The sequence below is a fragment of the Onychostruthus taczanowskii genome, unplaced genomic scaffold (assembly GCF_017590055.1).
Source record: "Onychostruthus taczanowskii isolate IOZ18803 unplaced genomic scaffold, ASM1759005v1 scaffold190, whole genome shotgun sequence".
Lineage (NCBI taxonomy): Eukaryota > Metazoa > Chordata > Aves > Passeriformes > Passeridae > Onychostruthus > Onychostruthus taczanowskii.
This window is the reverse complement of record NW_024499129.1, coordinates 363,875-508,053: the sequence shown is the minus strand read 5'-3', so window position 1 is coordinate 508,053 and position 144,179 is coordinate 363,875. Positions and strand designations below refer to the sequence as shown.

The 144,179-nt window shown below is 40.2% G+C and overlaps 4 protein-coding genes across 8 annotated transcripts in view; 3 read left to right on the top strand and 1 right to left on the bottom strand.

Moving 5' to 3' along the window:
- The first annotated feature begins 33,410 nt into the window (after positions 1 to 33,410).
- On the top strand, positions 33,411 to 87,830 carry RNF38 (ring finger protein 38). Of its 3 annotated transcripts, XM_041402061.1 has the most exons (12): positions 33,411 to 33,445; positions 35,416 to 35,486; positions 59,185 to 59,378; positions 64,406 to 64,619; positions 66,665 to 66,832; positions 70,639 to 70,809; positions 72,417 to 72,578; positions 75,564 to 75,670; positions 77,232 to 77,316; positions 78,802 to 78,923; positions 79,243 to 79,342; positions 84,414 to 87,830. In XM_041402061.1, the coding sequence occupies exons 3-12, from the start codon at positions 59,272 to 59,274 to the stop codon at positions 84,474 to 84,476; spliced, it is 1,299 nt and encodes a 432-aa protein (XP_041257995.1). In that variant the 5' UTR covers positions 33,411 to 33,445; positions 35,416 to 35,486; positions 59,185 to 59,271; the 3' UTR covers positions 84,477 to 87,830. The 3 variants fall into 3 exon arrangements, with proteins under 3 accessions (XP_041257995.1, XP_041257993.1, XP_041257994.1); XM_041402059.1 differs by lacking the exons at positions 33,411 to 33,445; positions 35,416 to 35,486 and adding an exon at positions 40,916 to 41,193; XM_041402060.1 differs by lacking the exons at positions 33,411 to 33,445; positions 35,416 to 35,486 and adding an exon at positions 43,822 to 43,920.
- Positions 87,831 to 107,684: 19,854 nt separating this feature from the next.
- TRIM14 (tripartite motif containing 14) lies at positions 107,685 to 117,459 on the top strand. Its single transcript, XM_041402058.1, has 6 exons — positions 107,685 to 107,898; positions 111,215 to 111,310; positions 112,234 to 112,467; positions 113,503 to 113,665; positions 114,698 to 114,790; positions 115,862 to 117,459. Exons 1-6 carry the CDS (start codon positions 107,716 to 107,718, stop codon positions 116,395 to 116,397), a joined length of 1,305 nt encoding a protein of 434 aa, XP_041257992.1. The 5' UTR covers positions 107,685 to 107,715; the 3' UTR covers positions 116,398 to 117,459.
- A 107-nt stretch (positions 117,460 to 117,566) lies between these two features.
- On the bottom strand, positions 117,567 to 126,924 carry NANS (N-acetylneuraminate synthase). The gene is made up of 6 exons (XM_041402069.1): positions 126,718 to 126,924; positions 125,133 to 125,348; positions 121,947 to 122,046; positions 121,541 to 121,695; positions 120,395 to 120,661; positions 117,567 to 119,313 (listed from the first exon to the last, which is right to left on the bottom strand). The coding sequence occupies exons 1-6, from the start codon at positions 126,847 to 126,849 to the stop codon at positions 119,104 to 119,106; spliced, it is 1,080 nt and encodes a 359-aa protein (XP_041258003.1). The 5' UTR covers positions 126,850 to 126,924; the 3' UTR covers positions 117,567 to 119,103.
- Positions 126,925 to 140,291: 13,367 nt separating this feature from the next.
- CLTA (clathrin light chain A) overlaps positions 140,292 to 144,179 on the top strand; it is a 14,384-nt gene continuing 10,496 nt past the window's right edge. For all 3 annotated transcript variants that reach the window (XM_041402054.1, XM_041402055.1, XM_041402053.1), the window contains exon 1: positions 140,292 to 140,570. In XM_041402054.1, the coding sequence (XP_041257988.1) occupies positions 140,360 to 140,570 (211 nt within the window). In that variant the 5' untranslated portion in view covers positions 140,292 to 140,359. The remainder of the gene's footprint in view (positions 140,571 to 144,179) is intronic.

Sequence of the window (144,179 nt, the reverse complement as noted above, 5' to 3'; positions counted from 1 at the left end):
GAGGATATTCTGGAAATGTGGAGGCTGTGCCCTGGTAATGGGAACAAAGGTTGCACAGAGTAACTCCCTCTGATTTCAATAATGATTTTATCTTCTTGCTCCTCATTTCATCTCCTTTAAGGCATTTTTTTGGCCCTCTCCCTGCTTTTACTTATGAAGTTACTTAAATGATTTTCTCTCTGTAAAATGGTAAGTTACTGGGTCAACAGCCTTGATTTTTAATTGCTATGAATAATTAGGAAGCTTTTATAGTAACCCATCACTGTTTCTTCAAGATGACTTAGCGAATCTCCTGATCTCTCCATCCTCTGCTTTCTGGGAATGTGTTCACTCCACATTTCACTGCTGGGATTGCCTTTTTTCCGTTCCTAAGAGATATCTTAATAGAAAATCTTGCTATTAAGCCAGTGTACAAAGCTGTAATTGCACTAGAGTGGGATGGAGTTTGGAAGATCTTACAAAACCTCCACAAATCTAGCAGATTTTTTAAGGAGTGCTTCCAGCTGTTTACTGTATTCCAATTTGAGATTGTGTTTTTGCACCTGCTTGAGAAGTCTGGGTTCTGTCCACTAGCTAAATCAACTTGTTGCTTCCTTGAAATTAGTAGTACTAAAAAGTATGCCTCATGTCTGTTTTGTTTGTGTTCTAATCAGGCAACAAAAGGCATGTGGTAATTACACTGCAGGGTAAATACGGTTTTAATTTAAGATTAATTAAATTTACAGTTAAATTAATCTTAGTTAAGATTTGAGCAATGCAATTGAGGAAAAATCTCCTGAATATAACTGACTACTAGTAGTATTACTACAACTACTAGTTACTAGTAGTTAGTAATACTACTAACTGGTAGTAGTACACCTCGACAGTCTCCCTGTTCTTGCAGTTTGTTTTCTAGAGGCTAAATGAACTATGTTCTGAAAATGTTACTATAAATACATGGACTTCTCATTGAGGTAGTGTCACAAAAGAAGAATGGACTAAGCTCGTATGGGCTTTTGCAGTAGTCCAAATGCTGGAGGCAGTATTTATATCTTGCATCTGCAGTTGAACTGGTGGGAAGAGAAAAGGCAGAAGGATTTGCCCTAGGGAGTTGCTGTACTTCATGTGCCAGCCATGTCCTTCATGTTTTCCAAATAAGCTTAGATTGGAGTTTAAGCTTTCTGATACATAACATCTGCTTGCTGTCCAACTTAAGAAACAAGTGAATATTTGAGTCTTCTGATGGATGAGGCAGCTGAATTGTCTCTGGTTAGCATTAACACTTTCGATTAAAAAGAAGTCTTTAGTGAGATATACATTGTCATTAGCATGCTAGTTGGTCTAGATTATTGGCTAGACATTTAACTTTATGTTGTCAGTCTTGTATTACTTGGCAGTATGCCTCAGGTACAAAGGAGAATGAATGAAGTAAATTTTTAAAACTGCTGCAGTGAGAGAAATGGATGTTTTGATATTTCTGTACAATGGTGTAGCAGATCTAGTCATAGAAGCAAAGAATTGTTGCACATTTGGGGTTAAGAGAGAAAGAAAAATGAACAGTTAAAGCAATTATGTGTGATACTGAACTGCGTGTGCTTAAAGATGAGCTTCCAAGGGTACTCAAAAAACTTGTGTTGTGTGGTTTAATTTCAGCTATGGCCATGAAAACATAGGATAACTTTCCTGTTTCTCCATTCTGAGTTAGAAAATAGTGTTTAATGATCACAGTTCAGCTCCTCAGTATTCAGGCAGCTACCTGAAGTTTTTCCACTGCTGTTTTTCTCCTGTGAGCAACACGTGCACCTTTTTGTCCCTGTAAAGTCTTAAGTTTTAAAACATCTTATGTAAATTAGGAAGTGGCAGGTTAAATGTTCTGATGTGTGATTATCCCAAAAATTACTGGGATATTTGTCATGTAATATCGAACAATGTACTTCTATGATCTCTGTTTTGTGTGAGATATGCTTAGTGCTTTTTCCAGTTTTTCCTGTGTGAAAGCTTCTTCTGGGTAACTTGTTTTAGAAGTTTTGCAAAATTGCCCTCCTTGCCTTACATTACCCCCCTTGACCTTTTGCTTTTTCTTTCAGTGTGTCTTTCCTGTAGTCTTCAGAGATATTCTTCCTTGTCTGATCACTGACTTCCATACTATTACGTAAACCTATGACTTCACATTTTCAGGTTTAAGTGTTGTGTCCTTTAGTTACCTCTTTGCTAAGTTAAAACTTTCTGGCCTGTTTATGATCTCTTCATGTCCTGATCATTCTTGCTCTATGCCACTGTGCTGTCTGCTGGCTTTGAGCATAACCTTTGATTCTTGCTGCTCTGCATCTGCCTCCTTTACAAATTCAGCTCTCCTGTAATCTCAGTCACTGAAAGCTGGAGAAGGAGAGAACTATATTAATGTGGAAATAAAATATTCTGTAAGCATGTTGCTGTTACCAGCTTACTCTCTCCCAACCTTTTAAGCCTTGCTCTGGCATCGCCTTTGTAGCCTCCTAGTGAGTATGGTAAGCTGTTGCCCTCAGCTAGCCTAGCTTCAGGTAGCAGACTTTGTCCAGCATAGGTATGCTGCACTGAACACTAAGCAAATAACCCGTTACTAAAACAAGTGCTCATCCCTGTACCTTGATAATTAGCTTCATTAAGTGTATTGGTTTTTCATATAGGGAGTGATTCAGAAAGCATATTAATTCTGGAAGGGTTATACAGTTGGATTCTCTGTGTTCCTTCATTTCTGTATCAAATATCATCATTTGGAGGGTAAAAGACTGTCCTGACTGTAAGCAAAATTCACATTGTACTTAAAACATCTTTACATTCTTTCCTCCTTTTGCCTAGTAATAAATAGTGAAGGCCAGGTGTCTGTTGCTTGCGTGTCACCTTGTCTCCATCTCTCTCTGGGTGCCTCCCAGTGAGCCCTGGCCAGCCCCGAAGCGGCCGGCAGCGGGGGCACTCTCTGCTGCCCCTTTGCAGCATAGGAGACACTGGAGACATCCGTAGAGGATAAAGGCCGACTCTCAGCAGGGGGCCAGTCCAAGGTTTATCTGGAGATCCTCAGGAGCCCCACACCTCAGTGATTCGCCTTGCTCAGAGTAAAACAAAAGGAATCTCAAGGTTACATTTAAAGGGGGGGAGGAATCCTAAGGTAGATACATTTGCTGACCAATAAAGACCCTCCAGGGATGCAACCTTAGGGATGGACATTTGGGATAGCGTACAAAATAATACTTGGGGGGCTGCCCCCTGGCCTCGGACTAATCACTCGACGACCTGGACCGAAAGTTCTGGATGGAGGGGATGGGATGCTGAGTGACTGACAGAGAGCCAGGGCGGGGATTTGGAGATGATCTCAACACAGGAGAATGATTACACAGGTAGAGGGAGGGGGTACAAAAAGGGGTATACCATTTGGGGAAAATAAAGGGATACAAAACCAAAACTATTACAAAGTATAAAAGCACACTACAACGTCACCTCACAACAAAGTTTTGATAATCTGAAGTAGCAGTCAATATGTGCAATAAATAGCACTTGACTTCCTTCTTTGAGCACTGCTGAAACTTAATCTTTTGTTTAATCTCAGCTTTGTTAATCTCAGCATATGGTATCTTCAGGTTTTCTTTTTGAAGTTAATCAGACTTTTAAGTTCACGAGAAACAGAATCTTTGATGCAAGAGTCCATGAATATATATACTTGATTTTTTGGAAGAGAAGCATTTTTGTTCAAAGAACTTAATTTGCTTATTTCCAGTAGTTAGTCCTCAGTTTTGATCACTGTATTGTATTACAGCTTTTTCAGATGAGAGCACAGATAGTGAACAGTGTTGTAATGAATTTCCTTAATACGAATAAATTGTGCCATGAGCTTTATTGCTCTGCTGTAAGAGCATTTGGATAAGTATGTAAATTCTGTGTTTACAATAATTACAGCTTTGGCATTACATTCAGTTTGGTTTGTAGTCACTTATGTAGCGTCCGCTACTTGGTAACTGTGCTGCTCTTACTTAAACTTCACAGAGATCAGCAAGCTGAAAAAAGGAAGCATTGGAAGCAGTGGAAGGCTTTTAAAAAGTTTTCAGGTTCTAATGAACTATTGTTGTTCGAGGTTTGTAGCTGTTCCTATTTCTTGTCACACACATGCCAGAAGTAATTGATTGTGCATTGTTAAAATGGTGTATTTAGAACTTTTACTCAGCAAGTTTCTCCCAAATGATGCCTTTTTTAGGAGGAAGAAAGAGTTAAGGCATAGTAATTTCTAGTTCTTGCACTGAACTTAGAATTCTAAGTTAGCTTTTAAATTGAGCATGTTTTCTAAATTTATGGCTTTTGATTGTCTGAACGTGTGTAGTTGGGGAGCTCACTGTTCTTTCACTGTAGGTTTCTTTTCCTCTGGTATACTACCTCCTACTGAGGATAAAAATGCCTTTTTATATTTTGATGTTGCAGCTGAGAAGGTTGCAAATGCACATGGGAAAAAAAAAAGAATTAATGGATTTTCTTCCTTGTTCTCCAAATAGACAGCAGTATGATTTTATAATTTAATTTTATTTGGTCTCAATATATTCTTGCCCTAAATCAAGTGGACAATATATGATGTTCTTGCATCCTCATTTGTGGGTTGCATGCTATTGGAAAAGTGGTCAAAACAGCTGAAATTTAAAGGAAAAAGTAGTAGCTGTGTTCCCTTCTGTTATGACAGCTCTGGTTGTGGGATTGAGGATTGGAGGCAGTGAGCACAAGCTGAGGCATAGGAGCTTCCTTCTGAGCATCAGGAAATGGAGAGAGGGACTGCATTTTGGCACAAGTTTCCCAGGGAGATTTTGGAGTCTCCCATGTTGGAATTACTCACCTGGACAAAGTGCTGATCAACCTGCTCTGGGTAGTCCAGCTTGAGCAAGGAGGTTGGACAGGATGAGTGCCTCCAGTGGTCCCTTCCATTTCCAACCTCAGCTGTTCTGTGATTCTTTTTGTCTTTTTCACAGCAGACTTGTTTCCATAGTAATCACCAATGATTATTTCTTCCACATTTTTCTCTGAAGCATGAAATGGGAAGTTCCTACCTCCAAAAAATGTTATCTTTCTTCCAGAAGTGCTTTCTTTTCTAATACTTGGAAGTGGCTTTTGAGGCCTTTCAAATTAAAACATTGTACCAGAAATTTATTTATACTAACTTCAGAAGGTAAAAATCAAATATTTGTTAAGTTTCGGTTGTGGGCTGTAGGTGAAAGACAGTTTAGGTAGAGTATCCCAGTTTCTGTTTTAGAGAAGGCATCTTCCCATAGTAAACTCTTTCGAGGAGAGGGACATCTGAAGCAAGTACATATTTATGCTAAAGCATTTGTACCTCAGTAATATATTTGGTAAATCTAAACTTTAATTTTTTTTTCCTAGAATCTCAACTCTTGCTCTGATTTTGAACTGAAATAAGAATTGACAGCTTTTCAGAGACCAGAATTACTGTTTTATGACTGTGTTTTGTAACATACCAGATAAATTTTATGAAGGAAGGTGAGAGGTATTCTTTGACTGAATGGCTTTGATTTGAATTTGTTATCCTGTTCATAACTTTTCCTGTTGCTGAGAAGCATAAGCCCTTGAAAGCTTTGTCAGTAAGCAAGTGTAGTCTAACTTGTAAACCACTGAGAAAATTCCCACTTCATGAAGAGAAAAGAAGTGACACAAGATTTCATACAGTGAGAGTGAGAACTACTTCTCTGGGAGAGCAACAGCCCTCCAAGCAACCCTTTTTAGCTGGCTCGAAAAAAACCCCAAAGCAATAACCCAAACAAAACAAACAAAAACACAAACAAACAAAAAACTCCAACAAAAGGCCCCCAAACAAACAAAAAAACCCACAAGACAAATCAACTGGCTTTATTGCAGAAATATCTTTTTTTATTATGGCAGTCTTTTTGAGGGCAAGGTCATATGCTTGTTTTCCCATTGAGATGATAAGGCCTTAAAGCTCTTTAGTTTTATGTGTGGATAAAAGGAGATTTTAGGAAATAAGAAAAAAAGAAGTTATTTGAAAAATGAGGTATTTCTTATGAATCTATAAAGTGAAAATCCATGTTCTGCCTCTGGAGTGCTGAACAAATGAGGTGGTCCAATCATGGCACACATTCAGATGTGTCAGCAGTAAAAATTGGTGATAATTGAAAATCTGTTTATGTTTTCTTTAATTAAGTGCTGAGGTAGTACTTTACCTTGCAAGAACCTTTCCCCTTAAATAAGAAGAGCTGCCATAAAAAATGCTGTCATTCCACAGTAATGTACAAGACAAAAAGATTTGTTGAGCAACTATCACCAACTGTCACTTCTCCACATAGCTTTTGTTAGGTATCATGTGTATGAATTTTAGGTTTTAGCTTTTGTTAGGTATCATGTGTATGAATTTTAGGTTTTAGCAGCAAAATTTACTGGGGGTAGGGGGGTGGGCTGGCAGTCTGTGAAGCAGACATAAGCAATATGTTCATCAGGGCTTTCATACAGAAATGAACCCTGGACATTTTTTCAGAGGACACTGGCAAAAGAACAGCTAGACAAAAGTGAAGCTCATCAGAAAAATTACCCACATCACACCTTGCAACAGCTACATTGTTTTCAGCCATGGTGATCATAATAAATTCATCAACAAATTCATGGGCTAGCAAACATGGCTTTACTGAATAAGGGGAACACTTTTTGTGTGCTGTGGAAATCCAATGGTCACTTCTGACCTGGCTGTTTTGTGGATTGCTGTCAAAAAATATCAGCTGGATGTCCTGTGTTTGGTAACTGGCCATTGCAGCTACTCTGATTGTGAAAGTTGTTCAGAAAACATGAGGAGAGAACAGGGGATTTTTTTGTGTGTGTGGTTGTTGGACTTTTACTTCTTGCTGCAACTCTCTGATATTGTCTAACCTATGTAATCAAATGTTGGTGAGGGTAGAATTTATGTTGGAAGTAGTCTAAAGCATTTTATTCTTCTTAGAAAACAAATGTTTGTGTTTTGCAACAGCTTTTTGAAGGTTTGTATCAAACTACTCACTTACTACAGAAATTGAGCAGACTGAAATGGTTCATTATTCTGTTGTACTGGTATTTTCTTTGAGCTCTTTAATTATGTACCACCAAAATTCTGCATCAACAGAATGAATATTAGTTGGCTTTTGGATAAAGTGGAGTTGCAGTTGAGTGCAGTGAAAAAGGCTTGACTGAGCTCACGTTAGACTTCTCCCTGCATTTTTCCTGACGAGAGACATGTCACATACATGGTTCTCTGATTTTGCCACTAGCAGTTTCTGTTTCTAATGGCTAATGTCGTCCTTTGCATGGTAGATTCACTGACAGATTTATCAAGCTGTGGAATTGCTAGCAGCTCTGTAGGTTTGTACACCACAGCTTGTGTGCAGTGACTGACTACTGCCATGGAATAGCAGCTTTTAGTGCTGTGTGTGTCCTTTTATATTTAAAAGGATTTAAAGTTATTTGTACAGCATTTTATTGCTCATTGCCTATGCAGACTCCACTTCTTTCAGTGCAAGAGTCTGTGCATTTTATTAGAAAATGTTAGTCTAATATCTGAAGCACTTCGGAAGCATTGGTGAATGTGAAAAACAGCACTGTGGGTTGCATTACTGTAGAGGTCCTTCTGATACTAGTCTGTGTCAGGGAAAAGCCTTTTCTAGTGCTCTAAATTTTTGTCAAAGTGAAAGAGACTTTCCAAACAACCTAGGGGCTGCCCTCAGCATTAAGACACAAGCACAGAAATTCTTGGTGTTTCCCCAACGGTGAAACAGAACTCACTGAAACACAGTCAAAACCAAATAATCCAAATGATTTTGACTAATTGGCAGATTTCAATTTAAATAATGCTGAGTTTTTCCTAGGCTGCTCTACTTCTAACCCTCAAATTACGATTCATGTTTTCTTGTCTTTAATGCTCTTCTGCTTTCTGTCAGCCCAAACAGCTGACTTCAGTAACTCACTTCCATTGTCCCTCAAATAACATGAGGGGCTTTCTTTCTATGTCAGGTGCACTGTTTTGCAATTCTTAAAACCTTTGGTCTCCAGCACCCAGGCGTGGCACAAGCTCTCCCCCACCATCCCACTTCAGGTTACTGTTTTCTACTTGGCAGAAAACAGGAAAATCATCAAATAATTCTAATCTTAGTTAAGTGAACTCTTCTGAACCTGATAACTGTCCCATGGGTTTATATGCAATTTTGAGTACTTGAGTGGCATAAGTTTGTATATTGTTCTTATTGATTAGAAGTCTTGGGGTTTTTTTATCAGTTTGCCCTTGGAGGAAAAAACACATTTAGAGGAAAGATCCATGGAAGTTTGAAGAAGCTGAGCTCAATCACATATCTTTTTCAAAATTGTTTAAAAGTTAAGTATGCTTGACAGTAGTAGCTATGTAAATCAAGAGACTGTTGATTTTTCTTTGGATACCATGCAAACCAAAAACTAGAAGAGGTCAAGTGCATGTTTATTATACCAGTCTTGGCTTGTACAGGGAGTTCTCGCTCATTACAGAGCAGTTAAATTAGCAACCTACCTGGAACTGTAGACCTGGTGGTACTTCATGAGACAGTTTTAAATATTCCCAAAATGCTCCATAAAGCAACTTGAGTTACTTTAAGCCTGCATTCTAGATGTGTGCAGTGTTTGTTGGTATTGGGAGGGGATTAAATGACTGAACCCTGCTGTCTAGTGCTGTGAGTGAATTCCTTCACTTGCAATGTCTGCTGGCCAAAAGCAAGCATTCAGTCTTCTAAATGCAGATGGTAAAACTAAAGCAGAGCAAGATCATATTAAAGGTCTGCATGACACACCAATAGAAGATACCCTGCAATGCCAAGAAACATGGATTCTGTGAAATTGTCACAGGAACTGGCTTAGAAGTTATAAGGCAGTGGTGGGGAGTCTCCTTAGCAAAATATTTTTACTACAAATTTACTTATATGATCACACAAATCTCATAAAACATTTACAATTTTCCTTTCGTCTTGGCTGGAGAATGAGTACATTCTCTCCCTGTGTTATGGCTCTTAAATTAGTTAAGGAAAGAAACAGCACAATAGTCCCCATTTTGAAAGACATAAACTACATTGTTCTAAGTGGGATAAAGTCTCTTGAAGCTGTTTCTGGGCACATTAAGTAGGAGGTTCCATCAACCTGATTATGTTCTGTGATGAAATGATAAGATCTGTGAATGATGGGAGAATGGAGGCCATCATCTCCCTTGATTCTTAGCAAAGCTTCTGCTGTGGTCTCCCATGGCATCACTGCATCCAAGCTGGGCAGGTGAAGTCTGGATGAATGAAAAACTACTAGATGAGGGTGACAAAAACAGTGAAGGTCCTTGAAGGAAGCTGTATGAAGAATGACTGAGGTCACTTTGTCTGTTCAGACCAAAGAAAAGACTGAGGGGAGACCTCATTGCAGTTACCACTTCCTCATGAGGGGAAGAGGAGGGTCAGGCACTGGTAATCTCTCTAGTGAGCTGTGACAGAACCCAAGGGAATGGCCTGAAGCTGTGTCAGGTGAAGTTTAGGTTGGATATTGGGAGAAATTTCTTCACCTAGAGGGTGGCTGGGCACTGGCACTGGCTCCCCCAGAGAAGTGGTCACAGCACCTGAGGTCTGAGAGAGTTCAAGAAACATTGGGACAATGCTGTTGGGCATGTGGAGTGACTCTTGGGGATGTCCTGTGCAAGGCCAGGAGTTGGACCCAATGATCTGATTTGATTCCTCCCAAATCAGCATATTCAGTAATTCTTTGATTTGTGATTCTGTATGTGAAAAACTGGTCAGACGTTTGAGCTTGGGAAGTAGTAGTTAGTGGGTAATACTACTGGCCTCACGGTAATAATATCACAGGTGTCTGTCCTGAAATCTGTTTAATGTCTTCGCATTTCCTTGTTCAGCTCGTGATCATGCACATCACTAAAATCCGTGAAGGACTCTAGTCTGGGTTTGCAGTTTATGCACTTGAAGTAAGGGTTGCAGTCCAGAACAATCTAGACAGGCTAGAAGAGTGTACCAACAGGCATGTTGTGTAATTGAACAGAGACACAGGCAGCAGGACATGCTGTTACCCTCAAACAGGAGCTGACTGGCTAGGGAATTGCTCTGCAGAAAAGCTCTTAGAGATCCTGGGTGACAGTGGCCATGCATGAACAAAGAGTGTGCTCTGCAGCTGATGAAAGCCAGCAGCATCCTGGGCTGTAAGGAGCAGGATCCTAATGTTCAGTTTATTTTATACACTTATATTTTGTACAGCGTTTATTTCCACGAATTACTAATTACATTCCTAACACTAACAAGGAGCATGACAGGAGCATAACAAGGAAATCAGACCAAGTGATTCCTCTTTAGTTGTCCCTTGTTAAATTGCATCTGGAATACTGCATCAATTTTTGATGTCCCAGTATGAGTAAAAATGATGCAGAACTGGACTGAGCTCAGTAGAGGATGGAGAACCACAGAATATGGGGGGTGTGTGTTCCGAGGAGAGCCTGAGGACTGGGACTTGTTTGGCATGGAGGAAAGACAACTGTAGAGCAGGGATTTGTAGTAATAGTCTACCTACATCTGTAAAGAAATTGCCTACAATACAGGTACAGACTCTGTACTTGGATACAGAGGAGGAGAATGAGAGAGTGATCATGAATTGAATCAGACAGTGTGCTGAATACCATGAAGTATTTTTAATAATAGCTTTTTATGTTCTTTTTGGAACAATTTGTTATTATTTTTAATAACAGCATTTCATACAGTGTTGTCCTTAAAGGGGTGTGACAAGCCTTAAAATACCACATTTGTTTGGGATAGTGTAGCTTTTTCTGGAGTAGATGGCTTCCTTAGTTAGCCAGAAGTAAGCTCTGTCATTGTACAAGATCAGAAAAGCATTGATGTTGGAAGGCATGTTTTAAGATCACCTAGTCCAGCCTCTTTGCTGAAACAGGGTCATTTAGAACATGTTGACCAGGACAGTGTCCTGAGCTTGGATTCTTTTTAATATCTCCAGATACTGAAACTGATTTTAGGATAGATGCTATGGTAAATTTTGATGTAGAGACAGGGCCTCTCTGTGACAGCACAACTCAGGTGGAAAAAAACTACATAAGAGTCAAGTAGTCCAAAAAAGTTCTGTCAGTGTTATGAAAAAAAAGCAAACAAAAACCCAACAAAACCCTACACCAAAAAAAAGCCCCTAAAAAAAGAAACAATGCCCACAAAGCAAACACCCAAAAATATCCCAGAACAAAACACAAACAAAACCCCCAAATCAGCCAAATAACACCTCTTCCTGAATTCATACATCACTTCTTCATGAAAAGAGCCTGAGAAAGGGTAGCTTTTTTGCCCAAATTGCACTACTGTTAAAGACGTCTATACTCTTTCCAATTTGTTTTTAAGCATGTGTGTCCTTTGTTATGGTATGTAGACAGAATGCAGATGTTGTTTCTTTGACCTTTACAAGTTGTATTTATTTGCACTATTTCTATGAACTGTAATAATGATGTGTAATATTTCAAACTGACAAGTTTAGAAAGCAGTTGGGAGAGTTTAGAGTGTTTTTTCCTAATTTGTTGACTTTAAGTGTGTGATGACAATTGATGTATGGAGTCTTGTTTTTTAATACTTTTATCTACTTCCTCAGATCTTTTCTGGTGATCTTTGTGTGTTTCATGTATCATTTGAGCAAGGAGAATGATGTTTTTCTGCTTATATGTGCAATTACAAACCCACTTAGCTGGTGTAGATACCCACATAAAAAGTAATAGTGTTTTTCACTATTTTTTTTCTAATTCCATAGCAAATTTGGCCTAGTTTTTTAAAATTGCTTGAATGTTCTGCCTTGAGGTATGACAGTGAGTTTTAATAGCTGAAATGCATTTAACTGTTGGAAAGACAGGGAGTCAAACTTCCTTGCTGTTTCTCTACCTACAGAGCTAGTGAAATGTGTGGCTTTGTGCTTAACTCAGACAAAAGGGACCCTGACCCTAATGTACAGATCTCATTGACATTTTCTAGGTTTGAAAAAGAAATTCTAAAGAGCTACAGCGTGCTTGAGTGCTGCCTGAGTTGTGTGTCAAGTGTGGGTGTCACTGCAGGCCCATTTGCTGATGTTACCAGTCTACCAACAGGTGCCTGCCAGCAGAGAGGCTGCTGCTTGTACAGCAGGGAGCATTGCGGGGCCTGTGAGCCCTTAGACCCTTCAATGGCAATTGCAGGAGGACATTTTTCACCCAAGGAGGCTAAATAAATGTGGCATAGCATTCTAAATGGAGGCTATGTATATACTTACTTGAAGGCTGTTGGGATGAGAAAAGAGAGCTTGAATTAGGTTATTCCCAATGTTGCTTAAGATCATGTAGTTCCAGCCCTACTGTGAGTAGAGACAATTTCTGCTAGACCAGGTTGCTCAGAGTTCCTTCCAGCTTGGCCTTGGATAGGGATGGGGCATCCACAACTTTTCTGGGCAAACTATGCCTCATCACTCTCAGTAAAGAATTTCTTCCTAATATCTCATTTAAACCTGCTGCCTTTCAATTTCAAGGTGTTGCCCTTTGTTCTGTCATTACATGCCTTTGTAAATAGTCTCTTTCCATCTGTCTTGAAGGCTCCTTTCAGGTTCTGGAAGACTGCAAACAGGTCACTCTTAAGCCTTCTCTTTTCCTGGCTAAGCAATCCCAATTCTCTCAGCCTTTCTGAAAGAAGTGTGCCTATTCTGTTCTGGTTGTAGAAGGTAGAAGGAATTGGGGTGTGATTTAGTAATGGTTCACTTCCTTATATCTGTTTAATGTATTAACATAGGAAGGAATTTCCAGAAATGTATCCTCAAGAGAGTATCTTAGAAATAAACCTGGTAACCAAATTATTGTTAAAGATGTTTTTTCAGGTTCCTGTCACATGCTACATGATCTTTTAGACTAGTACTGAGAGACAAAACTACTGCAAGGTGCTGGTGTAGCTTTTTCAGTGGATTTCTGCATCTGGACATAATCTGTCTGACTGCCCTTTCTTTGTCTATGTACTGCATTCAGTTGTCTTTCTGTCCTGGTTTTTTAGCTGTGTTGTCATGATTCCTTGCTTACTTGGGAGCTGGTCTGTACTCTCTGTGTGTGTGTGTGTAGACTTCAATCTTGCTGTTCCTTCTGAGCAGAATAAGTAAGCTATACAGTGAAGATGCCTTTGGATTGTCTTTGGCTAAGGGAAACTTGGAAGAAGTGAAAACTTTGAAAAACAATTCTGAATGCTGGTGGCATTTGGATTGGGAAATTCCTGCCTAAACCAAATACCTCACTTAAAACCAGCCACAGTGTTGTCCCTGAATGTTGTATATACTGGTTTCAGTCACCATATTAGCTAATTTAAGAATGTGATTCTCTGCCTTTCCAAATAATTTGTAATCATTTGGAAATATAGTTTAGCTTCTTTATAGCTTCTTTATAGAGTGTTTTCTCTTAGCTAAAAGTTAGGTTAATTGTTAGATTTCCCATCTTTATGAAGCCCAGCAAAATATTATACTCAGTTTGTGATTTTATAATTGTCCATCAGATGTTATAATTAAAAATCATATTGAGGGTCAGCATATCCTGCATGCAGCAATATTTGTGTCTGTGTCTCTGTGTGTGTGTGAGATTTCCTGACATACAGTTAATCATTGAAAAATGTGATTTCTGCACTATATCTAGTCAAAGCCTAACAGAAGTTCCGTACATTGTTGGGAAAGACCTTTCTATTTTTACCTATATATAATTTTGGCATTCCTTTTATATTTGGTTTAACATGAGGGGTGTGTGGGAGTGTTGTCATTTTAAGGCTTGAATGTTAGCTGAGTTTCATTCAGCTTTTATGAGTAAGCCAGGATGGTAAGAATGGTTCATTGCACGTAGTCCACTGAAGCTGCAGTACTCCAAGGTTTAGTTTTGTGTTTGGACATCCAGTTTATTGTTCTGATTAATACATCTGTGTTTGATCTATTGTACTTCTAGTTTTTTTCTTTGGTGCTGTGTATGATAACATGAGGGCCTTTATCTTGGGCCTTCTTTCTTCTCTTTAAGATGATGAAAGTATTATTTGCACTTGGTTTAAAAGGATAAGGCATAAGAACTAAGAAAGTTTATCAGCCTGATGAAGATACTAATTTTTGAAATTTTGCTTGTGAAAAGCTGGTGTGGATGTAGTTTTCTTATATCCCAATTATTTGTTAAAACAAAAAAACAAAACTACATAATAGGTCTAATCTCATTTAGTTTGCCTTCTACAAAATAACAGCAGCTGTAAAATCATGTTATATTTCAGAGACCCATTTTCTGGCCATTTTTCACCATCATCTGTTTCACATTAAGGCCACCATTGATTTCAGTATCTTTTCAGTTTCTCTTGAGTCATGGGCTCATGCTGAAATTTACTCCTGTTCTTTAAGATGCACCCAGGGGGAGAGCAAATTAGAGCAGCTTTTTTTTTTTTTTTGGAGAAGTAGAGGAACCCATTTTAGTACTAAAATTCCCAGTGTTTCATAAACTCTCCAAATACGCACACCTTAAAGCAAGTTTTCACACTACCAATAAGTGTGAAAATATATGTGCAAAATACCAAAAATTCAAGATGCAGGTCACGAAAATGCAGAAACAAAATATTTGCTCCTGCAGCTTGTTCAGAGCCCCAACCCAAAATCCTCCTGCCTCTTTATCATTTCTCAGTCACTGCCCTTTACTGATGACATACCTCTCTAAAGCGTTGTGCCAATTGTCCTAACTTTGGGGTTGGTTTTCTGAAGTACCCAGTCAGAAGGTCGGTGTGCACTGGAATTTGTCCAGCTGAGCCTGTTTGCTTGGAATGGCCAGTCAACCTGTGCAGGACATCCTGTCTGTGCCACTTGGGTTACCAGAAACTTGTGCCAGCCGTGGGTTCCTTTCCCAGTCTGCAGCACCAACTCACACACCCAGGCGAGGTATTTCTACCTGTTATTCAGGTTTGTGCAAAGGAGGGAGCAGGGTGGTAGCTCACAAAAGACTGGCTCCCCAGTCATCAAAACTTCACATTGTACATTTTAACAAACAAAGCATCAGCATTCATTGCTCACAGATTACGTGACTTTCATTAATTAGTACTCAACCCCCTATTTGCCATGCTAGTTAGTCCGCAGGTGCAGTTCTTCCCTCTGTCTGCCTCCAGGGTCTGTTTGGAGTAGGTGCTCATTGAGTTGGTGATTCACTGCTGGAATTAACTCTCTCCCAGTGACTGCTCAGTCCTGACCTTACTGCTGGTGGCTGTCATTCAGACAGGCCATTCATCTTGGGATTGTCTTCCCTTTTCCCTAAAACAAACACTAGCCAAGCTTATAATGTTCACAGTGCAATTGCCTAATCATAACTGTCTAGTTACATCTACTGATTGACCACAACAAAAAAAAATTTGTGAAGTTTGATTCAGATCTTGAGGGGCTTGATACAAGATGTGCATATGCTTTTGTCTAGATTCTGAGATCTGCAGCTGGCCTCCATGGTGTGAAGCGGTGCAAGGTATGTGCAGATGGGGTGGGTGAACTAAAGTGGGATACTGTGAGGAAATAAAACATGTTTGAGGCTCTGGGTGCTTGGTCTGGGGATGCTGGGAAGCAAACTGTCCCAGCCTACTGTAACAACAATGTAAGACGTGCTCCTGACTCTGCCTACTCGATCGGAGGAGGTGAGCTATCCTGGGTTATTACAGCGTAGTTTTCTCATGCCTTACACAGTTACACGGTTTTCTTGCTAACTCTTGAGTATATATAGAGAGGAGATCTCTTTACATGTCACAGTTACTAGAAATATCATCTTTGTGTGCTTCGTTGTCCCATGAAGTCTGTGTGAGAGAGACAAAATACCAAACTTTACTTTTACTACATAGCCTCTGCACTTTTTCAGGTCTTTTTTATTTCTTCCCCTCTCACATCTACATTCAACCTTTGAACAGTGTGGGGACAAAAAAACCCCAACAAACAAATGAAAAATAGCAACCATGTGTTCACAATATTTTTGAGAAGAGATGGTTGCTTTCATTCATTCTCAGTTTTTCCTTTCTCAAAGTCAAGCCTTCATTGTTTATCTATTTGCTTTAAAAAGGTGTTCAAAGTGAATGTAGGATTTAGTATCTGGATTAATACTTCCATAGCCAGCTCTTAAGAGGAGGTTTCCAATTAGAGGTGTGTACTTTTGACTCCTGTTCCTTCTCCTCTCTTGTCCCCCCCATCTGTTGGTTATTTAATTGCTTTCAGCTGCAGGTACTGGTATGCATGAGATTCCATATTAACTTTAGCCTGCATGACTAGCAATACAGTGAGGACTACAGGAGCAAATGATGACTGTCCACAGTCAGCTTCCAGTTGTATGCTGAAAAATGCTCAGAGAACTCACTTGTTTCATGATTTCCTCAGGGATTAAGGTGAATCTCACTACTCTGCACTTCCCCAGTGATCTTTTGGTCATCTCCCCCTGACTGGTGTAACATCTGCTTTTTCTCAATCATTAGGGACCTCCCCAGTCTCCATGCTTTTTTACATGACTTTGGATGTGTGAGAGAGAGGGCCTTGTCCTGGCATTACCTCTCTGTCAGTACCATTAGGTTCAGCAGGTCTTGTACCATGGATTTGTATGGATCAAGTTCTGTTATACAATTTCTGACTAAATCATCATCAACTGAGGGCCATTCTTTGAACCTCCTTTAACCCTGTCTATAAGAAGAGGATTACTTTGCAGGTAAAAAACAGAGGCAAAGAAGACATCGTGTACCTCTCTCTTATGTGTTCCTGAGTTCACTAAATCACCTGCTCCATTCAGTAACTATCCTGTGTTTTCAGAAGTTAGACTTTTACTGTTCATGGAGGAGTAGAAACTCTTTGTGTATCCTTCTCATGCTTGCATGAGCTTTGCCTTTCCTAATGCCATTCCTGCATGCTCAGGCAATATATGTAAATGTTTCCTTTGTAGTGTAACCTTACTTTCGTCTCCTGTATGCTGCCTTTTAACAATGGAGTTCCACCATAAGTTCTTTGGCTGGGCTGGTCTCCTGATACGTGTGCTTCACATTATTGAGCTGGACTGTTCCTGTGCTTGGAGAATATCCTTTGACCTGGTTGCTTTTTTGTGGTCCTTTACCATCATTGCAGCTTTCAGTGGGATCATACCTACCAATTCCTAAATTTGCTTTCCAAAGTCCATGGTCTCTACTGCTCACCTTCCTCTCTGCCCCCAGGGTTTAGAATTCCCCTATGTCATGGTCATTACCACTAAGGCTGCCAGTGATTTTTGTATCCTTAGTTGGTACTTTGCAGCTAGTGAATCGCAGATGTGCTTAGAGGTACACCAGCCCAGGTTAGCCTGTAGAGTACCTGTATTAAGGAGATACTCTTTATAGAAATTCTATTCTAGTCTAGTCTATTCTATTCTTTTTAGCGTGTGTCCCCACCTGCTCTGTTGTTTTTTCAAGGAGATGTCAAGGAGATTAAAATCATTCACAAGAACCAAGGCTGTGATCAAAAGCAATCCTCAAGTTGTTTAGGGGGCTCTGTCTGTGGGGAAGGTCGGTAAAAAAGTCTTTTGTCATGATGCCACATTTCCTGACATCTTTTCTCATGTGGATCCATAGACCCTCACCCACCTGTTGTCCACTAAAACAGCTTCGTAAATCCAGACTGGTCTTTTGCCTAAAGGCACCCTTTACCTTCATCTTCCCTATCTGCATTTCCTGAATAGCATCTGTTTGTCCATCACATCTCTGTCATTCCTGACAGATCTCAGTTATTCCAGTCACGTTGTGTGGTGATGGGATGTAGAGCTCTTGTTCCTCCTCCTGTGTTTTCAGACTGCGTGTGTTGCATGTACACTTCAGACAGGGGCCCCTTCAGCCTGTGTTGCTGCTTAAATGCCTCTTGTTCTGTCACTCAGGGTCCTTTATTCTTTCTACTGCTACTCCCCAGTTCTTCACTTACCTGTGAGTGTCCCTTCCTAGGTGGAGATGATGTGAGTTTGAAAGTAACTTGGCTGGTAAAAATTGGTGTATTGTCTTGACTGATGCTGCTGTGCAAGGAAGTAAGTGGAAAGCTTCACACTGACTATCTTCTGCTTGTTGCAAACACTGGTACCTCCTCTGTCCAAATCTTGTATGTTGGTTTGTGAGTTTCTGGGTTGTTTGTTGGTTTTGCTTTTTGTTTTGTTTTTTTAAAGATTGTTCAAGAAAAGGAAGAGAGGAAAAAGAAGAGAGTTTGGTGACCAACTTCATATCTTAAAATAGAATTAACAGTTTTAGGAAATGTGTTAAAAGGCTGTTCCTAATATTAGGGTTGTATTAGAGAGTGCTGCTCATATTATAACCTCTTCCATGGCAGGATTTATCACTTTGCAGTGAAAACATACTGCAGGCAATAGAATTTGGCATTCCTGGCCAGAGCCCAAGTAAATGCTACTGTTTGGTTTCTTTGTTCCTTTTTTAATTTAAAAACATAATTTCATTTTGATTTGAAAGACCCTGAGTAGTAGAGGTTTTGTGGATTTGGCTGGTGTTTATAGTTCCTGCAGCTATATTCTGTTTGCATACAAATTGCTGGGTAATTAATAATGTGATCTAATTTGTTTCAATTGTATGTACACAGAGTTAAAATTGAACTTGAATGTTAACTGTTAACTAACAGTAAAGCTTATATCGAGAATGTATTAGGTTTTTTTTAATACCCATTTGAATACATTTTCATGACTCCCTATAAACATAGATGTTGTATTAAAAAACAGACCATACACACACATAGAGTTTGTTGGAGCAGGAGAAACAGAGCTGTGACTTCAGCAACTTCAGTTTGCCTGTGAGTGCCCTCAACTAATTCCAATGAGACTGATAGCATAGCTTAGCCTTCCTGGGCTGCATTTCCTGCCATCTTGAGTGTGTGCACATTTCTGGTTGTTCTTCATTCTTTTCAGTTCTTCTTGCTGCAGACATTGTGCAGTGACCCAGTGATTCGAGCAGGTGATTAAAAGGAAGTCTCTATTTGTGAATTACTTTGCAAGAGGGTATTTTTGAGAGAAGCCTATTCAGCAGATGTTTACTGTACAATGGTAGGTAGCTCTGCATCAAGTTCTAGTTTTATTTGCTAGCTTCTACCATTTTGGAGAAGTGCAGGTGAACCTTTTGTACTCACAAGTGGCCTACAGTGTGTAGGTTGTGGAGAAAAAGCTGGAGTAGGACTATAAACAATACTTTGTTTTGTAGTGAGTTGTGGGGGTGTTCTATGACATTTTGCTAGAATAAGTTTACTGGTGTGTTTAGGAAACCAAGGTTACAGCTCTGCGGCAGTTTATATTGGCAAAAGCATATTTTGCTGAGAAAAACTGCCTCAGTCTCATAGATAAAAATGATCTTTAACCTAGTTTTGCTTTTGAAATGAAGTAGTGTATATGACCTCTTTTTAAATTATGTTCATGTTTATGTGTATTGCCTTGGCCTTTTAAACCTGATGTTAAAGTAATAAAGTTAAAATTTTTGTCCCACTGTGTTGAGGCATCTCACAGATTTTACAAACTATCAAACGGGCAGGTATAGTTTCACACACATTGAAGGAGAGAAAAACATGAGCTCTCTCTGGTTCATTTAGGATTTTAGTTCATTTGTGTGGTAGCTGAAGGCACTCTGCTCTCAGTCTAATGTCTGATAAGCCTGTCCAGTACAAACCATACTACTAGTTTTACTGGGTTTTAGTTACCCTGTAATGCCAGGTGGAACAGCACTGGGAAGGATTCATAAGCACACTGTGCATTGCATGTTTTTGTCAATGGAGCATTTGTGGCTTCTTGATTTTCTGTTCCTTTATTTTTTCTAAGTATAGGGAAGTGATAAGACTGTTTTAATTACAACAAAGGACAGTCTGCATTGGGAAACATAGACTTAAGTAGTGCAATCCTTAGGACAGGAAAAACCATTTATTTATACTTATCATGCTTTTAATGCTTAAAAAATGAGCAGTAGTTTAAGTTATTCTTCTCATGCTACCCCTCTGTTTATAGTAGGCGGGGCAAGGGGATGTACTTCTGTTCATAGCAGAGAGTTGCACTGTAGCAACTTTGGTGAACGTCACTCCAGATGTCCCATTCATAATTGAGCTTGGTAGTGTTACACCAGCTTTTCAGGTAATGGCCTTCTTGGTCAGTTAGTGACTTCTGAGCATGCAGTTAAAGGATGTCTGAGAAGACTATGGATGCTTGCAGAGGAATATTTCTGCCGTTGTGTCAGGAGTCACTAAGCAGGTCTATTGCAGACTGATCAGGGAAGATCCTGGACTTTCTGTGCACATTCTCGGTCATGGATCTCTCTTGTCCTTGTAAATGACCCAGGCTGCTTTTGCTGATGGCTATAGGACTTGTGAAGTAGCAAAGAAAGGCTCAGCGCGTGTGGTGCCTGGCCATGAATGAAGGTACTGTTGGATAGACAAGCTGGTAATTGGAAGGCATGTCAAATGTCAGGCATCTATGGGTTAAATATTTGATACAGTTACCAGTTCAAACATTTTTATAAAACCATTTTTAATAATCATCCTGTAGTTATTTAAAAATAATTTATATTGTGGTTTCATAATTTTTCCATTCAAAGGTCTTTTGTTTATCTGTAGTAGTGCTTCCAGCAACTACCCAGCCCCAGTAACAAATTAGCAAGTTGCTTTACATTTCAGAAAAACAATCTACTTAGGTTTTGCAGCTTCATACCATGAAAACAAATGGTGTTGTAAGTCAAGATATGATGTCCCTTACTTCGTTGTTGATTTTACTTAGGATGTGTTTATGCTAGTGCGCCTTACATCTTGCTGTTTTTGAATTCATAAGGGTTGTGCATGCTTTCTGTTTACCTTTAACATGGGAGGAAAAAAGCCTGAAGCAAAACCCATAGGCTACCACAAAAATGCCTTCACAGGGAAACTGAGTTAGGTTGGATTTAATTAATTTAAATTGCCAATTAGGATACTTCTGTGATTCATGGTTTTCTGTTTAACTTGGAGCATTCATCTAGAGAAAACTTGAATCTTAGTAGCCAATACGTGTACTTCCTGTTGAACATAATATTTGAAGTCTTATTTGCTAAATTTTGTGAGGAAAGGAGGTAACGTACAGGCACATTCAAGGAATTTATATAACTGCACATTGTATTGACTTCTGTGCTCCATGTTTTAGGCTTTTGAAGAACTGCGTGGTTTACTTTGTTTTTCTTGACAAGATGAATTTTTATTTCTTAATTGATGATGGACTTCTATTTAATAGAAAGGTAAATTAAATTTAGACAAGTTTGTTAAAGCAGTTTTGAAAGGCAGATGTGTTTTGTCAGTATGCTGAAAATAAAGTAGCTTTGAGAAATTAGGAAAATGGAAACAAAATTATTTGAGGGAGATGCAAATTTAAAAGTATTTTTCTTGATGTGTTGTATTTGTAGAATGAGTGATTTAATATTCACTTGCACTTGGCCTTCTTTTTCTGATATATAAAAATTAGTCTGTTTTCTTCTATAATCTGTCATAAATTTCCTAACTTTGAATAAGCAAGCTATTAAACTCTCTTCAATGGGAAGAGGAACAAAAGGCATCAGCTTTTGAAAGAACACCCTAAACATCTCTGACTTCATTTGATTGGCCAGGAACTTCCTTCAGAGACTTGACTGATTCTAAATGTTCACTTGGACACTCAAATGGACTAATGTTCACTCTGTGAAGTATTCTGTTACTTTTTGGTTTTTGTTCTAGACAATGTAGGTTTCAATTTCTAGTACATCTGAAAATAGCTTTGATTGAGTTTAAATACAGTATCTCAATTAAAATTTATGTATTTTCACCTGCTGGTTTCTGATGTTCAAACACTTCCTTGGATCAGAGATTGAAGTCAAGGTTGTGCTTACAATTTTTATATTGGCCTATCATGACTTTTTTTAGACAGTGTGTTACTATGGCATTTTATTGTTCTGCTTTTTTTGCCCTTCGTTATGAAAGGTTTGGAATAGAAATGCTCTTATGAGAACTTCTCAGTAATCTTATCTTTTACAATACTGACAAGTAGAATGTATTGTCCAAAAAATGGGGCTGTGTGGCTATCTCAGTGGACCTCCATATAGAAGAATCTTTCTGTATGTGTATTCTGTATGCTGTGAATTAATGAGAAACTGCCTGTAGGCTGCATATTTTATAGAGCCAAAGGGAGCTAACCTTTACCCTTGGTATTGCCCATCCTATTCATTTTGATGTTGGCTACATTAGCCCATTTGATTCCAAATATTTAACAGAGATGGATCGGTGCAATCCAGCTTGTGTTGCTTGAATAGATAATTGACAGAAAGGTAAATTACCTTTCTGATGAATATTACCTGCAGTGATTTCAGAATAGCATGTTAGTTGGAGCTAATTTTGTTAATGTGCTTTTCCAAGAAGAAAATATTATTTTCTGTTGAGAACATTTGATGAGTTTTAGAAAATGCAAGGATTATCAGAAGTGAAAAACTGAATGGAGTTTAAATTAGTTATGAAAAGCAGAGGACTGAGAATAGGACAAATTTATGGTGGATGGATCTGTCACTCTTCACTTGTCAACACCAACCACATGCAACCTGCAGATCCAGGGTCCCAGAACTATTGTTTGTTGTGAGCTTTTGTTGTTGTTGTTTGGCTGTGCCAGAAGGAGAAATGAAGTGTTATCTTCTGTGCTCTTTCCAGATGGAATTACTATTCACCTGTACTGCAACAAGATCATCCATTTGTTCTGAGGTATCAAAGCTTCCAGAGTTTCTTTACTAGACTTATTAACATCTAACAAAGGTAAAATAAATGTAAACATTTGCTCCCATTTACAAATTTAACTCATTCCATGGCTGACAGGTTTCTAATCTGAGTGTTGAATATGTACCAGAAGAGTGCTTACATTAACATTTAATGATCTTGCTGAGACCTGGTATCCTGTGGAATGTGAATAGACTAATTTCTTTGTTTTTAAAAGAGAAAAGACAACACTGTGCAATAATGACTGATAATAATGACTGATCCAACCATACTGGAAAATTGCCCTATTTGCAGTAATCAATAGGGCAGTGTGGGTATTCTTCTTACACTGAAAAATAAGCATATTTAACCCTGGAAGGTTTTCACCTCTATCCTAGGGCATATGGTTGTTTTCAGAAGAGTTTTTCTGTCTGCTGGTATTGCTGGAGAAACTGAAGAATTTTTCCTGTGTTAAATTTGGGAAGACTTTAGAAGTCTTCAGGGTCCAGGACAGAGAGAAATGCATTTTGGATCAAGAAGTTAACGGCATCCTGAAGTGATTTTGCCCTTCTTCTCTGCTCTTATGAAACTCCAGTGGGAATACTGCACCCAGTTCTGGGGACCTCTGTACACAAAAGGACCTGTTGAGATGGGTCCAGAGGATATTCACAAAAATGGTCAGGGGGCTGAAGCACCTCTCCTTGGAGGAGAGCCTGAGAGTTGAAGTTATTCAGTCTGGAGGAGAGAAGTCCTCTGGGAAGACCTTACTGGGACCTTTCAATGGGAGATTTAAAAGATGAACAGAGATTTACTCCCAAGGCTGTAGTGATAGGACAGGTAGCAGGGGTTTTAAATGTAAGTTAAAGGTAAGAGTACTTCTTCATTGAAAAATTTCTAGTTATGTACTTTACAGATTTCAAACTTGGCACAGGCTTGGTCTCCTGGTTCACTGAACACTGTGCCAGTGTTCTGATTTACTCTTCTTATGGATGTTGTCTTAAATTAACCTTTAAAACTCAAAATCATCAAAAAAGAAACTAGATTTCTGAAAGGCTGGAAAGCAAGAAACCTGATGCTTTCTGCATACCTGATTGCTGGCTGAATTACTTGTAGTTTTACCTGTTGGTTATGTCTGTAATAACTGTCCCTCACATTTGCACCAGAACTAAAACTGGGGATTATATACCAGTTGATATCCTTCTTCAGGATAGGCAGTGCAGAAGAAAAAGGTTTTCCAAATGATCATAGAGTGTGAACAAGGGCAAGTGGGATATAGGTGATGGCAGGGACTGGGAGCTGTGGAGATGCCTAGGCATCTTGGCAAAGGAATGCCAAGATTTGACATAGTAAGCGGTAGTGCATCTTGGTTTTAAAAGCCAGAGTACCAAAAAAGGAGTTGCAAAGAATTCCCCATGACAGAATTAGCACAGAATTGTATTCTGTAAAACTTAATGTAATTTACCTACTGAGTGTTACTCCAAAGACTTAGAATCTGCTTTTTCAGAGAAACATTCGTCATTTGATAATATGTAAATATCAAATTTTCTTATTTTCTTCAAAGCTTTTTCTTAATGGTGACAATGATACTGCTGCTTGTGATAAACCAAGTTGAGGTTCCTCAAAATGTTTCTCTCTTTAGAAAAACCTTGTCAGCTTGAGGCAGGATATATCCAGAAAGGGAAGAAAACTGTGATATTGCAGGATTGAAATCTCTATTATCATTTACTACAAGCAGCACTGGGTTAAAAGAGGAGTTCTGTTGACCTTCTGTTCTTTTCCTCCAAAGTAACTTCTATGTTATCATCATAGCTTGATTTGTTCAGGGGAGAGAAATATTACTAAACATTTTTTGTGATTTTTTTGAGAAGTTGGTGTGGTGTCTCAGGCTGCTGATGGCCTTATACTCTGCACATATGAGAAAAAGTTGACATAAAATGTTGATTGTTAACATGGTTTTCTTTGAAACAAGTCTGGGACAAATGCTTACTAGTTGGAACAAAACCAAGAAAGACAGGAAGAGAGAAAGTTATTTCATGGCCTGTCAAATATAAATTAACTTTTTCATTTTGTTGGGGCAAGTAATTCCTTACTGATTATTAGTGTAGTTGCACTTGTAAGCACTTAATGGGCGTCAGGGAGTTGAGGGATGCGGAGAGCTCATACACAGTAACAGAGCATTATTTAACTCTCACTTCTCTGGTTTCTCTCTTAGACCAGTTTTGATTGTGTTGAGGTTTTCACATTTCATTAAATAAGCTGTCTTTGGAGGGAGGTTGGGCTCACTCTCATTTGAAACAATTTCCTAGAGGTGGCTTGATCATGCACCTTTAACCATGCTTTCAGAATTGATTCTGTTTCAAATTTCAAACAGATATTTGCAAGGTCAGTTCCTGAGTAGGAAATACTTCTTTATTACCCTTTGCTTCATGGTTAAAGTGAATATACAGTTAAAATAAAAGACAAAAGAATAAATAATTGAGGTGCATTTAAAACTTTGTTTCTGGGATTTCACTGACATTGGACTTCATTGCTTCTTCCTATCTGTGTCAAAGACTACAGGAATTGGTACAAACAATATTTTTACCACTGAAGCATTCTCTTCTCCAGGCTAAGTTGGATGGGACCTTTAGGGCTTTTATTAGAAAAACCTGATCAAAACTGAATACCCCAACCAACTACCACAGCCTTTGTGCAAATTAATGCTAGATTTTGTAAGTGATACCATAAAGAAACAGGCAAGGGGCAACAAGCTAAGCTTTAGAGTTACAATTGTGCTTCTATACCCTTAGTTTTTTTGTGGTAATGATGGCTGGTTTATGTTGGTAACAATAAATGTAAGCCATAGAAAGCCCTTTACTCATTGCATCCAGGAAGTTTGTATATGGAGTTTTTTTATTTTTTAGAGACTAAATGTTCTCAAGAGAAGATTAATTTCAAGAAAATCAGGTTAATAATATAGTTACAAATAGAGAAGAACAAATGGCTTGAAATTTCAGGTAGGTTTGAAAAAAAACTTAGATTCAGGAGGCTCAAAAATTCAAGACAACTGAATCTTCAAAACCAGTAATTCAAATTCCTATAAAGATGGAAATAGAATAGTGTAGAGGATATCTGTGATCTTTTATGCTCATACCAGGCCTTTAATGTAGTTGTGCTTGGTATTTGCATCTCTTGCTTCAGCTCCCACACAGTGGTTGATGAAAACTGAATTCCAGGACAAGATTAAAAGATTTTATCTTCTTTAAAATGCTTTGTGGCTTGCCAGTTTTATTCTTTGTTCTACAGTTAATTTACTTTCAGTAAAAGTCAGCCTTGAGTTATTGAAATATCTGTTTTCTCTCCTTTTTGAGCTGTTTGCATGTGCTTTATAGTAACTGTGTCTGGATGCCTTTTGGGCTTATGGTACTGCTGTTAGCCTCCTTTTGAAAGAGAACAAGAACAGGCAGAAAGTTTCCTTCTGTTTAAATACTGAACTTCCTTGAGGAGAGGCTTCTTATAAAAAGACACTGCTATATTTTGGCCCTTCAGTACTATTTTCTGTGGTGAGTTTCACCTGACTCTTCGTCTATAAATTAATGTTACTGTTCTCTCTGGAATGACAGTAAATGTGCACATGAAGGCTATGAGCATCCTTCACTACACTACACTTGCACAGAAGCAATTCCAATGAATCAGCCTTCAGGGAACAGCAAGGAAACTGTGACTAACTGCTAAGAAAGGCAGCCCCAGGGACCAGGCAGTACAAACTGGAGATGCTGTTCAGAATTTCTTAGCAATAGTGTCTTTCTCTTGCAGGATTTTAATGCAGAAAGGGAGTTTCCTTTTAGCTTGTTAATAAACCATTAATTATTTTTGTTATGTCTCAGAGATAATTCCAGTGTAGGAGCTGTGAACCTTACTGTACACAGGGGAGAATAGAATGGAAAATAAAACATTGCTTTTCTTTAATCTCTATGTCTTAAAGAACCAAGCTTTGTGTCTCAAGTATTCTTTGTTTAGGTGGGTATGGTAAGAGTCCTGTAGTACAGCAGTTAAGAGGAAGTGTGCTTTTGTGCTTTAGCTGCTAGGTCATATGTTTCAAGCTGCAATCTAAGTTTATGTCAGTTCTTCAGAAAATTACCTCAGAATGATTTTGTCATGAGAGAAGACCTAAAGAGAATGACAGCTCAGAGGGGGAGGAACTGGTGATTGCTGTTTACTTGGTTCAAGTACCTGACTGCCATGTCCATGGGAGTAGTCTCTTCTGAATCTGTATATCGTGTCTGCAACAGCATGGAATTATCTGCAGAGTGTACAGGTAGATTACCCCTTAAGAAACATGTACTGATAGTGGGACTAAGTCAGTTTTTGGAAAATTGTTCCCTTCCCCACACAAAGGTTGGCTTATATATTAGCTGTTATTTCTGTATGTCCTTAGAGCAGCTGAGATGGTTGATGTACCTAAAATCAATAATCCCACAGGCACTTTTGGTTTTTTTTTTGAACACACCCTCTTTAAAAGGGTAAAAAGACGGCCCCTGGAAATTACTGGCAAGTCAGCCTCACCTCTGTGCCCAGCAAGATCATAGAACATGGTAGCTGTGTCAAATCATAAGGGAAGACATGGAGGTGCTTGGAGACAGACAGCAGAGCTTTACCTAGGGCAAATCATGCCTGACTCATCACAGCCTTCTATGATGGAGTCCTGACTGTGTCAGTGGACCAGGGAAGAGCTACAGATATCTCCGTGATCTTGTGCCTGAATTGTAGTGGGTAGGATCTGATGAATGTACTGTTTGATGGGTAACACATAGGCTGGCTGGCCATGTCCCCGAGTTAGTCAGCAGTTCAGTATCCATGTGAAAACCAGTAATGACTGATGTCTCTTAGCAGTCTCTACTGGGACAAATACATTTTGATACCTTAATTAATGGCATAAAATAATTGAGCAGAACCTCAGCAAGTTTGTGGATGACACTATGCTGTGTGGTGCAGTTGATAGGCTTGATGAAAGGGATGCTATCCTTTGCTGGATGGCATTGAGCCATGTGACCCTCATGGGGTTTAACAAGGCCAAGTGTAAGGTCCGGCCTCTGGGTCAGTGTGATCCCCCATTTCCATGGAGGGTGGTGGATGAATTGACTGAATGCAGCCCTGCAAAGAAAGACTGTGGGGTGTACTGGTGGATGAGCATTCACATGAGCCAGCAGTGTGTGTTTAGGACTCACAACCATGTCCTAGCTGGCTGAAGAGAAATATGTCCAGCAGGTCAAGAGAGGTATTTCTGCTCCTTATATGGCACACTGGTGAGACTCCCATCTATAGGACTGCATCCAGCTCTGTGGTCTTTGTGGTGTTAAATGGAAAGAGGGTAGATTGAGGAATATAAGGAGGATAGAATGAAGAAAGTTTTAACAATGAGGGTGGAGAAACACTGGAGCTGGTTGCCCTCATGTGGATGTTGTGGAGAAGTTGTAGAAATTCCATCACAGAAAGTATTAAAGGCAGGTTGAACAGTGTTTTGAGCAACCTGGTCTAATGATAGCTAGACTAGATGGTATTTATAGGTTCCTTAAAATCTGAATGGCTCTATACTTCTTTGAAATTAGCTTGTATCCTAATGAATGAGGAGTGAATTTTCTCAGTGGACTTGAACTGTCATCTGACGAATAGTTCTTGGTTGCATAGTTCTTAAATGATTTCCTGGTCCTGATTTATTGCCAGTCTTCCATGTTTGACACTTGCACGAGACAGCTGGAAGGAGTGTGATTTTTATGAACTCAGTTAATCAGAAATAGGAGGATACAAAGGTAACAGAGAGGAAATGGTCTAAATAGATTATCTGACACAAACAGTACTTTCAACTTACTTGTTTATATGGTTCTTTTTCTCCAATTGTGACCTTCTACAGAGAACCAGAGTTAACACTCTGATAACATTTTGTTGATACTTGGCTGTGTGGTCTCTTCAGATACAGTTTGTGTCTTGACATTTTAAGTGTTAAGAGCACCAGTAAAATACTGGTACTGTGTTTATTGGTGTAGTAGTATTTCTGCATTAAGCTGATTTCCAGAAGGTTTACTGATGCTGTAAATTTTTTCACCGGATGATTTCTGGCTGAACAGCTCTTTGAATAAGCAGGAAAAAACGATCCCCAGAGCAAAGCAACTGCTGTCAATAAACCTATGGAAAACATTCCTTGCTTTTGTATGTAAAGATATGAAACCACAAATTTTAGAATACTTCATGGTTATTGAGTCTTTGGTTATTTGGTAATGCTGCATTGTTAGTTCAAGAAAAAAATCTTTTGATATTGTGCTTGATACCTGACTTGAGCTGTAGGGTATGTGGGGAATGAAGTTGCTGATGATTTGAATTCTTCTGACACTTCATCGTGTGAAAGTGACTCACTTCTTTGCAGGTATGTGTTTAGCTTAAAAATATGCAAATATTTTCAGAATTTGGACCTTGCAAGTTGGGTGGCTGCCAAAGCAGTGGCCTCTTTCCTTGTCCCAGACTGCTGTGGAGGGGATGAAACCATATGGTTGAGTCTGTGGGTTACCAGGCCATCTGAAGTGTAGTTGTTCCCATTCTTCACTAAAAAAACATGTAGCTTCTAAAGTTAGTGGAGAAGGAAGGAGGCAACAGCTAGGCCACAGTACTTCCTTGTAGGAGGTGAGGGGGCCATTATTATAAGCATGTTCGCAAGCACAGTGTTAAAGACATTTTGGACATGATGTTCTCATCTCAGGTAGGTTTATTAGCCATCTCTCGTGTCACAGTCTAGACAAGTAGCAATGTTAAGGTCTGGAGTCTTGCTCTTGATTGTTTGTTACCAAGTAGTTACCATGTGGTCATCTTCACACTGTCTTTTGGTGGGAGTTTCTGTTGGTTTTATAGTCCATGTTGAAATATGGCTGTTGCAGTTCATAAACCACAATCTATAGGTTGTCTACTCTAGCTGTTTATTTAAAAATAATATTTAAGTTGCTAGGTTTGTCTTTTCTAACTATTTTTAATATTCAGATTTTTAACTCCAGGTTTTACTATAATACCTCTTTAACTTACACAACACAGCCTTATAGTTCGATAAAGTTCAGCTTGCATCCTAACAATTCAAGCTACTGATATCTACTTCCAAATAATATAAAATTTTCAACACTAAGGTAAGTGGTATGTAGATGGGGTTATATTCAGATAGCTGCTATAAGGGCCATTTTGTGGATGGCTCCTGGAGTAAGCTGTCCAGTTTGTACGTGTAAATTTAAATTAGATGTTCCTTGAAATAAAAGTGTTTATGCACTCTTATAGAGACACAGCAGAAACTTCAGATAAAAAGATCATTCTTCAGTTCTGATTTATAGATGAATTTTCTTCAGTTCTAATTTTTAGATGAGTTTTGTTTATGAAGCTGAGGCCTGCCTCATATTCAGGCTTTTTGCTGTACTAAAGTAAATTTGTCTGTTCTTTTTTAAAGCTCTGGTATTGTTAAAATGTCAGACTTCAAGGTTTTAAAATACAAAGAACCCTTTAGGTTCCTCTCCTTTTCTCCAAAAATGTCTTGGAGGTGTCATACAGTCAGAAGTTTGACTGGAAGATACACTTAATTTATATACAATTAATGTAGACCCAGATTTAGTTTTACCTCTCAGCTGTGTCATTTTCATCCCATTTTCTTGCTGGTTAGTGAGCATGCTGTGTGTTTCTCTGATAGCTGCAGAAAAAGGAAAAACTGAGAGAAGCTTTTCTTGCAGAGTGTTACTGTGCTTCCTGATGATTACTAGATATTTAAGTTTTCACTGGGTGTGTGCAATTGAAGACAGCATTTCTTGGCTGAGCATTGTGGTGGGGAAACCAGTAATGTTGACTGGGTCAGGGTATGGAAGGGGACACCAGAACTCAGAAAACACCAGCAAAGATATTCTGGTTGCAGTTTGACAAGAGCATGGATTTCTTGACAAGTAGAGGAAACAGGAGGAGAGGAAGGAGAGAAGTTCAGGAAGCATTTTACCTTTTTTTTTCTGCTTTAGTGGCTTTAGGCTGCTTTCTGGCTAGAACGTGTTCCAGAGTTTTATCACAACACCTTAGATAGGTGTACTCCATGCTGAGGAGTTGCTTTAAATTATCAGTGTTGTGTCCCATACCATGCAACTGAGAAATATTAGCTCTTCCTAGAGTGTAATAAATTCTTTCAACAACCTAAGTTAAAGTGGATGCAAATCCATGGGAATTGTTATAAATGAAAATTGCGAGTCAGCCAATTTTAATAAAAATATGACATATAAAATTTATTTCGCGACCGTAATAACAGTCCGATAGCCACCACCAAAAACGGACAGCGTATCACCCCCGGTCGATGATACGGGTGAACGAGAGGAAAGCACCCCCTCACTGGTGCCTTGACCTCCCCGTCCACACCAACTGCTTCGAGGTAGCAGTTCTTATACAGTTTATTTCGCCCGCGGCAGAAAGTCTTTGTTTCTTTCTGAGTTCTTCATATTCATGTTGGTATCTTTCTCTGGCTTGGGCTGCACAAAGCCTTCGTCTGGGAATAGAACGATGCACTTCCCTGGTTCCCTGGTTCAGGGTGATGATGATCCTGGCCCCCCTCAGATAAGCATCTCGTCTGGGCCATCAGCACCTGGCGTCTTTGGGCGTAGGTGCTGTTGAATGCTCATCCTTAGTGCAGCTGGAGTCCTCTTTGGATGCAAATGCAGTGATATCCCTCTACCGTGGGTCATCTGGCCAAGAATTCCCAACCTGAAGGAAAAAGGGATTCTTCCCCCCGCTCCGCAGTTTATTTTATACACTTATATTTTATACAGCGTTTATTTCCACGAATTACTAATTACATTCCTAACAGAATTTCAGTTTGTTGGAGTTTATAAAAAAAGGAGTGGAAGGAAGAAGGGAAGAATGGCAATCTCAGTATGAATTGTATGCAGCTAGCATACAATGTATCATGTTTCTTCCTTCTGGTCAGATTTGCATGCATAAGGAAAAAAGTTTAAAAGTAGTATAATATACTTAGTTCGCAGCCTTGTTCTTACTTGACCAACCTGAGTAGCTGTTTCTTTATTGAATTCACCTCTATCTTTTCTGTTGTAACAGCAAAGTATTCTGTTTACCCATTGAGTAACTTCTTCATTGTAGTTTTAAAGGTTCTTGAATTAGAAGGCACATCTAAAATCTAAATAATGTGCCACAGGTAGAGGAACATTGTTGACTAGCACATTATAATAATCTGCAGGAGCGGTGTGCCTTCTTTTGTTGGAAGTTGAGGCTCCTAGATCACAGATAATTTAACCCCCATTTCTTTTATCTTTTCAAGGAGATTTCAAGGAGATACATCCATGCCTGTATCTCACCAGATATATATATATATCCAAGTCAGACTTCGTTTCCATGCATTTCCTGCTTTCCAAACTCTAGTCTACAAATCACTTAGCCCAGAACTTGTCTGATTCATGCAAGTTAGTAAGACTGAACAGCTTCACTCTTAGATTATGTAGGTTTAACAGTACAAGTGTTATACACAAACAGTTTCCTAATGAGACTGGGAACTGGAGAGTCGGTGAATGTATTAATCAGTGTCATTCACTTAAGCAATTAGATACTTCCAGTAGCGCTGAAGTCACTGAATTAAAATATTTCAATTTACACCTCTTTTTGCTTTGGACCAGCATTGTGTGTTTGGGTGGTTGAAATTGGCAAGCATGATGCTGGCCTTTCAAACCTGATACCGATTCTCTTCGTTGCAATACAGAAGTTAGTTCAAATCCATGAAATTTTGAAGATTCTTTTTGCTGTTCAGTTTAATGTGGGGCTTTATAAGAAAAACAGCCCTTTTCCTGTGGTAGCTGTGGGGTGCCAGCACTCTTTCTTTCTTGCCTGTTCCAAAAGAATGGATGTTTTTCCTGGAGTGCAAGTCATAATACTAAGCTAGGCATCTCACTTTATTTGAAGAAGGGTATGCAAAAGAATTTAACTGTGTTTAAAGAGGTTATATGTACATATAGTGCGTCAATTGAAGGGCATTACTCTACCCTGTCTGATACCAGTAATGGTGAAGGGATGCCTGATCTGGTGTCTCATGTATGCCTGCTGTGTTTTGGTGGTGCCTTCACTTTGTTGGTGTCTCAGCATAAATTGAGGCTACTCTTTTGTCACCTGGGTATTAGAAGCTGTGGCTGTTATAAAGTGCCCTTTTACTTGCACATCATGGAAATTGCTTTGGATTGTTGGAGAGAGGAAGTTCAAAATGGGATTAGGCTTGAGAAAATGATGGGCATTAGACCTCACAGTTGCATCTCCTGAACACACTGGCAAGGAAGTGCATTTGGGAAGGTACTGTGGGCAGTGGCCCGCATGCTGCATTCTGCTCCTTATGTAGGAGTCTTGAAGGCATTTTCCCCACTCTCAGTCAGCTTTGTAGAGATAATTCTTCAGTCAGAATTAAAGCTTTGGTTGTAGTAGCCCTAGGATATGCTAGCCCTGGAGTGTGGTTGGTCTTGATTTGGTCTGAAATTCCGTGCAAATTTGGGGATATGAAGGTAGTTAGTTTAACGGAGTTTGTAGCTACTCCCTGCAGTTGGTGCAGTGCAAATTGGCTTTTGTTCCTTTCAGTCCTCGGGCATCTTTAATGGTTAAACAGCAATTGAAAAGTCTTTGACACAGACTAAAGAGCTGCTGAGGTCGTCTTTTGAGATTCTGATTCTGATCTTCCTTGCAGGTAAGTGAAATGTGATTAACCTGTCTTCAGGTTTGTCTCAGTGCAATCTGGCAGAAAGAAAATGCTTTAAAAACATAACTCAGGTATTAAAAACTGCTTTTATATTTTATGTGTATAAATACAAAAAATATTTTTAAGATCAGAGAAGTCCTACTGGACTTTTCTGACCATTTAACTCAACATTATAGATTGCACTGTCATGAAGCAGAGCCTTTAGCTGGTAGTCTGCTGTGTCATTGTCTTCCTGTTACCTCTGTATTATGAATGCTGTCTTTGATGTAAACCCTTTTCCAAAGACAGCTTTTGGTGAGGCTGTTGGTGAGGTCAGCCAGCTTACTGGTGCAAAGCAGCCAGGATGTGGTAATGCTTTCACTTCTTGCAGTAAGGGATTGTGTCTTATATCTTGTTATTGTACTGTAGGATATTAGTTGACTGAAAATGAAACAAATACGTCATGAAGGCAATGAATAATCCTGTTAAGAGAAAAAAAAAGTTAAAGGAAAACATTGGCATATTCTCTGCTAACTACAGAGCAGATTGGTGGCTTGTCTGCAGAACAGTTGAGTTTGACTGAAACATGTAGATAAAACCGAAGGTAGATTTTTTGGTTATGTGGATATTATTAGAATGGAAGGTATGGCATCATGAAAAGTGATGAGCTGCCCAGGTGTCTTACGTTGCATTAACTAACTGGAAGCTCTGCTACTGGATCTATGTTGCTACTGCTAGTATCTGTTATAACTAGAACAAAGCTTATCATTGTGATGGTGCATGCCATTACAGTTCGTGAAAAGCCTATCTGTAAAGCATATAATGTAGCCTGTAATGCAAGGTCCACATTTATGAATTTTAATTTGTTAGGGAGTAAGTCTTAGGAATTTAACCTCTGGAAATTCCTTTCATTATCCACTTGTGAGGATGCCTGAAAGAAGTTTATACGTATTTGTTGTAATTTGGCTGAACTTAACTATTTTTTGTTGCCTATTTTCTTATTTTAGACCAATTCAAAAGGTTGTATTTTGCAACAATTCTGCCTCTGGTGTAATGATCAGAAAGATATCAAGCTTTACCTTTGACACTGTCTTCTCCCGAGTTTTGTAGTTTGCTTTTGAGCTTGAACTGATTCCAGTTCAAGAAAATATGTGGAGTGCTTGTAGTGAAACAGTTGAGGTTTGCATAAGTCTAAATCAAGTGGGAGGGGAGCACTGAATATTTTGATCAGTTCAAAACAGATTCTTTTTTTCCCTTTTCACCTTGAAACTTCAACTGTATGGTGATTTCTTCTTTGCCTTCCCTTCCTACAAAAAATACACAGTATGATCATGCATTACTTTTGTTCAAGCCAGTACAATGACTCCTACAGCAAAATAATATTTTTTCTGAAGTGGTAAGTCAGAAAGAAATTTTGTAAAATATATATTCTTTGGACAGAAGTCTCAGGACTTTGTAGGGGTGTGCTGTCCCTTTTATTCCTAAGCATAAAGAAACTTGTATAGAAACATTAAACAGGCAGAAATTCCATTATAAGAAAACTGGACACAATTAAAACTTTGACCTTGGAATTTTCCTCTTGTATTCTTTATGTATTGCTGGAATGAGGCTGCTGGTTTGTGGTTACCCAGGGTGCTGAAAACGTTCTGTAGTACAGTATATAAACTTGAATTGCATAGCTTCTCCTCATTTTTATATGTGCATATGTACTTTACTGCATTTATTTGTTTTGGATTGATGAGCTAGCTATAATTTTATTCTGTTTAAAATTCTTAAAAAAATATATGTGAAGACATTGGCATACTTTTAAAATGTCTCTCTGATGCTTGTTTTGTTATCAAACCTAGCTGTTTGGCAACTAAGTCTTACAGAAAAGATTTGATAAAAGTTTGCTAAATTTACCTTTATTTTTAGTGTTCATAGAAATTGGGTTATAATTTTAGTTATTTTTTTTTCTCCCTTCCCTCCTTGTTTTCCAGGTAGTATTGGTACAGCGTTTCAATGCCACTCAATCCATCAAGATCACATTTGTGCTGATGACAGTGACAAGGTGAGATTTATGTGAATGTTTCATTCACAAGATGAATATGCATTGCAGGGTTTTTATATATTGTGTTTTACTACACAAAGATATATTGTTTTGCAGATATAGCAGTCAGTTTTCAGAGTTACTTTTTGAGCTGTCTCTATCATAGTAAGATATATCTTTTTCTTCAGACAATCTTTTAGACAGTTAATGAGAAATTTGTCTTTAGTACTGTATTTTTATTTTTGCTTATATTCTTTTGCCATATTGACATCCTCAGTTAATAAATAACAGCAATGGCTTTGCCAATTTCTAGATAAGGTAGGATGTCTTGTTTCTTCTGAGCTACTAACTGTTCAAAGGTTTTTGGTTGTTTTTGGTTTTTTTTCTGTTTTTTTTTTTTTCTCCCTGGTTTTGAATTGGGAATTGAAGCTTTTACATATGAGGACTTATTGTTCAGTGTTGCATCTTCAAAATAGCATATGTGTGTGTGTTTCCCTAACCCTTTTTTGGCATATTTGCAGATTAGTTTGCTTGGGGGTCAGTAGAGTACTGTGTATTAAATGTTCAACAATACTTGGATCACTACTGTAATTGTGGCATACAGAAAGGAGTAGTTTTGACACTGAACTGCTGGTGAGACTGGCTGTTGATGGTTTTACCTTAAGCTTTATTGTCTGTAAATACTGCCAATTGATTAACTTTAGTTCAACGTGTGTCTTACATTGCATGCAAGTATGACACGTCATAGTAAACTAACTTCTTGGCTTGACATGTCTGGAAAGGGATGGGTATTGCTCAAATTCAAAATCATTTTTCGTAGGAAATGAAATGCAACCTGTGTGGCACTGCCTTAATAATTGTGCTTTGAAACTCTGGAATAAGTTAATTTTATAGTTGTTCCAGCTTATCCTAGAGCTAGAGTTGTTTTCAGAAAGAACTGCTTTTACTGATCTACTGCCTTAGTATCTTTTTTAAAGTTTCCACTTGATTATCTGGTTAGCTATATTCAACAGTATTCAATGCTTTGGTTTTTGGAGCTTGTGTACTCTGCACTGGAAGATTCTTGGGTGAGGAACGGGTGGGGGAAATTTCATTTCAGAGCCATCCTAATGCACCAACCTAACCATTTTCCTTTTGTGAGTCATTACATGGAAGATTATTTCTTGTGATACACTGATTGTCTTTTCTTGGTTTTATTTCATATCAAGGCAATTAAAACTGGTTTAAATCTTGTTGGAAAATCTGTTAGTTCGGTGCTTCACTGGTTTGGGGGCAGGGGAATAGGAAGGGGTCTGGCAGCTTACCTGGTATAAATTTCAGAAGAATGGTTGTTTGGCACACCACCTGCCTCCATATTAATAGAGGAATTGGTCCAAATGTTATTTTTTACATATTTAGAGATGGTGTAAGAAAACAGTCTTTCTCCTTAGAGTTGATTCTGCACCAATTGAGAAAGAACTTCCAACTGTAAATTTTAGTTAAGTAGAACTAATATAAAAAGCAGAAAGTATGTGTTTTGGGTCTGTTTAAGAGACATGTTTTTCCTTCAGGTGTCAGGTTTATTTGGTGAGGGTTTTAACTTTTCTGTAAGAATATGTGAAGCTGGATTTTATAGGAAATTCTAGTTGATTCCTTGATTAAAAAAAAGCAATGTTCCTTGTTTGGAAAAACAATGAACTGTCCTCTTGTCCAGGTCTCTCTGGATGGCATCTTGTCCTTCAGGAAGTGTCAACCACATTACTCAGCTTGATGTCATCTGCAAATTTGATGAGGGTTCACTCAATCCTTTCATCTGTTTCACTAATAAAAGTATTGAATAACAGTGATCCTGATACATATCCCTGTGGGACACAATCTGTCACTGATGTCCATTGGGAGTCGGAGCTTTTGGCCACTGCCCTCTGGATGCTTACTGATTGAGGTTTGTTGGTTTTTTCCCAAAGGGTTTGTGTATATGGATAGACTTTTTTTTAAATCATAAGTAATGCTTCCTAAAAGTAGACTCTGCTAGGGTACAGTTGTAATCCCCTCTCACTCCTTGCTTGTATTCACATACGCCTGTATTCTTGTGTTAGTTTTGGTCACAGTTTCCACTGTGAATTACTTTGAAAATCAGATTCTGATTTATTCTGCTATTACTGAGAGATATGACCTGTTCATTTTGGTATGAATATAATTTAAATGTTACTAAATGCTAGACTTAATTGATTTATCTACAGATTTATTAATTGTTGGGCCTTTTTGTATTCATTCTAGAAACTTTATGAAAAGCATGCATTTAAAATAGTTTGACATACCTTTGATTAGTCAGTAGGCATATTTCAGCAAAATAATTTACTAATTTTTGCCCGATTGCACAGAACTGGTTCTTGCATTTTAGAAGAAATGCAAAGATGAGTATTTGACTGGCAATCTGCCTATGTTTTACAGTAGTTTCTCTGACATAAATAGGGCAGGAGATCTTTCTCCTTTTTAATGCCTTTATTAAAGAGATTCAGCTCAGGTGGGGAGAAATCGATGGGTCGCGCCCACGCCGCCGCTGTCCCCAAGAGTGGCACGGAGGAGGAGGGTGATGCAGCTCTGTCCGCTGGTCTGCAGGCAGAGCTGGGGACTGCATCCTCATGGGAGATTCGCAGATTCCTGCTTTTCAATCCAACGCTCCGGGTCCCCTCCTTAGTGAACATCTCTTGAGGTCAGGGTGTGAAGCAAAAAGGATCCAAGCAGGCACTGGACTTCACGTCCATCCTTAGACATCAACTAGGGTCCCCTAATTCTATATTGGTTCGTTGTTTTTAGGGGTTTTGCTAGAAATGGGAAAATTTTGGAGCAGTGCATTTCTCATTTGCATACATGGTCCCAGGCCACTCCTATTCTTCTGGGCTGCGTGTCCAGGTGTAGCTCCGGGGCAAGCACCAGGGAGGACAATGGCTAAATCACCAACTATTAAACGGGCAATTAAAGAACTCTTTAACAATTAAGCTAATTTAACAGCAACTGGTCCCACCGGTTTTAGCTCTGTAACCTTAAACAAAAATAGGTATCTTTTTATTCATAACATTCTCCACAAGTCCAGATGCAATTTTCTGGACAACAGCATGAGAAAAGTTCCACACCACACATGCTAAAGGAATGTTGCAATCTTAATGAAAACAATTCCCAGGCTTTCATCCCAATTATTTGATTTTTTTGACTTGGCACATGTGAATCTTGAATTGATGTTCAGTGACACCAGCAGAAAACCAAAGTGTAAGATTTTTCATGTGTGGACTCATTGCATTAAGAGGGATGTGCCATTGTTGAGAGCATTACTGGTAGTACTAAGAACCTGTCTAATTTTGTAGCGCCAAAAGCAGTGCTTCTTGTATTACAGAGAAATGGAATATAGCATAGGTGTAAAATACATTTTCCATTTTACTTGGTGTAGTAAAGTGAATAGAATTGAGATTTATTTAAAAATAATTGTTGCATTGCTGGTGGGAGCTTTTGAACCTCAGTGTGTGAGTCAGGGCACCGTTTTTTTATGTTTGTAATTTCCTTGATTTTTGCTTTAAAGTATAAGTATTAAATAAAATAACTGAATAAGTCTCTTTATTGAGCACTGCATTTAGGGAAGGATATTTGTAAGAAGGAACTGGTATTCCTTAATATATTACTTTGAAATTCAAGTAGCGGATTCCTACTAGGGTTAGAGATATATCTCTATGTACTTTGCAAGTATATCATCCTGAAGAGCCTTTCAATCATACCAACTTTATTTAGCTTTTAAAATACTTTTTTGTCCCTTGGGTGGCTGTTTCACCAGTGGTGTGCTTCTGTTAAAGAATGCTAACTCATCTTGAAAATAAAGTCCAAACATGCAAGCCTTAACTACTCTTGCAACATCTCTTTTCACTGATCTCATGAAGTTACCTACTCAAAGCAGTTAAAAACCAAATTGGCCACCTAGTAGTAATGACAAAAAAGAAATCACTGTGGAATTTTTTCCAGGGAAAAAAATCCCCTGCAATTTTTTTTACTAGTATTAAAGGGTTGGTAATTATACTTTGCTTTTCTCCTTTTTAGCCTATTTTCATTTATTTTACTTTCACAGTATGTAAAGAATTTATCTTCTTTTTACTTTTTGATACTTATGACTGAAATACATAGCTACATAATTTATTTTACTGTTTCCTTTAAATTTCCCACCTCTAGTTGGTACATTTTCCACTCACATTTTGTGTCACCTGCTCGAGGTGATCCTGCCTTGACAGTGGAATTGGGTAGGATGATCTCCAGAGGTCCTTTCTAACCCTAACAATTCTGTACTTCTATGAACTTACTCTCATTTGCCTGTCTTAACAACATTGTCATGGACATCAGGTCTGTAATACAGAGGCCTGTCAACTCATTAAAAAGATGTTTTCACAAGAAGTATTTTTAAATTCTAATCCTAAAGTAAAAATTACCAGCTTTGTATTCCACTTTGGATGGTGCAGTGTCTGGTAGCATAAGCCTATGAAATTCACATATAGTTGAACAAAAAGTGATTTACAAATTCAGGTATTTGAAGGACCCATCACATTTCTTTATATATGATGTATTATATAGCACTACATGCACCTCTTGTGGGCAATATGTGAGAGGCAGTACATAGAAAAATGGGAATATTAGGAGGAATTTCTTTTGACCCCTCCAATTACAAAACTGGAAAATTTTCTTGTCCAATTAGGGCAGGTCAGATTCATTCTTCATGGCGTGTATTGTCACATCTGCACACCCACACACTGTTAGTCCCAGTTCATTCTGTCTTATGATTATTGAGCAGCTTTACACCTTTTTCCTTTCACCTCTGGCAGCTATAAGGATGTCATTTCCCAGTTTTCAACCACTTTCGTGCCTAGTGAGTCATCTCCTTTAGAATGTTAATTCTGTATAACTACAGCAGATGTTTTTTGTTTTCCTGGATCACAGTTGGTTGGGAAAAACTTTAATTACGTTGAGGTAGAGAGTGCAGGGAGGTTGGAAGGGTGAAAAGTAAGGCGGTATTCTGTCATTTGAGGGGAACAGCTCGAGTAAATCAGTTCTGTGAGGCTCCGTTTGCTGCCTTTGCTGATCAGGGCTGCATCCCGAGCCCGTACCCGTGTGGCACCGTCAGCAGAAGGCAGATCCTGCTTCTCCAGTGACTCTCGAAACGGGGTTACAGGCAGGTGAGGGTCGGTCTCCTCAATCGACGGAACCAGAGGACGTGGCCTCGAGCTGCGCCAGGGGAGGTTCGGGTTGGATGTGAGGGAGGATTTTTTCAGCGGCTGGTCAGACACTGGAACGGGCCGCCCGGCGAGGCGCTGGAATCGCCGTCGCGGAAGGTGTTTAAGGAAAGATTGGACACCCGATGCCACGGTGTGGTTGACAAGATGAAGATCGGCTCCAGGCTGGCCCGCAGGATCCCGGAGATCTCTCCCGACGCCGTTCGCTCCCCGATCCTCTGAAACCGAAACTAAACCGGGGCCGGGCCGGGGGGCCGTGCCGTCACCGCGGCGCGCAGGCGCCTGGGGCCCGCGGCCGCAGCCGGGCGCAGACAAAGGACGCCTGGCGCCGGGCGTGGTGTGACGTCACCGGCCCGGGGGCCGGGGGCCGCGCTCCTGAAAGCGCTGGCGGAAGGGTCGGGCCCGGCCCGGGGCGGCCGCGGCGGCCCCGAGGTTGAGGCGGGGCGGTCCCCGCGGGAGCCGCGGCGGAGGCGGCGGGGCCGCAGGTACCGGCGAGGGGAGCGGCGGGGCGGGGCCTCGCCGGCGCCGCCTGGTGCCCGCGGCTCGTCAGCCGCGGAGGGGAAGGGGCGATGTCCCGGCGGCACCGGGCCGCCCTCCGTGTAGGTAGAGGGTGAAGGAGGCCGTGTGGCCCGGGCCGACGGGGAACCCGAGCTCCTTCCACGTGGGCGCCCCGCGAGGTGCACGAGAGCTGGGGAAGGGATGTAATTGTCTGATCTTGTTAAAGTTGCTTTATCTGCTTTGGCAAAAGGCAGAATTGGAACTTGGGAATTAACAGACTTACCAGGATGGAATTGCTGTGTGCTGTCTTCAAGACAGGCAGGTTAATGGGCAAGGCGGTAGCAAGTGTTTCTGAAGCACTGAACGTTCTCCCATCCGTATAGTAAAATGATGCCTCTAGGTGTCTGTAATCCCCTTAAATTAGTCGTACGAACAACTGTTTAAGGAAACACTGATTCAGCAAGCATGCATGTTAGGGCGTTCGGTATTTTTTAGTGCACGTGAGTTAATTCCTATTCCTAAAGAACACAAATACACAAATGGGATTTCTTTTTTTTTTTTTTTTTTTTTTTTCTTTTTTTTTTTTTTATGCTTGAATTGTAAAACTACGTCTTGTTTCCTTAAGAAGCGTATTTTTAAACTGCCTGTGTATTGAGATCTTAACTGAGGACACCCATGTCGAATTGTAACTGTTTAGAGCAGGTGGTTTAGTTATTACTTATACAGATGTTCATTGAACTGTAAGTCATGACAGTGTTTATGGATGTATAGCATTTGCATTTTGAAAGAGATTTTTGAGGGTGGTATTTGAGGCAGACACGTATTTTCTGATAATTTCTTCACATGTGGAGTGGGGCAACCAGAATGGTAAGATGAACAGGATTAACAGAAGTCTGCAATATTCAAGTACTGAATACAGTTACATTACAATTTGATTTGATGTTGCTGATGATGTGCTTGTTCTAAAATGTTGTTCATTGAAGCAACTGCTTTGGTTTCATTTGCCATATTTATGGTATTTATCCACATCCCAGGGATCTTGCGGTCTGCTGACCCAACAGACTCCTTAGTTGCTTTGCAGTATTATATTACCTTATCTGTCTTACCTTCAAGGGGAGTATTGTGGCTGTGGTATTAGCAACTCACTGTTCTCGGAGAAGAAAAAGCTCCTTTTGGATACTAATGTGTGCAGTAAGAGAAAGGAGGGTGCAGTCATTAGAAAATTAAGTCCAAGATGGAAGAGCAAATGGATTCTGTGGCAGGTTTCATGGCTAGTGATCGTTCATAATGTTTTTGATGTTCCTTAATCACCATATTTCTGGGGAAAAATGAAATATATGCATACATAGAATAACATGTGAAGAAAGTTTTCAGGGAGTTGTTACTTGGAGTTATACTGCTTGTGAAAAAATGTCATTTGTGAAAAATTGTATGTAAATAAAAGGGTCTTAAAAAGTAAAGATTTTATTATCTCATTTGTGAATCTTACTTTGTTATCTCATGGATTTACAGAGTAGGTTAAACTTCATTTGATTCTTATCTGGTTCACTTTGTGGCTTTTTTTGATTAACCAAATTATAATAAATGCTGAATTGAAGTTGCATGTTGTTAAGTCCTTGCTTTGTGCCTGCACTGGTGTGGAAGTTACTGTATATAATTGTCTTCTGAAATACAAGGATTTAGCTCAGAAGCTGGTATTAGTTGAATCAGTTACTGTTGTCATTTATCAAGTGAATGTGTCAGCTTTTCTAAATATGTTTTTTTAATATGGCTTATTGGTATTATAATAAGAGATAAATTTTATGTTTTAAAGTGGACTGTTGAGGAAGTCATGTTATTTTTTCAACTCTTTGCTAAAAAAGAGTTGTGATGGCTTTTATGCAACGTTTTGCTAAAATATAAAAATTGTGTGGTTAGGGAGGGAAGTTACTTCTTCAGATCTACCTGTTATTGAATTGTAGTCTTGTACTGTGAAACTGTGGTCTTGTCGTAAGTCAAATATGTCATACATATTTGTTTGTAGAGACCACATGGACTGAGTTACTGGGGATCTGATGAGAATTTGTACAGAACAGGTCTTTGAGTTACAAAGTTCTCAGATAGTCTTTGCGTGTAGCTTTACCATCTCCACCTTGCTTCAGAAGGATTTGAAAGGAATTAAGGGTAGAGGAAAGATATAGAACTTCTTTTTTCCTATTTTTAATTAGAAAGATGTTTTGATTGTAGAGGAGTGATTCTTAAACTTGTGGAAGATACAGGCTTGACTTAATCAGTTAATATGGAGGTAGAGCTCACTGTTTCCTTCTCTATATAAGAATTTATATCAAGTTAAATTATCTAATACAGAATATTTAAATTCTGCCGTGGGCAGAACTTGATGAGATCTGTGATTTAACAGATGGTTTTCATTTCTTTTACTCTTCAGCTTCTTATGGGAGCGGGTGGGTTCCTCTTTTACTAAGCTATTTAAAGATAAGGAAACTTGTTTTGCTTTTTGGTGCCCTGTACTGATGCCTGTTTGTCAGAACATTGAAAACTGGTGCTTATTTTGGCCTTTAATAGCACTGAATGCTAACAACAGCTGCTCTTTAAAAGCAGCTGGAAGGGGAAAGAGAGGAAAGAAGCCGTTTTACACCTTGAGTATTTTGCTGTTTGCCTTCTAACCAGACTGACTGGATTGCATTGGAACTGTACCTCACCTGGTAAAAAAGTAGGTAAGCAGCATATATCTAACTTGTGTACTGTCTTCTGTTGGCATTGTAGCAGTAGAAAGACTGATGATTCCTTTGCTTTTCTCCTCTCAGGAGAATAGGGACATTCTTTCTTTAATGTATGCAGTTCCTGTAAATACATTCTCAGTAAATACATTCCAGGTTTGATGTCTCAGAATTTTTTTAATCTTCTTGTTTATTTTCAATAACTTTGCTTTTTTTGTAGTTCCCACTATTACCTCAGATACTACAAAAAGTAATCAGTGCTTTGTGTGAGCACCACTACATAAACTGTGCTTTGCATACTTTCTGTTAAAGTAGCTCTTTCATCTCATCAGTCTTGCGGTTTTGTTCCTTTGCAAAATCTCTGAACACCTCTGTCCTAGGAAAACTCAGACATTGCATTAAGTCTCGCTGCAGAACCTCTTACCTTAGCCTTGTGGTCTGTCTTTGCCAGCTTTGTTAATTGCTGAGAGAAGTGGCCAATTTTTTTTTGTCACACTGCAGTAACTGTAAATTGTGTGAGAAGGGATGAGAACATTCATGGCACAGTTTATGGTGCTGCTGAGCAGATGCTGTCTGGCAGTCTTCATGAAAGCTTTAGGAGATGGCTTTCTAGACAAAAATTCAGGACTTTTCTTCCTTATTCAGGTGACCTTATTAGATGACCTGTTGGAACTGTTTTTTAAAAAAATTGTGGTGTGATGAATATTTTTGATGAGCTGCATTTTCAAAGTCTAATTCTTGGAAGTTAATCTCTTGCAAAGAGATTTAAGACTATTTTGTTCGCAAGTACTGAAGGAGGGCATTTTTGATCTGTCTTCTGTGTTTGTGTCTTGGTGAGACATCAGAACTGAATACAAAGCAGGATGGGAAATGAAGAGTTGGGAGACATAAAATACTAGAAAATTCATTTAAAGTAGTGTTTTGGAAGCATTTGTGAAGACAGGCAAGTTCCAGGTGGATGGATGACTGTGGCTACGAGAAAAACATTCAAGTATGGGCACAAAGGACTTGGTAAGACCGATAGGCATTTAGTCATTTTGCTCTGCTGAGCATAGGTTACCGATCATGCTTTCTTCCTCTTTATTTAATTTCATTACTATATCAGAGAACAGCCAGAGCACTTTTTCTCAAATTCAAATACAGATACCTAGTATAGTGCTTGTATTCTTTGGGTCTGCTTTCTATAAGTGAATATTTATGTGTATCTGTTGTTTTGTTCAACATTGGCCAGGACTTGAGAGTGTCTTAAAAAAGGACACATCTCACCAAATTTTTTATGTGGTTAAAGTTCTTTATGCCTATTTTTTTCTCCTTATAAAAGGTACAGGATAAGGTTTAAGAAGTGAGTCAGCAAACTGTGCTTATTTGAGTGTGTTTGGAGGAACAAGGCTCATGTTCCTTTGTCTATCATCTAATTTGTATCATGTAGTTTGTTTTTTATTGACCTTCCTTTGACTTTGTGTGAGAATAATCTTGTTTTCTAAAGTAAATGAAAAGATCTATACAAGTAAAGCTGTTTTTTGAAGCTGAGAACCTGCAGTGTTTCCTCATATGTTCCTTGTTTTGGTTAACTTAGCAGAAAATGCCAATTCTTTCTTAGTTATGTCATCTCAAATAATTTGTTGCTTACATTGAAGAGTGAGTTCTTTACCCATTACATGACCTGTTTGATGACAGTCTCCCAATGTGTGTGTTTTGTAGGGGCAGAGGAACCAGCCACTGCTGCAGTATTTAATATGTTTACAGGGCCTTTACTGGGTTTGACACGTATAAAAAAGGAAGTTCTGTAAGCTGCTAAGGGTAAAAGGTGTGTTGAAATCCCAGCTCTAGAGAAGAACATTTTTTCCCCTAAGCTTTTTAAATTTACTCTTACTAATTTATCCAAGCTATTAATAAAAACTAAATGGTGTGTATATATTTAAATCAAGTGGTCTCTATTATGTAGCACATAGTCTAAACTGGATGAGCTTTGAAAAGAGGAAAAGAATAATTTAGGTTGAAAAGGACCCATAAGATCATCAAGTCCAGCCATTAACCTCGTACTGTCACATCTAGTACTAAATGACCTCCCTATGTCTATACAAGTTCTTTATTGCCTCCAGAGATGGTGACTCAACTTCTTCTCTTGGAAGCCTGTTCCAATGCTTGACAATCCTTTTGTGAGGAAAATTTTCCCAAAACCTGATTTAAACCATCTCTGGTGCAAACTGAGGTAATTTCTTCTTGTCCTATCACTTGGAAAACAGATAATCTCCCACCTTGCTGTAGCCTGTTTTCTCAAGTAGCTGTGGAGAGATAGGAGGTCTCCCCTGAGTCTCCTTTCCTCCTGGTTAAACAACCCCAGCTCCTTCAGCTGCTCTTCATAAGACTTGTGCTCCAGACCCACGACATTCCCAGCACCTCAGTGCTGGAACCCTCTTGTTGTGAGGGGCCCAGAACTGGACACAAGGTGTGCCCTCACCAGTGCCAAGTACAGGGAGGCAATCCCTGCCCTGGTTCTGCTGGCCACACTATTGATGACACAGGCCAGGTACCACTGACCTTCTTGGCCACCTGGGCATACTCCTGGCTTGTGTTCAGTGGCTGTCAGCCAGCAGCCCCAAATCCTTTTTGCTGGGCATTTTCCAGACTTTCTGGGGAGATGGTGGAATCACCATTTCTGAATGTGTTTAAAAAAAGACTGAATGTGGCACTCGGTGCCATGGTTTAGTTGGGGTGTCAGGGAGCAGGGTGGACTCGATGATCTTGAAGGTATCTTCCAACCTTGTGGTTCTGTGATTTGGACATTCCCTCTGCCTTAGGCACTGCATGGGGTTGTTGTGACCCACTGGCAGGACCCACCACTTGGCCCTGTGAACTTTTGACCTCAGTGCGTTGGTACATCCTGTCCAGATACATCTGCAGAGCCTTCTTACCCTCCAGCAGGTCAGCTTCTGCCCAACTTGGTGTCATCTGCAAACTCACTGAGGATTCATTTGATCGCCTTGTCCAGTTTGTTGGTAGAGATGTTGTGCAGGGCTGGCCCCAGTACTGAGTCCTGTGGAACACCACTTGTTACCAGACACCAACTGGGTATAACTCCATTCACCAGAATTTCCTAGGCCGGGCCATTCAGCCAGTGCTTTACCAAGGAAAGAGGACATCTCTCTAAGTCATGAGCTGCCATGACATGGAGTCCTGGATTGTGCTGTTACGGATATTTCTGTAGTGTATCAACATGTAGTATTCTGTAGTGTAAATAAATTGATTTTTAAAAAAGTGTAACAAAATGTTAATCATCACATCATGCTTGATGACCCACTGTGTCCAGCCATAGGTGAAGAGTTTCCTTTTCCTAAACTATGTGAAGGGCAGAGTAAAGCCTTGGCATTTATTTCATCTATGAAAATTTGCTTTTGTGTGTAAAATTCTGTAGAATAAGGAAATAATAAATTAAACATCATAAATAGAAGGACAGAACTGATGCACAGGGTGAGAGGTTGGTGTTGGAGGTTGCTGTGACAGTTAAGGACAAGGGTTGCAGTTGTAATGTGTGCCATTTTGGGATGTGTTTTCTCCCTCATTCAGTGGCATCTCCCCATAGAAAAAAGAAATTGAAGAAGGTTGAAATTAAGAGTGCCTTGTTCTTAGAATTAAGCATACTGACCTTTGAATTTTTAAGCCTGTGTTTAAATACAGCTGTATCCTTTAAGATTTGCTTCTCTTGTTTTTTGGGTTTATTTTTTTTCCCCACTAATACCAGTGTGAGTATATGGAACAGCATTCTCTTGTTAACATGACGGTTTGGTTGTCCTGATTAGGTAAGTAGGTAGGTAGGTAGGTTTTTGTGGATTCATTGTATTGTTTCTAAAACAGATGAAGAGTATTTGTTGGGGCTTCAAATTTTTAACAATACAAAGAGACTGAAGCAATGTAGAGAGAAAATTGTGGTATGAACTGAGAACATAAAAAACTACATTACACGCAGAAATTTTTGACAGTATGGTGTGCTGACCAGATACTTCCATCTTCCTGTAATGCAGTTCAGTATTGTGATGACAAGCAACAAAGTGAAGGCAGCCAAGTGTAAATATGTGTTCCCACAATAGAGGTTGAGATACTATGCCCTTAATCCTCTCACTAGGAACAGATTTCAAATGCTGACCTGTCCTCGTGCCTATTGCAAATATCAGTTATAGTAGTGTGAGTAATGTTTTCATTGGTGTAAGTGTTTGTATGTTCTCTTGATGCTATGTCAACACATACGGTCAGTATAACATCCATTAACAAAAGATTTCAGTTCTCAGTGCTCAAATGATAGCTTGTCTGTTTACATATGTTGTGTTCCATATATGTGTGTGCATACCTGTGTGCATCTATGTATGTGTAGTTTAATACAAGGGGAAAAAAATCTTAAAGTGGAAAGAATGTGATTTTCGTTTTTGACTTGTAATGAATGTCCTAATTACCCTGTCTCCATTGAGGTACCTATATTGTTAATTTCACATGTCTAAATGGCAAAATCATTAGTGAATACACAGTGAATATGCAAACTGTGTGTAGAGTAGACTTTGCTGTTAAGCAATTTTGAGCCAGATTCTCTTCAGATCCCTGGTACCGTCAAAGCAGAAATAGCTGAATTATGTTTAAAATTGAAAATGTGATCTTTTTCAGATGTGCCTATACCTGAACACCTTATCTTGATTTCTCCACTTCACTCTTGCCCTGGCATTATTTTAAGTATGTCCATTTCAGCACATTTTATGACATTTAAAGACATTACTTTACAGTAATGAATACATTTTAATGATACTCATGCAAAGTTTTATGTGTTTCAGCTTTGTATATAGGCAAATGAATTCTCTTTCTGTATCTGTAATTCTGTAATTTAAAATTTATCTTCTACTTACATATGAAAGAGGGGATCAGGACTCTGTGGAGGCCCAGAGATAGCTTTTAACGCTGTTACCTGAAATAACACTTTCTATATTGTGTAAGGTGGTGCGAATGTCAAAACATGGACACTTTACCTCAGATCTTGGTAGGCATTTTGGAGCTTAAAAAATATTTTCCATTGGTAATTTCTATCAGTCAACGTCTTTTTGGATACCAGTACTGTTTGTTGCATAACCCTTTCAATTTTCAGTTCAAGAAAGATTGAAATATTTGCTATCATAGTACATATGAAATATTTGCTATCATAGTACATACTAATTGCAGGGAACATCTGCAGAAATAGCACAATTTTTCTTCCATTTTCTATCACACGTACCACTGACAAAATTGAGTTGAAATCTGTGACCATAAATTGGGATTTTAAGGTAAAATTAATACTCTTCCAGCAATTGGATTTTTTTAAATAGGGAGGTGTAGCTGAGGTTTCTTCCCATATTGATGTTTGGTTGGTGTTTTTGGATTAAGAGTTAAAGATTCCCATTCAGAAGAAATACGATGATGTAGTACAAAAATAAATACTTGCTAACATATTTGTGAATTTGGAACATTTAAAGTGCTTTGATTCATTCCTGCAAAAAATGATTGCAGAACTTTTTCATATTTCAAAGGATTGTTTGCATGCAGCAAGTAATGCAAGTAGTTGCAAATACTAATTAAATTTAATATGAAGAACTTTGAGATGGCTGTGTGCTGCCTTGGTTCTTAAACCTGCTTCACTGTTAGAAAAGGAGGTGCTACAGTTGTGATATATGGATTTTACTGTCCATTTTGTATGAGCAGTAGAGCTTGAAAATGGGAAACATGTAGTCTTATTAAAACATTTTCCTTCTTTTTTTTATTGCTATTGAGTCCTCCAGTGCTAAATATGGTGCTAATATTTTTACAATTTTCTAATGCCTTTGTGTGTTTTAAATTCATGTGCAGCAAAGTTATATTCCAGTGTTTGGACTGAAAATTTGGTATCTAATAATCAAATTCTTAGGGCTATTTCAGGTACTTACTGTGTGAAACTTCAGCAGTTCAGATGTAGCTGTCTCTTAATGTTGTTTTTTGTATATCCTAAACATTCAGTTAAGTGAGAAATGCATTTCAGAGATGAAACTGATACTGAGAAAACACTGGAAAAAACACGGAAGTGTCAATCTGATGTAGAATAAGCAACAAATCAAATATTCAGCTTATTAATGATGTTTTGACTATAAGTAAAGCAAGTCTTCATGTGACTGGCCTGTATGTCAGTGTTTTTTTTGTAGTAGGAGCCCAGAACTGCACACTCCAGGACTTTTGCAAGAATTCTCTCATTTTGGCCTTTCTTTCAGTCACCTGCTTTTTTTGAAAGTTCTGTGCGATTGCTCTGTGATTTGCTATTTCGTGCCTCAGATCTTCACAGATAAACTTTGTGTGAAGGATTCATTGTCAGTTCTGATTGTTGAAGAACAAATTGGCTTTTGTGCTCACTGTCAGTAAATAATGAATTAATCTTGTTAGCCAGAAGTGAATTATGGATGGCCAGAAAGATTACTGAGGCATGTTCTTGGTACAGTTGTTACAGCTATAATTGATATATACCATCATAGCATTGAAAGACAAAAAAGGAGATGAACTTGCATCTTCCTTTTACCACATCTGGTAATGTTGCTCTTGTTTTACAAATTGTAAATATTGTGGAAAGTTTATTTTATTAAATATTGTGGAAAGTTCTGCTGTTCCACTGTCAGAAGGGCTCTTTAATTCACAAAAATTGCTAAGAAACCTGATATATATACACAGCTGCTACAGAAGATTTTGTACCAGCAACCTGACATGGCTATTGAACATTGGTTTCCATTTTAAGATGTAGTGGCTAGTTTTCTTCTTACCACATAATCGTATTTCAGAAGCAAGTTAAGGAAAATATCATAGGCTTCTTTTCATAATGATACCTTGCTAAGCTCTATTCCGTCTGAATTGATATACTTTCTTCATAAATCAACAGAGATGTTACCAGGAACGTGAGGTTTTTTTTAACTGCCTTTTTTTTTAAGATTTTGCTGTGGCTGTAGGAAACTGTCATGCTTAGTGTTTTTTGTTCTCTGTGGAATTTTCATTCCAAGTGCTAGTTACAGATTCATTTTCTTAATTCTTGACAGTGTGAGAACTAAGGCAAAAAAATTAAGAACAAAGTTGTGAAGTGCAGAAAGAAATGATCTTCCGTTTTGAATACTCAGATGTATCTAGTGTTGAGTGGGGAACTGTGGATACAGGGATACTTCCTATCTCAAGGGTACATCTTGAAATACCCTGAAGTCCTATATGAGTTGCACTTTGCTTCTTTCACAGGAGAAAGGCTTCAGAAAGCCTTGTGTTTAGCATTACATGAAAATCAACTGCAGAATCACAGTGGCTGAAGTTGGAAGGAACTTCCGGAGGTCATCTGGTCCAGCTCTTTTGCTGAAACAGGGCTAGGTAGAGCTAAGTGCCAAGGACTGTGGCTTTTCAGATTATCCAGGAAGAGAGACCCCATAGCCTCTGTGAAACCTGTGCTGGTGTTCAGTCAAGTTACTCATGTTCAGATGGAGCCTGCTGTGTCTCTCTGATGAGATAGCTCTGAGCCTTCTCTTTTCTAAGCTGATCAGTCAGTCCGAGGCTGTCTCAGCCTTTTTTTACATAAAAGGTGCTCTAGGTGCTTCACCATCTCTGTGGTCCTTTACTGGACTCTCCAGTCTGTCTGTCTCTCTTGTGGTGGCGAGTGAAGAACTGCACACAGTACTCCAGATGCTGTCTCCTGGGACTTTGCAAGAATTGGCTCATTTTGGCCTTCCTTTCAGTCACCTGCTTTTATTGAAACAGTTTGCAGATTCGGGAAAGTCTGCATTTCTTTGCCAATTTTTTATTAGACCAAATTCAGATTTCCATTACTGTTCCTTCATCAGGAAGTTGTATAGTATGTGCCCATACAGTCAAGTTTCCAAGTTGTGTCCTGGTCACAACTCCGAAAGAAAAGCTTGGCTAGAAGAAAATGGCTCTGAATATTACTGGTAGTGAGGTTTTTAGGTAAAATTTGATTTTTTTTTTTTTTTTTTAAACACATGGAGCATTATTTACATTCTAGGATTTCTATGTAGTGCTTGGAGGATGCAGGGTGTCAATATTAGATGTAAGGACATTAATATTAGAATTTTTATTTTCTCACTATGTACTGATTTACCTTGACATCACAACTATGTTATACCAAGATTGTGTTCATCGTCAACAGCTGTAACAGTTTGCAGTACTTACTAGAGAAGTCACTTTATCTGTTCCAGATGTTCTCTTAGTCATTAAAAGAAATATAATGGTTATGTGAATGGTGGTGAGTTGAAGCAAAGGTTCTGAATCCTGCTTGCCCTGCAGAAGTTGAACAAGCAATGTTATATGCTCTAATTGGACTGGCACACAATTGGCAGGATGAAAAATATCACTATGTTGGCCACTGCAGCTAAGCCAGCAAAATTCTTTGGGCAAATCCAATTATACTAGCAAAAGATTCTTACTCCTGGTGTTTATTTTGTCTGAAGTTCCTCTAAAGAGCTTTTGCCAGTGAAAGATGTGTGTCATTACAGTATGACTCTGCTGGCAAGTCTTTATACATGGACAGGTCCTTTGTCATGCAACTTTGAGTCCAACTGGATAATCCTTGTTTATTTTGTCTTGAAAAAAGTACACCAGTTAGGCTTGGAAGTAGTCCACTTGTTCATAAAATCTGTTACTTTTTGCCCCTTGTGGCACAGGGCTTTTAATTTACTGCCCCATCGTTGCTGCTAATAGTAGCTCCTTTCTGGTTTAAAGCTAGAATTTTAAGAATGTATTTAAAGGCAGTGTCAAACTTCATTGTCCCCAGGAGCTTTTCATCTGTCAGCTTCCAAGTTAATATGATGCCACTTTCTTCATCCTATTCTTTTTTTTTTCCCCTCACTGTTACACAAAATGTAGATGTGGATCCCTCAGGAGTAAGGCAGAACAATGAGCGTGTGAAAGCTTTGGCTTTCATGAAAGCTGAGAGTTACCACTGTGGGAGCCCTGGGACAACAGTGCTGATCAAATGGGGACCTAATCGGAAGTGAAGCTCAAGGGAAAACACAGCAGGGAAGGATGATAAAAACTGTGCTTATTAGTACACAGTGTATATGCAGTGTCCTGTTTTGCTTGTTAGGGAACTGGCTGATGAGTGCAGGTGCTGCTGTCTGGATTCCAATATCTGCAGCTGGCATCTGTCATGTGTACTAAAGTACATACGGATGGGGGTGTGTGAACTATCCTGGGTTATCATGGCAAGAAGATAAAATGTCCTTTGGACTTTACATACCAGGATGGGAGAGACAAACTTTCCTGGTTTACCATAACAAATTCTTCTCATCCCTTACACCAACCCTTTGATTTTCATTAAAAATTCTTGTTTAGGGCAAGGGTGAAGGGCTGTTATTTATTCCCAGACTCTTCTTAGTTTTTACTGTTTTCAGAAGTAATCTTCATTTCACTCTTCCTGGACTGACAGAGTGGTTACAGTTGTGCTCTGTATTGTTTGTGAAAGAGCTTTGTGATTTGTAAGGGACTGTGGAAGGAGAGACCACCAGCTTGTGTAAGTTGTGTCTGGTCAGGGAATGTTTGAGTGCCATAAGGGAATGTTTGAGTGCCATAAGGGGATAAAAAGAAAAGGGGTAAAAAGTAGGAACATTTTAAGGCACATATCTGTTGAACCAAAACATAAGGGAGGTAGATAAAAGGACCAAACCTGATCAGTCTCTAACTGAAGAGGGTTTGTGGAATGTAGCAGTGTTTGATTCAGTGAGATTATTTGATTGTAGACCTCCTCACACGGCTTTATAAGAGAAAGGAGGGAGCTATAAACAAGATATGGAGAGAGACACAAACCTGCCAAGCAAACTTCATGGAGACAAAGACAGGAAACAAAACCTGGTCAGTCACAGTAACTGATGAGCTATCAGAAATGTGCACGCAAACAAGGATTCTGTGATTGATAAGGATGGAAACCTGAGAGTCTAGGATGTTGGGGCAGGTCAATGAGACTATGCCATCTGAGAAGGTGATTTGCAAGGGAACAGAGTTGGAAAAGGGACAAAACGAGGCCAGACAGAAAAAGGGCTGATGCAGGTAAACTGTGGCCCGTCGTTACCCTTGTTTGTCTGAGCCCTGTGCCTGATCTCTGCAGTCTGTCCTGTTTTATTAGATATTTTCTTAACTGCCTCTATCTAATTTCACTTTCTATACCATGTGTGTGAGTGCTGCAGGGGCTGGGTGAGACCAGCTTGAGTAGAAACTAGGCCAGCAGCTGGAGTCCCTCTGGAGATGTTGGCAACAACCAGGTTTGCAGTGCCAGTGGTAGAAGTGAGTGAGGCTCTTGGTGGCAGGAGCTGGAGGGGCTGTAGCTGTCTGAATTATTTCGTGGTTTCCCACAGAATTTGTATCTATAGTGCCAGCTACAGGGGAGTTGTGTGAGCTTGTAAATTCTGCATTGTAATGCCACACAGAAGTTAAACTTCTGCAGCTGCTTTCTGTGGGAGAGATGGAAGAAGACAGTAATACTTCAAAGCCATCTGGCCTGAAATGGCTCCATCTGTCACATAAGTGATTTCCCTTGCCTTGGTTTTAGGGTTGTGGGGCACAGAGCTTACTTGACCTTGGCCAAAAAATGTACTTAAAATTAGTTTGGTCTTGGATTATGAACAAGCTACTGCATTTAGATGTAGCTGTTTGTTCAGCCCAAGAACTTACTGTTATTGTTGGTACAATCAGACTAACAAAAATGCTGAAATGTAATTCAAATTACAGTTGTTAGAATTGTTAGAGCAGATAAGATATGCAGAATACTCAGCTTACTAGATGCCTGTAGTTAAATTTGAAAATGCTTATAAATGTTGATGTTTAGCAGCCTGTATTGATGCCTTGAGAATGCTGACCTAGAACAGAAACTAGACAGAGTTAAAAAATAAAGCAGGTATATATTAAAAGGCCTTAAGGGATACACACCTTGGGCAGTGTAAGAGCCTGGCCAGGGCTACACCCAAGATGAACCCAGAATGGTCACCAAACGGATGACCGGTTACGAGGTCACACATTTCCTTAATTTGCATATTGGGGTTAATTTCCACAATTTGCATATTGGGGTTAATTTTCCAATTACAACTTCGGATTATGAAGTCCCATTCTTCTTGTTTTCTCTCTTCAGTTCACCATTGTTTATGCTCTTGGGCCTGAAACTTGTTAACAGTTGTTCTTGGTCCCAAGCTAGAAAAGGAATTGTTTTGTCTACCTACTCTGTGAAGAGAGCATACCAACACTTAATATGAAGCTCAGAACTACACACCTAGGCAACATGGAATCTGAAAAATATTAAAGCTCAAACTTAAGTCTTCAGTATCATGGGGAAAAATAATTTCCTTTTCAATATGCAGTCATGAAGAGGAAACATGCAGCTGATGATTTCTGGTCAGCCTGTGGTAGGGTTTTATACAGTATGCCCATCAGATTGTCTTTATGTAAAACCTTCTATGGGCTATGCACGAGAATACTCCTGAAGTATTAGTTTGCTTTTAAAATACAGGCCTTTTGTGGGCTACAGGATAGATGTAGTTTATTCTCTGAATTTGAGGTGGAGGGTGTGGAGTAGTTTCTTGGGTTTTGCAGGACCATTAAGTAGAAATATATAGGGAGCTGAAGAAGAAAATTATTTCCAGATATTTGCAGTAATTGCTTTGGTTATAATTTCCTTCTGTGATGGTTAATAATCAGTGTGTGGCTGCAGTATTTATAATTTTACTGGAAAAGGACAGTGGCAAAAACACCTCAAACGGTTTTGTCTTGGTGAAAATACCTTGTTTTTCCCAAATAAAATGGAAAAACTTTCAGATAAAACATTACTGCAGGAAACATACACAGAAATAGAGCAAACACTTCTAAATGGTGTTTTACAAACAGGCAAACTCTGTATTCACCTTTATACCATTACAGTAATGAGAGTTTATGGGGTGCACAGAGGAGAATGACACAACTATACTATGTATGTCAGTGAAATGATAACTTTTGGGAATGTCAGTGAAATGCTGACTTTTTGGGATGAGATTATAGGTTTTAGTGGCCTGACATGTGCGGCTTCTTTTACTAGTTACAGTCTGATGACTTTGTCCTGATAATGCTTTCTTTAAATATGAAGTAGTCTGTATTCCTGTTCATAATACTATTTTGGTTCAGTGTATTCGAAAGAAGGGCAGTGAGTTTATCTTTTTACTTAAAAGCTAAGTGGAGTGTTCTTGATAACTGCCATTCAGTCTGTTCTTGTTGTGTGTTGGACATTAGAAAAATACATAGAACATGACTGGAAAAATTAGCAGTAGTCCCAGAAAATATTTTGAGTACTAACAAGAAATGATAAGAGCCATTTGGGATTTGGAGACTTTTTCTCATTGTGGAAAGTATCATGTGTTCCACAAATAAACTAACTGAAGTTAATGACCAATAATAATAATGTAGACTGAAAAAACTGTCTAAAATACTGTCAGTATGTAGTTACTCCACATGCTGATTGAAAATAACCTGAAAACAAAATTATACAGGATATGTGTCTCTTATTAGCTCTTTGTACTTTCCTGCATGCTAGTATTATCTTGATACAATTTACTAAATGAGAAATGGTTTCTTAATGAAAACTAAGACAAAACACCAAGGTTTGTATTGGGGTTTTTATAGAGTCTGTTTGCAAATAAGTTGAACTTAGCTTTAGGCTACTTATTTTTCAGTACAGAAAAAGACACAATTACATTTTAAATCTCTGTTCATGTAGTTCCAAGACATTGTTTTACCTTTATTTTCTTTTTAATGGGAAACAATTTTGAGTAAAATTACTGTTGCTTACTGCAGAGGGCAGTTAGCACTTACAGAGGTGGAATTACCTGTGAGGGTTAGTAATCTGGAGTGTGATGAAGGCAAACTACTTAGCAGTTTACATCTCCACAGTCTTTGAAGTGGTGCACTCCTGATGCAACAGGAAAAAAAATCATAGAAGAGCTGTTTTTGCAAAGTAGACTGCTTTCTATGGGACAGGGTATATTAGTGTTAATGCTTGGGAAGGGTGTCCCATTTAAATTAGGGCAGTTGCAGTGGGAGATCCCCAGCAAAAGGCACGTATAGATTGTATTAGGACAGGAATGGTTATTGTGTTCTTTCAAGGTTTTGTTTTCTGCCAGCTTCACTAAATTCACTTTTTTTCTTCCTCAATTTTACATTTTCTTTTGTGCTTACAAAATCCCAGCATACCTAATTTACCAGCACTTTTATTACCTGTCTTCCTCTTTGAATAGGCTTAGTCATCATGGTGTAAAAAGTTAGGCCACAAATCATCTTTCTTTCACTCTTGTAGCATAGTTCCTTTAAGATTTGTCCTTTGGCAATGTTCTCTAAAATCTGATAAAATACTTGAGAGAAGCTGTGCTCTCAAGACACTTACTGGGTATCTCTTCCAGTGTTCCAGTGTTTTTGGTGTTTTTTTTGTTTTTTTTTTTGTTTTGTTTTGTTTTGTTTTGTTTTGTTTTGTTTTTTTTTTTGGTGTTGAGCTTCTTAGGACTAGCAACCTTCTGTCAGCCTTTACCTGGACATCTACTGTCATAAACCATCAGGTGTATACCTGCCTTTTGACCTATTTCTATCTAAAAAATTAAAGTGCGGTTCGTTAAGGAGTTCAAAAGAGATTGAGCAACAAGCAGATGCATGCATTATCGGGCTGGTTCTCTAAGGAAGCTGACTATTTTAGATAAGATACAGTAGGGGAAAACTACAACCTGTGTTAAAGTATTTGAGGATAAGAGACTGAAAAGGTCTAAAATTTTGTAAAAAATGGCCTCAAGTCAAAGAGAGGAAAAATACCTTTTGTCTCTTGAACATCTGGACAAAACTTTCCATTCTTAAAAGGTGTGTCCTTGCGCTGCAAAGAATGCTGGAGTACAAACTATATGTTGATGGAAACCTACCAAGAAGCAACTAAATACAGTTCAGAAAATAAAATGCCCCTGTAAAGCTAAGAGCCAGGAGAGGTCCAGAGTCCAGTCTACAGTTAAGTCTGAAGTGAGACCTCTAACACTCTAGGGGGAGGGGACAGTTCTGGAACACAAAGCTGTTGCAGACAAGTTGTTTTCTCTGCTTCAGCTATCTACAATTACATGCAAATGTAATTGAAATAGTGTGGTGGTGGACTGAAACGGAAGTGGTGGAGTGACTGAACAAGCTGAAGGGCAACTAAATACTACAAGTTTGCTTGCACTAGGAATTCTGTCAGAGAAGTTCATGTGATGCTTGGACTCAAGGATAGTTCCAGTGGTAGTTCATGTGGTTTTAGTTTTTTGTTCAGTTGCTGATCTCTGAAGTATGATGTGTAGTTTTCTGTATTTTCAGTTGTCGTGTCTATTAACAGAATGATGTGTTTTAATTTTGGCAGAATAGTGGGGTGGAGGAGAGGGATGTTTTATTGTATTTTCTGCTGGCTTCATAGGCATTCTTATCAGGAATTCATTCTGAAGAAGAATGACAGCTCTATTCGATAGCATGGACATGCAGTGAAAGTTGTGTTCATGGCCAGCTGGGAAAACATTGCTTGGAGGTGAATGACCTTCACATCATTAGCACTGGAAATTTCAGGCACTATGTAGGCCTTGTGGACTTTTAATGAAGTTTAAGTTTTAACTGGGGATTGATGATTTTTTTTTCAGGTTATGTGTATGAATGGTTATCATTACATGAATAACTAGAAGGATGAAGCACCTCTGTGTTGAGTTAGCAGAATTAAAATTGGCTGCAATACAGAGCAAATGTCTGATTAGCTAGGTGCAGACCTGATAGGAAGGAGGTTCAATGCTGAGAGCAAGCTCTGTGTACCAGCTGCTTACTGACTAGTACTGGTTCCATTGCTGTGAAGACTGTGTTTATACGTCTTCCCACGCTTCTGTAGCCTGTAAGTGCTATGGCAGGAGGAATGTAAAATAGGTAATGCCTTATTTTCTTCATGTTACTCTTTTCTGATAGAGTTTTGATTTTGCATAGATGTTGGGATTTAATATTTTAGTGCTGCTAAAATATAATTTAAGTAGTAATTTTTCTAGGGGCTAGGGAATCATAAAAAAAATCTGTGTTTATAAACAGAATATAAAAGTGAATACTTGCAGGTGCTACATTTCATAGTGTCTTCAGTCATCAATGAGTCACTCTTAATGCTAGGTGCAAAGCAATACTGGAGTATGGATTGCAATTCACTCATCTGGAAGTTGGTTTTGTTTTGTTTTTGTTTTCTTTGCACCGGTGTAGAGCGAAGACAGTCCTAGTCCCAAGCGACAACGCCTTTCCCATTCTGTCTTTGACTATACAACAGCATCACCAGCCCCATCACCACCAATGCGACCATGGGAGATGACATCAAATAGGCAGCCTCCTTTGGCTCGACCCAACCAACACCACTTCTCAGGGGAACGATGCAACACACCTGCACGAAACAGGAGGAGGTAAGCAAGCTGTGTAGCTTGGGAAACAACTTCTTTTTCTTCCTGATTTTAGCTCAAGGAGGTGTGTTTTGGGTAGCACTGACTAGATTATGCATGGTAAACATGTTAACATTTCCTTTGAGCTGTAAGATAATGCAGCTGTGACTAAAAGGCTACTGGGAGTATTTCAGTCTTGTGCAACGTCTTGTAATTTATGTGAAAAGTCAGCTTGAGGAAACGAGTGCTCCAAACATGTTTTATTATGAACGTAATTCTCTATTACTCTGCACTGAGGTAAAAAGCATGTAGAAAAGTGCAAGGAAAAATCTTTCTCATCAGGGTACTTTTTAAGGTGTTAAGAGTTACTCATGTAATACCATCGTTTTCATTACAGTCACAATTATTTTTGTACTTAAAACCAATCAAAATAAAGATGAGAGACACCAGCTGGGGAGATGAGAAGGTTAGCGTAGTGTCAAAGTTTGCTGAGGTAGGTGATTCACATGTAGTAGTAACTAGATTTTCATGTTGGTTTTAGCTTGTGGCTCATTAACTTCTCAAAGCAGAGATTGTTGAATAAGTTCCAATGGTCATGGAAGAGAGAAGTTGGAAGTGGATGGATGATAGTCTAGCAAAACATGAACTCACACATAGTTTTTGTTTTTTTTGTTTTAAATTCTAGTTAAACAAATTATCCAAAACAGAAGCTTTCATTGCCTCACATTCTGCCTCAATAATACTGAGTCATCTTATGCAAGTTAAAACACACAGTCTCGGTTTTCTTCTAAAAAATGTTTAGCTTGGTGTGTACTAAAAAAAAAAAAAAAAGTGTCTGTCCTTTTTCATTAATAAGAAATTTAGGCTTGAGATTTATTTAGCTAGTTTTCTCCAGATTCCACAAATCAAATTTGTCAACAATGATCAGCCAGTAGTTTTGAAACAAGAGAGCTTAGAGTATGCTAGTTTTTATCTTTGCTTCAACTTTATGAATTTGAAAGCCTTCATGGAGTCAGTGGCATGTAAAAAATGCAGCTCTCATTGCAGCTTATCAGACTTAGGAAAGAGGTTAAATTGTGAACCTAAAAAAAAAGGTTGTTGTGAAGACAGATCAGACCTTTCGTATAGTTTGGTGCAAGAATGCTCTGTTAGGAGCATTTGACTGACAAAATTATCTTGACCTCAGACATTTTGAACTGAGATGCCTAGATTCTGTGCATTCAGTCATTTTTGTTTGGTGTCCAATCAGCTTACACAACTTTCTTTGCAGTGTTCATTAACATCTGCAGAGTTAAACAGCGTGCTTAACGAACTATCTGGCTAGCTGTCTAGCTACACGCTAGACAGCAGAATCTAGACAGTTTGGATATACTGTGGGATGGAGAATAAGAATGGAAATGTGTAAGGGCTGAATGTGCATGGGACAAGTGTCTTGCTGTTCAGATGCAGTCAAGTGCTAATGAAGTGGTAGCCTGTGGCTTTTTGCAAGTAAGCCCCTTGCAAAGAGGGAGACCCTCATTGCAAAGCCATCTTCAGTCTGACAGGAACTGTTAGGATGGCTGCAGCTTTATGAACACAAACATTACTCTTTCCAGAGTCAGCTTGCCTGCTCCTGGGTAATATCACAAATTTTTGCTCTAATCAGAGACACCTGAATGTGTCAGTACTTTGTTTCCCTGCACTTGAGTCATGGCATTTTTTAGTTTGGGTGCAGTGTTGCATTTGAGCTAGCTCCTTGTCAGTTCCACAGCAGCATTGCACCGAGTTTCTTTTAGAACCAGGATTTTTAGGGAAAATAATACATACATGTTTGTTGTTTTCCAGGAGTCTTTCTGAGTCTTAAGAGTGCTCTGGAGTCATGCCAGAACTAATAGCCATTCTCATAGATCAAAAGCTTGAGTCCTTAATATCATTGTGAGTGCACCTGTTATTAATGCTTTAGGTGAGGTTATGCCTATGCTTTTGAAGCCTATTTTTTGTTTTCCCTGCTTTGTTGTCTCTTCTTATTGCAGAATGGTTTCAGAGTTCACCAGGTTTTCAGGTTAAGATAAGATGAAAGGTGAACTCCAGCTGCAAATGGTCATTGAGCTCAAGGAAACAGGCTAGGGCAAGTGCAGGCAAAACCTTTGAAGTGTGTCTAGTGTGGACATCACTGCCTTAGTATCATCAGCATTAACTCCTTCATCCTACCAGTTGACTCCTGTTGGTGAGGAAGTCAGTCTTTGGTATTTTTATTACCTGGTTTGTTTGGGTTTTTTTTTCATTACCCACCTTACTATTTTGACCTTTCCTCTTGGTATCAGTGATTTTGTACTGTGCCTAACACAAGAGTGCCCCAATTTGTTGTGGTTTTTTATTCTGATTCGTTGTAAGCAAACAAATACTGCATTAATAAAGATAGCCATCTGGTGTGAATTTGCAGAAAGATTATTTTTGTCTAGATACTTATGTATAGTACAGATAAATTATGAATGTAAAATGTGATGCATACCTATGTGAAACAGAGAATGCCATTCCAATTTATCTTTATCAGTCATTGTGAAATGGGGGCACATTGCTGTGCCTTACCATTCATCTGTGCTTCCTTTCCTCCTTGTCTTGAATGTAATTCTGAACTAAAGGGATTCAAGAATGTCTTACTGCAAAGAAATCACCTTTGTTAGAAATACTAAGATTTGCACATACTAACTCTGCAGTTATGGATACCTTTTAATGGCTGTTCTTACCTGAGGGTAGGAATTCCTGCAATTTTTTCACCATTTTCATCCTGTCTCTGTTTTAACCTGGCATTTACCATATTTATACTGTGCATGTAGCAACAGAGGATTTTTTTGTGGCTGTTTTCAAAGACTTCAAGCACAAATTCATTACTAAAGTTTAATAATAGTTTAGACCCCTGTCTTGTCTTGACAATTATTCTGAAGTAATTTCCAATAATTCAGAAGCTAATAAAGCTATGTATCCAGATGTTCTGAATTTTGCTGACTGAAAAGATAGTATATTTATAATTCTGCACAGAAAAAAAATCCAGCTTTGCTTTTTTCCAGAGAATGATACTTGTTCATTCATTTTAAAAGATACTCCAGAAGTTTTGCTAGTCTTTGTTGGCTTTTTCATAATTCTTGGTTCATGGAAAAGTAAAACCAGGCCTGTTAACCAAGACAGAGGCAAGACTAGTTTTATGAGAACTGCCTTGTCTAAGAAGCCACCTTGTCTAAGTGCTGGCAGCAGTTAAGAGAATTCCTGTTCTTCTGAAGCACTGGTGCTGTCTTTTGTAACTTTCCTCTATTTTTGGAGCTTTTCCAAAGAAAAATCCTCACACAAGTATTTTTATGTTAAAGTAGTCAGGCCTTTTCTGTTTCATAGCAGGAAATAGCAAATTTAAAACAAATGAACACTCCAAACAGTAGAACATCTTCTGCGTTACTAGTTCTACGATTAGAAATTATATATGCCAATTTTACCTAACGAGAATGTAGCAGTTGTATCATATTAGTAATAAAAATAATAATATAAAATGCAGCAAAAACTTCAGGAAAGAAAACTGGATTTAAAATACTTTAGTCAGAACTAAAATTTAGGTTCTCAGTGGTTAGAAGAAAACACAGCTTGTATGTTCTGCAATGGTAGTTTATAAAAATAAAGGTGGCTATGCATTTTTATATTTGTTTGGGTTTCTCTTTGCCTGGCCTTATGCCTTCTGTCTGACCTGTTGAGAATTACCATTTGTTTCAGTTTTAAGAGAGACAATAGTGTCAAAAATATCTGTAAGGGAGGGTAGAAAAATAGTGGATTGAGAATTGTATCATATGGTCACAGGTGCATCTGGATAGCTGCTGATGTGGTCACACTTTACCGGAGTATGTCTGTTTCATGCAGCACAAAAGTTGAACTCGGCCTGAGAAGTATCTGGGATTTGCCAACAAGGTTCCAGGTTTATATGATTTGTATTTGGTAGTAGCAAATGATTTGTATTTGGAAGTTCTGATCCATGCAGTTGGAGACTATGTGTTCTAGTAATGATCACAGATTGTTGTTGTCTCTTCTCTGCAGTTTAGGTCCTTTAGACTGTTTCATAAATGGGAAACCATTTCACCCCGTGTAGGTTTAATATGCTGTTGCTTCTGGGACCTGTAACTTGTGTGTGTTGTGGAGATTGGAAGGCATGTGCCAAAAGTACTCATTTTGTGAGATCATTTTGTGCTTCAGTGCTTTCCCCTTCCAAATAAATGAGAAGTGACTTGTTCAAAACTTCTCATAGTGAGTTTATCACATCTGTGTGCATCATTTTCTGAGTGCTGAACCTGAGCCAGTGGTCTCTGATTTCTAGAAGTTTTGGCTCAAGGTAATTGCAGCTCTACTCAGAACTTGCACACAATTATATAAGAATACATAATCAAATCCTACACCTGTAGATCAGTTGCTCAAGCAGGTATATATTGTGGTCTAAGTCTGTCTACAGAAGTTCTCCACTCTGGAAAAGAAACAATACCACAATCATAATTTCCTGGGACCTCCTGGAGAGAATTTTATAATGCACTCAGTTACGTAGTGAACATGTGAGAGCTAAAAAATTAATTTGTTTCAAAGAAGTCTACTGCTTTGTCTGCTGTCACTAACAAGCAGTCATTCTGTGGTGTGGTTGAAACAAAGACCCTGGGGAAATCTGTGATCATTTAATGAAGGATTTTTACCTAGATAGAATAAAGGCATGGGAATATTGTGAAGATTCCTGTCTTCACTTTTGAGCATTACTGTGGCAATCCAAGTCATTTTTTTAACACGGTAGTATTTACATAGGAGTTCTCCTCTTGATTTCCCTAACAGTATTAAGTTATACTCTGTTAAGCATTTCCATCCTGAAAAAAGTGTAATTTATAAGGATTCTTGCAGTTCCTTCAGTAAAAACTTTTATTCCAATCTAATAAATTTGTTCCAGTAAAATTTTCCCGTTTAAAAAATTCCTTGATATTTGATTCTCTTGAGGTTTTAGTTACTAAGAAGGATTTATGTCATTTATATAACCTCTGATTTTTTAAATGCATTTCCAGTCCTCCTGTTCGACGTCAGAGAACAAGGAGAGATCGTTTGTCTAGACATAATTCCATAAGCCAGGATGAAAACTATCACCATCTCTCCTATGGACAGCAGCAAGCAATAGAAGAGCCTCGAGCCTTTCGCCCACCGAATGTATCTCCTCGTATGTTGCACCCAGCTGCTCACCCACCACAGCAGAATGCAGTGATGGTTGACATTCATGATCAGGTAAAATTTTTAGAGCACAATCAGAAGGCTGTTCAAGAGGTGGTGTTTAGTTGTGGGGGTTTTTCCCACCATTTTCAAGATCCCTCTCCTCACCAAATAATTTCATCTCATGGTTGACAGTGAAAGTCACAGAGCACTAATTTCTATTTGACTTCTTACAGAGTGATGGCTTTTGTTGAATATTATGTGTATGAAGCATTGTAGTAGGCAGTGAAAAAAAACCCAAAAAGTTCACACTTTTAATAAAGATTGATACTTAACAATTCGTACTTAAAAATTTGTCAGTACATGAATTGGCATATTTCTCTATGTCTGTCTCAAACCTTTTATTTTGCTTTTGTAATTAGTTCCTTGCAATAAAGATGTGATATGATACTTATTAATTATGTATTCTATTTCAGTGAAATCCTTCACCTTAGCTTAGGAGTCATTAAATAGTTAAAATGTATTATTTAGAGGTAGAATTCACAATGCCTATAGTTGGTTGTTTACATAGCAGCAGAACTCACAATAGTTTTGTTGTATAACTAAATGAACCCTCCAAGCCTAATCAACTCCTCCTTAAATTATATGAAAAAATTATATTTGAATTGGTCCAGAAAGTAAATAATTCCTCTCTGTGACAGCACTATGTATAGAATTCTGTAACTGAGGACCTGTAAAAGAAGATCCAATAATACTCTTGCTTTATGTTGTAAGCTCATGACCAGTCTGGCTGAACAGTTTTCCGTTCCACTGCCAAACACTGTCTGTGGTCAGATGTATTTCCAGACTGACTGAGGTCTTAATGGTGCTACTTTCCAATTCGGGGGCATGAACATTTTGAGAAGTCACTTATTATTATGAGCAACAAACATTCCAGGATCACATATAGCATTGCACTTATGCCCAGCTTTTTGCAGCAGAGCCAGAACTGGTTCAAGTTCAGTATCTTTCCTGAGCCTGGTTTTTGTCATTATTGATGTTTGAGATTTAACCTGTGTTCAGTCATCTGTGTTCTATTTTGATTTCTTTATCTGGCTGTACACTACCAGTTTGGTAGTTTAGCTCTTTTTGCTCATTCTCGCCTTTGTGAGGAGCTGTTCCTGTTCTGTTTTAAATAAGAAGGTTCTGTTTTGGCTGATCATGAAGGAAGAGAGAGATTTCAATTAATCTGTGTGAAAGTAATTAATAATTACTTTCAGTTAATCTGTGCTGCCTGACTCTTAAGCCTTTTCAGTTTTAATAGAGCATGAAAATAGATCGTTCAGTTAAACGATCGTTCAGTGTTAAAAAATTCCAACAAAACAACAAAATTTTAAGCAAATAAACATCCCATGTGGTTTCTAGGTGCAGAATACCTTTGGATCTTGGTTTGATGATTAAATTGTACAGATTGCCACTAGTTAGAAAATTGGGTTACATGGTTTCTTAATATGAATCTGGACAGTTAGGGTCTGTTGCCTCTTAGTCATGTTAACTTTCCCTTTTTGAGCTTTCTAGTTAGCTGTTCTGTTACTTAAGTTAGGAGTTTAGCTTAAATGCTGGCCTGAAAGTGAATCAACAGAGTGGTCTCTTAGGAAGAAAGAAAATCTGGAAAATTGTTTTGTTGTTTAAAGGTACAAGTCTCTTGAATTAATACTGAATCAATCCCTTCAGTACTGAAAAAAGTCTTGAGCTGCTTTTAGATTAGATTTTTATATGGGAGTTACCACCTTCTTATTTCATAAGAAGGTTGATTTCATAATTAACCTGGGGGAGAGAAGGAAGAGTAGGCAGACTTAATAGTCTGACATGCTTCTGAGTGTCTAAGGTGCCACTGAAGTTTTAACATGTTCAGCTGAGAGATCCCTCTTGCCCAGAAATTCTGATCAATAAATAACATTCCATTGATTAAAACATTTTAATGAACAGAAATTATAACCATACATCTCCTGTTACACTTTCTTTGTGAATTATTATTTTTCTGATCTGTAAATAAAAGCTTGTTATTTTACTGTGCTGTACAACAGTGTTAAGACTTTACTGTAAGTTATTAAATACATTTTGTTTTCCTTTTGCTGCAGATCCATCAGGGTGCAGTTCCTGTTTCATACACAGTAACAACTGTAGCTCCACATGGGATACCACTTTGCACAGGCCAGCACATTCCAGCCTGCAGCACTCAGCAGGTCCCAGGGTGCTCAGTGGTTTTCAGTGGCCAGCACCTTCCAGTTTGCAGTGTGCCTCCCCCAGTAAGTAGGTCTCTCTAACTACACCAGCTTCAATCTGTTTTTCTAGTACAAATCTAAAAGGTCTTACACAGTACTATATGCAGCGTCTAGTGAGCACTTTTGATGTTGGTATAGTCTTGGTCTCTGCCAGGAGTGTGTAACTTTGCTTTTCCTCTGGTGCTTTCTGTGACATGAATAAGCCTGTGTGGCACTGAAACAAAACCCTTGATATGACCCATCTATTTCTTTAGGCTGCCCATTGAAGAGTAAGGGTAATTTACGTTTATCATGCCCAGGTATCATTTATCCCCATGAGAGGCAACAAGGTCTGCAGCATGGTGCTGGCAAGTCCGGAGTATTTGTGAGAATCAGTTCCTTATCTGTCAAACTGGGGAAAATCTGTTACCTAATCTGGTGTGTATCCCTGAGGCAGCATGAGAGACAGGCTTTTTCTTCTGTTTAGTGCTGGTGGTAGTGGAACAAAGCAATCTCAGAATAACTACCCAGAGACTGGAACAATACTTAGATAGTAAATTCAGCAAGGAAAAAAGCAACATGTCCTAAGAAACAACAGAGAAAAATCTGAAACTGTATTGGGGCTTAGGTATATCCATCCAACGCGTACTAGTAATTTTACCCTATGCTTTGAATAGGTATATTATCTATGCAATTCATAAAAGGCTTTGTAATTCAACAATGCAGTTGTCCTTTTAATACATATAGGAGTAAAGGTCTGGTTTTTGTTTTGAATGTACAGCACTTAATCAAGTGTGTTGGGAGAATAGATCCAGTACCAATGAATATAAACAGTTAGATTTCTGTAGAATCAGCAGGCAGACTTTATGCTTTCTTCTGTTAAACCATAAAATTGAGGAATAGTTTTAAGTTAAGAGGGGACTCTGGAGGTTGTCTGGTGGTCACCTGCTGTAGTACCAACTTCCAAATATGGAGATTTCATAATGCCTCTTAAGTTTCTGCTTCAGCGTTTGACTGTCCTTGTGATGAAGAATTTCCTCTGTATGTCTAGTTGAGTTTTCTTTGTTGCATCTTGGTCCCATTGGTCTTGGTGCTCTTTCACTTTGCTTCTTGAGGAGGTCTTGGATTCTTCCTGTCCACTCTCAGGAAATTGTTAGACACAGGAGTAAGGTATTTGCTTACTTTTCTCTTTTTAAAGAATAACAAGTCTAGTTCTGCCACCTCTTTTATGCAGTTCTCTCCAAGTCACTGGTCATCATGACTTTCACAAAGACCTGGTCACCATGTTGTCATTGTGTGTGTTTGGCACTGGCACGCCCAAAACTGGGCCCAGGAATTGAGAAATGTCACAGTGTCTGAATGGAGGGGCAGAATCACTTCACTAGTTTCACCAGTTGCTTTCTTAGCCATGCATGCCGTAGGCCTTTTTCGCTGAGTACACTATGGGTGTTATGTACATGTCCACCTCACTTTTTTTTCTGCAAATCTGACTGCAACCAATTAGTTTCAGAGTGTCCTGATCCATGGAGTTACTCTTTTCCAGTGCCATACTTCACATTTGACTTTGAACTTTAAACAGTTCCTGTTGGCCAATTTCTCCAGCCTATAAAAATATATTTCAAGGTAGCACGTGCCTTCCAGCATGTCACCTTGCTCACCAGCTTCATCTATGAACTTCGCAGTTTCCTTTTGTTATTTTCACAATACTTCTCTATCTCACTGCGTGCATAACTATGAAGTAAACAAATGCCATTTATTAAATACCTTCATCAGTTTTAAAAGTTCTTCAAAGACCAAGATGGCATCCAGAGGGACATAGACAAGCTTGAGAAATTGGCCCATGTGAAATCTCATTAATTGTAACAAGACCGAACACAAAGTGCTGCACCTGGGTTGTACCAGCACAGGCTGGGAGTGAACAGATGGAGAGCAGCCCTGAGAGAAGGACTTGGGGTGCCGGTGGCTGAGAGGCTGGACATGACCCAGCCATGGGCACTGCCAGCCCAGAAAGCCAAACGTGTCCTGGGCTGCATCCAAAGCAGCGTGGGCAGCAGGGGAGGGAGGGGATTCTGCCCCTCTGCTCTGCTCTGCTGAGAGCCCACCTGGAACCCTGCACCCAGTTCTGGGGGCCCAGCACAGAGAGGACATGGACCTGCTGGAGTGAGTCCAGAGGAAGGACATCAACATGATCAAAAGGATGGAGCACCTCTCCTGTGATGAAAGGCTGAGAGAGTTTGGATTGTTCAGCCTGGAAAAGAGAAGGCTTTTGGGTACCCTAATTCCAGTACTTGGAAGGGAGCCTACAAGAATGGTGGACCTAGACTTTTTACAAGGGCATGTAATGAGAGAACAAGATGGGGAATAGCTTTAACTGAAAAAGGGTAGGTTTAAATTAGATATTAGGAAAAAAAATTCTTTACTGTGGGGATGGAACAGGTTGCCCAGAAAAGTTATGGATGCCACTTCTGTGAAAGTGTTCAAGGCTAGGTTGGATGAAGCTCTGAGCAACCTGGTCTAGTGAAAGGTGTCCCTGCCCATGCAGGGGGTTTGGAACAAAATGATCTTTAAGGTGCCTTCCAGTCCAGGTATGATATTTCCAAACTGAAGAACTTTTTTTAAAGCTTGAATGAATAAACAGATAATTTTCATTTCTTTCTGCTTGTAAGTTAGTGGTGCATCATTTGCTCTAACTTTAAAAAGTGACATGGGCATAGCACAAATCAAACATTTCCAAACATATATAGGAGCTATGGTAATCTTTACCATAAAACGTAAAACCCTATTTCAGTGTTTCCCAAAGAATCTCATGTTTTGAAGAACACTCTGCAAATTTATCTTCAGCTATTTCAGAGTTTTCAATATAGTAAAATACAATAAAAATGTATTATAACCATGGTAACACTTGTTTATGATATTTGTTTTTTAGAAAAATGATGTAGTAACTGAGGGAAAAGAACAGTCAGTCAATATGTAAATGCATGCTGAGTGACATTACTAATAAGAAAAAAAAAAGAGATCATAACAGGGTAATCTTTCTTTTCAGTATTTGATAATGAATATCTTAATTAAATGCTCTTGTAGTTGTTAAAAGTGTAAAAGAAATGCCTGACATTCTCATAACAGATCAAAGCGCAACAAAAAAGAGATTGTAGATTCCTTACTCCTTCTTATATAAAGGTGGAAGTAAAACTGAGCAATGCCAGAAAGTACATTCCTTTTCCCCTGAAGTGCTTTTATCATTTTATTGTTCGAACATTAGTGCCAAAAGTTGCTTTTTTGTCAGGTATTTAAAGGAGGAAAGAAAAAGAGCTATTTCCTGTAGTATCTGTCACTAGGGAGCTGCTTTTAGAGCATAGGACTCACCCAAAAGTACAAAACAAAGCAGGCTGTATAAATTATTCATAGTACATGAGGTAACAGAGGTCTTTAGGCACAGTCTGACAGCTGAGTCTCTCACCTGGATCTAGAGCTTATAGTGCTTGCAAGATGATTGCTTTGGCCTATTGTTTTGATGATAATGTGTGGGAAAAAAAAATTAACTAGAATATGTATCTGTTCATCACTTAGGAGCATGTCTAGTCCTGGAGTATTGAAAATCCGGTCTCCTGGTGACCTCATGAGCCCCTAGCAGATGTCACACTATGCTAGTTCCTAGAGTGTGTTCTGTAGTAATCACTGTTCTTTGGATATTTGAATGAGTTATTATTTATGTGTATTTTAGAGGCTTTTACAACAAGGCTAAAGAACTGTTCTGCTACAATTATATCTCTCCATAATAAATACATAGAATATTGAACATTTTGTAGGGAATGTTTGTGCTACAAAAATGTATTGTTTTCATTTTATTTCAGATGCTTCAGGCGTGCTCAGTTCAGCATCTACCTGTACCATATGCAGCATTTCCACCCCTCATCTCTAGTGACCCATTCCTTTTGCATCCTCCTCATATCTCTACACACCACCCTCCTCACTTACCTCCTCCAGGACAATTTGTTCCTTTCCAAGCACAACAGTCACGGTCGGTAAGTAATGCTTCTTACCCCATCTCAGTAGAACTGGTGGGCTGGATGGGCACATAGTACTGATACCTGATAGAGGAAACAAGGATTTTCTTTCAAATTGTAACCGCTTGGTATGAAGATGAAAAAATACTTCTGAGGTTCAGTGTTTCACTTCAGATTTTGTCATTGCCTGTGATGTTTGTCCATACGCTTTTACTTCTCTCAGAAAGATGGGTATTTCCTTCACCATCAGGTATTTCTTTCCCACAAAGCAGAATAGAATCCAGAAGAGGTTGTGTAAGCATAGGAGGTATCACAGAGAAAAAAGCACAAGAGTGTTGCTTTTATTACATATTTCTTCTGTACTACTTCTTGATTAATTTTTAAATAACCAGTCCTTTTCCTAGGACATTTTCTTTACACTTATGAAAGTTACTGATATTGCTTAAGCAGATTTAGCTTAGTGAAATGGACTATGCAAACATGGGAAAATGTGACCCTGTTTTGGATTTAGGGGGAAATCAGGTTTACAGTTCTGGCCTACCATTCTTTCTGTGTGGTTATCTGAGTACTTACCCATTTGTTTGTCCCAGTGAGTAGAAGATGCAGATATTTCAGTAACACAGAAATAGGATATAGCTTTATTACTGCAAACACTGTTAAGACTCCTTCATGCCATGTCTCTGGTGTGGATAGGATTGTAATCACTTCATTACAGTGATGGGAGAACAGTTTCCATCATCCTGACAAAGTGTTTTTTTGTGGTAGAAATCTTTGTGAGACTTAGCTTTAGAAAACTCATGGACTCAAGTTTTACCTTGAGTTGCTTACTTAGGTTTTTAACTAGGCTGCCCTGTCTCCTTTCAGCTCTGCCAAAAAGCTAGCATTACGGTGGTGTAAGAATGTCTTGTTCTATATAACAGGAAAGTAGTATATTCTTTTGAGTCTTCAAGTTGGCTTTCTTAGCTGAATCTTGAAATGGTGGAATGCAGTGTCAATAACAGAATGGTGTATTTGTGAAACAGTGAGAATTCCTGCTTGTTTCTTGGGCACTTTTGAACCTGACTAATGTAATAGATTTGACTAGCAACAAAACCAGTCTGGTATCCCATGCTTCTGAAACCTCAGAACTGCTTGTTAGGACTGCTTGCATGACCCTCCTAGGAAAGCATCTGCTTGCTTTCTGGATATCATTATCAGTTTCATCTACTGGAACCACCATGATTCCCCTCCACTTTTCAATTTTTCTGGCACAATTTCAGTTCTTGTCTATGGTTGTTTATTTTTTTCTCTCGCATAGTTATACAGTGAGAGCAGCCTGGCAAGAAGGAGAACAAATATTTGTCCTGAAAAATGCAAGATACAGGAAATTACAGCCACTTCTATATTTGCTAGATCGCATAAATTCCTGGTCTATAAGCATGGCTAGCTGGAAAAGGTGAATTTATATGAAATGTGTAGTGTTGTCTTTGCTTTGTTGGGTAGTGTTAATGATCTAGGAATTGCTCACAGAGTTGCTATAAAGTTGATCACAGCAGCACAGAATATACAGCTGGGACTGCAGTGCTTTATCGGGGAAAAAAATTCATCTCTTATTGCAACAAAGACTATCTCTGGTTTTTTTGTAGCCACTTCAAAGGATAGAAAATGATGTAGAATTGCTTGGAGATCATCTTCCTGTAGGAGGTTTTACATACCCTCCCTCAGCCCATCCACCACCGTTGCCTCCCTCAGCTCCTCTTCAATTCTTAGCCCATGATCCATTACACCAGGAGGTGTCATTTGGAGTAGTAAGTATTGTTTTCTATGCTACATTCTCTTTCACACTGCATTGACATTCTTGATCTTTATTTTGTAGTATATTTTGTTGAAAAGTCACACTTTTGCAATCATATTCCATTATTGCAATAGCTGCATATTGTGGTATTTTCTTTAAGCCTAAGTTAATCAAGTTAAGGGTAATTTAATGACACCAACAAATTACTTCCAGTAACATTAACTGCAGAGTGCATCAGCATTTACTTAGAAAACTTTCTGTGTTGTCACATAGTCCGGGACTTCTATTGCAGGTATCGCTTCGTACAGTTCAGAAGAACTGTTGTCACTTTTACTTAATTCTTCATCGTATGTTGAGTTTCCACAGCTCAGGAAAGCCAGAATGCTTTAAAAACAGTTCTCTTTAAGCAGTTGTAGAGTGCTTCCATAATTTAGACTACACCATATATTATAAAGATAGCCATGTTATCAAGCTGGATTTAACTCAGCTTTTGGGGGATAAATAGGCAGTTCAACTACAGCAGCACAAAATAAAATTAAAAGTGGTGCAGCATAAAGTCTGTCTTGAATTTTGTTGAAGCATGTGCTTCTGTGGTGTGTCCAGTGGTGCTACTTCTGGGATCTTTGTCTTGTACTTCAATCTGCAATTATACTAGTCCTGAGATGTGTCAGGGTTTTGTTGTTGTTTGTTGTGGTTGTTTTGTGCTGGTCACTTTTTAAAAAAAAACAGAATACCCCCTCTCCTGCCTGTGTGCCTGGGAGAAATAGCTAGATCCCAAGTTTAGGTGCCAAAATTTTTATTGTTTGACATGTACATCAAGTTGTCAGTGGTTTTAGGGGCATATTGTTATTTAAATTTTAAATAATAATTAAATGTTATGCCCTGCACTGCAGAATATACAGATACCTTGTCTTCAATTATTCTTATTGAAATCACAGAACCTAGTCAAATGGTTGCTTGCAGTTTTCATAAAGATTCAAGTAATGTCCACCATTTGAAAAAGTGATCAACTTACTCCTAATCTAAAGGTGTACTTTCAGTGAAATTTTCAGGCACTATGAGACACTCTGGAGTCCAGGACACTTGAAATCTTCCATAAACTGCTTGTATTTTATTCAGTATGCTTGTTAGATGAAGTAATCTAATCATACATGTTTTGCTTGGAGTCAGACTTCTTCAATTTTAAGTTTGGTTGTTAAAGTAGATAGGGAACATAGTAACTATTTTGTGCAGATTGTAGCATTTGTCCACTCTGATGCTTCAGCTCTGTGTTGTTTATTGCTAAGGAGTAGAATAGAGATACATTACCAGTAGCCATGTGCCCTTTTATGAAGTAATACTAAAACTTTATAAAGCTTTATTTGCATTAACATTGGAATGGAATAAATGCATTTCTGATTCTTTTACATTCGGTGAACACAACACTTTCTAATAGTGTTTTTGGATTGTAGAATTCACAAAGCAGTAAAATTAATATTTCATATGTCTAGTTTGAGACTTCAACCAAAAGGAACCTGGCTCTTTTGTATTGTTCTTATGTTAATATGTTCATATTCATATGAATTTGAACATTAATTAATTTCATGTATGACCGTGGCTACCTAATTATAATGTTTCTGTTGTAAAATTAGGGGATTTTAGGTTAGTCATTGAGAGTGTTGGGCTCTTGTGCTTTCAAATTTCAAACATGTAAGAAGAAAAACGTGTTAGCAAAGGCTTAGAGTGTTCTTTGTTTCAAAAAAATAAGTCTTAAGGCCCTCAAATATGAATTTAATAGGGATACATAAATTTTGTAGACAATTCAAAAACATTCGTTGTAGAAAATACAAAAACATTTTAGTAAAAGATGACAAAAAGTGCCCTGATTTATTCATGGAATTAATGCATTGAAACTTGGGCTTGAGTGTCTCTCTATGTGTGGTCCAGCTGCAGAAATTGTACTAATTAAACCTTCTACGTACACCTGAGAGGCTTTAAGCCTAAATATAAGTATATACCGCTGCTTAAAAGTTAGAGGTTTTTTAAAGGGATTTTTTAAAAGAATTCTCATTTTAAAAGAGTTTTTAAGGGTTTCTTTACTCTAAACTGCTTATGCACAGGCCTGCATAATAGTGCCTGAGCCTTTTATATTTAGAAGAGGTTCAGCAATTCATGTCCTGTTTCCCAAACTATACTGACTGTAGACTAAACACACAGGAACTTGTAGGGATTTCTGTTGTATATTACCACTTTTTCACATGAATTGGTATGATTGTATGTTGTAGATGGGAATAGTCATTTCAAATTGAGGCTGAGATTCTGTTGGATTTTAGCAGAGGCTGAAATTTTTAAACAATGCTTTATTCAAAGTGGATTTCATTATTTCATTATTGATTAAGAACAGAAAATGTCGAATCAGGGGCTCACAGACTGGATAAGGTTGGAAGGGAGGTCATTGGTCAAGCAGGACCACCTGAAACCTGAAACACCACTCAAGAAAACTGCAGACCTGTTTCATAAGCCAAAGATGCATTTCCAGAAAGGGAAAACAAAGCAAGCCTGGGTGTTGAGGACTATGTCCAGCCAGCTTTTGAGTATCTCCAGGAAGGGAGACTCTACCATCTCCCTAGGCAACTTGTGCCAGTGCTCAGTCACCCTCAGAGTAAAGAAGTATTTCCTGATGTTCAGACAGAGCCTCCTGTGTTTCAGTCTGTGCCCACTGTCTCTGGTCCTGCCACTGGGCACCACTGAAAAGAGCCTGGCTCTGTCTTCTTTGCACCCTCCCTTCAGGTATTTATAAACATTGATAGGATCCTCCGAGCTGTCTCTTCTCCAGGCTGAACAGGCTCAGCTGTTTCAGCCCTTTTGCACACATGAGATGCTCCAGTCCCGTCTTAGTGACACTTTGTTGAACTCTCTCCAGTATGTCCCTGTCTGTCTTGTGCTGGGGAGCCCAGAACTGGACACAAGTTCCAGTTCTGCAAGTTTCAGTTGAAGCTTATTCTCTTCTTTCTTGCAGCCTTACCCACCTTTTATGCCTCGAAGACTCACAGGGCGCAGCAGATACCGATCACAGCAGCCAATACCACCACATCCTTACCATCCCAGCCTATTACCTTATGTGCTGTAAGTGAAAAGTATATTTGCTTCCATGTAGGCTATTAAGAATTCAGAAAGCATCTTGGCACTTTTTATGGTTGGACTCTGGTTACCAGAGACCAGGCATATTTCACGTGTCTCGGAGGAAAACTTCCATTTCTGTGTAAACTTTTCAGCCTACTTTTAATAACCAACACCACTGAGCAAGAAAAAATATAAGTGAACAGTTTTTGTCCAGTGTAGTTCTGTAAGTATTTTGAGGCACAGTAGCCTCTTGTTTCTGAACTCTTGGTAAAATCTTCAACAGATTTTAAATCATAGCTCTATGATACTCCTGCAGAGGCATAGTTACACTGTTCAAGTTGTAGCAGTCTTCCTTACAGAATAAATTAATTTGGTTTGGTCTTAATTTTAAAACCACAAGAGTGGGGGACTTCTGTGATGTGTTACTCTTTATTGGCTGAAGTGCTACTCTGTCACAGCTGTCATATTTCTGTTCTGCCTCTGATTAGCTGTTTCTGGAAAAAATGTGGGACAATTAACATTTAGGAATTACCTGTAGTGGGTTATGGTAGACTCTGGAAGAGAGTTTGGGTCTATGACATAAAATGTATTAGTCTTCTGTATTAGATCTTCTGTATTAGTTCTGTATTAGAAGAAGTAAATGTTTGGAAAACAAAAATTAAGTTTCTGCTGGCAAAGGTGACATTGACAAGGAAATAATCAAGCACTGACACCAGATCTGTAGATTGTCTCTGTGCAACGTCAGACGTGGCATGAAAATGGCACCAGAAATCTGATTCAGCAAAGTTGTTCAAGTTTTCATCTTGCAGTCTGAGAGTAGTGTCATAGCTTCTTGCCTGTTCATTGAGGACGTGATGTGGCACAGTAATTACTGATTCTACTATATTAGTGCTTTGAATTTGTGATTTCCATGTCTGTGGATGAGTTTTGACCCATTGCACTACCTTGGGGGATTAAAAAGACTTACTGAACCCACAACTAGAAAAACATCTCTCTGATCTCTCAGTTTGAAGGGATTCTGCTTTTACCAACATCACAGTACACAAGAAAGTGAATTTGTGCTTGCCTTCAGGATGGGTTTGTCCAGTAGCAAATCCTATTTATCTTCACTGTGTGTTTTAGGCTTGCAGAAGTTGCAAGACTTTTATGTTGGAGATGTAAATGGACTTAGTATTCCTCTTTGATGTTCTTTTATCCACTTAAGGAAATAAAACATACGTAAAACCAGAATGTCAATTTTTTGTCAGTTTTACATCTCCATAGTCTGTGATAAATAAGAGGTTAGTTTTTTAAATAAAGCTGAGCTTGATTAAAAGTATCAAGTGAAGCGTGCATGCAGTTAAAAAGTCAGCACTTCCAATATCAGAAAGTTAGCAGAAAAAACATTTTCCTGTGACTCTTTCACTTCAAATGTCTGTTCATGACTTCAAACATAACATTTTTGCCAGTTCTAAGAACATGTTGATTTGAGAAGCATCAGAAAGGTTACTTTACCTCTGCCAGATGTTTCTGTGTTTTCCTTCAGCAAGATGCTGAACCTTATCCTTGTTTGCTCTTGTGGTAGATCAATGCTCCCAGTGCCACCGGCAGTTGGACCAGCTTTCAGCTTTGAGTTGGATGTGGAAGATGGAGAGGTAGAAAACTATGAGGTTGGTGTGTGAACTACAACTACCTTTAAAGAACAGATGTTAGTTAAAGCAATAGATAAAATTTTATTTTATTTTACTTTTAATCCTGGTTTTGCTTTTCAAATAAATGTAGTGATTGTGAAGACAGAATCCAAAATTAGTCCTTTCAGATTTTTTTTTTGTAATATTGAATATTAGAAGTGTTTAGCTTTCTTTCTTGTCTATTGCTCTTTCTCAGAATTCACCTTTCCAGGCTAGTAATCATTAAATTGTTCAGCTTTTATGTTCTCCATGCTACTCTTCTCCTTTCAAAATTTAATTGATTTTAAATACCAAACAGAAATGAAGCACTTTGAAAAGAAAAGGGTAAGTTATTGGTTTTATGAGTGTAACTTTCAGAAGAGTTTTAATATCATATGATTAATTAATTTAAACATAATGTTTATAAAATTGCCTTACTGCCTTTTCTTCTTTTCCTCTGGAGGGGATGGTAATTCACATCTAGAGATGCAGAACCCTCTTAAATATCCTAGATAATTATGGGGCTGTTCCATCTGTTGTTTCTTTGCTGGATCTGAAGCTAATGGATTCCATTTGATTTCTCTTGAGCTAGTCATCATTAACCCTGACTTTTGCATCTCTTTGCCTGTGCTCTCATTAAGATGCCTTTGTACTTGCACACCTTCAGTTTAACAATGAATGCTTCTGTAATAATTTCTGTGGTGGTTCAGAAGCAGCATTGTCTTCTGAGAATTTGGGCCCTGGGTTCGGTAGTGTAAGAAATCAATACCAGTTGCAGCTTTCATAGTATCTTTTCTCTGCACTGATTGTCTGTCACACTGATGTTGTTTCCTAGGCCCCTCATGAAGGGTGTGAGTTGAATACATGACAGATTGCAAATTATATACATGACAGGATTTTAGTTGCAATTGTTGGCTTACAGAAAAGGAACATAAAAATTAGCAGCCAAAAAAGCGTTTAAAGTTTGATGATATGTATTTGTTTTCCAGATTGAGGATAAAACCTCCATATTTTAATTCAACTAGCCCAAGACATGGAATGGGAATCATAAACTGTCCCATTAAATTTATGATTTCTCTCACAAGACCAAATTCACATATTCTTACGAAGGAAATTAGTTGACAATTTCTTTCTGGTTACCAGCACTGTTAATTTCTTAGCAGGGTGAGGTGATCACTCAGAAGCTAATTATTTATTGAGCTGTGCAGGCAGTCCCAGGACTAATTGGAAATTGGGTCCTTGGGAAGTGTGTTTGGAAATCCCAGAGAAAACATATTGCATAATTACAAAGATGGTTAAGCTCTGAAAGACTTTCTGAGGAGCTTGTATTGTGTGGGAGAACTAAGGTTCTAAACATTTCTTGATAGAAGGGTGTTTTGTGCTAGCAGCTGGTGAAGTGAGATGTGATGGTAGTGCCCAACACTAATGGAACCAGAACCTGTTTGATCAGTGAATTTTTGTATGTCTGATTTCCATGTTTTGCAGGCACTGCTGAATTTGGCAGAACGTCTGGGAGAAGCCAAACCACGGGGATTAACAAAAGCAGATATTGAGCAGCTTCCATCCTACAGGTTCAATCCAAACAATCACCAGTCAGAGCAGACATTGTAAGTATATTGGTCTCTTTCAAGGATCCATAATTTAGGTGGCTTGATTTTCATTTCTTTAACTTGCAGTCACAGTTAGGTCAGAAGAGCAAGAATACTTGATATGTGATGTGAAAGCACAGTAAATAAAAAAAACAGCAAAACACCCATAGAACCCCACAGTCAATTCTCAGTTTCCATTGTAAGATGTAGATCACTGTAGCTACTGAAGGAGTAAAATACCTATTGCGTTGCAATCATACCTGTAAGGTTTTGTATGGAATTGCATATTTGTTGTTCTTACATAGCAGATACATTTGAACTTCATTGTCTTTTTTAGATGTGTGGTGTGCATGTGTGATTTTGAGTCAAGGCAGCTACTTAGAGTCTTACCCTGTAACCATGAGTTCCACGCCAAGTGTGTTGATAAATGGCTAAAGGTAAGAAAAAGTAATCCTATCTTAGATGAAATTGATCATGTAGTTTTGTAGGAGAGGGTGGGGATATTTGCTGTTGCTTCATTTCATCTTGTTTCGTGTTTCTGATACTTAAAAAGCCAACAGAATGGAATCACTGCCTAGGTATTATATTATTCTAATAATTGATGAAGACTGTTTCTTCATAATATTTGGCACAATGGAAAATTAATATGAATACAGTTGTTTTCATTGATAGCTCTTACTGTGTTTTCCATTTGCTTAAAACAGTAACTGTGCATTTGAGTAATACACAACATTAAAGAAGACTCAAAAGTCAGTAATGTGGGAGATACGATACAGAGTTTGATGATGATGGTGGCTTCAACTGTTTTACACAGCTTGCCTAGCAAGAATGAATACCAACACATTTTCTTCCCCACTTTACTCTTAATCTTGGTTTCTGGGGCAGATAAAGTGGGTTACAAATGTACGTTTATGTGTATGCATATACACAGAAATGTAATATATACAAATAGAAACCACAGTTTTACAAAATAATGTACCTATCCAAGAGAATTTGATCAAAAAAGAAAGGCTCAAGAGTCAGGACTGCCCAGTAAGGGCACTGATTAAATAGCAGCTGTGCAGAAGGTGAGAAGAACAAGAAATACAAGTAGATTATGGCAGACATTTCTACAGGCTTCATTAAGCCAGATTTCCTGCCAGCAAGGTATTGATTCCCATCTTGCCTCAGTTTTTTGACTATTTTATTCTATTCAGCTTTAATCCATTTTGCTCTATTGTGTGGAACACTGGAAACTGCAGTGATCCTATGCTGATATAGTCCCTAGAAAATTACAGATGGTGTTTGTTGTTTTGGCAAAAGAAATAAAACCTCCTTGCCTTTATGGCATCATATCTTAGGCAAGTGCTAAAATATGCAGTGCAGAGAATGAAAAAAATCAAGTCAATATTGACAGTATTTTTTTTCCTAAGACAACACCAAGAATAATGAGAAGGATTTGAAAAAATGGAATGTCAAATTGCCCTTCGGCTACAGTTCCCATAGTAGTCTAAGTCTAAAGCTCCTACAAAATCTAGGGCCAGTGTGACTGTTAGTAATGCTCATAATTTTTGGTAGAAATGGTCCAGAAGTATCTGAATTCCCATACATGCTCAAGAATCAGCAAGAGTAAGCGAAACACCTGGTTCCTGGTTGTTTTGTTGTCACATTAAGAAGCCACATGCACACACACCACATAATATTATAATTAAGAGTAGAGTCTGTATGTATCAAAGTGCCGTTCTTCAGAGTCCCTCTCCCTCTCCTTCTCCCTTTCCCTCTCCCTCTCCTCTCCCCTTCCCCAGCATCCACACTACATGTGTCAATCTTTCATTGCATGAAACTCTCTAAGTCAGTTGTGGTGTGGACAGTGAGTATCCAGGAATAGTACTCTCTCCACTATATGGAAAGAAGGGGGGAAAAAAAAAATGTCATTTGACATTGCCTGTGAGATAGTGGACGCTATAGGTTTATTATGTGGATTTTTTTAAAGACAGTTCTTTCCAGGCTATTAATGCAAAAAAAATATATACCTCTGATTCATAGAATCCCTGATCTGCAGATTTCTGGAAGTTAGAGGAACATGTCAGCAGAGTATCATGTGTATTTGTCTTAATGCTTTTTTCTTAACTGACATCCCACTCAGGAGTCAGACGAGCATGTTGAGGTAATCTGTTCTGGACTCAGTGTAATACTTTAAAAGTTAAGAGTTAGTCCTTTCAAGAACTGGCAATAGAATTTGGAACTACAAAGTGAAAAAAACCAAATTTAGTTTAGTGTGTTTTCATAAATGTAGTGTACTGTTCTAGTAATGAAATAGTTTTGCTGATGTTCCTGTCCCATATTAGAATCTGCATTTCCTAACAGATCTTCAGCTGTAATATTTTGTAAAGGTTATCTTTAGAATGAGGTGCAAGATCTGCAATCAAAATTTAGAAGGGGTGCTGTTAAACTGAGTAGAACTTGAATTGACATTGTTATTCCAGAGCTGAGTGCAAAGTAAGATAGACAACATTAAACCATTCTGGTGTAGGTTCACTAAGTATTTTACTTTTACACCATATGGGCTCAGTTACAGTGGTGCGAAGATGGTATGTGCAAATAAAGACTATTCTGCTTTGTAAGCTGTAACAAATTACCTGTAACACCAGTCTATTTTAGTTACTGCCTCTGTCTAAACTTGGTTACAGTTAGAAGCTAACATCTGAAGGTGATAACTGGGAAATATTTTGTGCTTTAGTTTTGCTTCTCTCCATTCATTTATGAATTTGAGAGCTTTTTTTAATGTATCTTGATTGTATAATTATGTCCACATGTACCTAATTCACATCATCCAGCCAACATCATGTTCATAAATTCTACAAGGCAAAGGTAAAATTGTAGCTTTCAGTACTTGTAATGTTACTCCACGAAGTAGACAAAGAAAAATATTATCGGTTAGTCACTATTTTTTACTGATTTAATCTTATTTCTTTGATGAGTGTATTTGTTATCTAAGACTATTTCTAGAACTATGGAGCCAAAATAATTTTTTTTAAGTTCCCATCATATGTGACTGTATGAAAGATGAAAGTGAAAGATGTAAGTAAAAGGGTAGTGATTCAGCCTGAGTACTTTAAAAATATTCTTCTTGGGTTGCCTGTTGGTGATGATGGCAAAGTAAAAAAACTATCTAAAAATGTTTTGTGGTTTGTATGCATGGAATATGTGACAGTACTCTCTTTTTAGGTGGTGAGCAAGTAAGAGGAAGTGATGTATAACAGTGCATTAAGTTGCCCACTTCAGCTAAAATACTTTCCTATTTAAGCAAACTTAAAGACTTAATGAGAGAAGATATAATACAGTGGAGGAAACAAAGGAACTTAAAAGAGAGGGATTATCCTTTCACTTTTTGTAGTATTCCCAGTTCCCTTGTTTCACAGTATTTGGCTCCTTCTTACCCTGTATCCTCTAGTCAAGTATGAGCACATGAGAAATGCGCTCTTCTATAAAATAAAAGTCATAATTCCAGAAAAGTACTTGGCACCATGACCTATCTTCACCTTGAGGGTTGAGAACAATGTCAAAAGAACTACCTGCCTTTATATTTAACATACTAGGAAATGCTGTATTATATATAAGAAAAGACAAAGTGTGACTATACTTCAACTTATTTCTGATAGACTAACACCAAAGTAGTGCAATGGTTTTTAGAGGATTCTAGTAGCCCAATAGTTTCATTATTGTAAATGCAGTTCACTTTAATTATAAATTTCTATAAAATATAAAAAAAATCAGTTCATTGGGCAGCACTCTATAGTTACAGCACAAAATTAAGTATGCCTGGAAGAGTGGCAAGTTAGAAGGTCAGTATTACAGTACTATGTCCCCTCTCACTCCTCTTTTGGTGTCAGAGTCATATGAAATGCCAGGAGGGGGAAATTCATTTCATCAAAGACACAAGAATGCAACTAAATTTAAAGCAGGGTTCATGTAGGATCTTGAAAAGTTACTTTAAAAGCAGTGGTTTGGTGTCCATGAGTCTTCATTTTATCCTGGCACAGTAGGTCTATGTCTGCAATTCCTGTCAGGAAATAACTCCTAATGAATGCTGTTCTGTAGTGCAAGTGGTTGCTGCTTCAGTACCAACCTAAGTGAATAGCTTTTGATTTATTAATCCACTGAATGTTTAAGAACATGCCTTTTTATTTTAAACATTGTATTAGCCAGGCTGTATTTAAAATCAGGCACATGAAATTAAATGAAATGAAATTACAGACTAAGAAAATTTTGAATTATATTTTGAAATTGCTAGTGAAAGAGCAAGAAATGTAAGTTTAAATTGGTACTCCAATCCATGATTTACAAAAATTACAAAGCAGTAAAAAATATGGACAGTACTAACAGTTGACAGGGAAACTGACAGGAAAAACATACTGTAACTTTAACTTGCATTACTGAATAAAGTTTTTCAGTAATAAATAACATAGTCCTTTCTTTGGATTAGTTATTGTTTGGATTTAAAATATTTGACAAAGAATTCTGAATTCTGACCTAGAGAGTCACATTTCTTGATGCTCTTCACTTGTATTTTCACTGAAAATTTTGGTTGCCTTTTGGAGTACAGTGGTTGGTCCTGCAGTTTTGGTAACTATGAAGTAGAGAATTTGTGACAGGGAAGAGCTCTTTTCACTCATCCCTTTGCAAGGGAAGTATTGACTCACAGATGTTAATACATTTTTCTGGGGCTTCTCATTATTTGCTAAAGTGAAATTAGCCAGTATTTGAAAAGGGGAATGAGAAGGCAGAAATACTTTTCCAGTAGCTTAAGGAATGTTACTTCTAATCTGTCTTATTTTTTAAGGAAGCTAGAAAAATAAATAGAGCAGAAGTAGAAAAGTAAATGAGTCACAGGACGTATTTTCAGTGTGCTTTACTGAAGAGCTAAATTTAGGCCCGCTGCTGTGTGTTACTTGAATACCTGCTTGGTCGGGTCACCTTTTCTTTATTTTTTTCATTCCTCTTCCCCATTACTAAAAGCCCCTCCCTTTTTCCCCAGTTTGCTTTCAGCTTTGACCAAGTCTGTATAATGTTTTTCTGTGATGATAACCGAATAAACAAAGTACGGTGTCATTCCTGATTAGTACAGTTTGTAACAAAATGACACCCTCACACAAAATGTTTATTTGAGCCCAAGGTGTTTTGGTGGTTTTCACTTCAGCATACAGTACAGGTTGTTAGTTGCATCCATCTGACTGCAATATACTATAATTGTGAATCCACATTAATGAAACCACCATCATTTACCTAGAGCCTTATTTGTTGTGTTGCTTTGGCCTTAAAGATAGAAGGCACATTTTGTTTTTTGTAAATGTAATTTTGAATTTGCAAACTCACCACACTACTCAAACATAACAAAACAAATTAAGAAAAGGCATAAGCACATTCTGTCTTCTCTTGAATTGCTCTTCAGATGTCAGTGTCATGTACACATTACTTTAACAACGTATTTGTCAGTCTGGTTAACCCTTTGCTTTTCTGGTTTTACAGGCAAATCGTACCTGCCCGATTTGTAGAGCTGATGCTTCAGAAGTGCATCGTGATTCAGAATGACCGATCTAAGAGCACAAATCTGGTTTCGGTGTTTCTGGTCACATGTATATATGAACTCTCTATTGAACTTACCTACCCATGTGGCTTCCAGCCTGCCCTTTACACAAAAGGGTCAATGGACCTTACTTGCACTGTGTGACTTAATCAATTATAAAGCTTATAACTAGTCTTCACAGTTACGGGATTGTTATACTAACAAGTGTGATTGGAACTCCAAAGATTTTTTTTTAGCTTAATTTTATGTGTGCACTAACATTCCCTGGGTTTTGTGTGATCATTCCAAGTATTGCTGCGAGATTACTGTGGATGTGATCTTTTAGCATGTGCTTTTATATAAAAGAAAAAGAAAAAAAAAGTGGTAGCTCCAAACAATATAGCAATCTACCTTATATAGAGCCTTCAGATACTGTGAGTGGGGATGAACAGTGTGACTGTGTTTGCCTGAGAGAGGGTGAGTGAAGTGTGCTTGTGACTGGGTGTGCCTGCGTGTTTGAGAACCTATATACCAGCATGTACTGAGAACGTATGTGTGTAGTAATAATTATGCTGCAATGTATAATCTTGTGTGTTATTTAAACAGTACTAGTACTGTACACTGGTTCCTTTCCTTGTGTTTGCAGTTGCACACTGAATGTGATGGGTGCAGCAATTACAGACATTTAGTATTTTGTCCCCAACGTACTTACAGGTGTAAAGACCTTTCTACCTACTACTATTCAAACACCTGTTACGCTTCCCCTTCACTGGAGGCTTTAAGTGTGTACCACTAAAGAATGCATTGATTCTTCATACATGAGTAACTTTGGGGGTTTTATCATATGTTACAAAGTCTGGATTTTTTAATGGCTGATTTACAAGTTATTTTATCAATGTAGAGTCACAATATCGCATTTAGCAATATTGTTTTCAATTGCTGAAATATATCAATGTTTTTCTGTTTTCCTTTTAAATTTTTCTAGCTGGGTTTACCAGTTATGTGTTTCTTTCATGAAAGGAAGCAGGAAATACACTGAGGGTGTCCTGGTCTTGAGGAACAGCTCTTAACTTTTGCCCCTTGTACTTGCTAAGGACATCGTTCTCTAGCTTACAAACATTGGCTTTAATGACATTCATTCTTTGTCATCTGCAAGGAAGTTGGTATGTAACTAAAATAACTTGTAAAAGGTTACAATTTTATTCCTGCGACTTCATGAATAAAATACATTTTTTAGTGTTTTCTCAGAGAAGTAGAATTTCATATTTCTTTCACCCTATCACAAGAGGAGGTAGGTTTTGGTCAAAATCTGCAGAATTCAGTTGCCCTGATGCTGCTTCTTTCCCTTCCCTATTTCATGATGAGTGTAATAGGAAGAAGGAACTCCTAGGTTTTTGCAATCAAGTTTCCAGAGTGCTCCACTAGAGGAGAAATATGGAATACTTTCCAGAACAGTGCTGTGAAAAAAGAGGGGATAATGTCTATTCAAGTGCTCTGAATAATATTTTTTTGGGCCATTGAAAAAAAAATTAGCTTTTTTATAACATTCACACTGGTAACATCTCTGATGTATTCTAGCAAAATATTTAGGTCTGCATATACCACAGTTGTTAAAAGGATGCACTTTTTGCAAAGAAACTCTTCTCATAAATTCAGTCTCATTTCTTCGGTTGCAGCAGCAGCACAAGTGGCACAATTACTAGTATTGCTACAACTTGCTGCCAGTCTCAGCTTTAAGTTTATTCTTTATAATTTCTGATGCTTTGGTATGCTGCTATGCTTTAGTATCAGTTAAAATTTCAAACAGTGTTAGATGTTCTCCATGCTCGTTTTCCTCTTTGAAGATTTTACAGACCAGTCACAGCTCTTGGTGCAGCTAAATAAAAGCACAATTTTGCCCCATTTCATATGTTTTTCCTTCTGTTTAGTTATGCAGGTAGTTCTCAAAAACAGTGACGCTTTCTCTACATGTCCTTACTTAGGAACACTAAATAAGTAAAAATGCTGTTACTTCCACTTCAAAATACTAGAATTTCTTTTTCCTCTCTTCCAGTGGAGTTAAAGAACAGGCTTTTCACAATAGCACCTAGCAGGTTAAATTACATGTAATAAAATTTATTTTTTTAACAAATAAAATCATGTTTAAAAAGCATATGCCACGTATGTCTTACAAAACTTAGCCTCTTTTATAAAACTGCAAAATAAAAATAATCCATGTACAGATTTAAACATGACTAACATTTCTGTGTTTAGTATTCAGTTCAAAGCATGGAAAGAGGGTACTTTTTCTAAATTTGATACAAGTAGACAAGACACATACTTCTGAAGCTGAGGGAAAGTAGTTCTCTTTCTGGAACTGGAGAAATGTCCCTTTTCCCCCACTAAAATCCAGTGAGACAGTGGGAGATCTAGGAGATGGAGGGTCTAAGTTGGTAAAATCCTGCAATTAATTGTTGCACTCTTATGGCTCATCTCTTCTGGAATGATTCTTTGGTTTGCTTGGATGAATGGGGACTTGTTTCCTGTGGTAGTGTGTACAAAGAGCACACATGCTTATGTTTTGAATCAGCTCAGACAGGCTACAACCACATCTTCTGTGGTGGCTGTCAAGGGCAGGGGATTTATGTTCAGCTCTTAACTGCCATGTATTATGCACAGCTGCCGTGGTGCCTGACAGCACCTGAATTCAGCAACACTTTTTTTATCTTCATTGCCTTTCTGCCATCCAATGACTCTTTTTTCTCCAAAAAAAACAAGAATATCTAACCTCCAATATGTTTGCTTTATCATATTGGCACTGCTGTGTTTTTTTGCATAAACTGTCAATTTTATTTGACATTTTGATGGATATCAAGGCCTACAGATAATTCCAGTGTCTCATTTTTTGGCTTTCTTTAGAAGAAGTAGGGCCGTGTGTTGTATGTCATTTTGTAGAGGCTCTGGAATGTGACTTCACAGCTCTTAATACAATGCATAATACTTGGGATGAGATATATCAACTGTTTTAATTTCAATTGTAGAAAACAGTTTCAACTGAGTTATCTTTGGGCCTTTGTAAAAGCTGTGTTTTTTTCCTTTGGTACATTGTTACCTCATTTTGCTACTTGTGTTTCAGACTTGCTAGTTTTTATGAAATCTTATGGTTTTTGTTGGAATCATATTTTGTTAAGTGTTTTCTTTAAATCATATGCTATTGTATCATTTAACATGTAGTTTTAAATGTATTATAAATATCTGTAACCAAATCATTTGAAGGCTTGATAAATTTTTAACAAAATTTGTACATTTTTTATGAGAGTTACTAGTAATGCTTTACTAGGTAGTGCAATGAATTTTTATTTTTAATCCCTGTGCCCAATTTTGGAGTTGAGAGAGTTGTTCGGTAATAAATGTATGATGTACACTTACACAATTTTGTCCTGTCTTTCTCTGAGGGGTGTATGGTTTTCTTTTATTATTGGCCATATTTCTGTGCATCATCATGCAAATTGAAAGACTACCGGCAACAGCCACTTGTGTTGTAGGTGTTTTGCCACCTTAACTGTAGCACACAACTTTAGAAATTCTTACGTTCAGAGAGCCTCAGAAACTGATCTGAAATGCTGTACCGTATTTCTGAGAGTGTGAGAATTCAACATACTCAAAACCTTGTGTTCTAAAGATCTTATTTACTTAGCCAGAAGAAACTTTGCAGTGATGAACGTGCTTCTTAGACATACTGTTTGCACTGTGAATCAGCTGAAGAGATGTGTTACACTTTTGCAGTGCCCTAACAGTAGTAAGTGATGCATCCTGAATTACAATGGTTTTATTAGCCAGGGTCACACAAGAAACTGGTAGTAAAACAAAACCAAAAAGAAAGAAAATAAAAAGGAGTTGTGTGATTTTGGTTTTAAGATAATGTAAACTAAGTTGACAGATGTAGTTTTTTAAGAGGTTTTAATTTACATAGGACGTTTAATAGCTGCATCTATAGCAGCTATTAAAGCTGCTATAGATGCAGCTATTGAAGATTAATTAATGCATTTTATAATCCTTATTCAGGTTTACACACATACCTTTTGGATTTGGGAGATGTTGGAAAAGAGAAAGGTATCAGTCTGTGAGCTCAGATACTGCTCAGGTACATTTTTTGCATGAGAGTATATTGCAGAGCAGCTTCCAGCATCTTCAGTAGTTTGGCCATGACGAGTCCTAGCCTGAAGAGCAGAATTGCCCTGCTTCTCTCTCCTGATCTGGTCTCTGCTCCCCACCTTTGTGTTGTTGCAGTGTCTCAGTCTCTTCCTCAGCCTGTGCTGTGTCTGTCTTTGATCACAGTCCTATGGTTACTGCTCCTTGAGAGTCTCCTGGCATTCTCATTGATTAGCAGACAATTTCTGTTGCTAACTTCTAGTAAATCATATCGCTGCCACCAGACACTGCATCCTGTGTACTCTTTTGTGATTCAGTTTTCCTTTCTTGCTTTCAACTACTGCTTATAGCTCTAATTTCTCTATCTCTTGTGTCTGCTGTAACCCTCTTTCTCCCACAGCTCACACAGTGGTGCACACAACCATCTGATTTTTAGATGTGGTATTTCCTTGCAACTGATTCGCCTTGCAAATTTGTGATTTGCATGCCCACTGTGCTTATCAACTGATTCAGGAATGACAGCATGCTTAACAAAAGATGGAGTTGCTCATTTCTTATTTAGTCTTACATGTGCAATAGACAGGTTTGGCTTTGCAGGAGCAGTGGCATAGCTGCAGCTTTTGTCCAGTTCCAGTCTTTGCTAACCTTGGTAGGTGTAGATGTATTTATTTAACAGCATAAGGGTCTTCCCTTAGCTATGATTCTTGGAGGAACTAGGGTACACTGCCAAATCAACTGCCCTTGTCCACATAGGAGACTTCAACTTGCCAGATATTCACTGGGAGCCATCACAGAGCTGGTACAACCCAGATTGTAACATTCCTAAAAACCTTGATGACAGCTTTACAGAAGCGAAGGGAGCCAGCTGGGATAGATCCCCTCCTTGACCTACTGTTTGTCAACAGAGGGGATCTCGTGAGTGGAGACTGGCTCCACCTTGGCCACAGTGACCACAAAGTGGTTAAAATCTTTGTTGATGTGAGAGAAAATCCCAGCAAACCTCAGTTCTGGACATGAGGAGAGCAGACTGCTCAGGGAATTAGTAAGTAAAATGCTCCGGGAAAATGTATGGGCAGATGCTGGGGTCCATCAATGCTGGTCACATTTTAAACATCACCTAGGGGCACAGTAACAGGCAATTCCTAAATGTTGGAAGTCCGGCAATGAGGCAGGAGGCCATCTTGGCTGAGCAGGCATCTTCTCTTGGAAATAAGGCAAAAAGTAAGGTATATGCCCAATGGAAGTAAGGTCAGGTAACATGGACAGAATGCAGAGTTGCTGTGTCCCACTGTAGTGAGAAAATTTATGCAGCCAAAGCTCAACTGGAGTGGAAGCTGGCCAGAAATGGGGACAATAAAAACAGTCTTTTCAAGTATATTAATTGTGAAAGGCAGTGTTGAAGTAACATCAGCCTGTTACAGGATGAGCAAGGTCACCTCAGAAATAGAGAGGGAGCAAGGCAGAGGTGTTAAATGCATTCTTTGCCTCTGTAACACAGATAATGGGCTAGAGATGATGGACCCCCGAGGGGGTCTCCGTGCCCTGAGCTGGAGGACCATGACTGTGAGGAAGATCCATTTCCTTTTGACCCTGAACTTGTGCAGGATCTTCTCCATCTGGATCCCTGCAAATCTATTGGGCCTGATGGGATTCATCAATCAGCATGGCTCTCCCCATGGTTTTTCAGCAGTCTTGGGAATCTGGAGAGGTCCCAGCTGATTGGAAGCTGGTGAGCGTTATCCCAGTTTTCAAGAAAGACAAGAAGGAAGACTGCTAAAACTAGTGAAGTCTCACTTCACTGCCAGGTAAAATTGTGGAAAAGATTATTCTGGGAGTACTGAGAAACACTTGGAAGACAACCCAATCAGTCACAGCCAGCACAGCTTCATGAGGGGAAAGTCCTGCTTGTCCAACCTGATTTCCTTCTACATAACCCAAGGGAACCCAAGCTTGCTTCTACAGCAAGCTTACCAAGGGAAGCCAGGTGATGTAATCTTTTTGGATTTCAGTAAAGCTTTCCATACTCTCTCAGTATCTTTCTGGATGAAACATCCAGCACACACCTGGATGAACGCATCACATGGTGGGTGAGCAGCTGGCTCATGGGTCAGGTGCAAAGGGTTTCAGTGAATGGGGTGACATCAGACTGGTGACCATCACTGGTGGGGTTCCACAGGGCTCCATTCTTACTCCTGTGCTCTTCAACGTTTTCATAAATGACCTGGACACAAGACTGGAAGTAAGTTGGCCGACAACACTTGACGCAGCCCACTGGAGCCCTTAGAACTCTAGCACTGCACCAGGAGTGGGGAACAGCCGGGGCTGGAGTTCTGCCCACGGCTGAACCTGAAAGCCAGTTGCTCTCCAGTGCAGATACACACAATGAGAGGCAGCAAAGTAAGACAGCCAACCAACACCCCTCTGCACGGGTTTTTAAACAGCCTTGACTTAGGGGGTGGTTACAAACAATCATCCAATGGGGAATTTTCAGGGGAGGAGTGAGGAGACTACATCACTGGTTTGGGACCAATCAGGACTGATGGGAGGAGAGGGTAGGTCACATGGGCCAATGGGGTGTCGAGGTTTAGGGGATTCCAAAGGGGTGTCACAAGCAGGGATTGGTCCCAAGGGGAGAGTGACAGGGAAGGTTTGGGAAAAAGGGACTGGGTTGCCTTGACAGACAAGGGAAGAAGCTGGAATAAAGGGTGGAGGAAGGAATAAGGGACAGCTTTGAGGGAGGGTACCAATCAGGGTTGAACCAACTTTGGGGAGAACATAGGGGAACAACAGAACAAACCATTAAACAATAAACTAAAACAAACATGAACAACAACAAACAAACACAAATTTGGGAAAGCTGTCTACTCCCTCGGAGGCCTTGCAGAGAAACCTGGACAAATGAGAGGGCTGGTCAGGCATCACCTGTGTGAAGTTAATTGAGGGAAAGTCCCAGATTTTGTGCCTGGGACATGGCAACCCTGTGTGTGTGTATAAACGGGAATTAGAGGCTGAAGAGTAGTTCCATGGAAAGGGACCATGGAATGGGAGCTGGGGGTCCTGGTCAGTGACCAGTTGAACAGGAGTCAGCAGTGCCCTGGCACCCAGGAGGGCCCCCCGTGTCCGGGGGGGCATCAGGCACAGCCTCACAGCCAGGCAAGGGAGGGGATTGTCCTGCTCTGCTCTGGGGCAGCCTCACCTCCAGTGCTGGGGGCAGTTCTGGATGGCATAGTGGAAAAAAGACTTTGAGCTTTTGGAGAATGCTCAAAGGGTGAAGGGCCTTGAGGTGCAGCTGTATGAGGAGCAGCTGAGGTCACTCGTTCTGCTCAGCCTGCAGGAGACTGAGGGGAGACCTCACTGTGATTTCAGCATCCTCTCAAGTGAAGGGGCAGGCACTGATCTTTGACTCTTGTGACAGTGACAGGACATGAGGAAATGGCATGAAGCTGAGTCAGGGGAGATTTAGGTTGCATTATCAGAAAAGGTTCTTCACCCACCAGGTGTTTGGGCACTGGAACAGGCTCCCCAGGGAAGTGGTCTCAGCACCAAGCCTCACAGTTCCAGAAAGGTTTGGACAATACTCCTGGGCACATGGTGTGATTCTTGGGCATGGTGCTGTGCAGGGCCAGGAGCTGGACAGAATGATCCTGATGGGTCCCTTCCAACACAGCATATTCTGTGAGTTTGTGAATTACTGCATCCACAAAGCTCTGTGCTTTTTCAAACACACAGATATCCTATTTGTGAGCCGTCAGTTCTGAAATGCCTATTCTGCCTAACACAGTGTCTGTCATGTGCTGGCCTTTGCAGTGGATTGCACTGTGCCACTTAACACATCACTGTGTCCCAAAGTGCAATTTCCAGTTGTGAAAGAACTCCGGTACCATCAGACTTCTAGCACTTAGAACAAAATTCAGCAAATCTTCATTTTGATATGGACATCTTGGAAAGGCTCATCCCGGCACCACCAGAAGAGTCTAAAGTTAACAGATGTGCAGATGCCTAAGCCAACAGTCCTTCATGATAAATGTCCTGGGAGATACCCCACCAAGTTCCTCTGTCTCACTGTTTCTTCCCATAGATTTGTGTGTGCAGGAGAATCATTTTCACCACACCATGTTTGCTAGGGTTTGGAGAATGTTGTGGGTTTTTTTGTTGTTGTTGTTGGGGTTTTTTTATTTTTTCTTTTTTTTTTCTTTTTTTTTTTGTTTTTTGTTTTTGTTTTTGTTTTTGGGGGTTTTTTTGAGAGGTGATTAAGGGAAGAATATGGAGGGAGACGTTAAGAAGCAATTCACAGCTCATTTGAGTACTAGGAGCTTGGGCCATCATATAGTCTTATTTACAAACTGAAGATAAAGTGAATCTGTGAGTTCAACAAGAGAAACAAGATGGAACTGTACTCACAACAAGGAATGGAAATATTTTTTTCATGCGCAACAGACTAGTAATGAAATGAGATACATAGACCATAATGTTTATATGGTCTACCATCTTCAAAAAAAGTCCTTAGCGAGTAGCTGTGATAGTTTTGCATAGTAATTAGAAGTATTTCTGTAAAAATTCATTAAACAATCATGCTAATTGAAAGAAGTAATTATGCATAGTGGTGCTGCTAAAACACATGTTTTTGCAACATCTGAAGTATTGGTTTTCTCTCTCAGCTTGCTCTTGCTCTGCCATTTACTGACCTGGTGTTGATCATTCTGTGTACAGAGGTTATGTCTACTCTGTTGAAACATACACTTCCTTTCTAGCCAGATCTAGTCCAACATGCAGGGCCAGGAGCACTTTGGGCCTGTATGATTTCATTTTGCTTGGCCTTATGGCATTTTGCTTTGTCTTTTCCTTCTGAAGAGCAAGGCCAAATTTAAAAGCTAGTTACTGCAAACCGCTTTTCATCTTCCTCTGTATACCATTGCATCTTGGAGCAACATGAACAAATTTAAGGAAACAGAGCAGGAAAAGGAGGTTGCAGAGCATGAAAAGAAGTGATTGCACTTCATTTTTAAGACTTCAGCATGGAGAATGATCAGTTTGCCATAAAAGGAGTAAATGCAGTTGAATACTACAAATGGCAGAGCATCAAAAAATAAAGATGTCAGTTTTGGTCTTGGATGGTTGCTCACTCACATGCTAAAATGAATTCTATGACCAGACCATCTCTCTGTTATTAATGGGGTGTCTCATTCAACAAATGAAGGTTTTTCTACAATGCAGCATCATTAAGTGTACAAGAAAGGACAGGAAACCATACAACTTCTGTAGGGTTTGGCATTTACTGAGAAACATCAATACTAGATGCTGAGGAAGCCACAAGGAACACAGTCCCACTAATGAATTTGTATGGTCATATAATTCTGTGTATTGTCATTTTTGTGTAATGTCCTCAACAAGTCAAGTTTCATCAATTTACCAATAGAAGAAGAGTGAAGCAGATAAAGCAGTTCACTGCAGTGGGGGTGGGTGCTAGGGATAAGAGCCAGAAGCAAAAGCCTTCAGGTTAACTAAAGGCCATGTGCAATGATTACCTGCTAAAAGCATCCTGAGGTAGCAGGTAGGAGTGCTTTTTTGACAGAACTCCATACCTGAAGTGAAAGGTACAATCTGTCTAAATCCATTAAGAAAAGAAACTGCTTTGGTAAATCTTTCTCAGGGTATGAGAAATTCAGATCACAGACAAGATTTGCTGAATTAAGGATACTATTTGCTGATTAAGGAGGCTATTCCTTGGGAATCCACTTATACCAAATACCCCCAGGCTCTGGTCTTCCTGGGGATTGTCTTAGTGAGCCCTTAATTCTCCTTATGATGGATTTTGCAAGATCTGACGCCAGGGGGAATCTCAGCATCAAGTGTCACAGATCACAGCACCCCTGAGCTTCAGAAACACTGCTGAGTCTGTTGGATAGAATTTCTGCCCTCGTTTCATGGAATGTTAGGTAGATGGCTCTGTAGGAGAGTGGAAATGGAAAGATACACTTCCATTTAGTTCTTGTTTTGGGACCTGGAGGAAAAAACGAGCCAAAGAGGGGCTGAGGAGACTGTACCCAGGCACAAGAAGCCCCTGCTGCTCTGTGCCCGTTGGATGAGGCAAAATGCATTCACCAGCAGAAGGCTTCCAGTCTCCCTAGGAACTGCAGATGGCAGCAGTTCAACAGCTAATTCCTTCTGCAGTGGATGCCTCCACTGTCTTGTGCATCTGGCTGTGCCTCAGAGCTGCAGTGTCAGAACACAAAACGTTCAAACACAATGTGAGTTCTACACACTCCCAGTCCTCCTCCTCCTCCTCCCTCTTGTCTTCCCCCACCTCCTCACATGGTGTGTTTCCCCTCCAGGAGTGGGAGGGATCACGGTTTATTGCCAAGCTGATCCAGTTTCCTGCCCGCTGTGACAATGGCAGCACAGAACAGACAGAGGACAGTATTGCAGAGCTAAGGACAATATTGTTGCCAGTGTGACAAAGCTCCTTGTGAGCTGTGCAGACAGCTCAGCCTTGCTGCCACATGGTACTGCTGGGAAAAAACAGTCTCTAAGCTCTTTTGTAGATGCTGTGGATGTTGCAGAAAGTGTTGAATCTTTTACAGTCCTGCTGAAGCTCTGTGGCACAACCATGACATTATTACATTAGGTATCAACTTTCCCCCTCAGAGATACTGCTGGCACTGCTGTTGGGTAAAGGAGACTGGGAGTGCTTTTCTCCTCAGTGGGCTATGCAGAGGGACAGGGTCACTCTGGCAAAAATGGGCTACAAATTGACAGCAAGCACACTGTGTGAGGCACAGTCCTCAAACAGGGAGTTCTGCTTGGCAACCTTTCTGCCCTGTAGGTACCAACATCTTCCATGAAAGCCAGACTCTGTGAAAAGGAAAGTGGTGTGTAGGAGCATATTTCATTTTGAAAGGCGGGTTTCCATGTGAGTTGTTCATAAATGGCACAACTTAATTCATTGACAGGGTATCTAAATTATGGCAGATTTAGGGGTAGATGTATTGGTTTGGTTTTGAATACAAGTAAGGCAGGGCTAAGTATGTATATGCAGCTGTGGCTACCATTATTTCACAGTAATAATTACATTATTATTATAGAATTATTCAATTTTTACATAGTAACTCGCCTCTTGCACCTCAGATGATACATAAATGCTGCTGATACATAGCTGTTGATATTCCTGGGCTCTTTTTCCAAAAATCTGCAGTTGTTATTTGCCACAGCTTGGTGGGCCAGTTTCTATTTCCCTGGAAATTTTCTGGGGAAATGTGTTACATGCCTTTTGGGTTGGAACTTCAGCTGCTGTACTTTGGCCCCTGAAAGACAACCATCTGTTACTCAGGCAAGAACCACCTGCTCTGCAATTGGCAGTGTTGAGCAAGTATTACAAACAACTGATCACCAGGATAATATGGGTAAGCAGAGGACAGAGAGAACACCTATTTTAAGAAAATTTCGGTTCCCAATGAATGCAGATGGATTTCAGTGCTACCTACTACCTTTGCTGGGCTGTCCTAGGAGATTGGTTTTGATGCTACTATTCATCAATGACCTGGTGAACAAGCAAAATATAAAAAATAGAAAGTGAAATCAGAATATTGTCATAAATAGAGGTAGATGGGAAAAGATAATAAAAATCTTTGCCTTACTGCCAGTTAGAGCATTCTGTGTAGCAAACAGGATGTCACAGAAAGAATCCATGGCTGAAGCAAGAGAAAAAGAGAAAAGAAGAAAATAAAATTAAGTCAGTACAAAATAGGGTAAGTGGGCATGTGGGATGCATAGATAAGAATGCCAAGCAGAAATTCTACATTTCCTATCCTTAAATGGCAGTCCCTTTTCCAGCTGCATATCCAGACTCTGAGTTTACATTGAAACTTGCTGTCTCTTCCTAACTGTTTTCTTCCAACTAAACCACATGAAACCAGTCTTCCTTGTTCTGAGCATCTCCATGCTGGATACGCAGCCTCGATCCTGTCTGGGACTTGGAACACCAGGTGCCAGAGAATCCCTCTTCTCCTGCCTGTGACAGTAGGAGCATCACCAGGGCTCTGCTGAGAGTTGTTTGCCTTGAACCTGGGAGCTGCCCATGGCAGAGTGTCATCTTGCCCAGCCCTCAGCTCACAGCAGTCAGTGATGATGATGCAGCTTCCTGGGCTCCAGGCTGTGGCTGCCCACACCAGGCCCTTGGGTGAGGCGAAACTCCTTGCACAGAGGGCTCTGAAACTCCTGCCTGCCATCAAAAGGCAAATAAGCGGGAAGTCTGCGGGGGCGCTGGGGGAGTGTCATGGGGGAAGCGAGAACATGTGACTGAAGAGGAAGGAGCCAGTTGCACTTTAATTCTCCTCTGTCAGCTAGTTTTCAGTTGTGGTATCGTGCTTTGGAAGGTGGCTGGGAGACCAGAGAGCCTGTGTAATAAAAGTGTTTTGCTTGAAGCACAAAATCTGAAGTAAAGCAATGAATTAGAATTGGTCTATTTTATGTAAGTATTGAGTGCCTTATTTCATAGGGGGTCTGGGACAGTGCTCCTGCTCTGAAGGCTTTCAGTGCACAAACCAAGGATAAACTCTGGCAGATACTGCTAAGGCCAAATCCATGGCTTGAACCGTGGCCCAGGTGCAAGAGGAGATGTTCACTTGTCCATTGTCAGCACAGAAGTACCTTATGCTGTTGGGAGGTGCAAGAAGAGGCATGAGGAGCAGCAGGGTTACAAAGAGATGTTCTTTTGAGATGCTGACCACATGGCTGGGAACACTCAGGGATACCGAAAAGCTAACCCAACCCCTGCTGGCACTGGTATCCCAGGATGGAGCAGCAGGTCCCGCTTAAGTTTAGCTGGGGAGGTTTTTTTTAATCAGACCCCAAACAAGGAAAGAGAAGGGGGATGCAGCTGAGGTTGCTAATGTGCCCCTATTCCCTGCATGTGTGCTGCCTCCCAAAGGAGATAGGGGCTAATCCCAAGCCCTTGCACTCTTCTTTCTCCCTATTTTCTGTCTTTAATTTCCTGTTCTCTGTCTGAGGTCGCTGTGCTGCCAGCAACAGCTGTCTGGGCTGAGAAAGGCTTGTTGGCTCATATTGTGGATGCCTCTGCCCTTACTACTTTCTGGGAAAGCTGGTAAGGAACACCTAAAAATGCATTCCCAGGTGCCAGCCTCTCAGCCCTCACTCACCCAGAATGGGCATGAAGTGCTGGTCAGAGTGCATTTGGGGAACCCTTGCCCAGACAGGGTGGCTGGCTGCAGCTGCAGGCAGGGCTACCACCTCTCCAGAAGTTATTCTGGAGAAATACCATCCTTGAAGGAAGACCTGTGTCTCTTCTGCCCTTCCTCCCTCACCAGCTGATGGACTGGGGCTTGGGGGTTCAAAGGAAATGTTTTCAAGGCTCCACCAATGTTTCCAGTCTCATGGTATTTGGCAAACTGTGAGACTTTGGTGTTTGTTACCTGTTTCTGTACAAGCATCCAGAGAAGCAGCTCAGTGAGGCCAGTGGAAACAGCACATACTGAGGTGCCAGGTCTGGAAGGGTCTGAAAGGGTCTGAAAGGGTCATACACCAGGGTGAAAAGGCTCCAGGAGCTGTTAATGAGCCCAGCTGTGGGCTTCCCAGGACAAAGGAGTATGGACATAGTGGAGAGAGACCATGGAAGGGCCACTGAAAGGATGAAGGATGGTTGCTGCCGTGCCACAGTGTCGCAAACACCTGCCTATTTGGAAGTAGCAAAGCGGAGGGAAAGGAGTTTTAATTTCAAAAAACCACTTGTGCTAGCAAGCACCAAATGCCTGGCTGTGGTGCACAATGAATCTGTTCTGCTGCCAGGCATGCATCAGGGCTCTGGCTCCAGATACAAATCCCCCTGTGCCCCAGCCAGGCTCAGCAGCAGGCTCCCAGGGCCAGCCAGTGCGCTCAGGGCTGCTGCAAGGATCCCTGCCTTCCGGTGAGCCCTCCCAGCAGTCTAAAAACAGCACATCCTGCACACCCCCACGCTCTCAGGTCCCCGTGTGTCTCTCCAAAGCCAGAGGAGCCCTGGCGCAAAAGAGCCAAAGGCAAGGCAAGACTTGGTGCTGTTGGGGCTGTGCAGAGCTGCCTCTCGTTGGCTGAGGGGGCACCTGCAGCTCAGCGTCCAGTGCTAGAGATTTTCTCTAGGGCCACCATCCAGCTCCCAGCCTTCCCATCTGCTTGGGACTTCGCTGGGGCTCTGCAGTGCCCACATATCCCAGCCCTGCCACCAGAGAAAAGCCCAGTTGCTCTGGCTGTACCCAGCAGATCTTTGCACCCACCCTTGCTGGGCACCCTGTCTCTGCTTCCCACGTCTCCCCAAGCCTGATTACCAGCATGCTTGCCCCAAGCCCAAGAGCCTGTATCTGGAACTTCTCTAACACATGGAGAATATTTCCCATCCCTCATAAACAGGCAAATTCTGGAGCAGAGGTAGATGTGCTTGGAGCACAGAGCAAAGTTGTCACATATTCCAGCCCTAAACCTTGCAGGGAATAATACTCCTGGGCCATTTTATAGTCTCTCACTGTGGCTCAGGTTGATACTGAAATCAAACCAAATTAAAATTTTAACACAATTTGAAGCGTTAGAAAGCAGGCAAGTAAGGTCCTGGAAGTTCATCAGAAGGGGTCTCTGGTGCTCATATTCCCTGAATGCTTCAATATAAAATGCTTCATAGGTGAACTTCCCTCAAACTTTTTCTTTGGGCATGCACTGTTGCTTCCTGTTACATAACTTGCCAAAAAACTACTGTAGACCTCTTTATCTGTTTCTCCACTGATTCCAGCTACATTTATCATCCTTTATCCTTTGTGCATACCTTTACATCCTTTTTTCTGTTGTTGTTGTTGTTGTTGCTGCTGTTAGTCTTTAAGCTCAATTCAGCAACTTCAGGGCAACTTACTTTTTCTTTACCTCTATTTTACCTGTGATACTTTTCAGTGTTTTAAAACATGTGTGTGTTGAAAGGGTTTGCCAGTACACAGCCAACTCAGTGATACTACAAAGAAAGACAAAATTTTCGTGTCAGTTTGAAGTAATTCTGACACTTCTTTAATGCATACTATCTTTGCAAAATACTGCAGAAAGTGTATTTTGAAAAGTATGAGTTTGAAAATATATTCTGCTAAAAATTAGAAATAAAGATATACATTGATTTTTTTTTTTTTGATAGCCTAAAATGATCTTCTGTCTTTTTAAATGAAATAGTGGGTAACTAAGCCACAGAATAATTCCTACTTTCATTTAGTTTCTTAATGAAAATGTCAAAGGAGAGAACATCCAGTGCCAGTAAAATTAGGAGTTTCAAAATTTTATTTGTTTTTCAGGAAAAAACCCCCAAACTTGAACATGAAAACTGAACTCACACAGCACTGCTAAAACATTTTTCTAACTGTGGAATTAAAATACTTAAAATGCACACATGTATGCATATGTTTCCAGAAGGTTCTCTTGACTCAGAATAAAATAGATCTTCCCTGTGTGGTCGTTCCCTCTAGAAATGGTAGCCCTGGGGCAAACAAAACCAAGATAAACTCTGATTTCTGCAGTAAAAATTATTTCTCTTGTTAAGGCAGTGGGAAGGGTGACTTCTATTGAAAACAGACCACTTTGATACAGCATTCTCCAGTTCAGCCTTATTTAACACTCAGCCCCTGTTTGGCAGTGACTAAAGGCTGTTCAGTGCGTTCAGTGGTGTATTGTTGCCATGCAAGTTACAGTCCTCAATGTCTTTGCTGAAGTCGTGATTCCACTTGGTTTTGATTTGGTTGGTTGGTTTTTTGTAGATGGCTGCAAAGATGTCCTGATCTGTACCAAGACCTGTAAGTTGTACATTAAAACAGATGTCCCTCCTTTACCCCCCCCCCCCCCTTCCCCCCCTTTAGAATAAAATAGATCTTCCCTGTGTGGTCGTTCCCTCTAGAAATGGTAGCCCTGGGGCAAACAAAACCAAGATAAACTCTGATTTCTGCAGTAAAAATTATTTCTCTTGTTAAGGCAGTGGGAAGGGTGACTTCTATTGAAAACAGACCACTTTGATACAGCATTCTCCAGTTCAGCCTTATTTAACACTCAGCCCCTGTTTGGCAGTGACTAAAGGCTGTTCAGTGCGTTCAGTGGTGTATTGTTGCCATGCAAGTTACAGTCCTCAATGTCTTTGCTGAAGTCGTGATTCCACTTGGTTTTGATTTGGTTGGTTGGTTTTTTGTAGATGGCTGCAAAGATGTCCTGATCTGTACCAAGACCTGTAAGTTGTACATTAAAAAACAGATGTCCCTCCTTTCCCCCCCCCCCCTTTTCCCTCCTTTACCCCCCATACTTCACACAAAAGTATGAAGATGAAATCAGAGCCCGTATTAGAAATTTTCTGTACAAAGAAGTAGAGGATGCTACACCTAAACAAAAGCCTGGTCTCTGTGTATTGTATGCTGCCAGCTTGCAGAAACACTGAAATTTTGCAGAAATGCAACCCTGTTTTGCAGAAGACTTATATTAGATTCAAGTCAGCAGAAGGAAAGTATCATTTCACCTCAAAACTAACAGATGAAGACTCGGACCCATTCTGACCCTACCAACACACTCCACCCACTCTTCCTCAGCTGGCTTTCACACTGAGACTGTGCTGAATGAGGAAAACATTATTACTTCATGTTTTCTTATGATTTAGCTCTTCTCTCCACTGCCTGTACTGGAGGATGACTCTTCTTGGCAAAAACAGCATGAGGCACACTCTGAGACATTGCAAACCTGCTTTGAAAGACTAAAGGTATTCCCTCCAGAGAGATGAATGTGGGACTTAGATGAAAAGAGAATCTTCAGACCTCTCATAACCACAGTGCAGGAGTGTAGAGAGTTTTGTGCAGGAATGGCTTGATGAGAAAGGACACAGTCAAATTGGCCTGATAAAACTAGATGGGAAAGGAGGCTAATGATATCTTGAAGGAAAGGGTGTCCTTCAGAACGGAAAGTCTCGGTAAGACTGTATCAATAAGTTGCAGAATTAGGGACTGAGAGTTAGCTCTAAAATCACAAAAATGCAGAAGAGACCTTCAGATGATGTAATGACGCAAATAACACATTAACCAATGATGAGCTACAGTTTTGCACTATGCATGAGCTAATTAAGTATTGTATTTAACCAAGTGTATGATTATCATTAAACTGAGAGTTTGCTGATGACCATCTGGTGTCGCCTCTCCCTTCTTCAACAAAACAGGAGCACTTTCCCCCAGTGTTAGTAAAGTACTGGGGAGAAATTACATCTTATTCTGGTGCATTACAGCAGCACCTGGTTATCCAGTAGTGTTTACACAAGCATTATTTAGTTTTATCACAAATCTCTTCTCCTCTGTAAAAAATTTAAAACACTAGAAAGCATAGAGAATCTAGCTCAATGAGTTCATTTGTAATGGGAGGTGCCCTAGGTACCAATAACTTGCAAATTCTAATGCTGCAAGTAATAGGTCTTGTCCTTACAGACAACCTTATGTTTGAGTTTGGATAGATAGACTAAAACACCCGAAATGGCAGCTGGGTACTAGTGCCATTCCTCTGGGATAGAAGATGAGCCCAGTGTGCCTTGCCGTTCCTATCAGCAACCAGGGCAAGAGGATGGAATATGCCCTCAGAGTTTGTTGTCATTACAAACAAGGAGGGTATGAAGCAGAGGATGAGGAAAGATTAAGCGGCAGGCAGTCTTCTGAGGGACTGTGAGGTGCTGCAGAAAGCACCAGCATGAACTTCACAAAGATCAAGATGTGTCTGGGCTTATCCAACCCATGGAGTGACTCTGCAACAATTAAGACTGGGGATTAACTTTACCAGAAGAGGAACCAGAGTCCTGAGCTGAGTATCTTCCATCAGCATTGTGTGGTTTTGTGGTGATGAAGACCAGACATGTGTTGAGGAACACATTCAGTGCAGGGTGCAGTTGCAATGAGAGCTGCAGGCTGAGCTGTGGATGGGAGCCTGAGGCAGAAGACAAGGAACTGCCAACCCTTGGCATAGGAAGGGGCACAGGGCCCTGTGGCACCAGCCTGGGACTGGACACTGAGATACAGCAGGAGCCGGAGACTCAGTTGGAAGACCCCAGACTTTCTGGCATACACAATGTCAGGGTATAAAAGCCCAGGTAATCCTTTGTTCAGGGTTTCTCCTTGAGGCACCAGCTCAAACTCTCTTGCTACACCAGGATTAAACTACTTGTAACCAGAGACCTGGCTGAAACCCTCATGAGTGACAGGCAAGCACCATTCCGAATGAATGAGCAATGACTGCCCTGCCCTCCATCAGTCAGTCAGGTGTTGGGTTCAGATCCCTGCACCCAGACTGGCAGGATGGGTGTCATGGGGCACCCAGTGCAGTGGCACAACCGCTCAGGGGCTCTGAGGAGAGCTCTGACAGCACTTGGTGACCTCTCACTGCCCACGGCCGTTTTGGGGAGGGAGTGTCAGTCTGTGCTGGGCTGTATCCATATCCACAGCAGTTCTCCAAGGTGATCCGCCCATCTCCTGACAGTTCTTTTTTGAGGCAATTCCTGCACAGACAGAGCATGTCTTTGGAGATTGCACAAAACACCATATAATAATAGTTTACCCTCTGTTGCTATTATGGGTACATGGTGTCTCTTCAAAATGGGGGATTCAGGGAGATCTGCATATAGAGAAGTGTTCATCTTCAAACTGTGTGTTGCTGTAACTATTTGAATTTATTGTTGTGGTGTAAACTTGAAATACCAAGAGCAGGTTCTCCAGAAAGTTTAGGTCAGCTGGAAACAATGCTTTGTTTTTTGTACATATATGAGTCTTCCTCTGGACTAGGGCTTACTTGTAATGGTGATAATTCTGTGTATATTTAAAAAAAACCAACCTTGTAAACATGAAAATGCTTGAAAGTTCTGTTATGGTCTTCAGGATATAGAAGGTTAAACCCATTGAATCTGCAGAGAATTTTGGCACTTAATGCACTGCAAAGAAGGTATAAAATTACTGGGCATATTGGTTCTTGTACAATATGTAGATGATCTGTCACTGGCTAATTGTAACAAGAGTGTTTATATATTAGACAGTATGCATTTATGTATTGCCAAAAGAGGGAACAGCTTGCACCTCCATCCAAACTTCAGCTATGCCAGAGAAGAAGTTAAATATTTACGCTTTACATTGTAAAGGGATGATGAACAACAGGTCCAAAAAGAATAGAGACCATAATTAGGTTCCCACATCCAGTCATGAAAAGCATGTACCAGGTTTGCTCAGAGCTTTGGGATTTTGTTTGCCATAGATTCCTGCAGTAGAGGAATTGACTAAGCCTCTGACTGAGGAAAGCAAGAACAACGACATAAAGTCTATTGCATAGGACCTGCAGAAAGAATAAGCTTACACAGCAATAAAAAGAGCTCTAGTGTCTGCTCCTGGTCTTGGGCTCCTAGGTTATACAAAACCCTTCAGTCTGTATGCACATGAATGTAAAGGAATAACCAGTGGAGTGGTAAAGCATAATTTAGGACCCCATCGGAGACCATTTGCATATTACTCATTAAATTAGCTTCACTTGCAGCACGAGCACCAGCCTAAGTCAGTGGCAACAATGGCAAAATTACTAGAAATTAGTTGTTCCCCTTATCCTGAAACAGTTCATATCCGACACGATGTGGCGATACTGTTGACAGTCTGCAGCCCAAGCACTAACACTGCAATGGGCACATAGATATGAGCTGATCTTCACAATGGCAGATAATATTAAAAAAATGTAACACCTTGAATCCAGTGAGCCTAATGCCTCTACCTGATGAGAGAAGTGCTGTTGTGGCTCTGGTTGGCCAGAGTGAATGGCCAAATTTGAGAGACCCTAAGACCATGTATGAGAAGGACTGCTCAAGAGAAGAAAAGAAACAGTGGGAAAAGTGGGAGGCGACACAAGATTATGATGGAATGTGGTCCACAGAGGGGAAGCCAATTCTTCCAAAGAGATATTTAATCTGTGTGGTTAGAAGGTTTCACAATGAAGTAGGTGGAGAGGCAGAGGCAACAGCTAGCCAAATTAAAAAAAAAAAAAAGAAATAAAAAACCCTGCAGCTCCAGGAATTTATGCCACTGCAAGAAGGATCACAGACAGCTTCCCAGCCTACTAGAAGTTCTCAAGTATCAGACCAAGCTCAGAGATAGGATGACTAACTGTGAGCCTACTTCCCTTTTCAGTGACTACAGATAGACTCTGTGGACACCTATGGCAGCGTGTAAGCATTTGCCAGTGATAGCAGATCAGCTATAAGGCTGGGCAGAAGCCTTTTCAACAAAAGCTCCTCTTGGCACAAGAGGAGCACAAAAGGCCTTGGCTTAAAAAAGTTAAACCTAGATACAGGGTTCTACAGAGTCTATTGAATCAGACAGGGGTGCTCATTTTACAGCTAATGTAAACAATCAGTTGTGTAAGTCCTTGAGAATACAGAGAAAATTACATCTAACTATCACCCACAATCTTCAGGACAAGTAGAGGGGATGAACAGGACACAAAAATATGCACGTGAACTTATCTGAAATGGCCACAAACCTTAAATGTGGCCCTGTGGAATGTTTGGAATGTTCCGTCACAACCCGTAGCACTGGCAGAAAGTTTCTTTGGAAGCCACTCAGCTATGTCAGGAACTTATATTCCAGCTGAGACCAACCTTCTGGAAGGAAAAGAATGCCTGACCCAGTATTTTATACATAAAATACAGAAAGGGTTTGAGTAATGGAGAAAGTATGCACAATAGTATCAGCCCAGCCCGCTTGAAATAGAAGTAAATGATACACAACCTGCAGATGTAGTGCTAAGCAAGATATTCTCCCAAAAAAGTCAAATTAGAATCTAAATGGGAGGGACCATATGCTGCCTTTCTGTGTTCCTATTTTGCTGTTAAAAATTTGTGTTAGGAAAACTGGATACACTCATATCCAACAAGTAGTGAATGATTAACAAGTTGGACAATAAATGAGTTTGAAGAATCTTTCATGATCTTTCTTGATAATAATTTCTACCCTATGACAATGTTAGCCTTAATTACAAGTAACAAGCCTGTTACTTGTAATAATGTTGTAAGTAAGGGCAGTGTAAAATGCTGTGAAAGCTTTCTTTTTCCCTTTTAATATATTAGCAGATATGCTCAATCCAAACAAAGGGACGAACATTCTGTGCAGGTAGCTCGGGGGGCAGCTGCAGTGGGAGCTGCAGGTTGAGCTCTGGCTGGGAGCCTGAGGCAAGAGGTCAGGAATTGCCAACGTTTGGCACAGCAAAGGGCACAGGGGCTGTGACCCCGGCCGGTGACCAGACACTGGAGGCACTGCAGGAGCCAAGGACTCAGCAGGAAGACCCCACACTTTGTGAGGGTGTAAAAGTCCAGGTAATCTTTTGTTCAGGATTCCTACTTGAGGCACCAGCTGGAGCTGTTACTCTGTTAGCAAACCATAAATAAATCTCTTCAGGGATCCAGAGGTCTGAGATTCTGCTGCTGGAAGCCTGGGGCTGAACTGTTGAGGAAACCTTGTCTGACTGTGTGAGTGCAGGGTGTGTAGGAGTCAGGCAGGGACCCTTTGGCTCATTGGAGAGAGACCCCTGAGAAGGGGCCCCAGTCCCAGCAGTTACAGTCTCTGGTGGTGTGGCTGACAGAGTGCTCCTGAATGGTCAGATGGGAATGTTTGCTTAACACACACGTTCCTCTGGACAGGGCACACACAGACTCCATCAGGCAAACCCTCCTGCAGAAGTTGCAAACACAGTAGTGGAACTGAAGCTTAGCATTTCAAAACACACAGGCAAAGAACTGGAATTGTTCAGCCTCTGTCAGAGAACTCAGCACTGTCTACAGCTCCTGTATGGGCGCAGATTGAGAAGATGAAATTAAAACTCTCCTTGGAAAGGCATAGTGAAACAACATGGCTCCAGCTGTAATGAGAAAAATGTGGATTGAAAGTAGGAAAACCTTTCTTTCTGAGGATGGTCAAGCATGGGAGTGGGTGAAACTGCACCAAAGAGGATGTGAAACTCTTATTTTATTAAATAAAACAGGCATTAGCACTTTTCTTTGTGTGTGTAGAACGAGAGCAAACAGCCTACAGATACCCATAATGATCCCCAAGATTCCATGACTGTAGCCTGGGGTCTATATGAAACACTTTCCAAGAAAAAAACCTGACTTTTGTATGTGCAAAAGACACTTTCTAAATCATTGGTTATGTTAGCAGTGTCTTTGCAGGCATGAAATTCTACCTGATGCATGAATTTCAGCAAGACTGCCCTTGTTCTTCAGTACTCCACATTCTTACGTACTAATACATATTCTGACTTCCACATATTGCACCAAAATGCTTGGTTTTTAAATATCTTCCTATTTTTTCACATCTTGTGTGTGTATGCACAAGTGTGTGAATACTCTGTATTGCTTTTATTCACAGGAAGAACATATTAAAAAACTAGTATGAATTTGGTTGAATGTAGGTAAGAGTTACGGCCAATGAAAGCAAGCGTGCAAACTCTGTAAGAGCATGAGCATTCTACTTTGATTTCTATAAATGAGACCATTCAGAGCACAAAATTCTAATCGAAAAGCAGAAAGTGACAGAACATACCCTGAAGACAACTTTTCCCCACATTTTTGTATCAGGTAAGTGTTTAGCTCAGCCACGAGACTGAAGCCCACCCCAACACCGACGCCGCTGAAATTCCACAAATTAGTCCGTTTTCCAACCCGGGCCCCGGACGGAGGCGGCTCCCGGGGCACCGGCTCTCCCGCTCCAGGACACAGCTCCTGAAGGCAGGGACGGCCCGACAGCCCCGCTGCGGCGGCCACTGAGCAGGGCAAGAGGCACGGCCACGGCCACAGCACGGCCACGGCCACAGCACGGCTACGGCCACGACCACGGCCACAGCCACAGCACGGCCACAGCCACGGCCCCAGCACGGCCACGGCCACAGCACGGCCACAGCTACGGCCCACGGCCACGGCCACAGCACGGCCATGGCCACGGCTCGCCTGCCCGAAGGGCGGGCCGCACACCCTCCACACGCCGGCCCCGCATCCGCCTGTCCCTGCCCCGCCTGCCCCGTATCCGCCTCTCCCTCGCCTGCCGGCTCCGCACGCTTGTGTTCCCCACGGTCCCGGCCGCCCGCGGCATGGCGCAGGAGGAGCCGCGGGCCACAGCGCCGGGGGCGCGGCTGTGCGCGGCCCACGCCGGGCGGCCGCTGGAGCTGTTCTGCGAGGACTGCGGGTGCTGCGTGTGCGCCCTGTGCCCGGCGCTGGGCGCGCACCGCGGGCACCGCGCCTGCCTCCTGCCGCAGGCCGTCCGCCGCACGCAGGTGAGTGCCGGGAGCCCCGCCGGCCCGCGGCCGCTGTGCCGCGGAGAGGGGGTAAAACCGGGAGCTGAGACAAGAGCTTCCTGATTTCATGCCTTGCCGGTCATCCCCTCGTTTCTGAAACGTGTGCCGCTGGGTTTTCTTTGGCTAGTGTGATGGTGGCATCTTTGAGTGATAGTGCCACAGTACTAAGCCGATCTTCAGCCTTTAGCCTTGCTTTGCTTGCCTAATTAACACCTTGTGGAGTTCAAGGTTTGTAGACTGTGTTAACTAAGAACAAAGTTTCTGTACTTTCTGTACACTTCAAAAAGTGCTTTGTAGACCCCATGCAGACAGGCTCAGCCTGATGCCACTGCACGAGGATGTGGGTCGTGTATGAAAAGGAGAGAGTCATTCAGTCACACCCAAGCGTCCACAAAACAGGTGTATAAATCAAGGGGCAAGGAGGAAGTGACTTTCAGTGTTAGATCACATGCAGCAGCATTTTATCCTCAGACCTTGTATGTGGAATCAGAGGAGTGTGGCTGTCCCAGGAAATTTGTTTTTATTGACAGGCTACAAGAACCTTTGACTGAAACATAGATGCCTCAGGGGAAGGGGAAAGGTGATTTCTGTTTATCCCCTGGCCCCACCATTGTAGCTGGTTAGATCACAATGACTGCCCATGCACAATTCTCTGATAACTCCTCTGGGATGTTGTGGGTTAACCCCAGTAGGCAGCTAAGCACAACACAGCTGCCTGCTTATTCCCCTTCTGTGCCCAATGGGACAGGGGAAGAGAAACACTAAAACCAAGAAAATGCATGGATTGAGAAACTTCAGAAAGTTTCTTCCCACTTCTTGTGTGATATAGGAGTGCTACTAGGACGTTTCCTGCAGAAAACACTAGGAAGAAACAGTTCCTCCAGAACTTCCTGCTTTGAAGTTCACACAGATTGTGAGCCGGTACACAGGTCATGATAAACTCTTGGAGTATTTTATTGCACTTCATGTTACAGAGCATTACAAGGGCAGAGGGCTGTACACTAGGCTGCCACAAACAGCAGCACAAAGGTAAAACTTATTTAAGACGTGTGAGCAAGGCAGAGCACTGCACCTGCCTGCTGGTGTGCTTTCACCCGAAGTGAGTTCCCTCCTGCAGGTGGGAACTCACTATAGTGTTTGCGTTCCCTTCACAACAGGGTGGCAGCAGGTGGGTGTGCACATATTGTGCAGTGGCAGCCTGATCTGAGGCAAAGTAAAATGCACAAATCTGCAAACTATGCTGCATCCCTGCGTGTCTGATGGACAGAGGGAAGCACTGTTGTTGATAAAGACTTGTCTCTGCCAAATCAGGAAGTGAACGGGGTAGAAACTTGAACTCTGTCCCTAGGAGGTATCTGCTGACATCTACTGGCTTAGGGCTGCACAGATTTTAGGCACAAACTTATCAATAATTTTAGCCTAAGAGATGGTATTTTAATTAGTGATTTTGTTTGGTGTGAGCAGTTACTCAGTACAGCCCTTGTGGTGTGATATCAGCGAGGCAGCACTTCTTGCACTGAGAATGTTCCACAGCTCTTTCAGCAAATCCTAGCCGTGAGTGCTAAGAAGACATAAAAACCATTGTGAGAGATCCATCAGCTGCTTCATCCCTGGAGCAGAGATTGTTGAAAATCATCAAAAAGGATTCCCTGTGCTCCTGAACGCAGCACACAGGATCAGCATTCTTTGCACTTGATATGTGTCCTGTGAGCTTGACTGGACCTCTGAGTGTCATCCCAGAAATCCTTGCTTTTACAGTGTTTTCACTTGAATGAGTTAAAGCATCCAGGCAATCCCTAAAGGAAGAGTTTCGGAGTCGATTCCTCAGGGTGAATGACATGGGTTGCTGGCACAGTCTTCAGTTGATAGGAAGCAGCTCTTTTTTGTACCTCTGTAAAGAAAGTAGTGCTTAACCAGAAATGCTTGGGATTCATATAAGTGTTTGCATATGTTCACTGTGTGCATGCACAAAGTGATGTGTATTCCTAGCAAAGAAGGAAGATTGGGTTTTTCTCTGTGGTCTTTGTCAGTCTTTGAGGAAAGGAATGAGGTCTAGGCCGCAAAATAAACTAAGGAAGGCTGGTAGTTGGTAGAATTCCTGAATTTTCTAGTGGTGTAGAACTCTTCTGGTTCTTCAGGGACAAGTCTAGAAAACTGTGGCTGGAATCAGTAGCGTGAGTGTCTTGCTCTATGCCAGAACATTTACCTGCTTGCATGGATGTATCTGTGCCAAGGGCCTTGCATATGCAGAGTCTCTGGCTTTTGCTGGGAGCCCATTTGCTTCTGACCCTGTCATACTTAAATGACTAACTGCATGTGTTTTCTAAGGAGACACGTGAGAAATGCAAACCGTTGCTCATGAAGCAACAATTCATGCTCTGTTTGTCCATGCTGCAGAGTTTAAATGCTGTGCTGCCCTGCGGCTGTTGCAGTGACCTGGTACGTGTACATGCAGGTGTTCTTGACTGGGTCTCAGCTGCAGAAGAGGACACTGATAGCAGCTACAGCTAATGCTATCTTACTTGGTATTTACTGAGGGCCTGAGAGCGTGGGGCAGCATTACCTGTATCCTTCATGTTACTAGTGACAAAAATGCATTAGCAGGCACACCAAGACTGTTCAACCTGCTGGGCAGAGGGCAGCAAATTTCAGAGGGCGGCAGGTGAGAAACTGGAGCAAGATACAAGCAGACATTGATTATGCTGGTCACACCATAATCTGCAAAGTGTCACAGATACTATGACTGATTACCAGCCATCTGACACTATTAGCTGTTGCAGACATTCAGACTACAGCATCACTGTGGCAATAGTGGGGTATCTGATTGGTCATTTGTACACTGGGAAGCATTCTGAGCATTCACTGGATCTTTAGTCTAAATGGAGCCTTCCACTTTTCCTCTAAATAAAAGTACTTAGTTGCCCTTCAGCTGCTAAATGCATTAGCATGTAATTGAAATACAGAGCACCTTAGATTTAAAGACGAATATGTGTTTTTCACGTTGGGTTTCCCTGTGCCTTAAGAAGGTGGTGCTAATTTGCCCAGCTGTCCAAACCTTACCAGTATAACCACCAGGTGAAATGCAGAAATCCTAATGGTTCATCACTATACTGGCCTTAATGAGCTTCATAAAAAGCCATTCATTTAAGAGTTTCATCTTCCAATTCAGAATATTCTGATTCTGAAACAGAGTATTTCAGTACCCCCCTATACAGAAATCAAACTGGATAGTTGTTTCTGGTTTCTACAGATGTTGTTATGAAACAATGTTTTATTTTGTTTCACTGTTGTATAGGAACTCATGGCATTGTGCTTGAAGAATCTAGAAGAGAGAAAAGAGGAAGAAGATGGCAACAGAAGGAGCATAGAGCAGGCTGTAAATGATGTGAAGGTAAAGTATGGTTTCGTTCTCCACTGGATGGTCATTTTCCAGGGAGAGATGTTTTGTTTTCTCTGTAGCTATGCAAAGACCCAGCCACCTATTGGGCGGCTACTCCACTTCTCAGGAGAAGAGTCTATTCCCTGTATTCATCACAATATATTACACTACCAAAGAGAGGGAAGAGGGAGAGTCTCCAAAGACCTGGTCCTCATTCCTTGATCAGCTGAACATCTCTGGAAGACCAAGGGTGAAATTTTTATGCAGAGGAACAGTAGGTAGCCCCAGCTGCCTATGTTATTCTGGCTACATGTATGTATCTTGTATGGTATGCACTGAACTTGTATGATATGCACTGAACTGCATTATTGAATTTTCTGGATTCAGAATTGGGTAAACACAAGAACAGTTCTGTTGATTCTGTCTAAAGAATGGGAATGTATGCTAAGCTGCACCTCATTTACAGATCATGAAATTACTTCTGCTCTAAGGAACATTGCTAGGCAGTTCTGTCACAGAAATGTCAGTAAGAGCTTGAGGGGGCTTTAGAGACTTTGTCTGATGCCACTTTCTTTTGGAGGCTTTCTCTTCCTACCAGTTACTTGTCTCTAGCTTGCTTTAAAAGCAGTCAAAGTCTTGCTACTGAAGGACAAGGCCTGCTTCTTGTTGCAATTGGTACCCTGTTAATTTCAGCTGAAAACAGATTTTTTGACAGAAATAGGCATCTTGGAATCTTCCCTCACTCTTTTCCACCCAGACATCAGCAGGTAGATCTTGTCTGTGCTCTCTTAAGGGGTAGAGACATGTTTCTGAAGAGATGGAGAAAATCAGTAAAATTCAACCAAAACGTAGCACTGAAAGCCCGAAAGAAAAACATCTGAAATGTTTATGGTCTGTTGAGCAGGGGGGGAGACATTCTTCTGCTTTATGCATAGGCACATGCTGACGTGATCAAACGGCAGCTGTCAGAAAAAGTGACTGAGCTTCAGTTACTTCTTCGGGAAGAAGAGAGTCTGGCAAAAATCTTCATTGATGAAAAGACTCAGCAAGCCCTGGGAACACATGATCAGCATTTGAGGTCCTGTCAAGAACAGCTTGAAGCCCTCGAGACCTTCACACATCGAATCAGACAAATACAACAGGACAGTGATCCTATTCATTTGCTGGAGGTGGTATTGTATGGTCTCTTTTTACCTCTTACCCTGACAGTCCTTGGTAAATTTCTCTAGTGATGTCTTCTATAGATCCTTCTGCATGTAAGCAGCATCTTCCTAAGTGTTTTTTAATTTGCTTGGTGTTGGTGTTTTGGTGAACAAATTTGGTTCCTGATTTTTGAGCTGTTAGATCTTCCTGCTATGACATTGATTTCAGGTCTGTATGAAATCCATGTTCATTTTTAGCATAGATGGAAAAGACAGATTTGTGTCTCTTAATCTTGAAGACAAATGTTGTATCAAGTCTTTCCTTGTCCAATGTAATATGAAGATATGAGAAAAGCCAGACCTCAGGAAACCTCAGGAGGGAAATTAAAATTTGTAATTTCCTTAATTGCAAGAAATTCTAATCACTATAAGCTTCCACTTCACTGGAGGGAGCAATGCTATTCTTTTTGCCTACAGATGATGATCTCCACCTTCCGTGGAAAGATTGTGTTGCCATGTGCTTATGCCCTGACACAAGACAAAATATGCAGTTTCTTACAGGATGATGTCTCTGGAGCATTTTTGCATCCTTGCAATGTGTCAGACTGGAGTTTCCATGGCTGTGATATGGCCCTGGCATTCTGCTGTGTGTGCTAGCAACACACCTACACACTGGAGCTGCTCTTTGTGATTTTGTGGAGATTTTCTTGTGGGGAGGTTGGATTTTATTCTTCAGATTGTTTTTAAAACTTAATAGTTTAATTTTGCCATTGATGGGATTTCCCACAAAGGGTCCTGGCCAGGCTAAATTCATTTCCATCCTGGAAGGATCTCTTTAACCGTGGCTGTCGGGTTCTCCATGTCTGAGGTGGCTCCACTGGCAGGAGGAGATAATGGGCAGATTAATGAGCTATAAAGGGCAGGCTGATGTCAGCAAAGTTTGCCTGTTATGGCCCATAGTGTTGGAGCTGTCCTTGCTCTGTGGTGTATGGGACCTGGGACGGAAGAGTACTTCCATGTAATAGTTTATGCTAATTGTAGTGTTTGGCTTTCTGCCCTCAGAAGTACACAGAAATTGAGAAGGAAATTAAGGAATCCAGGCACCCATTAGAAAAGTGGCATCCAATACCGCTCTCGTTTGAACACTTACTTAACCATTATAAACACTTCATCAGAGCTCTTCAGTCCATTCTACAGAAACCATTGGAAGCCCGGCTTAAAGAAGGTACCTGGGAGAGTGCTCTTAATTTTGCTTTCTTCTCCTCTCTTTGTAAAGAAAGTGTACTTTTTAAGTAAGAAAACAACTTTTTACCAAATCATCTGGAGAAACAACAGTGTTTCAGGCATGGGTACTGCTTTCTGACAGCACGGATGTAATGCTGTTATAGCAGCAGTGATTTAGGAACGTAAGAGGTTTCTCTTCCAACTCTGAAATGGTCTTTGGTTTGTCTGCTGGGTTTTTTTTTCCTCCCAGTTCCATCAGGTATTTAATGTAGACCATCACACCTATAGAATGCATCTATTCTCTCAGTTACTTACAGGTGGGTGTAAGTGCTCTGGCCTTGGGGTACCTCTAAAATTTGAAAGCTTTTTTTGTTTGATGTACCTGCTGATCTGCCTCAGTATGAAAAAAAATGGTGATTTTTAGTACTGTAAAGCTGAGCTGACATATTCTATTTAGAAATCCTTTTGTCTTTAAGCTGTTATTCCATCCTTAAACGACTTTTGGAATGATTAAGGCAAGGAGTTTTTCCTTATGGGGCACAGAGCCACTAAGCTAAATAACCATGGGAAAATCCTGCTGCTCTTTGAGTAGTCAGTCAACATTGGCCATCACATTTCACCCAGCTGCCTTTTACTCCCTTATCAGAGAATTGCCACCGAAAAGACAGTAGCAGGTTGCTGGGGCAAATGGTCAGATCTGATCTGAAAGACCACTGCAGGATGTGTGCAGGACTGCTAGAGAGCATTGTGCAGGTGCTCTGCAGCAAGCACCTGCAGCTGTCTTCAGCTGCCTGACTATTTTGATCTGATAAGGGCTACTTTAAAAGGAATCAGGTCTGATTACTTCGTGTTGTGTATTTCTGTGACAACACTAGTCCAGCATCTCCATGCTATTCAAAGAACATAGCGCTGAAAGCACACAGAGTGAGTAGGCCCTCCTCAGAAACAGTAACATAGTTTGTCCATGAAGTTGGAAAATGATTGTTGAAAAACTGGCAGACTCCCTAAGCTGTCCCTTTCCATCTTTGCTTAGACGTTTTCAGTAGCCTCAATCCCACTGCAAAGAAGGAGCCTGGGACAGTGCTGAAAACCAAGACTCCTGTTGATCGATTGCTGTTCTTAAAACGTAAGTATGATTATGCTGGAGTCCTAGAATCTCCTGAGCTGGAATGGACCCACAAAAATTACTAGGGTCCAACTCCTGGGCCTGCACAGAACCATGTATCTGAGAGCGTTGTCCAAGTGCTTCTTGAGCTCTGTCAGGGTTGGTGCTGTGATCACTTCCCTGGGGAGCCTGTTCAGTGCCCAGGTACCCTCTGGGGGACCTTTTCCTAGTATCTAATCTAAACCTTGCTTCACAGAACTTTCAGGCCATTCCCTTGGGTCCTGTCATTGTCACCACAGAGAAAGAGATCACTGCCTGCCCCTTCTCTGCCCTTCACAAGGAAGTTGTAAACTGCAGTGTCTCCCTTTAGTCTCCTCCAGCCTGAACAGACCACAGGCCTGTAACTCTTCTGTGTATGGCTTCTCCTTATCCCATCACCATGAGTGATCCAGATTAGAAATGTGTGGAGACGTCAGTGTTGGTGCACTGCTGTGATTCCCTTCTCACGCCTTTTGCAGTGTCTCTGGAGCGGTAGGCTCCGTGGCTCTCTGAATCCTGACTTTAGCCCAAATGGCAGCTTAGTGCTGGGGCAGAGGTGACCATCACGTTGGTGCCCTAGGTTAGAAAGGTGTGGGGTCAGCAATGTTGGTTCACTGCTTTATGCACTTGGCATACATTTTCCAGCCCCAGTGTCCCTGGAGCTGTAGGCTCTGTGGCTAGCTCCCTCCCATCCCTACCTAACATAGAGTCAGCAATGTTGGGGCCCTGCCTTGCTCAGACTGGTACGCCTTTTCCAGACCCAGTGTCCTTGGACCTGTGGGCTAACTCTAAATGTAAAGCAACCTTGGTGCTGTGGCTGAAGTCCCCATCACAATGGCTGGCCCAGATCACAAAGGTGTGGAGGCAGCAATGTTAGTGCCCTGCTGTGACCCCCCTGGCGTGCCTTCTCCAGCCTGTGTTCCTAGGACTGCAGGCTTTCTGACTGTTCCCAGACACTTCCAACTGTGGGCTCCTCTGCAGGTGTTTTATAACTTGGACTTCTTCCAAGGGTCATGAGAAATGTAGCAAGTATGTTTATGGCTTTTACTGCAGATGCAAGATCACCGACCTGGGAATACGACAGCATTCACCCGAGACTGAAATTGTCAGATGACCGTCTTGAAGTAAGCTGTAGCTGGAGGAAAATACTCTACCCCTGTAGTCCTCAGAGATTTGATAAATTATGGCAAGTGCTAAGCAGAGATGCATTCCTTTCTGGGAGCCATTACTGGGAAGTTGACCTGCTTCGTGCTGGAGCAGGATGGTGGATTGGCGCAGCCTACCCTACCATTGGCAGGAAAGGAGACTCTGAAGCTTGTCGACTGGGCTGGAATAGAGCATCTTGGTGCCTTAAGAAGTTTGATTTTGAATACTGGGCATTTCACAAGGGAGAGAGAATCCCCATCCTGATAGAAGATGATCCTGATTGCATTGGCATTTTTCTAGATTATGAAGCAGGAATCCTTTCATTCTACAATGTTAGCGATGGCATGGCTCATTTGCACACCTTCTGCTGCAAGTTCACAGAACCAGTTTATCCAGCCCTGAGACTCTGGGAAGGGTCCATTAGAACATGCAAACTAATGTAAGAAACAAAGCAAAATAAAGCCTACTATTTCATGCTTTTTCTACTAATGCCACTTCAGCAATTATCTACATGAATTCATATCTATTGTATCAAAGTTGTAATTATGATGCTTTTAGAAGGTAACAAAAATTTAGGAAAACCAACTGTGATTTTTAATGTGTATTTTTTTTCAATGAGGGAATGTCACCTGACTTTTATAAATGATGTTGATAGACCACTCAAAGTGCAGTATGTACTATTGTTGTACTTTTTTCAACTTGTAACAGTAAGTTCAAGAAAACTAACTGTATTTTTTTAATGTGTATGTGTTTTTCAATGGGGAAAGATGATTTGATTTATAAATGGTGTTGCTGTACCACCTGAAGTGCTGTATGTTGTATTTTTCAACTCACAAAATGGAACAAGTCACGTTGAAAGAAACATATTACAGACTGGAACATGGATATTCACTTTTTGAAGTTTTTTTAAATGAACTCCCTCCTCTCATTGGCCTGGAGAGGCTGCAGTTGTGTATGGCAACAGATTTAGTTTGGTTCAAGCTTCAAGATTATATACTACATATTGTTATTATTGACAACGTCAGATTTGGATAATAAATGCACTAAGTGAATTAGCTCATATTTAAGTGTCATCTTGGAAAAATCAAAGTCTGCCACTGACTCTTGGAAAGGTGCCTTCTGAAACTGGGAGCTTCTGTAGCCACATTTAATAGTCACTAGCTGGTCTTGTATGTGACAGAAACTCTGAACTGAACTTATGCGTGGCCCTATTCTTTCTATTGAGTGGAAGAATGAGGAAAAGTTGTGTACAATCTCTAACAGAGGATGAAATGTCTGCAGGGCTAACAGGTGCAATAAAAACACCAGGCCAGAGGTGCATTTGTGGCCTATTTATCTTTGTGTCCAATTTTCAATGTTCACATAAAACTAGGGACACGGCTTGCAAGTTTCCGTATATGGGTATTTCTCTCCCCACCAATACATTAATTAAAGTCCTGGAAATTTCTGGAGCTTTTGCTTACAGCAGTCTCCAGGACCAGCCCAGAGTGAAAAACCACTGCTACTTGAAACTGGTCAGGTAATCTTAGAGTGTTCAAATACTAAAGGCCCTGTATCACCAGTGCTGGCAAAGGCAAGGTCTGACCATAGGCTAAAATGCAGAAACAAGAGCTTGTTTTATAATTTAAATTTACTTCTCAAATTTGAAATGAAAAAAAAAATCTTTTAACAATTGAGTAGTTTTTTAATGTAAGGCAAGCATACTTCATCACTCACAGCTCACATTTGGTCAAGTATATGACTCAACCTCTGCTTCCCCATTTAAAGATATGAATACAGTTTCCTCAGAATTGCACAAGGGTAAACATTTTGAAAGTAAACCGTTTACAGGTACAAAACCACTCACCACCAAATTCAAGATACTTTACCAAGGTAGCACGTTCCAAGTAACCATCACGAGTAAATGATTCCACCACAGAAAAAAAAGGAGATGAATTATTGCAAAGCAGTTCTGTGCTAAGCAAGGTAGTTGAAGAAAGAATGGTTTGCAGCTGCTGCTATACGTCTCCCTTCTGGTCAAAGGGAAAAGGAGCAGGTGATAGGAATGGCATTGCATTTCTCACTTGAAAAGTGAGAAGCTGGGATGCAAGAGCAGACCACACAAATCATATTCTGACCATCATGCTGAAGCATAATGGTGTGATGTAGTCAGGCAGTCAGCCTCTGCCATCTCACACACCAGTGCTGGGAGAAAAATCCCAATGTAGAGGATTTGCTGGTTAGTACAGAAAAAAACCCCAAACTGCTCAAACTTCACCAGCATTTGGCTTCCTACCTGAGAAGCTGTCCCCCAGGTCCAACAAAGGCATCCAAATGCTCTGCAGAATTGACTTAATATTCCAGACTTCACTCAATTTGCAATAGATGCTTTTCAGAATTTCTGAAGCATAAGCTAAATTTATTTCCACTCATTCATCTCAGTTCTACTTTTCTTCCCTGCTCCATCTCTTTGGCTTGCCTTTTAGCCTTCCAGTCCACAAAAGGCTCTCTTGCCCCTTAAATGGGACCTTTCTAAATATCCCTATGCTTCCTTTCCTGGTACTGTCTGTTGAGAACTTAGCTTTCTCAAGAAGCCCATGTTCCCACAGAATACAGATTCCTGCAACCCACTGCTTTATCATGACACTTTTAAGACTTCCATATTAAAAAAAAAAGTCCATCCAGTTTACATTTGTAGTTTTCTCTTTGGTGTAAACTTTCACTTGTCTGTATTCAACTCCAACCAGAGTCCTGCTATCACAGGGGTGAGGCAAATGGCAGAAAAGAGAGGAGTATTAAAAGATACAGGGCTAGAACAATTCAAAGTGTAGACAAAATTCTCATAATTTACTGTATTCTTAACAGAAAAGGGAAGCAAGAAAGCAGCAGACTGTGGTCCTTTATTTGGCAGAACTCCAAATTAATCTAGGTTGAGTGAAATGGAGAAGAAAAGATCATGGCATTTCCTAGGCACAATGCTATACAGTTTCTAATAAAATATTCATAATTTATATCCCCTTGCTTCTGAAATTTCCTGCTAATGAGAACCTGAAAATTCTAACCTCTTTGCACTCTCATAATTACACCCCTTTCTTCTAATCTACCATGCTGCTATTCTCAAACATGTTACATGGTAGGACATACAGAAATATGGAATGGAGTGCTTTACTTTAGCACTTCACTTTTTTTACATGATTTTCCACTACTTGCTCAGTGATGGTTTCATCTTCTTCAATATTTTTTTTAACCTTCTGGCCCACCAGATCAAAGATGCATTCTGGGGGAAATCCCTTTGGCTCTCCCACCTTCACCGTCAGCATGTCAAGTGTCAATATTGCACCTTCAGGAATTGCCACTTTTGCCACTACCGACTTTCCCAGCTACAGGGAGGAGAAAAAAAAAAAACCAATGTTGAAGTTAAATACATTGCTAGCTTAGTATAACATTAAAGGATAAAAAATATTCTGCAGTTATTTTAGAACAGGTTGTGTAGAACTGCCTTCTCCATTACTTATTCCAAAATGAGATTAATTTAGCATGGTTACTCTCACTCTAACTAGGCTGCCAGGAACATGCAGATGTTTTCTGAAACTGGACAGTGGCTCACTGGAATTTTTTAAAATCACAGTGGAGGGAATCTGATTAGGATGACTGGTATTTTAGCTTAGTGTAAAAGCAGCTCATATAAAACCATAGAGATGTTATTCCTATTACTATTGCCAAGTATCTGGCACTGGTGAGGCCACACCTTGAATCCCATGTCCATTTCTGGGCCCCTGACTACAAGAAGGACATTGAAGTGCTGGAATGAATCCAGAGAAGGGCCACGAAGCTGGTGAAAGGTCCGGAGCACAAGTCCTCCGAGAAGTGGCTGAGGAAACTGGGGGTGTTTAGCCTGGAGAAAAGCAAGCTCAGAGGGGACCTTATTACAGTCTACAACTCCATGAAAGGAGGTTGTAGTCAGGTGGGGAGTGGTCTCTTCTCCCTGGCAGCAAGTGACAGAACAAGAGAAAATGGCCTCAAGCTGTGCCAGGGGAGGGTTAGACTAGACATTTGGAAAAATTTTTTTCTCTAAAAGGGTGATCAAGCACTCAAACAGTCTAGAACATGGAAGCAGCTGAGACATGATCCCCAGAGTTATTTAAAATGTGCAGACATGGCACTTAGGAACATACATTAGTGGTTGGACTTGGCAGTGTTAGGCTGCACTAAATGACCTCATGGGTCTTTTCCAACCTAAATTATTCCATGCTGTTACTCAACTTAGTTAAGCACTGGATGATAAACATAAAACTCTATTATAATCAAAACTGCCAACAGTATGCTGTGTAAAATTTTCTAAGTGAAGAGGCAGAAACACTACTGCAATAAGCAATCTGCAAACTATTTTTCTGAATACAGAGTTATTAGCTGTAGGTCTAAATTAGTTCTAGGCTTACGCAAACCAAAATCAAAAGTTACCTTTTCACTGCAAGCCATTTCACAGGGCAAGAGCTGTTTGATTGGAGAACCCATTGCTTTTTCCACAGTACGGATGGCTTTCACTAACTCTGCCAGTTCATTTGGCTCCAGAGATGCTTGGTGGTCACTTCCTTTCCATGTTTTGTCAAGAGTCACGTGGCGTTCCAGTACTTTGGCACCCATAGCAACAGCTGCCACTGAAATGGCTATGCCAGTTTCATGCCCCGAATAGCCAATGGGAATATCAGGAAAAGCTGACTGATATGCCTTGAATCATGATAGAGTTGGTCTGAATTACCAAAATAGCATTTTCAAAAACCAAGCAAATTTAACAGTGATAACTGCAGTGGACAAATACAGTACCATAAAACAAGCAGTTGGTTATGCAGAGAATGCAACCTTTTAAATTCAACAAGTCACACTGCATTACCAATCACCACATTCCAAATTTGACTAGTATTACCAATACTGACAAGAAAAAGGAAGGATGTTCTCTTCTACAACTTACGTTTCTCCTTTTAATTCAGTTCTACTATTCAAGGTCTTCAAAGCCTGTATCAGTGTAAGCAATAGTAATAGTATCATGTTTTTATCCAAGAACCCAGTGGATTGGTTAAACTTAACCTGTATCCAAAACAGATTTGTTCAACATTGTACTTAAAATCTGAAGCAACCTTTTAATCCACACATAGCGAACAGTCACCAAATCCTAAAGGCACTTAAGTGCAGCCATGTGTCACTCTATTAAAAAAAATATACTACGTGTGCATAGATCTAAGATAGTGCTTGAACACTGGCCAGTTTGGGAAAACTTTCTTACATCACTATTTGGCATATCCAAGTAACATTTCAAATGAAGGAAACTATAGTAGGGTTGAACATGGCTCAGGGTTAACCTGATAACCGTGTTGTGTTTTCCTCTGTTGAGCTGTGAATACTCCAGCAATATCCTTTATCATATTCCTCAAAGATGAGTTCTCCTAAAAAAGGAGGATATTTTTACTTCAGTGTGCATTACAGGAATGTGCTACATCTTGTAACTTCTCAGAAGCAAATTGCAGCACAAGACCTGGAAATGTATCTCAGTAAAAGGACAGAGCCCTTCTCTGCTACCCTACCCACAGCATGCCTGGATTACTTGCTCACCGATATAACACGGAGATTGACATCCTCTGGCTGAAGCGGATATGCGCTGGTGCACTGCAGGAAGCAGAAGTTTGGATTTATGGGCTTCACAATCTGATAAACCTGATGCATTGTGTTCATCGACTGCATCCCACTGGAAATCACCATTGGGCGACCTAGCCATTAGAAAATATGCTTAAGTTTTGTCCTAGGTCTACAAGAAAGCTACCCAAGATTAAAATAAATTCTTTTAAGTAAATTAATTCTGTAAAACTAGAAAAGAACTCCTGGTAAAACTTTTTTTTTGAAGTCTGAAATTTAAAGAAATTTCAGATTTTTTCCCAAAAATCAACTGGAGGAAAAATGTAGTAACACAGCTACTGAGAAATTGTGAGGTTCACCAAGATGGCTCAAAGAAAATGCTTACCTTTCTTTGCAGTCTTTTCCAAATATGGAAAATTATTTGTATCTCCTGACCCTACTTTGAAAAATGGAACATCCAGTTCATGTAGAAATTCCACAGCCATCTACAAGGAAAAGAAATCATGTTTTAACACTCCACTTCAGCTGGATCAAGGGATAAAGAACTACTGTGCTTGGACATAAGCAACCCTTTAACACAGCAAACTCCAAGCTTAATTAAACAGGTTGGTATTATACACAGTGCTATACATAAAGAACACTGCTCCTGGAGTAACATTTGCTGTCTTGATAATATTAGTTTTTGATTTCGCTCCAGGTGGAGTATAATTATGATGCCCTTCTTTTATACTTCTATTTTAATACAAAGTTTTGACTGGGATCACTGTCTCAAGTCAGTCTCTGGTCTCACCAGCTTACAGTCTGCTGCTTAGTACAAGAGAGCTGCACCTCAGCTTGAAAATGAACCTGTGTATCACAACATTCTTGCTTTTTTTTTTTTTTCTCTTTCTTTAAACACTACCAGAGAGCGCAACTACCTGCAGATGGAAGTCTGCCTGTTGAAGAAGAACTGTAATACAAGCATGTACAGAGTTTTCCTGCCACACCTGTCTTGCAGGTCAGAAATATTAAGCCACAGCGTGTTTAAAACTACAGACAGCAGAATAGATTCATCATACTGAAAACTTGTATGGGCATATTAAATAAGCACCAGGAAAAAAACCCAAAAGTGCCCAAAAAGGGAAATCTAAAATTAGTTTGCTTTTAGGAGAGATACTAGACAATAAAATATACCAAAGTAAAGACTATAAAACTGGTTATTTAAATGCTAATTATACTCTGCCTTTGTCTAAAAATATGAGTGCTATATTGAAGACAAATCAAGAATTATTAGAGGCTTCCTAAAAACAGGTATTACATAAATAAGTGACCTTTTAAAAAATAGTACTTTAATGGAAGAAAATTTAAATTCCAAATCTATCACAGGCAAAAGGTGTTTAAATCCTCCATTCACCTCCGGGGAAAATAATGAAAAAAATTAAATCTTTGCCCCCTGTCAATCACCCACAAACATTTTAATTTCTTCAGCTCTTTCCTTGTTTCCTTAATGCTAGAGAAAGAATGCTAATGTCCACGAAGATAATCACATCTTACTCAGTCTAATTTTTTAACCATCACTATGATGGCGATTAAATTTCTTGTACCCGTTATGTGTAACATATCTCTATTCACTATTTAATATAGTTTATTCAGATGTATTGTGCATAAAGACAATATTAAAAAGGCACAGATCTTATCTCAGGAGATGGCAAAAAATTAAATATGACAGGTAGACCTTGCATCTAAGGCCACTCTTCATTAGGTAAATTTCTCTTAAAAATTAGCAGCTCTTCCTTAAGAGATTCAAGAACCAGGAAGTAATTTCAAATAACAGGAATGACATTAAAGGGAGTGGTTCAATGAGATCCTGCTTTGTCTCCAGTACACACTGGAACAGAACAGATAAAGAAGTTATTCATAGACTTTTTTATTTATTTCACACATCACTTAAATAATTTCCTCATATACTTAAACACACAATTTAACCTCTTTGACATAACTGGACTTCCAGAGATTATGTTAAATTTACAGAAGTTAATGTATAAAAACTTTCAGAAGTTACTGTATTCTTAAAAAGTTTTTATGTCAATTTATGCAATATTTTAAGTTCCAAACCCCTGTACTGCAGAAAAGCCACCAGAAATATAAGGAGTTGTGTAATGTAATTACACGAGGAACAAACATGTATCACTTCTGTTAATTAGCTGATAAAGCCACATATAAAGGAGCACAGCAAAGAAAAAGAGGGATCCCAGCAGGAGAAAGTGATCTTAGCTGCTGCCTATAAAAGGTGTTCTGTGTTGCACTACAGCCTTTAGAAACCAGAGGTTTTGACATCAAAGAAGGAATGTGGGGGGTTTTTTTCTCCCCAAAGGCACACGGATCTTTTAAGATCCCAGATATAGAAGTCCAAGACTCTGGGTTCATTTACTCCTTTCTTAAAGGAGTGCATGTTGTTCAGCAGGTCTTCTAGATGTGAAGATAGCAGTAAAAGAAACATCACCACACTCTCTTTTCACAGATCTATTTCTGAATCCATGGCACTGAGTTATTGCCATATACACAGAAATATCTGTCAATCGTCAGATGAAGAGGGAAAACAAATGATAAAAAATAACACTGATATAGCAGGAATTGTCTCTGATTGCAAGAGTGAGACACTGAATAGATAGCCTGAAAACATTAAGTAAATCACATCCTTGTCCTATCCTGGATATGTCTACTTCCAGAAAGCCAGGGACATTGCTCTGCTGGCCATATGCAAGAGTGGCTATCTTACTTCTGGTAGGGTCTCTTTCCATTTGGGTCTATTTTCCAGGCCACAAAGAAAAATGAATCTGTAGTCTCTCATCTATACTGAAGTTCAAGTGTTACTTGACCTTTACAGCTTACACATATCAACTGTATGTTGCATTTGTTAATACTGCCACTCCATTATTCTGAGGCAAGTGGCATGCCACAGCTACAAGTATACACGTCTTAAGAGGGAACAGCAGCAGGAGTTTCGTGGAGTTGTGAAGCTGATGACTGACTGTTCAACAGCCCACTGGCAAAAATCAGTAAATGATTCAGCAATAACAGGACATGGTGCTGAGCCCCTTCATGAGATTAGTAACAGAAATAGGGGCATAAACACTTCTGATGCTTAGAAACACTACAGGTGTCTAGTAAACAACAAGGAAGGAGGAACAAAAGAGGGAAATAATAGGGATTAGATCAAGAAAGGAATCTGGTTTAAAAACAGAAGGAAGTTTGATATGCTTGAAACCAACATACCAGACAACACCGGAGAGCAGTCTGATTGCAATCTTGATCTAGACTCTCAGAGTCTCAATTGTTTATGAAGGTCAAAATGAAGCCTTGTCCCTAGTATTACTTACTGTGTGTAAGTATCTCAACACATGTGGCATGTCCTCCAAAACATTCAGCCAACCATTGTAGAGACCCAGGTGAACTGGCAAATTACTCTAGGTCTCTCAGTTAGAAATTGATTGTCCGTATATTCTTTTTCTGTAAGAACTATCACACCAAAGTAATACCCAACAGACACAAGAACCAGACTCCCCTTGTCATTCCAGTATGGCTTACATACCTCATCCATGCCAGAAGCTGTGAAGAAAATGCCAATCTCCTCTGCATACTCCTTTAGCTCTCTATATTGGTCATGACTGAACTCCAAGTGGCGCTTGTGCTCCCCATAAGTCTTTCCCCAGGAGTGTTTAGAGGTGTAGGGCCTTTCTAAGGCTTTCTTGTTGAATTTGTACTCCAGTTCACTCTTCTGGAACTTAGCACAGTCTGCTCCACAGTCCTGCAAAACAAGCTGGTGCACACTGAGTGGAAATGCAAGTGAACCTGCACTGGCCTAACTCTGAATGCAAGGAGTGAGTAACTGATGGGCTCATCTGTTGTGCAGTTTTCACATTATCATCACAGCAATCACAGAAGGGGTAATGAACACAGAGTGACGGTGGACCTACACATGCATGAACCCTTTTATTTCAAAGTCCCTTTTATTTCTAAGCACACTTAGCAGAGCAGCAATTCAGAGAAATCATATTAAACATACAAACTACTTAGCTATGAATGTTGCTTATTCGAAGAGTTGACTTCTGTGGTGTTTCTCCCAGATTAGCTGTCCCTGATAATGTTACATTAAAACAGGACACAGGATTCTGTAGAACAAGGAGTATGAATCTAAAATTCATAGAATCATCAAGGCTGGAAGAAACTTTTAAGACCATCCAGTCCAACCATCCACCCAGCATCACCACAGTTATCCCTAGATCACATCACTAGCACCAGACGCTCTGGAACACCTCCGGGAATAATAATTCATTTGATAAAATAATTCATTTGAAGTCACACAGTGAAGACAAATTCTCATTAGAGCAGTCTCCACTTTCACCCCAGTCACATAACTGAATACACCATTCCCTGAGCTGTGATGTGGTGTGGTTTTCTACCTAATACATATAACATCAAATCTGAAAGCAGTTTGGCTGTCTTACTGTTTTACACGAGTTTTACTGCAATAAAGCGCTGATGTCAACCAAGTCAAACTGGAGGTTCATTAGTGATGGTTCAGCAGTTGCCTGATACTTCCTAAATTCCCTGTAAGCTCATGCCCCAGCTGCGGGGCTGCAGCCATGACACGAGATCACAGAATGAATTAGTTAGAAAAGACCTCTGAGATCATCGAGTCCTCGAGGTGACCGAACACCACCTTGTCAAACAGACCACAGCACCAAGTGCCACGTCCAGTCTTTCCTCAAACACCTCCACGGACAGCGACTCCACCACCTCCCCGGGCAGCCCATTCCGATATCTGTTCGGCCTTTCTGTGAAGAAGTTCTTCCTGATGTCCAGCCTTAACCTCTGTGGCACAGCTTGAGGCCACGTCAAGCTCATCCTGTCACTGGCTGCCTGGCAGAAGAGGCCGACCCCCACCTGGCCACAAGCTCCTCTCAGGAAGTTGTAGAAAGAGGTGATGTCACCCCTGAGCCTCCTTTTCTCCAGGCTGAACAACCACAGCTCCCTCGGCCGCTCCTCACTGGACAAGCACTCCAGACCCTTCATCAAAGTCAAATGCAAGGGTCTCCCTGCAGGCAATCTGTGTTTGGAATAAACCCAGGCCGCGCCCCGGCGCTCTCGCTCACCCGCCTCCCCCCGGCGCGCACCTTGACCATGCGGATCATGCGCTTGGCGATGTCCAGGTCGCCCTGATGGTTCTGCCCGATCTCGGCGATGATGAAGCAGGGCTGGTCGCCGCCGACGCGCCGCCCGGGGCACAGTTCGAACTCGCGAGCCATGGCGAGATGGCGCCAGCCCCACGGCCCGCCCGCGACTGCGCCGCCGCTCCCGGCCCCGCCGCGCCTCTTCCCAGCCGCACCAATCGGCGCCGCCATTCCCGGTCCGGCCGCGCCTTCTCCAAGCCGCGCCTTCTCCAAGCCGCACCAATCGGCGCCGCCATTCCCGGTCCGGCCGCGCCTTCTCCCAGGCGCGCCAATCGGCGCCGCCGGCGGGCGCGGACTCCCTCTCCCAGGGCCACCTCCCGGCCGGCAGGGGACGCCGCGGCACCGCGCCCTCAGCGCTTCCCGGCCGGCGCCCGCCGCGGAGCGGTGCCCGCAGGGACAGGGGCAGCGGCGTGCGGCAGCGGCTCCCGGGAAACACACCAGCTGGGTGCACCACCCAAGCGACCCTTAAAATCTAACAGGGATGGTGACTCCATCCCTCCCGGGAAACCCATTCCAGTGCCTGACCACCCTGACAGTGACTTTTTTTTTTTTTTTTTTTTCTTTCTAATACCTAATCTGAATCTCCCCTGTCTCACCGTAAGGCCATTTCCTCTTGTCCTCTCACTGCGGGCCCGGCAGGAGACACCGACCTCCACCTCACTACGCCCTCCTTTCAGGAGTTGTAGAGACTTGGTTCAGAGAGAATTTCCATGATATATGGAAATAAATAGTAAAACGTGAAGCAATGGCCAAGGCACTTCTGAGGTTATTTTACTCCAAAATCCTTCTCTGACTGACATGCAGATATGCTTGTGACATTCTGGGCCTGTCTGTGAGGTTTTTAATGGAACTGAAAATCAATAATTTCAATTGTTATGATTTTATGGTACAAGTCTGGTGGTTTTTAGTTTGTTTTATCTGGTTTGTTTTGGTGAGGGATATGAAGCAGAGTTGAGTCTCATTGACACACAATGTTAGTACCACAGTTAGAGTACAGTAATTCTTTTTGCCGGTATCGACCTCCAAGGAGAACTGCATCCTTCTGACAAACTGCAGTGACTGATTAAACACAAACCAGCGGACTCTAAGCTGTGCAGTACTACATGAGAGATTGCCTAAGAAATCACCTCAATTTAAAATCAGAAATGGCCTTGATGAGTGATACACTGCAATATGCCAGTGGCTCTTGAAAAGGATGTTGTCTTTTACAGAGGATTGAATTTTGTAAATTTTGGTGAGAACACCATATAAATACAAATTTTTCCTCTTTGCGTGACCAAGCATTGCAGACCATATAATATATGTGTATCTGTATAAAACCAGCTAGTTCTCTAGAAACAGGTCAATTGCCTGAGGCTGTCTGATAGACGAGGAAGTTTCCTGACAACAGAACTCACACTAACCATTTCTACTGGTCAATTACATTGACTACAGTCACAGGTGGATACAAATGCAGAGAATACAGTCACAGGTGGATACAAATGCAGGCTTTTTTAGGGGTGCTGAATGACTGTTACAGAAAGAGATCTGAGTAAAATACAGTCCCTATAAAAAAGGTTGCATTTATGCAATGGTTAATACATACTTTATGTTTTTATGAAAATTTTCCAGAGAAAAAAATAGAAGGTTAAAACTATTCTGCAGATATTACTGATGTACCCCATATGGGCTAAAGCAGTATAATTTCAGGAATTACACAGAGTTGAAAGCCATACTGTAGTCTGTTGAACTTTAGGGTACTAAAAATTAACGGTTTATGAAAACACCTGATACTCAGTATTGGCTATGCAAAACAACTTGTGAATGTAACCTTAATACTGCATGCATTCAAACACTGAGAATAATTATAATGATGTTTACCCCAAAAGTTTGCTGATTGAAAAAGCAGCTCCTTAAGTGTTTCTTAATTGTAGTACCTGAAGCAGGCTTCTAATGTGCTACGTTTCACTGAAATTTAGTTTACACTGTAATATACCACCTACAATGAGACATTTCTCCAACTAAACTACATGGCTTGAGGTCAAAAGCCCAGTTCGTTCTTGTAGCTCCTTAGGTGCTCTAGGTTCTTCCTGCATAAACATTTACCACCAGTTCCACAGAACAACACACCCTTGTTTCCTGGGGCAAGTTCCTCATTCAGTCATCAGGTGAAGAAGCAGGGAAAAAATACCTCCAGAACACAAGTAATTAACTTCCGGAATAATTTTGCAATGACATAATAACATTTTGCATATTATAGCCAAAAAATGACAGAAGATTGAGCCCCTGTGCTTTTAATTATTTCAGTATTAAAGCAGTAGAATGGAAGGTAAGATGACACACAGTGAGATATATATATATACATACATAAATATTTCTAATGTAAAGCACTAAAGTAAGAAACAAATCATAATAGTACAGAAACTGTATACTATTCCAACCTAGGCAGTTCTGCACTCCCTTACACTTCATAATAAAGGTCTGGCCACAATAATTCCAACGTTGTATTCTGTGAAACTCTGTTCCTGTGTGATGTCTAACACCCTGATTCTGCTGCAGGTTTGTCTTTTATTGCAGTGGGAGAGCCAACTCACACTGAGGTTTTGATGGATATATTTACAGACAATAATGAGAAGCATACAGAGAATACAATGGAATACTTCCAGCTGGAAGGGGCCTACTATGATTGTTTAGTGCAATTGCTTGACCATATCACTGACTGCTTGTCAGTGTGATGGTTGTCACACTGATAGTTATCACACTAGGCAAACTGAATATACATGCAGTATGCTTAATTCAGGAATTACAGAACTTGACACAACAAGTGCATGTAGTTTATGTACTCAGACACAGACTTCTGTACAGACATAAAACTTGACTGGCATGGTAAAAGATATTTGAAGAGCCTTGGTCCTTGAAACAGATTATGTGCTTGCAGCTTTGATATAGTTTTTAGGAAGAAAATTCCATGATAATACAGTGATGACAACCATTTGCCAGCAGCAATTCCTTTCAAATATCAAGATCCAGTACATTTCAAAAAACTTGACTTTGTCAGTGAATTTTAATTCTCTGGTCTCATTTCCTTGGATGGTATACTCTGCAATTCTGGGCCACATAATCTATTTGTTTTATTCATAAGCAATGCATAAACTACATGCACTTGTTGTTTGATTGCTTCCTCATCCTCCTTGTTATCTTGTCTAAAGAAGTGTTCTCAGCATTTAAGATTATAATTGTCAAGAACCAGATTGCCAGTGAGATGTTTATAGCCTCATGGCCTCTGTTTTTAGCCTGTGCACGTATTTTCAAGGTCTCTGGTATTATCCCACACTTAAAATCTACATCATAACAAAAGACACCTGGTACTCAACTTCAGTTTGCACTGAGTAAATTCACTCAAACTAATAACAAAACTAACAGCCCACCAGTTCTTGTGGCCTTGCAATGCTAGCATTAGTTGTCTTACTAGCAATGACAGTATAATTTTTTTATTGGGCTATCCAGGCCATAGGTGACAGGCAGTACAACTCCTTATGGTGACAGCAAGAATTCGATTTCTGCAGATTGTCTTTATTTCAGCCTGACATTTGAATTTAGTTTCCACACAAGTTCTGACAAGCTGAAAAGACCAGCATGTTTCCCTTTTGTTCTGACCAACTTTCTTATGCAACTTTGAGAACAAGCCTGTGTACTGGAAATGCATCCAGATGTGCTAATAGTTTAGTAAATTACAGTAATGGATTGACTTGTCCTTTCACCAGACCTTGTGGAGTTTAAGTAACTTTAAACAACTTTCACAGGAAGAAGTGGGAGATTGCATACAATATTTGAGAGGGGTGACTGGGATGATGTGAAGGAGACAACTCTTACTGACAAACAGTCATTAAGGGTTGCAGAGGCAGGAAGGGATTCAGAAGGGAAAAGATATAAGGAAACTAAGGAAGAATGACAGAATAAAGTGATGCTGGCTGATACTGGGCCAGTGGATTGCTGAGAATGCTGTGAAGCCCAAAAATCTGAGGAGCATAAGAAGCTGGACTGAAAGTTGGGAGCTGGACTGAAAGTTGGGAACTTGAAGGATACTGGTTTAATGAGAAATGCTGCTGGAAATAGCAGCTGAGGGGACTGAGTCATGAAAATCAGAGCCTTTCTCTAGTGCTATGAGTAATATGAGACAAATGGGGCTATAAATAAGGGGTCTGCATGAGAAGAAGGCAGATGATATTAAACATCATCTTTTTTCCCCTAAAATATCACTAGCAAAGGACCATAATCCATTAGGACATATTCAAAATTGGTAAAGATTTAGAATTTAGCTAGACACCTACCTAGAGTATATTTTCTCCCTCCTTTTGCACAACTGTCTTCTCTCTTTCAGTTATTTCCTGAGCTGAAGGGACAGAGATCTGTATGTTCCAACCCTGTGTGTATTACTGGGGTGCACTGGCTTGCAGTTTTTGACTTGACAAGACACATGATCAGGGCTATGACACAAGCACATGTTTAGGGCTATACAACCCTCAAATGATAGAGGCTGCTAGTTGTGAGATTTTTCAGTCATCTTTTTTGCCTCTTTCAGCATATTTAAACATTGAACTGAACAGTCAGTAAAATAGCTCACTCACCAGACTGTACCAGACGTACTGGAGGTGATTGTCCTAGTCTATATATCTTGTGTTTTATGAGACAGCAGGGAAACAGTGACCAAAGCTTTAGGGAAGAGAAAGCTGGTCCCTAAATCAGCCAGTTCTGATGTGTTGTTTTTTTTTCTATCAAATTGGTGGATGATACTGGGTTAATCACTAAAATAAGCTTTTCATATCTAATTGTCAATCTGAATTCTTACAGCTGGCTTATTTAAGGCATTATTGTTTAGTTTACAGATCTGTTGAATTCTTACAGCTACAAATCAGTATGAGAAATGTGCTGAACTAACACACCTGTATAAAATACCTGATCTTTGGCATCTCTGAATTGACATTTGGAAGAAGTAGACACCATCCAGTCTAATCTGGTTGTACTTCAGTTCTACTCTGCAGGAGCAGAGGAGGGAGGAGAGTACACTCTGTACATTGAGGGCAGAGAGGGAGAGGACTAATACTCTCACTTTTCTGGGAGGTATGTAAATGTAAATTATTACTTTAAGAAGCCTCCATGCAATTGTAAAAGGCGTAAGGACAGAAATAATACATCTGTTGTCAGAGGCACAGTTGAAAAGTGTGTGATGCAGAAACCCGTGACACACAAAACAGTGAGAATAAACAGAATGTTTGTTTGTCAGCTTAGCTTGGGACTGTCAGTCCTGCCTCAGTGGTGCTGTAGGAGTGCCAGTCTACATCTCAGCCTCCTGGCCTGCCTGGATGACATCGCTCATCACTGACCTGCTCATCACTACAATCTGTGGGCTGAGGTCATAGCCAAACCCATTCTCAGCTGGTTTGTACATGCCAGTCACAAGTTCCCACTGTAAGAGGCACATCTTGCAACTGAATCCAGTTGCTTTCCTCCAGCAGATCAGAGCCCAGGTATGCTGTTGCAAAGAGATACATCTCTAGCACTTCCAAGTATTAGAAAGAAAACTGAGCTGTGACTGGAAAAATAAGCATTCACTTAGATGCTACTGCCTTGATTACCCAGGGGAAAAAAGTCAAGTTAATGTATTTTGTGATAAGGCAGCTGAATGGGTGCTTTCTATGTGTTCAGAATGTAGATTACTTTGACACTTAAACAGGGAAAAGTGGTGCAATACCTCACCTTCTGTATGGAATTCAGTCTTAAGCCTGTTGCTGTGTTAGGAGGGAAATTAGAAGATTTTGGCAGATCCAGGAGCTTCAAAAGAGCTTCAAAAGCTCTTGACTAACCAGTTTTCCATATAGTCAAACTACCTTTCAAAGTTCTTCTAAAAATTTATGAAAAAGGTAAAAAAACCCCTCTGTCAATAAAGAATGGCTTTTCCCTTCTACCAGAGCCTTCTTAATTTCCTTACCTTGCAACAGTTTGCAGTAAATTGTGATTTCTACTCAATATGTGCTTCAACAATCCCTATATGGTGTCTGTCATTAATTTAAGGTTCAATTAAACCATTAAAAACAAACAAGCAAACTAATGAACAAAACCAAAAAAACCCCACACTTTGAAAAGCAGTTTACAGAAGAAATATAATTGAAGAGTTACTTTTATTTATACTTCTTTGCTGGAGTCTTTTTTATGCAGTCAGGTTCTTCTCAACTTTTTGTGACCTGTGTTGGGTTTGGGCAAGTTAAAATACTAATTCTGCACCTCATGGAATACTTTTGTGTCTGTAAATCAAACACAGAAAAGGCCACTGCTTCATTGTTTCTAAGGAAGCTGACAGGACTGTAATACATGAAAGAAGTGGTAGATTATTTGCTAATATTTCAACTAGTTTTACTACCTTAGGAACTGCAGAAGTTCCACATTCAGAAGTGACGCTAAAATACTAAGACAATGTATTGTGAAGTAGCCTTGGGAATCCAAACTGTAGAACAAAAATGTAATACAGATTGTCCAGAAAACTTGACTGGAAACTAATTTACTGAATACATTTTCAAGTATACTACGGAAGTAAAATTTTTCACTGAATACTTCTGATGGTGGGGGAATTTACAATTCCTGCTGTAAATTAAATAGGTCTCTTTAGTTATGTCAGAGAGAATTAGGGTGAGATTATAGGACAGAAAGATGCTTATTGCCTACATAGTTGCAATCAGTTTGGTCAGACAGGCTAGGAAGCTATCATCTGTGGAAAATAAATTTTTCTCTCAGGACAGTTCTGTCAGGTAGGCTGACAAGTCTTCCTGTGGATGTAAGAACTTCACATGTAGCACATTCTACAACAACAAGAAACTGCGAAGTCAAACCAACATGTCATTGCTTTGTGGAATCAGAGATTCTATTTAATCTTTCACTAGTGAGGAATTCAAAATGTTTTTCTGTGAACTTGTTCTTTAAGAGATTGATGGTAATTACCCTTATTCAGGCTTAAGGAATTCTCCTAACTTGCATTTCAAAGATGATTGAGTGGCCTCACAATGACATCAATCATCTACTTTGTTGGCATGGATGCCAGACAAGAGTAGATTAAGCAAATTTAATAAGGTAGGAATTTGAGGCTTCTTCTTGCAGGCTTCAGTAGTTCTGCAGTTCTACATAGTAACTAGGGTTGTTTTTTGTTGTTGTTGTTGTTGTTGTTGTTGTTGTTGTTGTTGTTGTTGTTGTTGTTTGGTTTTTTTGTGGTTTTTTTTTTTGTTGTTGTTGTTTATTTGTTTTTGGCAATAAGCCTTTACCCTGAAAAGGAGAATCAATTACTTGGCTTGAAAATGTGTTCCAGAATTACCTGCAAATAGGTACTTTTTTCTTCTGCCCCTACATAGGGCTTTTTCTTCCTGACAATTAATGAGTTTTGTACCAAGAATGAAAAGGAACCCTTCAAGCACATTCTTCCTTATTTCATACACCTCTCAGAACACCACAAAAATGTTGACTTCACCATCGTTATGGAAATGCAACATGCTATAAAAGTTTTTCCTGTGCACTTCTTCTGGCTCCTTTTAGCAAAGCTGATGCTCTTAAGAAAACAAATGGCAAGGCATTAAAAACCTAGTTCTAGTTTTTCTTTTGTTTCTGAGGAAGTAATGATCCATGGGGAGCCACATACTACTGTTTCAACTATCAGAAAGACACCTATCTCTACACTGGATTTGTATGCACCTAAATCAAACTCTACACCTTGGATTATGAGTACATTTGGAGCACCTTATTAGGTCTGTTGAAATAAAACTACCCTAACTTTCAAAAATCTCAAGACTCTGTACCAGACAAATAGGCTGAGCCAGAAAAATTGTCTGGAGCAAAGAAACTTTCCCTGGGTGGAGAAGGACCAGTTTAAGGAGCAAATAGGCCTTACATACTCCACCAATGACAAAGCTGACTGATGTCTTTGGGAGTCCACCCTTGATAGTCTTTGAAAGGCCATGGCAACTGGGAATGTCCCTCAAGACTGGAAGAGAGCAAGTGTCACACCTGTCTTCCAGAAAGTCAAGAAAGAACATCAGCAGAGCAACAACAGGCCAACCAGCTTCAAGTGAGCCCCTGGGAAGATGATGGAGCAACTAATCCTGGATACCATTTCCAATCTCAGGAAGGACAAAAAGTCATCGGAATAGCCACCATGCACTTACGGAGGGAAAGTCATGCTTAACCAACTTGATAACCTTCCACAGTGAGTTGCCTTGCCTGCTACATGAATACAGAGCAATGAGACATTGTTTACCTTGGCTGTGATAGGGTTTTAATGCTGTCTTTCACAATATTCTAACAAGACAAGCTGACAAAGTATGGGAGAAATAAATGGATCATGAGGTGAATTGAAGATTATCTGAACAATCAGGTCCAGAGGTTGTGGTATGTGGCACAAAATCAAGCTGGAAGCAAGTTCACCAGCATTATACTTCAGGACATGACAGTGGGGCCACTACTGTTGAGGTTCTTCATTAACAACCTGGATGGTGGAGCAGAGTGCTGCTACAGCAAATTCACATATTATACAAAACCAGGAGGAGTGACTATTACATAAGAGGGCTGTGTTACCACTGAGAGGGACCTTGGTAGGCTGGAGAATTGGGCAGAAGGAAATCTCATAGAGCTCCAACAATGGGAGATGCGAAGTCTTACACTGGGATAAGTATAATTCGAGCCACCAGTACATTCTGGGTTCTGGAGAATAGCTTGGCAATGAAGGGCCTCGGGGTCTTTGGGAACAAGAAGCTTGTCATCTACCAGCAATATGCCCTTATGAAGAAAAAGGCCCACAGCATTGTGGGCTGCACTAGGAAGAACACTGCCAGCATTTGAAAGAAAATGATCATTCCTCTGGATTCAGCATGTCTGGAATGCTGAATCCAGTTTTGAGCCCATAGTACAAGAAAGACATGGACATACTGGAGCGAGTCCAGAACAAAGACAACAAAGATTATTAAAGGACTGAAGTACTTTTGTGTTAAGGAGAGGCCCACTATATCCATACAAACTATTGGCAAAACTTTACCTTCATGGTATTGTTCACTCTATAATTCATATAATTTCAAATATCTTGAACCTGTATTTGCAAACCACCCTCTTTATACTATTCTTGTCATATTACTTACTTACTACTGTTCTGCTCTGGCAGTCTAACCCTCCACTCTGCTCATCTTTGTGCAGCTCTGTGTTTCCTTTAGGTAGGGAACAATGTCTATTCTCTGCTTACTCAGATTCTGTTTGAATACCATGCACAGCTGTGATGATTACATACAGCTGTCGGAGCAACAAAAAAGCAGCATAGCACCACGTGTTTACTAGCTGTAGGTTTGTTCCTTATTTTACTGACTATTGGCTGTTCCTTGGAAAGCAGCTGTGCCTCTTAACTTGGGAAGTTTGTGTTTAACAGTGTGGACACTACCAGCAGTGTCTCTTCATGCCCCCATCTAATAAACTTCTCACGGCAGCAAATGAGCTTGATAAACTAAAAGCAGTGTGTCTTGCCGTGGTACTGGAGGTCTTGTAGCAGAGGACATGTTTGTCAATATACATGTGAAGTAAGGGGGCCACTTCAAATCCTCGTGCTTTGCAGGTGACTTGATGCACCCAAGGAGCCTCTCTCATGAAAAAAACTGCCTTTCTTCTGGGGATGAGAACTACATATATTTAAAGACTGGCTTCTCTTGCACATTGTAGCAATAAACATGTCTCCAGTTTGATTATCTGAATAGGAGAATTGTTCTTTGGTCTTCCTAGGTAGTCAGAGTGGACAGATGGCTTATTTAAGCTGCTGCTATCAATATGAGTTATAGGCCCTGGCTTGGCTTTAAATCCAGCCCCATCAAAACAAGGTGAACAGCTGCAGCATGACTCTGTAGTGCAGATGGTCTTGAGCTGAATGGCAGTGACGTGTACAAATTTTTTCTTTGTGGGCTTTAGTCTTCATAAACCCATTTAGTAGAACCATTAATTGTAGCTGTAAGTGCCCAAGTCAGTGTATGTGCAGTGACCTTTAAAAATGTGCTTTGAGGGAGCTTCCAGATTGATGTGAAGTGATGTGCGGGGTAGCTGTTGTGGAGCAGACTGATGGTGGTAGCTTTATGTGCCTCTCAAACCAGTTCCTTTTCACTTTTGTACCTTCCAAAGGAGTGGCAATCTGATCCCAGGTAGGCACCATCTTTCTGATACAGGACTCTAGTTATAAAATACTAGGCTCTCATAAGTGAAAAGCTGGGACGTTTTCTAACTTCTGTCTACAGCTTGAATGTCACTAGCCATCAGCAGTTTGAGGGAACCTCTTAACTGGTTTCAATGGAACTAGACCAAATCCTAGTCATTGTGTGCTCACACCTTTGACTTCCTGCCAACTGCGGGCTCTTGTGCAGGGAGCTTCTAGTTAGAGAGGTTTCCTGAGAAGTGATTCATGTCCAGATGCCAGCTGTGAAATGCCTTTGTCATTTGCATACTTACAGAGTGTTGTAAGGGCTTGCATTCCAATTGTTTTTTTCTCTAGAAACATCTGTTCTACTAAGTATTTAATTTCTTAAATCAAAAAGGTTTACGAAAGATTGTGAAAGATTCAGAGAAATCCCACTATTGTGGTTTGCAATGCCTTTCTGTTGCAATGCCTTTCTTAATGTTAGAAGTGCAGAGTTGCAAACCCATGTTTCCATAAATGCTCAAAACCGTATTTTTAAACTACTTCTACACCAAATCTCAGTGCATATAGAAACTGGAATTAAATTTTATAATCTTTCAAATGGAGAGAAACAGAACAATCCTGACACTCCTTTGTAGTGTTTGCCTTTTCATATTTCCATAAGGGTTTATTCATCTAATATTTCTGTAATAAACTCTTCTCCCCAGTGTGACACATCAACAAACCACTGTGGATGAATAACAAAGAGTATGCTACTCTTATGTTTTTTACTACTCTCTAAGGAGTAACGCCTGCCTTTAGAAGAGGAGGTATCTTGACTTCTTATACAGGGTAAGAAAGCAGGAAAATAATAATAGCTTTGTCAGTGCAAGAACACTTCATAGTGCATCTGAGTGACAGATGACATAAAAATTTTTGAATTCATCATCAAAACAGATCTAATGGCTCACTGTACTTTCCCTTGCATCTAAAGCAATAACATTCAGTTACTCATTCTGATAGAACACAGAAAATAATTTCCTTAAGCCATTTGAAAAATTGCAATTCTGCTTATATTTCATATTCCTTGATCCCTATTCTGCAACTTTTAGACAAGCAAGTAACCGGATTTGCTTTTCATTTTAAATCACAATGTCCTACTTGTGTTTGTGCCCTCAGAAATCCCCCAGAGGGCTAAGAGGCAGTGGTAAAGCAAAAGAGGAAATAGCCAGACAGTCATCCAAAATTCAGTAGTCATTGTTAAAGGGAAGCGGTGCAATATTCCTTTATTTACATATAAGGAAAGAAGAGTGATGAAAATGAATGTGGGAGTATCTTTTTAGAAGGACTTGTGGAACAAAGTCAGCAAGTTTCTGTTAGAGTGTGGCATACACTTCACGATGGCATTTAATTTTTATCATCTCCTGTTGTGAGTTATGGGCCTGCTTACTGCTATTGTTTTTAATTCTTTAGCTCTCCCATGGCAGCTGGAGATTACTTAAAATAAATAACCTTGCTGTTTTTCTATGAGAGATGAAATTCAGGAAAGTCTAGCCTCCTGTCATACCAGATTCTGAGTTTTCAAAGGAAAAACTAGGCACATCTTTTATTTTACTAAATTAGGTGAAGGGAGCTCTCTGTCATACTACAAGAATTTACTTGTGCTTTTTTTCTCTAGCAATTGATATTGATGGGAGGAAAAAGTGTAACTGAGCATGTGGTTTATCTCTCCCACTAAATTCTCATGGGAAACCACTGTCTTTCAGACAGTTTAAAGTTTAAATTTTTTGAATTTGTTCTCCTTCTGAAATACGTCTGAACACGTTTGGCACTATAACATACGCTTGGATGGCATTACCTCTAATATTTAATGAAATGTGCACACAGACTTATAGGCAACATGTAAGTGGAATTAAACAAATACCTCTTGCAGCAACTGCACCTTGAGGGCTTGAGGGCTGCCAGCGTCATTTTCTCCTTTCTTACAGAAGTATTTTCCCCTTCCTCTCTGCTATGCCAATAAACTACATACATGGCCAGCAGGTCAGAGGAGATGATTGTCCCACTCTCTGCTCATATGAGACCCCACCTGGACTACTGCATACAGTTCCAATGCCCTCAGCATAAAAAGGCCATGGAACTGCTGGAGAAAGTCCAGAGGAGGCCACGGTGTTGGTAAGAGGACTGGAGCACCACCCCTACAAAGACAGACTGAGGAAGCTGGGTCTGTTCATCCTGGAGAAGGAAGGTTGTGCAACCTCCCACTACCTGAAGGGCACTACAGGGAAATTGGAGAGGGAGTCAATGTCAGGAACTGCAGTGACAGGGCAAGGGGTAATGGGCACAAACTGAAACAGGGGAAATTTAGGTTAGATATTAGGCAGAAATTCTTTAAGTTGCTCTAGAGGAAGCTGTCCCTACTCAAGGCAGCAGGAGTGGGGACTAGATGATATTTTAGTCCATTCTAATCCCTTAACATTCTACAATTTTATGATTCCATCTGTTATAAGCCAGACACAGGAACATGGTCAAATTATCTGTAAAAAAAATTGTATTAGAAATCACTGCCCTTCTGAACATTTTGTCAGTAGCTTCCCAAATTTACACTGGTTTGACCTCATCAATGTCTATAAATGTCTAAAGGCAGGGGTGTCAAGAGCACAGAGCCAGGCTCTTCTTGGTGGTGCCAACCATTAGGACACGAGACAACTGTCAAAAACTGATGCACAGTAGATTTCACTTGAACATGAGAAAGAGCTTTACTGTGTGGGTGACTGAGTATTGGAACAGATTGTCCAGAGAGGATGTGAAGTCTCCCGTACTGGAGATATTAAAGAACCATATAGACACAATTCCATGCCAAATGCTCTGGGATGACCCTGCTTAAGCTGGGAGGTTGAACCAGATGACCCACTGTGGTCCCTACCAACACCTTCTGTGTTTCTGTGACTTAAGCTTGCCTACGTCAGACAGAAGACACCCAAAATCACGAGAGATGTTTTGACACAACCGATGTTTTGGATGTATTCTGCAGGTTCGAACTTATCTCCAAGTTGCCGACGAACCCGTGTCTTGTCCCAGCGGAGCGCCTGTGCTTTGGCAGGCTGGCAGAAGCCACCTCGATTCCGCTACAGCCCGAAGGAGCGGATTCCGAAGGAGCGGATTCCGATGGAGCGGATCCCGATGGAGCGCAGCCCGCTGGTGCCACCCGGCTCTCCGGGGACCGGGGCCGCGCTCCGCCCCGCCCGCTGCTCTCTGGGCACTGATTGGCTCGCGTTCCGCAGTCCCCGCCACGGCCGCTAGCTGATTGGGCAAAGCCGGCGGTGCTCGCCGCTCATTGGTGCAGGGGGAGCGGCTCTGCCCTTTCCGCGCTGCTACCCGGCGTAGGCGCGGTGCGGAGCCGCAGCTGCCTGCCCGCCTTCACCCATGGCCGATATGGAGTTCTTCGGTGCCCAGCAGCCGCAGCAGCCGCCCGCCGGGAACGGCATGCCCGACGGTGGCGAGGAGGATCCCGCCGCAGCTTTCCTGGCGCAGCAGGAGAACGAGATCGCGGGCATCGAGAACGACGAGGGCCACGGCATCCTGGAGAACGGCGAGGTGCCCGAGGAGCTGCAGGATCCCGAGGGCCTCGGCATGGGTACGCCCTGCGGGGACGGCGGTGGGGCTGAGGGGTCCCGGGTCCCCTTGTCCCTCGGAGCGGTGCGGCGCGGCCGGGCGGGGGCGGTGCCGGCGGGACCCTCGCCCCGGCGCTCTGCCCCGGGCGGGGCCCGCTGCCCGTGGGGTTCCGGGGGTGGGTCGGGGCCGTCCTGGGTGCGCTGTGCTGCAGGGCGAGCTACCTCCCTGCTCCCTCGGTTATGGCTTGTATCCCCTGAAGGTGCCTAAGGCGTGCCCGAGTCCTAATGCGAGCGGTGCTGATCTCGTCTAATCCAGGAGCCTGTCTGAAGGAAGGCTTCTGAAAGCTGAGTAAATCCGCCAATTGAGTTTCTGTCTTCAGCGGGAGTGATCTTAGTCTTAAAGCATAAGAGCAGTTAAGCTAATGTTTAATTTTACTAAACCTTTAGCCTTTGTTCCTTGGTAACCTTTGTACTGAATGTAGCAAACCCGACACTGCAGAACACGCGTTTGGAGCAGGGTGGGAACTGTGTGTTGATAAGTGTGGGTTGTGGTCTAATGGTGGCTAAAGCAGCCCAAAATAAACACTTCTCCTTATAAAAAGTTTTAACTGAAGCCTGAGTGGAAAGGGGTTGATGTTGCAACACTCTCAGAAGACTTTGCTTCTACTTGTCACCAGGGCCACAGGGACATACATACTTGCTCTCATGTGACATCCCTTTATCACTGCAGTAGGATGCCACTCTCCATCAGACTGAGCTGAATAACTGCTCCCCAGTTCGTTGTTGGAACATCTTTAGAATTAAGTCTTCATTTTGCAACCTGATATCAGAAATTACTGAAGTATTTTATGTATGAGGGGGCAGGTTTGTAGTGTCTCTGTCAGTAAAGTTGGTCTAGATAAACTGGGTAATGGAGACCTTCCAGCTTATTTAGAGGTAACACTGCCCTTAACATCAGCTCACTCATAAGGTCAAAAACGTATGCATTGCATACTCCTGAAAAAAAACCGTATTTACTCCAGCACAAGAACTTGAGGATAATTGTTATCAGAACACCATCCTGTTTTGGTACCATACATAATTTTACTTCCGTATTCTACATATAGTGCAGAAACAGACACAATGGTCACTTCCCTTCTTACTTTCAGAAGCCTTAGACAAACATCATGCCTTGCATGGGCTTTATGTTCCAAACAGACTCTGGAGCATTAAAGCGGCTATTTGAAAACTAATTTAGTTGGGGGAAAAAAAAATCTATCATTGATCTTTCCACAATGGACTAGAGCAGCTAGAAGAGTATGTTCTCTGCATACATGTAGTGATGACTATTGCAAAGTGTTTTCTTGTCAAAAAGTTTATTTGTTCAATGCTTCTAGATTGGTTTGATATTTCGAAGTAGTTCTTAAACTGCCTTTCAAACACCTTTTCTCAAGTCATGTAAGTTTACTTGTCACGAAGTGCAAAAGGGTTATTGGAGAACTTTAGGAAGAAGTTAATAAAATAATAAATATAATATGATCCAAGGATCTGGGAGCTCTAGGCCAGGAACTGTATGCCATCTTGCTTTCTTTTATGCCCCCTTTGATTGCATTTATGCTCTGGCCTGTTAAATAGGTGTGGTAGATGATGCTTGTGGACTTGTGGTGACCCTGTTTTTTAACAGAACATTGATCTTTGTTGTCTGACAGAGCCTGTACACTCTCTCTCTATGTTAAAAAGCACAGGCTTCAGCCATGCAAAATGTACTGGTTCAGGCATGGTGACAAATGATCTAATGACTTCTGTTTCACTTGTGTTACATTTCTTATCATCTGATCAGTACCTTAATAAATATCAGACAGTTGTGGTCTCTGGCATGTTAGCTCATTAAACTCTTCTGTAATTGAATAGGTGAATGCAAATTTCTTCTTGAAACAGTGCAAGTTCTTATGTAAATCCTTAAGCATAATGACCAGGGATTTGTGGATTTACTTTTTTTAACCATAACCTTTCTTGAACTCCTTATTTACAGGTCTGTTGGATAAGGTCTTTCTAAATACTCGGCCAAAAATACTTGGGCAGCTCTCAACTGGAGTTTGGAGATCTTAACTTCAGATGTAGTCACAAGTAGTCATCAGCTTCTTGAAATACACTTGTAAGAATCATAGTTTCTCATCAACAAACAGTCTTTCAATTTCAGTCTCTTGGTAAATGATTAGACAAATACATGGATAGAAGTGAACTTCATGAATTGAAAATATCAATATTGGGAATTCTGTTAATTGTTGTAATGGTGGATACTGGGTGAATATGAGGGGGATGGTGGAATGTTGCCAGGCTTGTGCGTGTCACACAGCATCATTGCATTTTGCCAGGATCAGGGTTGGAATGCTGATCCAGGCCTGATCCAGTAGGCCATTCATTATGTAAATAGCTATGCCATTCAAGCTGCCTGAGCTTGCAAAAACCTAATCTTATTTCACTTGGAAGGTGAAGCATAATCCCTGCTCCAGAAAGCAGAGAGTACTGTATAAATCAAGTAATACAATGCTGTTGCCGAGGTATGGGTAACGTGATGTCTTAGGACATTTCTTTTTCAGTGATGAATCAATGTCCATGTATTTGCAGTGAGATTCTGACAGTAGTGTGTCTTGAGGTTGTATTGGTTCACTTACTATGGTCTCTGAGCAAGAGAGGAAGAGTTCAAGGGGAAATGTGTGGTTTCTAGATCCTGTATGCCAATACAAACCATTGTGGCAGTTTGTCAAGTAGCTTCTTACAGGGAATTTCATTCAAAGACAAGCAGTTATATATGTTAACAATCATGCAAATGCACAAGTTTAATGTAGGCTGACTTGTCTCAAACATTGCTTATAGATTTTCATGCTCTGTAAGTTTTATATAAACTTGACTGAATTATGTTTCCCTATCTTTGAAAGATGTTCATGTGTCTGTAGCAATTAAGAAAATTAATTGTGTCTGGTGGTTTGTCTAGGTATTTCATTTAATAGCCTTTCAGGAACTGAGTATCAGTTTGCTTCAAAATTGTTTAGGAAAAAATTAATTCCTCCTGTCTCTGTACTTAGCACCACAGACAGAAAGAGTTCTTGTCTTTGACTGTTGATTTTTTTCTTAATTGTTTGGACAACCATTGAACTGGGTTTTGCTATGCAATCAGCATCTGAGGCTTCAGAGCCCCATAAGACAGCACTGATAGAGGTATGATAAAGAATGGTATCTGTCTAGCTTGTGTTAGTGATGCTGCATTATTATGAAGTCAGGACAGAATTTTTTTTTTTTTTTCCAAGAGAATACTAGTGGAAATGTAGAGAAGGGGGAAATTACAGAAGCTGTTGCATTGGAAAATTATAGAAGCTGTTATGGCACAGTGTTATTGCAGGTGTATTTTAATTCTAGCCTATTGATTATATTGAAAATGAGAGAAGTCATAGGTTTTGATAGGACAGCAGATTAAACTAAAACACTGGAAAGAAGCACTCTTCCTGAACTGCTTGCCTTTATTTTGCGCATAGGCATGAGAATGAATTATGGCTAGAAAAATAATTTCTTCCCCAGATTTTTGCATAACTATGTAATCAAAAGTTTTGTACAAAATTCTTCTTTCTTATCATGTTATGGGTTTGAGGTAGGTA

Bases quoted from the DNA above. Each gene is read 5' to 3' on its own strand.
- RNF38 (XM_041402061.1), top strand. From the start codon at position 59,272: ATGCGACCATGGGAGATGACATCAAATAGGCAGCCTCCTTTGGCTCGA. The intron at 78,924-79,242 runs GTAAGTATATTG...TGTCTTTTTTAG, and splicing joins CACCAGTCAGAGCAGACATT to ATGTGTGGTGTGCATGTGTG. The intron at 79,343-84,413 runs GTAAGAAAAAGT...CTGGTTTTACAG, and splicing joins GTGTTGATAAATGGCTAAAG to GCAAATCGTACCTGCCCGAT.
- TRIM14 (XM_041402058.1), top strand. From the start codon at position 107,716: ATGGCGCAGGAGGAGCCGCGGGCCACAGCGCCGGGGGCGCGGCTGTGC. The intron at 112,468-113,502 runs GTGGTATTGTAT...TTCTGCCCTCAG, and splicing joins ATCCTATTCATTTGCTGGAG to AAGTACACAGAAATTGAGAA. The intron at 113,666-114,697 runs GTACCTGGGAGA...ATCTTTGCTTAG, and splicing joins GGAAGCCCGGCTTAAAGAAG to ACGTTTTCAGTAGCCTCAAT.
- NANS (XM_041402069.1), bottom strand. From the start codon at position 126,849: ATGGCTCGCGAGTTCGAACTGTGCCCCGGGCGGCGCGTCGGCGGCGAC. The intron at 122,047-125,132 runs GTATGTAAGCCA...TTTTCCTTGTAG, and splicing joins CAGCTTCTGGCATGGATGAG to ATGGCTGTGGAATTTCTACA. The intron at 119,314-120,394 runs GTAACTTTTGAT...TCCTCCCTGTAG, and splicing joins AAATGGCTTGCAGTGAAAAG to CTGGGAAAGTCGGTAGTGGC.